Source organism: Pezoporus wallicus, unplaced genomic scaffold (genome assembly GCF_028554395.1).
Source record: "Pezoporus wallicus isolate ANWC-B61680 ecotype Strahan unplaced genomic scaffold, APGP_CSIRO_Pwel_v1 contig_6665, whole genome shotgun sequence".
NCBI classification, from domain to species: domain Eukaryota; kingdom Metazoa; phylum Chordata; class Aves; order Psittaciformes; family Psittacidae; genus Pezoporus; species Pezoporus wallicus.
The window spans coordinates 1-144,179 of record NW_026636967.1 but is presented as its reverse complement, the minus strand read 5'-3'; the positions used below and the strand labels follow the sequence as shown (position 1 = coordinate 144,179).

Here is a 144,179-nt window from a genome sequence, read left to right as displayed (position 1 = left end):
CAACAGGACACAAATGCAGGAGAATGCTAAACATAATAGCAAACATGAGTATCTTAAAACAGCAGCTCATGAATTCTCAACCTTATCTGTCTAGCCTATAATCAGTAAGAACCTCTGCAACACAGATATATTTTGTGAAACCACTAGGTATATACAAGAGAGCATATCAGGAAGTCTCAACTCAAACTTTACAGGAAAGGAACCACAAAAGGGCTCCTTTGCAAGTATGTCCCAGCTGCATCACCACTCACATTCTGCTTTGATTGCTGCACTGTTAATAGGCAAATAGGGATGTCTTGCAGCATGCCAAGGGCGCAAGATATCTCGACATAAACGTCTGGCAATTCTTGTCAGTTTTGTTGTGTGGAGATAGAAGGCTTGTCGTGTCTTCATAGCAAACTTGGGACTCCCACTGTTTCGTACTGGCACACCATGAGGACTCTAAAAAAGAAAAATAAATATTGTTTCTAAAAAAAATAATTATTAGAAAAAGAAGAAGAGAAAGAATATCATAAAATCAGCTACTGATTCACAGACATAAGAACAGAAACAGTATTTTCAGGCCAGCTATTCCCCGTTTCCCAAATCTTACCCATCAACATCTGGCATTTTTCTTCCAAAATATCTCAAAGGCAGGTACACATTTTCTCTTCACAGGGAAGTATTTATTTCCATGCTGTACCAATTTTTAAAGCAGGGATCCAAAAGCCAGAGTGAAGAAGTTACCTGATGCTATCATATGAGTTAGTGTTTATAGAGTCAACACACCCTCCAACTTTGGGTGCTTAAGAGTTGCTCTACATATAGAAGGCAAACTCCTTATAGGAAATCATTTGTAAAAGGGAAAGGAAAAAACAGAAAACAGCTGCATGGATAAAATATACATCACAAACTCACTTCTCAAAGCAAGCTTACAGCATACAAGAATGATTCCGTCTCAAAGTTTCAGGTATTTCTGTTTTAATTTTTCCTCTGAATTCAATGAATACATTTACAGAGTTATCAAATATTCACTGTTTGTAATAAAGAATACTACTGAAAATAATTTATGAACTACAGAGAGCCAAAGCAGTATATTCTTCATGAAAATAGCAAGTCAACCAATAAAATAATGGAAGTACTTTCTTGTTATCTCAGATCTGCCCACAGCTGGAAAACAGGAAGAAATTTCAGTCTGGGGAGAACAAGGCTCTCTGAATATTTACATACTTGTAAATTAACAAACCAGAGGTACAAGCCTGGTAAAACCTGGCAGTTATCTCAGGAATCAGGTAGCTTCAGAGGGCAAACAGAAGCCTGTAAAGGAGAGGAGTTAAACAAAAGAAATAGTATAGAAAGGGAATGATAGCAAAGACTAAGAGAGAGGAAAGAAATCAATTTAAGTTCAGTGTGCGCTACCCTTTCTGTCCATGTGATGCAGCTACTTTTTCCAATCAGCTCAATGTATGATGCTTCCAGACTGACCTTCCACCAAATTCAGGAAAACTCTGAGAATTTTGTTTTTTAAATAAAAGGGGAAAAATGAAACAGAAGCAGCTCATACAATACCTACATAAACCTATCCAAAAGGGAAGGGCATTAATAAAAGAGGTAGAAAAACAAGATAGGGGATCTCTAAAAAGCCACTAGCTATTCAGGTATCTAATTTTAAATGTGCCTTGGGAAAGGGAACAGGTTTCAGGGAATAATGAATTCCTTGATGGAAAAAAAAGTCCTCTTCCCCCTCCAGCAAAAATCATGGAAACTCAAAACCAGAAACACTGGCTGGCATCTCATATCCCATGCTTTTGATGCCTGGTTTGCTAAACAAATGCTGGTTGATTTTTTCTTTCCTTAGGGCAGTACTTGGCAACAAATTAGTTAGAGCTGAAGTTAAATTGCCAGCTTTTGCAAGACATGAAATACCAAACCCAAGAACAACAATGGAGGCCGAAGGCATTCTTTTTGTTGTTAGATATTTAAGATCAGTGAACAACTACTTAGACATCACAATACCCTGCTTTCCAGGCAAAAGCATCGAGCAGTCTACTTTGCAAATACCTACCAAATTATTGCGGTTTGGTCCTGGTCTCTCCCCATCTAACCGTGTTGGCATTTTCAAGCCACCGTATTTCTTCCAGTAGGTCCAACAGGATGCACAGAGGCGACACTGCATGTTAGGGGGACCCCAAGAATACCACTGGTAAGACTGTGTGGCTAGAGATAACAAAGGTGGAAATTATATATATCCTTAAACAGGATCACTTTTCAGAGCTTATTCTCTTTAGAACCATCACAAAAGAAAACCCACACACAGACAATGCAAAGCTCAAAAAAACCTTAAAAAAATGATGATAGCTTCACAGTCATCACCACTGTTACAGATACTTGTGATTTCAGCAGAATTAGTTACACATACAAATTCCTTTTAAAACATGAACAGAAAAGACAACTAGTAGGATGGGAAATTTTCCTGCCAATGAAACTGAAAGCTCTCATTTTGCAAGACTGGTAGACAACAATTTCTGCAGAGCATGGGAGAGAGGGAAATAGGAACTCCCCATACATTAATTCTATGACTAAAGAATATATGGAATCTGTGACTTGACTTCTCATACAGTCCTACATTCCAGCATATCTAAAGGCTCCCCATAGATGAGCATAATTATTAGCACTCAGTGTATTAATATCAGGCTGTAGACCAAATACAATGATTTTTATATTATTATAATGATATATATTTCGAAATCTACTAAAAAATAAGACAAATTCACACCTTGGTGATTCAAGTCTCTGCCCAACAGCTATTTGCAATTATGCAGAACATTTACTAACTCCCCCTTTAGTACTTTGTAATTCTATCTACAAATGTAACACCAATAACTCAAACAAAACCTCTGGTTAAGTGCTGCAATGTCAAATTCTGCACTGCAACCCTTCCAAAGCCTTCTCTCCCACCCTCCACACAATACAACTTTTACTTTACTGTTTACAGCCCAGCACACACTCTCTCTATGAACAACTGCCATACCGGCACATCACTTACTGTAACAGCTTTCACAAGCCCGTCCTACTCCCGTGTTCTGCGCCTGTACTCCAGTACCATTCACCACTCCTGGTTTGACATTATTTACATTGATCTGGTTGGGGTTTGGCTTGTTACTTAAAACAAAAAGAAGGACAAACATTAATTGAGGCATGAAATTTCCTATTTGACTTTCAAAATTATGGCCCAAAATACTTGAAAATTCAGATTTCATTCATCATGTGGCTTTCAGAACAAGCTGTGTTTGCCAGTAATCTCACTTCTGTGAACACAGTCTCTGACAACATTTATATAACACCGATAACAAAACTAACTATAATGATAGTTAGATGCCACTTTCAAGAGTCCAAAACCACTTAAAAACAATAAACCAGTGAGGCCATGTAGGTATCTTACTATTCCAGACATTCTAGTCTAGGTAACAGAATGATCTCACCTCCAGACCTCTCTCAGTCCTCAACATGAGGGACATTTTCTTTAAATCTCCAAAAAGAAGGCTGGGGGGATGCAGCAGGAGAGGTAGGCAGAGAAAGAGCAACCCTTGTCTTACTGGGGGAAATATAACCCTAGATGCAGTCACAAACATTTCCACATTGTCTTACTGGAAAGGTTTGCATCTTGTAGCCACAGTTTGCACAAGGACACCCAAATCACTGAACAAAATCTTCGGACCTAGCGTATACACAGATTTTCATGAATATGAGCCTTCTGACAAGTCTTAAGCTATGGTCTGTGCTTTTAATGGAAAACATTTCTACTGTTTCTACTAAACAGAAAAAGTCTGAAAGCTTAACATCCGCATAGCAAGAAATGCAGAAATGCACTGATGGCTGTCACCAATTCATTCCAATACAACACCACCTGAATCACCTCAGCTCATCACTAAAAAATGTTGCTCTCTAAAAAACGTTGACTCACGAGAAAAAAAAAAAAAAGCTACTGGCAGGAGCAGATAATGGAAGGGCAAACAAAACCTTGGCATAAAGGGCGGCATGGAACGGTACAAAATCTCTGCAGGGGAAGAGGTATTCAAGAGGGAAAATGAGGCATTCAAAAAATCCTTGGCAACTGAGAGAACAACAATGATAGAGAACTAGTATTGCAGGGACAGGACTTCTGGGGAACGGAGGAAGATGGGAGAAGCCTCATGAGAGGTTTCAGACAAGAATAAACAAGGAGCTTATAAAACATGCAAGGCCTCCCAGGTGCTGTTAGGAGCTCAGTTTGTAGAAACAACAAAATGTAGACAGCCTTTGGTGACAACTTCTGAACACAGGTCCAAATGGTAGTGCCGATTACATTTCCCCCTCATATTCTCTTACCTGAAGACCAAAGGAAGTGGACATACTCCTTTTAAATCCAACTAATAAACCCATAATTTAGAATCCACTTATTCAAGAAAAAAAAAAATCTTAAAATGGCTTTCTGAAACCACATTTTCTTACACATCAGTTGCACACTGACACACGAGTCACACTGATTTCAGTGACCCAGAATACTTAACCTGGTTAATATACCCTGGTTAGAGCTGCAAAACCAGCATTGAGCATTGTGGGAATATGGCCAAATTAATGTCTTTTTAATGGGGCATCAATACCAGGTTTTATGTTCACAGCAATGACCCCTGAAAGCAAAGGAGTTCCAAGTGACTGAATTCCAAAGACAACTGTCCCTCTCAGCTCCAGAACAAACCCAAATGCCTCTGGAAAGCTTACACTGCCCTGGAAGCTAGAAGGTCATACTTCTCATCTGAAAATGTCTGATCAGGGACTGAGATACAGAGCTCAGTTAAGCTCCATTTCTACAGAGACAAAATACATTCTGCAGTGTATGTCCTGAAAGAACCACATATGGAGGTAAGAGAGAATTTGCCCAGTCCAGGAAAAACTTGTGACAGTGTCCTGATGATGCTCCTTGCTGTAAAGTTCAGGGCCTTTCTGCAGAACAGAAAGCTGAGGAGGCTAAGCAGCACAGAAACACTGTAAATAGTCTGTTCCTTCTGTACACTGAGCAGTCCATACACAGCCCATAGAAGCAGAGAAGAGAGGGAGGGGAAGGCCTTTAGATTAACAAGCCTGACAAGGTTTTCATCTCCTTTTGCTTATTAATTTGCCTGGCTCATACAAAGATTAAAGGGTTTTGGGGTGTTAATCAGAATGGCACAAAGTTCCGACACCACAGATGGCAGGAGATCTGCAGACGTGTTTAACAAAGGGAAAGTTGAAAGAGGGTACATTCATGCTTCTCAGCATTATAGGGACTCTGGGATGTCACTATAGTAACCTGGCTGCAGAACTTTCGCCAATGATTCACTAGCAAGCTCCATGTGCAAACATTACCAAGATGCTGCAAAACAAACAGTCCTCACAGATGCACACTGTTACAAGCAGTGTTGCTCATAGAGCAAATGACTGAAGCAAATAAAATAGAGGTCTTACAGCTGAACATCAGGCACACTTTTCCTTCTATACATGGATTTATCCTCCCCAAAAGACAGTAAAGGAGTCTGAAATCCATCAGTAAAGCACAACAAATGTTTTGGATTTTTGAGCAGCATGCCAGGAAGGAATATAAACAACAAGTTGAGAACAGGACTGCATGCATTAGCATGCACATCCAAAGTACTAAGATCTCGCGCAGAAAGGCGGGTGATGGCCTGACTCCATTGTGCTTTCTACAACCCTTATCAAATTTGTACTTCAAGCACAAGAGAAAGGGATGGACAGGTGCAAGCTGATCACTAAATCACGCTGATCACCATATTTGCGGCAGTAACTTCACTTTAGGATTTCTGGAACACTACAATTAACATAGCTGCAACAAGCACCAGAAAGTGTCCTGCTCCAAAGCTAAGGTCAAGTTTCACAGGGGCAATAACAATAAAATTCAGGCAGCTAATGCTTTCAACATATGGAAGAAAAAAAGCTCTTAATTGTTGATGATATGTTAATTAAACTTATTTGATATCACCAAAGCCTGCTACAGCTATTAACAAGAGAATTAGATGAATAACTGGATGAATCATTAAGCAATTAATGAAGCTGAAGTGAAAGATGCAAATACGGTAAGAAAAATACTGATGGTGTGGTAAGCTATCATTTCCAGTTCTTACATCAAGAACGGAAATCTCTTAAATGGGTTTCAAATGCAATGGAGCATTCAGTTATGCTAGAACAGGGATCACCAAGTACAAATTTCTGGGCTGTATTCTGCGGAGATCAGTCTCAATTTAAGAGATTAAGGTGATACATAAAGCACATGCAGAAAGAAGGCACTGGAAGCCAGCCCCTGCCCCAAAAAAAACCAAACTGAAGATAATCCTAAACAACGCAGAACACTGAAATCCCTTCACTATATGGCTGACTAACATGTAATGCACAGCACAGTGATAAAATTTTTAGCTGTTAAAAATAACTATAAGCTCAACGCCATCCTGTTACTGACAAAATCACAGTGGTACTGGGTGCAACAGAACAATCAAGAAATAAAGCCTCAAAAATAAGTACAACTTTAAATCCTTTGTGAGGAATATTTATGCCATGTACCACTAGGCGTCTAATGTAAGTGTCTGGATTCCTTATCCATACAACAAAGGCAAATTTTCATCACAACTCTCCAGGCTACTGTAAATATCCACTTACAAGAACAGGCCTACAACTGCTACTTTTTGAAAATCAGAAGCTTTCACCAACAAAATGTTGATGATCACCGTTTTAAACAGCACAGCTACAAAAGAAAGAACACTGTTACACCTTTCAGTTTTCTGTGCTACAATTAAATAGGGAAGGAAAAGTCTGGCTCCTCAGGCAGAGGACAACCAAGAACCAGGTAAGGGAATTATCTTCAGCTTGCTAAGCAATGGCCCTTTGTAGTCATCCAAAGCTTTGACTTAGTCTCCCTGTTTCCTTGTTCACTTAAAAAATGAGGCAGGGTAGGGAGAATAATATTTGTCTACTTTACAAACATTTGCAAGGCAGCGTTTGCAGCTTGTCAAAGTGCTCTGAGATTCTCAGATAAAATTCTGTAGTAGAACGTATTAATTTACATTTACAGATGTAAATTTAAAATTCACATTATTTACATCAATACATTTTGGAGACTGGGGATTGCATGGAGCACTTCATGCTTCCCTTTCTGTTCTTATTCCTTCTGGGATCACTTAGATCAAAGCAAGAGAGAGAAAAACCATACAAAATTGTATGTCTCTGCTGTCATGATTTGCAGATGTCATAATTCCAAAAAACAACAGCTTTGCAACTAGACCATCACCAAAAAGAAGCAAGTAACTAGTACATCTGATACCCATAAGATTAGTAAAATGAGAATATGACTTCCACAAGAGCTTGAGGATTATGTTTGGGTACATAGAAGGAGAAAGAGATGGAGACTGTGCCTGCAACAAGAAAGGTCTCCGAGTTCCACATTCATGCTAATGAATGGCAGAATGAAGCATGTGAGAACATGGAATCTCTGTGCATTCGGGCTTCTGCTGCTGCTTTAACACCTCTCCCACTGACAGGGAAATTGCTACAGAAAATAACTTATTCTTCTCCCCCTGCCCCAGTATTTCCTAAAACCAGAATTCAGCTGATTTTATGCCTTCTCCTCTCACCAGGAAGTCATAAAACAGTAGTTTCCAATCAAAGGAATGCATTACAAAGCCACACATCCAAACACTGTTCAATCACATGAACTACAGATGTCTGTCTCAAAACCACGGTTGTTCTTGGAAGGACTCTCCATGCTTTAGCTACCCACACTGAAAATTTGGGCCACAGCCTCAGGTTAGAAAATACCAACTTGAAAGCCTCAGTTTGACCTGTTACTTTTTAATCGTATAGAATGTATGTGACATGAGAAATAAGTTTTGAAGACTGCATCTATTGTTTTTCTTATCCTGCTCCCCTCTTCTCCCCCCAATTTTCCTGATAACATCACAGGAACAAAGTGTCCTATCAGTAGAACACAGCCAGAGACACAGGCATGCATACTGAAAGAGAAGGAAAAATTGACATCCATTTTATCAATTAAACAATAAGCTTGTTTAATTGATAAACACAAAATCAACCGTGACTGGAAATCAAGGCCAGAGACAAAACAAGTAACCACACAGGCAGAGACAGAAGTCTTCCTGAAGTAGAGGTAAGTTGCTGATTTGATTATATTCTCCAGATAGCAACCAGAACTATCTTCCTGAGATACAGTGTTAAGGGATACCACCCCAGACAGCCATTATCAAAATAAGCATCATAACCTTCCAAATACAGAGCCCTACCTACATACATTATAATCCAGAAGCAAAAGAAAGACTACCAGCCTCTCTCATCTGCAATATCCTTTTGCAACTGCAGCCTCAATTATATTGGCTTTTGCTTTACAAGCTTATCACATTGTGAATTCATGTTTAATTTGATGTCCAGTTTCCCCCTGCAGAGTAACACCATGCACAACAGCAACAGTGCTGAAAAACTGCATGACAAGAAATCTATTTGGATTCACTCTGAATATTACATTTAATTTTTAGCAAATTCACCTGAGAGATACTGACATATTTCAAAGCAAAAAAGAAATCAGGGATCCTTGATTTTCACAAGAAATAAGAGATGGTCTTGCAAACTAAATATGTGAAACAATTTTCTCTTAAGTAATGGAACACATGGTAGAACACAGGGTAGAAGTTTAGAAATATTTGAAAGGAGACTGTATTCAAGAGTGAAGGAGTTATTTGGGATAATACACATGGGAACGTATCTGGAGTGAAAGCTGAAAAGAAAAAGGACAGAGGAGATTTTAAATTCTGCATTGGATTATGCAGAAGAAATGCAACAGAGAGAACACTTTAATAAGAATTTATATACCAGTATGTATTATTTTTAATATATTTCTACATACAATTTATATATATATAATACATTAAGAAACAACCACATATTGGTGATCCACTGATAACAAAAATGAAGAAAAACAGAGGTATTATCAAAGCAGTTAATTACCTACCCTTTTATTCACAACCATGCTGACCTGCTAGCAAGTCCCCAACTCCCAGTTGGTAGAAAATAAAAATCAGAAGACATGTAATGATTGCTTCAGGATGGGAACATTATACAGGATGAAGGAAATGAGCAACATGACAGCACACCATCCTAACCAGGAAAGCCCCAAAGGGAAAGTCCTCTGCTGTCCATTAAGGAAATTCACTTCTGGAACACAGAGTAAGGTCAGCACGTGGGAACAGCTTTGCCTTTTACATACACATAAGCAGCAGCATAAGTGTACTGGGAGGAATGCTGCTTTGTTCTAGCCAGCTCTGAATTACCAAAGGTATCATGTTTTCTTCCACAGGGCAGCTAGCTCTTTATTAGTATCAGGGTGGTTAGCATTAACTCAGCTAAAATAAAAAAGAATTCAAGCATCAGCATAAAGTTCATTATATTGGTGACCTAATTTAACAGTTGAACAAACATTCATAGAACTATGTCTCTCAAATATATAACACTGGCAGGCCATCAAAACTGGTACACCAAACCCTCCACAACAAAATAGAAACCAAAACAATACAAAAAGATACTTACTAGTTGGGTATATACACTTGTTTTAGTTTGCTTTCTGCTTCTGCTGCTTTCAATCGTTTCTTTAAAAAGAAAATAAGAACAAAGAAAGTTAAACTAAAAATAAAATAAGAAATATTTTTCTAGGTATATTACTTAACTCCCAGGTAAAACTTTAGCACTTAAGGTACAATGAAGTTCTCCCTTCACTAAGTAGCTACCACAAACCCCTTTTTCAACAGGAAAGCATCCTCTGAAAACAACTGCGAGCATCAGATGACTCTGTACACAGCTTTTCAAAAAGTCAAAGAAATGACAATCTACTGCTTATACAGACAAACTTTTAATTCCTGTTCACTTCAATACACATTCACACGTTGTTCCTGCCACAATCTCCGCTTTTTTTTTACCTGCAGAGGAAGATCTGACATATCAGTCTGTCTGTTCTCCATGACAACATTCACCAACTGGACAACAATAGGTACCTTTATGTACCCTCTCCATCACATCTACTCAACAGCTGAACCATTTCAAGGAAGACTCTTTTGTTGACAGTCCTCACTTCTGAAGACCAAGTGACTCAGGAGATTTTCTTTAAAAGTTAATAAGGCCCCTAATGAAAACCACCACTGCCAGGACATTAAGAAACATTAACACAGACGTGTTATGAATGCATATAAGAAGGAGAGTTTCAGAGCACGGGGACACAGCACACACCATTTGTCTCTTTATGTGGCCTTACTTCAGTAAAACCATCCATTAACTTCTGTTCACATTTCTGTAGTAATGGATCAGAGGATCTTTTCAATGGGATGTATGGAAAAAATTCCCCCAGAATAGCTGTGCTCCTTTCTTTCATTTAGCTACAGCTGTGAACTTGCTGATAGTCAACAAGAACATGTCAGAGGTGTGCAACTAGCATAAGCTTTCATAACTGGTAAGAATCTGTTTTATAGCTCAAACCTTCACACCATTTAAACAGAGAGACATTCTCGAGTTTTCCCTTTATTACGTAACCTAAATTAATTTAAGGTGAATCTCTGGAGGCCTCTAGTCTGATCTCCTGCTCAGGCCATGCTCTTCAACAGCCATGCTGGTAACACCGGCCTGCATAAACCCACAACGTTTTCCAGACAAACCAGCAGCATGGCGATATCACAGACAAACAGGTTAATTTAGCATTTCCTATGCAGCAGCCTAAAGGCACAGTGTAGGAAAATAACTGAAAGCTGAATTCAGTATCTTCATAGAAACAGTATGCATCAGAAAAATGTAGTAAGACTGAAGAATGTGTCACTGAGGGATGGACAAACGTTTTTACCGGGTCACAATGAACGCACAGAAGAAAAAAAAGTTTCCCATAAGCATAAAGCTTGCTCTGATCAGAAGGACAGGCTCAAGCAAGGATTTTCCATAAGCATAAAGCTTGCTCTGATCAGAAGGACAGGCTCAAGCAAGGATTTTCCATTTGACAGTCTGACAGTTTCTCACCAAAGCTCCCTAGACTCGTTAAGAATTCCCCTCTTTCCTTCTGCAAATAAAAGTCAACCTATCTTAGAAATCAAAGAATGAAGTTTTCAGAGAAGAGAACAAGGGCTGAGAAAGCAGAATGTCTGAAAGCTATCCTGATACTATGGGTACACCTTCACAGTGCTGCATTCAAAAGCTGACTTCTTTCTGCTGGTGAAGGCAAGTTTTCCAGATCCTTGATGAATCCTATAGACTAGAAGAAGCAATAATACAGGTTTTCCTGGAAACTGGCAATGAAACTAAAAAAGTTATCCCTTTGAATACAAACCACAAATTCGAGTATTTTTAAACCACCCTACCAAAGTCTATGTGACAATCCAAAGCATCCAATGATGGGCCTCAAAAAGTGCTATGACAGTAGCTTTCCAAATAGCATCAGCATTCCTCCCCAACTTTGCAGAGAGGCACCACTCAAAAGTCACCCTTCAACAAAATGCATGCTCAGATGCCTTTCAGCTCAAGAACTGGAGGCTGTTCCACCTACAGCCTGAACTGGAAAACAGGTAGTCTTTCCCCAGGCACAGATTACCACGGCAGTTACATCAATTGATGAACAGTTACAGAACTCATTATCTCCTCAGGAATTACAACAAAGTCCAACATAGAATCATACAATAGTTAGCCTTAAGGACCTTAAGATCATCTACTTCCATCCTTCTGCCACAGACTGGGACACCTCACCCTAGACCATGTAGCACAAGGCTCTGTCCAACCTGGCCTTGAACACTGCCAGGGATGGAGCATTTATCACTTCTTTGGGCAACCTGTGCCAGAGCCTCACCACCCTCACAGTAAAGAACTTCTTCCTTATATCTAACCTGAACTTTTCCTGTTTTAAGTCTGAATTCATTAGCCCTTGTTCTATCACTGCAGTCCCTGATGAAGAGTCTCTCTCCAGCATCCTTGCAGTCCCCCTTTAGATACTGGAAGGCTGTTGGGAGGTCTCCACACAGTTTCTCTTCTCCAGGCTGAACAGCCCCAACTTTCTCAGCCTGCTTTCATACGAGAGGTGCTCCAGTCCCCTGGTCATCCTCATGGACCTCCTCTGGACTTATTCCAACAGCTCCATGTCCTTATTTTGAGGACACCAGAACCACACACAGTACTCCAAGTGGCGTCTCACAAGAGCAAAGTAGAGGGGCAGGATCACTTCTTACAACCTGCTAGTCTCACTGTTTTTGATGCAGCCCAGTATATCAGATACTGATAAACATCAGATACCGGTAAACAGCTTAAAATACTGCTTGATTAAACTTGTATAACAACTCTATCTCCTTGAGACCTAAGCAGGAAATTCAAGGAACTTCCACTGGTACAAAACTGCTTGAGTATCTTCCACTAGATTTCTAGATTGGGCAGTGGGGGAAGCTGCCATTTGCTTGACAAAAGCTCCCAAGGGGACTATCTAGACTCATTATGTCATGGCAGTTTTGGAAATCTATGAATGCCAAAGCTTTATGCAAGCACAAAGTATTATCAGCAGCTGAAATATTCTATCCACAATGTAAAGTCATTTGCCTTGGAGACATGCTTAATTTAGGGCACTGAGCAACATTTTAGTAAACTGGTGATGAATGTTAACCTCACACCACAGATCTTTGTGATTGAAGATCATGGTGCAAAGTCTGAGCTAACAACTGCCATAAGTCACCTGGACCTAGCAATACCCTCCTCTCCTATAGCTGCCTGGGGATGGGCACAGAGCATGACATACAGCATATGCCTTTATTACAAACTAGGATACCAGGAAAATTTAAGGTTTTTAGAAGGTACCACAATGGACTAGGTAAGAAGAGGTTCTGCACTAAGTACCTAATGCTGTGAGCAATCAATAGACCAGATATGATGAGTTTCCTACTTTCTGACAGTGACCGATACTAGAAGGTACAAAAGAAAGGTGCCTGAAATGTAGCCCTGCACAATTTCAGAATAATCCCTTCACAGAGAAAGTGCTTTGCTAGGTTCTTGGCCAGTTATTAATTGATTTGTGCTTGAAGCATATTTACACTATAAATTCTTAATGCTGTCTGATGCAGTGATGAATGTCCTCATCCACAAAAAGGCTGAATATTTGCAACTTTTCCCTAGTAGTTTGGCTTAAATGAAATCTTTTGTCTTTGAGTTATTTATATATCTTAAGTATACCCTCTTATTTACCTCATCATATTTTTCCCCATCTATAAAAGGGAGATATTGCCAACTTTTCTATCCCACAGGGACTAAGGGATTAAAATATTAAGCACTGTACATTTAAGTTAGTACAAACATCTGTCCTTTATATAACCTCTCCCTAGATTTGATATCTTTCATTCTACCCACTAAGCTTGTTTGTGGTCATTTTAGAAAGAGTGGACATTTACAAAGAGGTAATAACAGAAGAAACCCAGAAATGTAAGGGATGTTTCAAGGTCTATAACACAAGAGTTGGGCTGGTAAATAGCACAGGGACACCTCAAACATTCTTAAACATTAAGCCTTTATGATAGGGAAGACTAATTTAATTTTCTGGATTTAGAGAAGAACTTTCACACAGTTTATGCTTTTCCAAAACTCTGAACATACAAGTGCTGTTGGGGAGCAGGGGAAATGGGACAGAAAAGTTAGCTAGTCCATGAGCATTTGAAAGAAGTGTTTCCAGCTGCTTGTGCTCCAGCAACACATCTGAGTACTGATGTGTGGTACCTACAGTCTCTGTCTCTTGCTTGCCAAAACTGCCATAGTTCCAGCGTTAGTGTAGGAGGTGTACGGGGATAAAATGCACTATGTATGTGGAAAACCATTTCTTTGATGTTGTTTCTACTTTGCTAGCACACAGAACTTTATGAAGGCTAGCACATTAAGATGTCATTCTCAGCTCTTGGCTAGGTACAAAGGGATCTTGCTTCCCTTAATAGTTTTCTATCCTCATCAAGATTTACCCAGAGCTCCCTCCTTTATTTAAGCTCCCTACCTCATGTAGCCAAATACAAAGGCACTTCCACTTTCTCTAGTATCTTCTCAACACTATACATACCTTAAAATTGATTGTCTATTCATTGACTTTTTCAATTAAAAAAACAGCACAGCAGAGATTGATATTTGATCTTTCCCCTCAAGTTAGATGGCCCTCAAGCACAAATAAAAATTCAAAAAGTAAAATAAAGCCTTCAATTCCCTAAAAGTGTATGACTATTTCAGTCATCTGCCACTACTAACTGCCATGTCTCACACTCTTCTCAACTGCATCTCAACAGCTTTCAGAACTTCCCCTCATGATATGAAAACAGAATAATTTAAGGATTGGGGGGGGGCAAGGAAGGGGAGGGAAATCAAAAATCACCCTGGAATTCACAACTATGTAAGAACTCAACTTTTACTTTGGATGAAAATGTAGGCATATCCAAACATCACATCAACTCTGAAAGAGTTCTTACATCTCTGAGGGAAGTCACCAAACAGCAGTTACTCAGTGGATGCCACTTCAAACATTTCTGAATCAGAAATATGTACTCTTGTGAACTGCTTCCGGATATCCATCTCAAGAAAAGGATGCTTTCAAAGGAGACACAGGATACTGAATTTGGAATGCATCTCCTGTTTTCTTCAAGAGAACTCTGAAAGGGTGCCTTTGACAGGACAGCTCTTGGGATCACTTTGGACAGACATTCACAAGCCTGCATCAGACCACAAATTGAGAATTGACATTGCAGTAGAATTAATCCTTCTAGCAGTTCTGTTCCTGGAGGGTCAGTATATCTCTTGATATGACTGAACTCCTAATTACCTTCGGTTACCTTCAAAAATGTGGTATAGCTGAAGCCAAATAAAAATTACTAAATAAGAGATCCAAGTTCAAGCTCCAAAATGCTCAATCACAGTACCTTACTCACAAGACAAGGAAGTGCTGTATTAAGCCTTTTGATCTTAGGTATACCAACATACATATACCTTATTGTTCAATCCCAAAAAAGGGTCTTCTGTTGAAGTAAACTAAAAATTTAGCTTCCTCAATGGCAAGAAATGGATGAATTCTGCTTCAGGATTATGACAATGCTTACTCAGTCCAAGAAAATCTCAAAGGAAATATAGAAGGATGTAAGCAGTTCTCAACTGTTTTTCATCAAAGGTGGCAATTGGCTGACGACAAAGAACTTCATTATTATGTTGTGTAACTCTGAGAAACAGTATAAATGGACATTTTTACGTTAATTCAGCCAAGGATTCTACAGGAATGAGCAAGTTACCAGTATTTTTTTTTAAAGACAACAGCATATAGCCTTGGAATATAATTTAATCATCCTTCTAGAAGGAGGACAACTCAAAGCAAAACAATTTGGGATACACACTTTTCGTATCCTTACTTAGCATATTCACATACAAAAATGCTGTTAGCCCCAGAATCATTTTGTGGTATTAGAGTCAGGAAAGAATCTACACAGACAAAGCACTATGAAGACACAGATGGAAAAAATGGTGAAGCATGTGCTTTGACAAAGACTCTGCACACATGAAGTAAAATATAAATGTAATACACCATTATTTCAACTACAACTTCCTATGCTTTCTTTGTGGTTATATATAGATAGGTCTCCCAGGCTTTTCATAAATGTTTAATAGTATTATTTGCTTGTACAAGCTGAGAATTTGAGATGAGGTCTTCAGCTGGCTCAGACCTGACTGATGTGGTATCTCTGTACTGCAATTTCTACCTGTTTGGCTTACACTCGTACTGTCTCCTACGTGTAGAGCCTCTAAATGGAAGTTTTCCCCAAATCCCACTCTCTGGAACACTACTGGGTAGAACATGTACGATACAGTACAACCATGATAGAAACCCCACTACATAGGAATATTACAAAACAACAGAGAAACTGTGGGTTTGTTGGTTTTTTTAATTGCTGCAAGAACAAATGAAGTCTTTCATGCAACTATTCCCTCTCCAGTTCTGTCTATGTAGAAGAAAGTTCAAGAAAGTGGAAATAGCAAAAGAATTTAACCATTTCCTAATCAAGGCAGTTTCTCCAGTTGTTTTGCCTTCCCAGCACATAAGTTCTCACTTTTTCTGATACCTACCATGTTGCTAGATGGATTTTTATGACTAAGATAGAGGCTAGAAGATAAATGGATTCTTCACAGTGCAAATATTGATCGCAGAACAAGCTGTGTACATCTCCTAAACAGCTGTAGTCAGAGAGTATAGCAGCACTCACAATATCAACAATACACAGTTCGATGGCGAAGGAAAGACCATGACCTCATTTCTCCAACACATTTTTCCCCACCATGCCAGCTTCCATCATCATCCCACTGTCTTACCACCTATTCTTTTACTGGAAGCAAAAGTTTATACCAACAAATGAACTTGGGGAAATACTGGAATGAGAATGCTGTTAATAAAAAACATAAAATTGATGCAAAAAAGAGTTCTCATTTGTCTAGAGGATGCGTCTGTAGCATAAACAGTGTTCCGATCACAAAGAAAAAGGTGAAAATCACACTGCAAACCAAGGTGCCCAGACATAGCACATGCCGCATACTGGTCAATGCCTCAGGCTTCTTCTCTTTATCATAGACTGAATTTCCAATGAAGCAAGTTAAGGCTGGACTTTTTTGTAACTCCGTTTCTTCTAATACTTCAAATAGATACTTAAACATAAAACTAATAATTATACTGAAAAATCCATTATAGTTTCTCCCTTCTTTTAATTAATTTTCCTATTAAATATTATAAGTAGCATCTAATAGTCCGCAATATTTTGCATACTGCTTGCATTGTGATTTCTTTAAGGAATCAAGCAGCCTTCGTATTTAAACGAGTAGAGATTAAAATGATTGTAAACACTAGTCAAAGTTGATTCTCAAGTATAACGAGTTCGGGAATTTGAGCTATCAACGCTTCCCAGACAAATACTTTACTCGCAGTGCTTACATGGGGAAGACTCCGTGCATCTGCATCAGTGACAGGCAGGCAGAGATGAAGAATTAGCATGGGTGCCTGCTGTACAGCACTGCCCAGCCCCTAAGAAGTCAAAACTGAATTTAATGCTGATCCCAAACTCTATGGGCAGAAATTAACTGTATTCCTTTCCCCAAACTGCTGAATTCCTAAATAGACATTTGAAAGCTCCAAACAAATAAAGTGGAAGCAAACATGGAAAGAAAGCACAAACGTCAATGCTACGTGTTTGCATCCACAGAATGGCTGATGAATTTAGTGACAAAAGAGATTGTTCAGTGCATCAGATCATTACAGAGACCACCTATTCAAAAAGCTGAACCCCAAAAGGGAGAATGAAACAACGTTTGGTTTCAAAGGCAAGGAAAACATCTCCCATTAGAAAGAAATACGTGATTCTGACTCTCTTACCTGCTGAACGTATCTGTCTGTAGTTTTCCACATATAGTAATATTCTATTATGCTTGTTAAGGACTTCCATGGGAGCTAGGGACATAAAGAAAAAGCAGCAGTCATTGCACGGAACTGGCACACAGCCTCACTGAAAATTCACATGATTTCTTTGACAGCTTCTATCAGAGTCTTGCAACTACTAACCCTCCTAACAAAAAAAGACAGTCTGAATCTCGTAAGGGCATTAGATGCACATGGGAGCCATGTTAAATTAAACGCCCTTTCAAAAGAGTTCTCTCAGTGTAGAAGTAGAGCAGGTTACAGGTAAATCTTCATGCTGCATTGGCTTCACAGTAAACGATTCAAGAGGCACAATGGGAAAGGAATCCCACTGGCTCAGACTCTCTCTGAGCAGCAAAGACTCGAGCAAGAGTCACAGCAACACCATCATAGAGGCCAAACAGATCAGAATTGTGGAGTTTGCCCATTAAAATAAGTTAATAACTATTAACAGAATTGTGCCCTGCCAGCTCTGTTCTCTGTGTGAGAAGCACGAGGATTTCAGGACCAGTGTATTGTGCTGTTTCCAAAAGATTAGACTATGGGACAAGAAGCACTAAAACTACTTGTTTTGTTCCAGAGGACTCAAACAGCAATACAGTGAAACTTGGCTCTCTTTACTTTGCTCCATTCAATCTGCATGCTGAGCACCTAGGGCAGAGCTTTGGACAAACTACAGGACACTTCCCTCGGATGTCCAAGATCCCTTCTTAAATACCAAAAGGCCCCTTCTGAAATCTCATTATACTAAGTGACTAAATTTTCATGTTTCAGAAGGCCCAATACTTATTCTCCTTCAAACACAAATTAATCTGTAGCAGCTAGGCTGTCACAACACTGTCCTAAATCCTCCCTCAGCTGTAGTGGAGCAGATGACTTTAAATTAATGTCTCTAAAGGAAAAGCTATCATCTGTGATTTGAAATTCTGACTGCACAACAGGCTGTCATCAGCATGAGGTCTTCCTTTCCCCAGTATATAGCATGACACATGCTCCAGTTCAAAGCCCTCTTCTTCAACATGAAGAAAACCAACACAATTTACACAAGCTGTAAACCAGCTCTGTCACTGATCAGAACAGGTCACCACGTGGTACTTACAAAATCTTGCTGAATGTCAGTGAAATCTTTTCCATATTTTTCTAGTGCTTCCTCAAAGAGGTTTGCCTCTGAAGCAGACCACTCCTCCATCTCATCTCTGCACAGGACTGGCCCACCTTGTGGCACAAGCGCAGAGATTGCCTTGGAAATGTCATAGACATTTTTGTGCAAAGTGTCCATAGCATGGAACTACACAGTTGTAAAAGAGAAAGATAAATGTCAGGTCAAGCAGCTAGGGGAGAAAATGCTCAATGGTGAAACAGTAATAACAAAAATTCTGCACCAAGATTTGAGGGTGCAGTGTTCGGTACCTAATGCAAAGTCAATAAAAACTTGTTCCAACCTTAGACTCACTGTGATTGTCAGGGTACAAGTCTAATGTTCACTAACAACAGTGCGGTTTTTGTGGCATATCAATAACTCCTACTTAGCTGTTCACCAGCAACACCACTGTAGCACTTAAGGCATGTATTATTATTAAATACGCTATCCTGGGTATTTAAGAAAATACACAGGATAGAGACCCATTCATCCCAGGACTGAGCAGGCCCTGTTAGGTACCATCCATACATGTGACATGAAGATAGAGGTCCAAGAGTACGTTATTGTCAAATAATCCACAAAAATTGCATATAAGAAAAAATATTTAAATGCAGCAGCACAGGCATAAGGTCTCTTCAATGGCCAGAAACACCCAGAAGATTCAAGTCAAGTCACACATCATAGCTGATTAGGAAAAAATAATTGCTCCCATGAGCAATTACTCCTCAGAAGGCTGAGCTATGACTGTCTGCAACTTGTGATTTACAAGGGCTGAGAACATGTTGCGAGGGAGGAACTGGTATTAGCAAATGAAATTTTGGCTTTATTTCCTGATTTCTGCAGCTTTAACCAGAATGTTATTTGCCTTTCATCATACCAGTTTATGCACGTGCATAATTGATCTGCAGTGGTCTATCCTAGAATTTATTCTAGATATGATTTCACATAACTCCAGTTATGAGGTGAGGCTTTGATAACAGTTCTCTGAAGACTTCATAAATTTTATTCAAATTCTCATTAAACTAGCACAGAAGTTCAAGTTTTTCCTTTCCTGTATGTACTCAGAATAATTTATGATTATAAAATATTAACAATGTCACCACATCTCATGTACACTAAAATACAGCTCACTGAAGAGAAGAACTGTATCAACTGAAATTTCTTATCTGACCACAAGCTCTTCCCCCAGACTATCTTGCGCAAGGATGCCAGTGACAGTCTGGTGCTGGGGAAGTGATGAAGAGTGGCTTCTGGCATTATAACATTGCAGGCAGGCAGATTTGCATGCTTCTTAGGACAGCTACTGAGCCCATGCAAGAGATGGGCTCTGAAGCATGTCACCAGAACATTTTAACAGAACAAAAAATTATCCATGATGGATCATAGGAGGCACAAGGCCAGAAAAAGTTACTTCATATGTAAATAAAGGGTTCCTTTACAAAGACAGGATCTGCTTCACAGCAGGCCACAATTACAATCCATCTGCTCCTCTTTTTGCCAACTGTTATTGCTGAGGTGAGTATTTTGCATTTCTCAAAAACTTACATTCCTCTTAAAAAAGATCTTACCAGTGTGATGTCCCTGGAGGCTGCTGCAGCGCTCATGTGCAAACTCGGCTGTCTGACAGAACTACTGCAATCTAGCGCTCGGGCAAATGTACCAACAGACCTGAAAGAAATTTAATGGAGCATTAACTTTAATGCAAAACAAGCATAAATATAAACACACTATCAACACTCTTTGAGATCAGCAGACTATTTCTCACTAACAAGATTACATGGTTTGGTGTAGTTCTGAGCCAGTGACCATTCTCTTCAGATGTAGTTTGTTATTACAAACACTTTACTCGGTTCATATGACCAAAGAGGCTTAGGAAGGGGAAACAGTGAAAGACTCAAAGACCACAAATGGGGGAGTTCTGAAGTACTCTCTTATGCCTTATCTCTCAACAGACTTAAGCTTTAACAGAAACTAAGTGCAAGCAACCTTTATGAATGGCAAAGTCTCTTCCCCAAGAGCAAGAATAGTGCTGTGTTATCCAGAGGTAGAGAGAGATGCCAATACCAGACAGAAAAAATGCAGTAACACAAGCTTTTTCCTGAAAGTTTACGTAAAGTTAAAAATAATCTTTATTTTACAACTTAATATGTAATAATATATATTATATAGCCTGTATGAGAACACAACAATTCTCAAATACTTCCTGATGCAAGCCGTTCCTGCATCTGAGGTCAATCCCATGATGCTTCTCAGCTTATTCCTAAAGAAATTAAGTTGGAGAAATCTTCAACAGGAAAATCAGTTCCAGCAATTCCTACTCTCTTCACCGCTTGCTACACCACATGGGTGAAACATTCATGCTCCTGCACAGTAAACTGGAGCTGAATTCCTCTGAGCAACTACAGCAAGAAACAGGTGGGTTCGGTTTTCTTCTCCACTTGTATCACTTCCTCAAATTAGTTGCGCACACAGAGAAACAAACTAGCTCTGAGCAGCACAAGAGCAGGAAAGGTAAATGCTTAAGCAGTAGTTGTCATCAAATACTTAAGTTTGGCCAAAATAGAAAGCAGACTCCCTACTCAAGGTTTCTGTGGAGATTCACACTTCGCCCTCTCCCTGGTCTCCCAGTCACCATCCCCATCCTGTTTCACAACTTCTCCAGCCCCAACTTTAGCTGAACTGGTACTTTTTGTGTGTGTCACTGGCATCTTATCATAAACCGGACCACTTTGCTGATTCTGGGTAGAAGCAATTTTTATACTGATTTCCTTAGTGATCCTCATTATACCACGCATCTTCAAGTGGCTGCATCAGCAAACCCAGTGGGCAGCAGGCAACAGCCAGAAAGAACCACTAAAAGCAGCCTCACCACTAAAGCCTACACACAGTGGAACCCCCCATCACAAAGCAGCTCTACAGTCACTCTAAACCAACCCATTCAAAAACCCCCATCCACCAGGCACTTCTATTCTCTCACTTCCTGCTGGGTCTTCACACCAACACCAGAGCACTGTGTGGCTCAGTGGCAATTTGAATCAATCCTGCTTCATATTAACCCAGAAAACAAAGATCTTAGCATTTTGGTGGTGCGCTGTATTACACTTGATCAGAAGCAACTGTGAAGCCACAGCCTTGTCGAGAAGGGTCCCTTAAGAAGCAGGAATACCCTTTCCTCAGATATTCCAGCTCTCCCCATCACTCCTTTGTTCCACACTACTCACGGAGATGATCCTCTCGCCATTTTCATCCACTTTCCTACACCCATCCAATCAAGTAGAATTAATCTGTTCCAGATAAATCATTTAGTTCAACCAGTTTGACTTTACTGTTGACACAGGTCAAGGGAAACAGCAATATATCATGTAAGCAGCACAGTAAAACTTCCAAGAGCCTAAATTCTATGGTGTTTCCTTAGCGCAGCCAGAACACTATGAACTTTATGAACCTTTAAAGAGTCTACACAACAAAAAGCCCATACTTAACCAATGACAAAAATATATTAATGGATTCTGCACTGTGAGATTTTCTTCAATATGGACTGTAGCTGAATTTTAATTTTACCAGCCTAGTTTCACTCTTGGCTCCCTCTTAATGGGCTCTCACACAGGGCCCAAGCAGCCACACAAAGGGTTTTAAGTCCTGCAATGCAGATTAACCATTTATTGTTGTGGTTTGTTTTTTTTTTAAATTTTGGCCAAAGTTCATCATAATGGCAACCTTTACCTTCAAGGTACATAGAAGAATCGCTGCGGGTGTGTAGGTCTGAGTATACACACACTTTTCATCCTAAAACACTGCATTTCACAAGGTCCTTCATTTACATCAATTCTTTATTTTTTCTCAGTATTTCCCCGAGCTTGTACCGTTCAGCACGTTGAACACATGTACTGCTATTTGATACAAACATACCCTCATTGCATCATCTAGAAGCTTCAACCAGAACTGGAGGGCTCTGTCAGGCAGACTGTTACACACAAGCTCTAGCACTGCCTCTCTGGCAAGTATCCCATCGACTTACCCCACACCAGGCACAGCAATGTCACGCTTGGGGAAGTTCAGGAGAAATTTCAAAAGCATGGTAACTCAACAAGGGAAAAACTAAGAACCAAAAGGTAGACAGAACTAGGGCCCTATTTAACAGAGTATCTGAAATACAGGTTTAACCCTCCTCCAGGGCTAAAGGCCTTGGCTGAAGTAAGGTAGCCCTGCAAGTCAGAGTCCACGTCTATCACACAGAACAGCCAATGAACAAAATCATTAAGAATATCAAACAAGATACTACTAGCAGCTTGTAACTTCACACATCCCTTTCCTAACCATATCCAATAACTTGCTCAACTTACTATAGCCAGCAAAAAGGTCCAACTATCTGTCTACACACAACGCTTTCCTCTCATGCAGTCCTACAAACTTACCTACAAGACAGAATTTGGAGTGTTTTTGTTTTTTTTTTCTCCCCTCCCCAAATTATTCAGTCACCAATTTTTAGAAGAGCCAAAAATTTAGTACTGGCTTCTGTTCATATAAATGCATACCAATGAAAAAGCTCAAGAACATTTTTAAAAGGAAAAGTTGATCAATAGAAATTGCATTGGGCTTAAATGAAAGCACACACTTCACCATCTGTACAGATTTGCAGGGTTGTTTTTTTTTTTTTACTTTATTGTGCCTAGCTATTGGAATCTAAGCATTAGAAAGCATCCATGCTCCATCAAAAACACTTTACCAGACTTCTTAGCAAACTATTACTAGATGTTAAAATGTCAGTAGATTTGAAAAAGGAAGAAAATGGACAGAGTAATAAACTGTTAAGAACCTAATTCACTAAACCTTCCGCATGCTGGCTGAAGTATTTGAAAAAACCTCATCAAGTACAGGAAAGTTTTTACATGCCATTTGCTATTCTTTTATGAAAGTGATTAAGTTGTAAATCTGAGTAGCCATGCAATTCCCAAGACGGCATGTAAATGTCCATCATTTAAAAATGGAGCAAGTGAATAAAGCAACTGAAACCAGCATGTATACTAATAAAGCATAAAGAACATAAAAAGTGCTTGAAAGAGTTATTAACATTTACTTATCGAAAGTAGAGTTAAAATGCTCTTACCGTGCTACCACCAGGAACTGGTCTATCTGCTTGTCTACTAGAGGATTAAAGGCTTCCCAAACTTTTGTTTCAAGTTTTGACTGATCTCTTCCATCATCCTCACCTGGTTGAAAAGCAAACCAGAAATGCTTGGTATGACTGCTTTAAAATAGAACTACCTTCTAGATTTTTTTATCTCACAATAATTTAACTGCTAACCCATTTCAGTTACTCTGCTTTACCAGCTACTGTAAAAATTTAATTCATTTATTTGCCATGACAATTTCAGTTTGACAGGCACAGCCACACACCTCATCTGCATCAGACAATCAGATTTTCAAGCACTGGTTTAAAGGATGCATGCAATAGGAAACAGCATACATCCTTCTCCTGACTAGGCAGTCCCTCTTCTGCCCCTTCGCTCAGCTACTCTTTCTCCCTTATCTTGCAGCAGCTCCAGGACATCATTCCAGCTACTCTGAGCAGGCAAAGAGTAGCTGGGTTTCAATTTGCATCAGCTGCTAAGGGGGAAATCATGGCACCAGACTCTTGCTTTTGTATTGCTGACTCTACACAAACCAAAACACCTTGGAAAAATACAGGAGCTATTGAGATTTTTTTATTTGTATTTTTTCTGATCCTTTTAAAACATCTGGAGATTATCCTTCTCTGAAGACTGTTGGACTGCTGAGGGAAGAAAATGCCTTTCAAGTTAGTTCATCCTCATTTAGGAGGCTTGCTCAGCTGCTGAATAAATACCAGTTTCATAGACAAACAAAAGTCCTGACCAATCTGTTTGCCTGTTCTAACATGAGCCTAACAGTATCAGCAAAGCTCCTAGCAAAGACAGAAGCATCTCACTGCTTTCACATCTCTTCCCACACAGCCAGGAGAATATCTTTCCAACATGGGCCACAACTCCTGCTCTCTTAGGAGAGGCATCCCAACAGACCTTTCCCCATGCGTTACATGGGGCTCAGAAAGGAGCCATTCGACACCAATATTCCCCATTCCTCTCAGTTTCTTCACCCACTTTTGGATCTGTAGGGTAGTGCAATGACAAATCTGAAGTTAGTTGCTATCTGGTAATTAGTATCAGTTACTACTACTACTACTCCCTCTTCCTTGGGCCAGGGTCCTCGTGGTCTTACTGCTCAGGGACACAGTGGGAGCAGGTGGAGGTCTCAGAACACATTCAGGCCAGCAAATTCTTCCTCCTGCCTGTTTTTCAGGTGAGAAGTCTAGGCTGGCAGCCAACACTAGGGATGGGGAGAGAGGGTTCTGAGGAAAGGCATCCAGCAGTAACGGGCAAATTGATGAGGGGAGACAGCATTTAACTGGCAGTAATTTAGGAGGGGCTCTTACAGGGAAGTGAGCCTTGACTAAAAACACAAAAGGCTTTATAGTTGCAATGGAAATTTGTGTTTCCCATGGAAATTCTGAAATCTCTTAATAAAAGAGTACAAGCTCTAAGAGAGCCAATTAATTCAATTTGTTTCAGCAATTTCTATGATTTGGACAAATGCCACTTAAAGACTGGTTTGAGACATAATTAATTGTGTTTAGTGGGCAACAGCTTCAGTTACCAACAACCCAGGCTGTCGCTGTATGCATGACCTGGCAGTGGAAACCTCCATCTCCCACACCTCTGTAGGCTGCACACATAAAAGTGGCCACATTCAACATTGAACAATTGAAATAAATTATGGAAATTACCCTCTTTTAGTAAGTCTGTTATATCTGCCTGGTATCTGTTTCCAACTCGGATCTCTCCTTTATCAGCGAGTAGGGTCTTTTGTTGAGGATCATATACTAGTGAATAAAAGAAGAAATCCTAAAAATAAAACAAGAGAAAACAAATAAACAGTGTTATTAGCTTTTTACTTTCAGCTTTGTATACATACTAGAAAGCTTTTACATTTTAAGTTTGATTACCTTATACAGATTTTAAAACTGGGTGAAGAAACAATAAATGAACCACTGGTTTTAAAACCCCACATTAAATGCTGCCACTTTCTAAGTGTAACAGTGCTCCCTCAAAACCAGCCATTTCCTTAATATAAGTCTTTGAAGCTGAACAAAGCTCCTCTTGCACAAATGAGGCTCAGAAAGGCCAGAGATAATTTTTAGTAATACCAGCTGTTTCAGAACACAAAATTGCACTTTCTCATATACTGAAATAGCAGTATGAGATGCTAGTGACTTATCTGCAGAAAAATACTGATACAAATTAAAGCATAACTTCAGAGTGTTACCAATGAAACACTCCATAGACACAAAGCCCCAGACAATCTCTGTGGCCTTTACTGGACTTGCTCCAGTATGTCAGTATCTCTCTCATGCTGGAATGCCCAAAGCTGGACACAGCACTCCAGAAGTGGTCTCACAAGTGATAAACTGAGGGGATCAAACTCTACCATCCATCTGCTCGCTACACTCCTGCTAAGCTAGACCAGAATGTACTTGCCCTTCCATGTCACAGAGATGCACTGTTGACTAACTTCTTGTCCACTTCCATCTAAGCTTAAATCAGCATGTCTCCTTCAGCTTATTACTGGGAGGATAGAAGATTTGGCAGCAGCAGTAATCAGCTGCAGGTGGCAATACATTAATTTGCTGCTTTTGTTTAAACAGAGAAAAAAAGCCAAAAAAGCTGCTTGGCCTCTGTTACCTGGGTGCGTAAAATTTAAGCAAAAATTCATACCAGAACAAGAAATGTCCTGCCAGGGTGAAGAAAGAAAACAGCCACAACTTTAAGTACTTAAAAGTGCACAGTACAAGTAATTTAACTTTTCTGCATGGATAAGTACTAAACTGTAGCTATGGAATGACACACTGGAGACCATGTATGCCCCATGAACGTATAGCAGGGATATGGCGCAAGAAGAGAGCTCTGATAGGTCATGAAATAAAAGACCTTTCATAACCTCTGTCCACAGCAACACTATAATCACAAAAGTGTTTCTGAAGAGAAACACTGGGTTGTATGTTGCACCATTTTTCACAGATCAGGTTTCTGGCTCATCTTCCTTTTCCCCATATTTCTGTGTCAATAGCAGGCACCCTGTTTAAACACATCTCATTTCATGCTCACCTCATTTTCCCTTTCCCTATATTTAGTATGTATCAACCGCATGCAACAAAAATGAGGACAAAACCAGTATCAGTTTCAAGCCCTGTTCATCTTCATGAAGAGGTGGCAAGGGAAAAAGAGTCTCCCAATCTGTTATACAAAGCCCGAAAAAGGAAGAATCACTGTGAGTTTCCCAGGAACATGGCAAAAATTCTGCAGGCTAGGGCTTCTAAGGTACATACTGGTTCTGTTCCCAAGCCCTGCACATTACACACATTAAACCAAGACTGGTATCACAGCAGTAAGGTTTCTCATGTTTTCTTTACATGCATCCAGCATCCACTTACAGCATGTTACAGTTACCGTGTTAAACCTGGTAACTCTTGTTTTCTGCTCCAATTTTAATAAAAATCATCAATTTTTCTGGGCAGAGATCACCATGTTTGGAAGGGAGGAGAAAAAGCCAAAAAAGAGCCAAGCAAGCACGCCAAACCTGCTTTGCTACCTAAGAAAGCTACTGCATGTAAACTATCACCTATGCAGCACAGCACAAGAGACAAGACAGGAACTAATAGTCTCCTCCAGCAAAAAACATGTCACTTCTCCACCATGAAAACATGAATCCCAAGGGCAAGAACAATCTCAAGTTATGTCACGATTAACAGGATTGATGTTGGCAAAATGCTGTTCCAGCACCCAGCCAAGTCAATTGGAAGGGTTGTCTGTGGTTGGGTTTGAGGAGGTGGGATTCAGTTGCATCCTAAATGGCATTTCTGACTCCTCCTCCCAACAGACACCAGGGTCAAATCTACTTACAGACAGAAAGGCATTTCAGAGTATATGAAAAGTATATTATGGCTGTGTCAAGAAATCTAGGTCTCCTGCTCCCTGTCATATACAAAGTTCAAGATATTACAATATTTTCAGAATGTATCGTTGCATAAACAAAATGTAGGTAAAGCTTCTGTCTCACAAGGCTCCAGGTTATAAATACAGCCTTTTATTTATTCAGCATTAAAATACCCAACTCTAGGACAAAGTATATGCAGTGCAACATTAATGTGTTTCAGGCACGCTGCCCAGCAAATATGCAAACCAAACACTGTAGTATAAACAACACAGTGGGCCCCAAGAAAGGCCAATTAAGTTAAGTCTTTCTCTGCCGGGGAAAGTCATTCATTGTGGAGGGGTTTTCTCCCATGGTATTTGACTGCGAGATGCCCTATTGCTTCTTTTTTATTGATTATCACTACGAATTTTCTCTACAAAATAAACTCCATCTTTCTCTACCAGTCTCAGGTCATATTCTTGTACTTTGCCCAGTTTTGTCTCGAACTAAGCATGTCCTATGAAAAAAATAAAAGCCTCCCAGCAATTCTCCCCAACCAGAGCCTCCTCAACTGAGGAAAGATTGAAGTTCAAGGGCTAAACGTGAATACAAGAACAGGCTGTAATCCCCAGATGGAATGCAATCCCAGTGCCATCTTCTTCCATAAAAGCATGAAATTCAGGTCACACAACAAGTGGGATTTCTGAAAACATTATTAAATGTCAGTTTAGTGCCAATGCAAACTATAATTTAAGGAACAAAGCAGGTCCTCGCATACTCTTGCACATGTGAACTCCCAATCACCACTATGCAATAAGAACAATTTTTCAGAAGGGTTTCACGAGAAGTGGGATGTTCACGACAAAATAACATGGGTCTTCAAAATCCTCCATGTTCATTTCAGCTGTCAAAACTGCGTATGCTGAGTTTGCAACAGTGAAGAAAAAGACTTCTCTCTTTTAATTTCAGATCCCAGACAACACCCAACATGTTTGGAAAGATTAAAGTGACCTGCCAAGAGTTAAAATTAAACCATGACTTTCCAGTTCTCCAAAGTGTTAGACACACAATCTCAGAGCTTCCCTACCCAAACCCCTAGGCCACCTAAGCTATAGCCAAAAACCAAAGCCACAAAGAAACTGCAGAAGAACCAGAGAAAGAAAACAGGCTCAAAGTACAGTACAGAAATAATGGTTATTTCATAACAGCTTGCAAACTTATTTTCATTAAGTCAGTGTGGGTGAGGGGGGAAATGTATTTTAACTAGAGAGCACTTTATTTTTAGGGGGGATACCAAAGGGAATGGAAATGTCAGACATGCGCCCAGCAAGCAAAATTCACACAAGCCTCTGGATATATCTGAGCAGAGCAGTAAAACTGATGGTACATATAGTTTCCTGCAGAATAGAGAAATCAAATGCTTTTGCCATAACTGGCTATGCCCTTCTCTTGATCTCCATGGGAATTCAGTATCTACAGGAAGTTCAGGTTTTCCAGTTGCTTTTTCTCTTTTTCTTCCCATTCCTCACTCCTGCTACAAACCCTATTTTGCCAGGCACAATAAAAATATCTTTGCTGGTCCCCTTCATCCTGCTCTCCAAATATAATGGAGCAATCTTCCTGAGGAAAATGACAGAGAAAGGGTGGAAGGAGGAAAACAGATAACACAAATGTAATTTTGCTATGCTTACTATCTCCTTAAAATTTTCCATCTACATGTTTAACCTCCTCTGAGGCAGACAGCCTCGGGCTGAAAACCTACTTTTAGTGGTCATAACATATAAGAAATCAAACAATAAATTCCCTAAAACTACATAGGCTTTATTGACAAAAGCCATGTTAAAAAATAAAAAACAGACAAACAAAAAACCAAAAAAAAACAAACCCCACCCCCCCAAAAAAAAAAACAACAAACCAACAACAGAACAAAACAAACCCTGAAACATTTTGGAAGCAAAGAATGGATTAAGAACAGGGACAGTGGAAAGAAACAGTTCATAACAATACCATTCAGGGCTAGGAATTCACCAGACAACAACTATCTCTTTCTTAATCCCTTCACCCTCTACCCAAGCACATTTGTGTTCCTGAGCTTTCAATTTCTTTACCATCTGTCCAAGTTAGTTTGCACCACAGCAAAATACCATGTTAAGTGACAGGACACATTCAGGGAACTCTCTCATTCTGTGAAATATCTAAGTGCCTGCTCAGTTTTAAAAATAACCTGCATCACTCATCTTGCATTTTGAGTGTTCAAAAGGATGAAAAAGAGAAATCTCTTTCTATTCCTACATATGCAACCAAGCAGTTGCATGATTAGAGGAAGCCAGCTCCCTTCTCCATCTCAAGGTACCTACCTGTAAATTAGCGGTAATAAAAATGTGTTGGGAGCAATTGAGAATAAACACTACTTAAAAGTTGGATACTAGCAAATCAAAAATAGTTTCAGTTTAACCTTTTCATTCAACGTGGTACATCCTGGGCTGCTAGTTGGTTACAAACATTTCTGAATGCAATGTCCCTTGTTTGATGCACTGCCATTTGGCAGCCCGGAACAGACTTGAGATGTTTCTGGTTTCACATTCCAAAGAGAAACCTGACTATTTAATCTCTGTGCTTTGTTTAAAATTCTCTTAAACCAGAATATCAGATTTAATTAATCTTATACTTAAGTAAATACTAAAGAAAGCTAAAAAGTGATTTTAAAAGAAAGGCCAACTATGAGACAGAAACTACAGTATGTTCCTTGCAAAAAAAATGATCCGTTTTCTCCTTGTTTCTTAAAGGCTGGTGATGACTGTTACCCTACTGTTTTTAATTACAAGATTTCTGCTCTTGTATAACATTTTAATGTTTTCAAATGCAAATCTAATGTTTGCATATGTATTCAGTTTCTGCATCACCCACCCTGTCTCATCTTGGGCATTAGGCTTCAGGTTTGAATTCTGAGGCTGAGGAGCAAGTAAGGCTCTCTTTACAGAAGGACAGGTGGCCTGAAGTTACAAGGATGTAAACAACAGGTCTGGCCTCTAGATCCAGAGTTCTATATCAGAATGAAGGAAGTCTAAAGCTTCCCACTGTCAATGCCCAGTACGCTTAGAAATAAAACAACCACCTTCTTTTAGAAAACCTGCAAAAAGCCACCAATCCTAGATTGTGCCAGAATAAACTGTTCAAGGTTGACAATTCAGAAAACAGTCCATACCTCGCGTTCCAGATATGATTTAAGGGACTCTGTCTCATTTAACAGAGTAACGCTGCATTTGCCTCTAAAAAACAGAGAAACACATTTAATGAAAAAACATCTTAAATGCTCATGTGATTCACAAGATGATATTACTGAAGTTGTAAACATAAGTTAATCTTACACTGAAGAATACTTTAATAATAACAATCATAGTAATAATAATGCACTAGAAGAAAGTAGTCATTACCTAATGTGTGTGGCTGGCAGAGATTCCAGCTGTCGTGAGAGAAACAACTCACGATGTCGTAGCTGATGCTTCTGTTTCTCTGGTAAATCAACCATTTCTGGATTTTCCATCTCTTCTTCCATTTCTCCTAGTTACAAAGAGACAAAATTGATCATCAAGAACAGCACAAGTATCTATTCTGAGCCAAACAAGATGAGTTGCTCCAAAACCTTTGCTACATAGTTCACATTAATTAGATTAAATCTAACTTCATCTGAATCCACATTTCAGCCAAGTGAATAATTAGATAATTAGTATAAATCCTTTAAAGATGCCTGTGAAGAACTGTATTGGGATCAAAGCATTCCAGGTACACACAGGTCATACTGGCACACCAAGCTGAAAGTCACATACTACTCTATCTGCTACCAACAGACAAGCTCCGAGGAGAGCTGCTCTTGGAGATCCCATCACTGCTCTGACAGATTCATCAGGAAGAAGCTAACACACAGCTACTGAGGCCGTGTCTTTCCTCTCTGTCAAGCATCAGTTTACACCCTACTCCTCTTTTAGAATATCACAGACTCTTCCATCCTGACTTCAACAGCTTTTGCAGGGAATGCCCCCTGAAAAGGTTATTTATTTAGCATATTTTATTCTCTTTACCCCAACCACAGCCAAGAGATCCCAGCACAAGACCAAATGCATAAGGCCAGTCTTCCAAGCCACTCTACCCTACCATACCACAAACATTTGAATGCCGGGCTGCTACATTTCAAAAGCTTGCTTTATTCTGGCGTCACAATCCACCGTGTCTGGCTTTGAGCTATCCAAGCTCCATCCAATCAGTTTTTAAACGAATGCCATAAGTAAATATATGAAATCACATCCACACCAATACACAAGTAATCCAAAATATCTCGAGGCACTTTTCTTGTAAGAAATAAATTGTTACTATATTTTGTGTTCATTAGCAAGTATCCTCTCCATTATGTAAGACAAAGCTGTAAAAGACAAAATACTCCCCTCAAAAAAATGCCAATCCCCCACCCCCCAGAAAAAACATGCAAAGCCACTTCACGATGAAGGACTTCAAAAGAGAACACCAAGCTTTCTCCTCCCCTAAGAAATTAAGGCAGTTACTGTATTTTCTGAAACCACTGAAAGAAACAGAAAAGTTTCCCAGATTGTAATAGAATGAGCTGTAAAGTCTCATGCATGAATCGTAAAACTCTAATTTTACGGCAGGAGTACTCTCAAAGAGCAGACTTATGCCTGCAGCTTAATCCAACAGTTGTTGCCAAGAAACATTTCTAGTCAGAAACACAGTCAGGCACAGTTATGATTTATATACCCTTAAGATTAGTTAACTATAATCCTCATGGTTATCCTAAAATAAAGCAAACAGAAAGGAGAGATCTCCATTTTATAAAACACTAAAACTGCACTCAGTTTTAAACAGGCCACCATTACACTGAAGGGGGTGACATAAAATTATGTACCCTTCAGGTTCCCCACAGTTTATCAGTATTATTGTCCTGAAAAAAGACCCATGGTTTATATGCCCCTCAGGTAAGCTGCTCCAGAAAGGAAGGAAAAAAAATAGTAGCATAATTAAACCCGACTGCAACATACAATAGCTCTTATACCACATGAGCTGTTAAGCATACAGCAGTATGCACTTACATTTTAATATTTTCCTAGGAACTAGAACACCAAATTTACATTTGTGCCATGGTTTCATGGTTCTGCAATTTATTTACTGAAGTGGATTCTGTTTTAGTTGAAAATTAATATTGTGGCTGCTGACCTACACTATAAATATACCAGCAGTAATCCACAAACAAGTCAGTTTAAGTTCCAAGGCAGCCTGCCTTAAAACCGAAGGATACACAAATGAAAAGGCATTCACTCCTGCACTTACAACAGTTTTGGATAATGGGAGTAGTGCACTGTGTAATGCAGGAAAAATACCATTAGGAGCAACCTAAAATACTTAATATCTTCAGTATATCTAATAACCTAAAGGTTTTTTTTTTAATTACATTTAAAGAAAAAATAGATATAGCAACCACTTTGTGCCAATCAAATCTCTAAGCAAAATGAAACCACCCAGCACAACCAAGCTAATCTTGGGAACTGCATCCCTTCAGTTAGGCTTGTCTTCCAACTAGTGTTTTATTTATGTGCCCAGCTTTTGTAATAAAATAAGGAAGGTGGGAAGCACGCGTTTTCTTCTCATGTCAGCCCTGCTATGCACAGCTTTTCAAAATAAAAATGCACAATACTTTTCTTCTTAAAAACATTACAGACATTTCTACAGGTAACAAACAACTCCCCCACACGCAGAGATAAAATTGTCATAGTTCCCAAAGACAGATTTAGGAATATTTCAAGAAATGACACAAACAAATCTACACAAGCATCTTCCCTCTTTTTTCACAGCCATGATTTAGTACTGAAGAGAATGAATCTAGTAAATAATTTTGAAACCAAGGGAAGATGGAGAGAATACAGGACTGGATGCAGTACTGGCTGTGAGAAATAAGGACCATGGTCTTAAAAAAATATATATAAGAAATCTTTTCAGAAAGACTTGCCTGCATTTTTTTAAGGTACTGCAGAATAAGTAGTATGGGAATCAGAAGGTACAGTATATTGGGACTTCAATCATCTCACAAAGCTCTACTTCAAAATTAATCTCTCTGCTTGAGAGATGTGCTTGTGCAGATTTAAAACTAAACATTTAGTCTTAATACAAACAGTAATATATTAGCTATGCAGAAGTAGCCAGTGGAATGATGCAAGGAGTGTGTTAGATTAAGTATTATTTGATATTTGATGACAGAATCATTAATAGCGCATTAAACAAAGCCTGAAGATAACTTATACTGGGAACAAGAGACAGGCAGAATGGACACAAACAGCAAGACTCGTGTGAAAGCTAACACGTATGGGGAAAAATAATTAGAGTAAACTTGGAGTTGACAGAAGAAATCCAAGAGGCAGTAACTGTAATTTAAAATGTCTGGGTGTGTGAGATGTGAAATTAAACATCAATATTTGCTAGACACTAGAAAGAACATCAATTTGCTATAGATCAGATTGGGCTCTACAACAGAGGTAGAAAGCACCAGCCCTTTCTCAGCATTCTGGGTGTTGTACAAGTAGCTACATGGCAGAATTCAGAAACACACAAACACAAACAAGGTACAGAAATTAGGTTTAGAGAGCACAGAAGGTTGTCCAGCTTGGGAGACGGTCTCAAAAGACTGTCACAAGAGAATTAGTTAGCATGCTTATCACTAACAAAAATGTAAAGAGAAGAAAAAAAAATTAGGGTCAAAACACTGGGAAACACAGTAAAGTCAGCACTAGTGACCTGCATAACAGTTCCTTTGGTAGCAAAGGAAGCATCAACTTAGAGCTTAAACAGCTCAACTAAGCAGCTTGGAAGGACATTACAGAAGTGTTGCATATGACGAAATGAACAATATAACACCACATTCCTTCTCCCAGGTCCAGTTTCAAACAGTTTATGTTAAGCCTCAGCCTTATTTTCTCACTACAAAAAAAAACCAGATATTGATTCCTAGCTATAGAAAATATCATGAAAGTTTTAACTACTAGAAATCCTTATACCTTGACACTTCAGAAGGAATTTGCTACATTATCAAGACATCACACTACAATCCCTTCCAAAATGTCTTGTGACCATCTTTTGCAGCCATGGCTGCAATTACAGGTAGCATACAGAGCAAACAGACACCATTTGGGGCACTTAGCTCATCTTTCCTCACTGCACCAGCCCTAGAAGAGAAAAAACAGTTTCCTCCTCTCAGCAACAACAGAGCCAAAGTGTCACTAGTGGATTAATGAATTTGACTCCTCTTAAATCTGCATATGTGGTATTGGGAGAAAATAGAGAAGGGGAATAAAATGGAAGAAATAAATAAAAAGAACTAATTTGTGAAGCTATTGCCAAGCTGCATTTAGACTGGTGTTATCTAAAGTTAAAACACAACAAAATCCAAACAAACCCCAAATTCGACAGCCCCCCTACCTGTTTAGGCACAGAGGTCTCATGGACTGATTGAGCAATGGCACTTCACTGCATCAACACATCTTTTTAGAAGCTTTGGCACGTAAAAAAAAACATGCTGCCATGTGTGCCTGGCACCCAAACATCGGCTGCTGAAAACTAACCATAAACCCACCAAACTGGCCCGCAATAACTTACCAGTTCTCCAACCACTACCGACTAGACACTCATTGTTTTACAAATCAGGATAAATATTTTCAATGAAGCATAAATTGTGGTCATAAGACAGATCACAACCATCTGGAGATGGCTGGGGGTGGATCATTAGAAGGGAGGATAAAAGGTCGTATTCCTGCTGTTGGAACACTTTTAGTTGATTATACAAGACATTATACAGAAACTACATATATATAAAAAATACATAGTCACAGCATCCAACAGTCACTTGAGGAGTAAACCATCTTTATTACTTCTCTTCCCTCAAGTTCTGCCTGCAATTTTGTTTGGACACATTTATCTTAAACCACTACAAAGTCACTAGGCAAGAACACTGGGAACAGTCTCCTACTGGTGAAGCAGGTTCATTTCAGAAAGAGGTGGAGAAATTCCCTAGAATAATTTGTGAGGTCATTAAAGAGGTCACTATTTTTACAAATAAAAAGAGCTAACAATGTATGGAAGCCTTTATAAGGCTGAAAGATTTATAGGACAGACCAGACAAGCTTTATATCATATGATAAAAACAGTAAGATCACAGACCAAATCCAAGAATCAGGTTGCATACATCACGTGCTAATTTACAGTCACCAGCTATAGAATAAGGTGCTTCCAACTCATTTCTCTTTATAAAGAATTATGAGAAAAGATAAGGTACCTCAGACTTCTCTGTCTCAGATATCTGATGGATTATACAAGCTAAGGCATAAGTGGGTTTTGCTTTGTTTTTTGTTTCCCCCCCCCCCCCTTGTAAATCTTGCAGCATTCATTTCACAATCGTATCTTTTTCCTTCCTTTATTGTAATATTACAAAATAAACACACACTTTTCCTATTCATCCTCTGGCCATATCTTGCCATTACTTGGTCTCTCACTGCACTGACCTCAACAGTAGATCTAAAATAAAGGCATCTTAAACAGAAGACTGTGTGAATCCAGAAATGTCTGCAGTCAGAATGCTCCATTAATCAGCTGAACAAAGGCAGTTAAAAGATCAGCGATGCAGATACGTACATCTACTGCAAATGCATCAAAATGAGGCAACAGGAGACTTTATGGAAATGAACTCAAAGTCAATGACAGTGCTGGTATCTGTACTAGAATCTTAACATCCACAAAATTCAATTTCATTATATCACGCAGGTTGTAGATGGTATTTTTTTTTTTCAGAATAAAGAACTAATGCTGCCCAAAAGCTTGATTTTATTTTCTTCTCCCTCTGTAAGAAGAACGGAAGCCACACAACAGCACATCTATCTAAATAAATGAAAGCCATTTAGAAGCAATTTTATTCTGTAATAGAAACATACTGAAAAAAAATGTTAGTTACTAATGAAATTTACACTAAGAGACAGCCTCAGTTGTCTCTGGTGGTTCTATTAATAGGATTGTGCTATAGAAGAATTTTGCTATGAATATGAACAATGAATTATTTGTTAGCATTAAAAGAAACCCTTCAATTTCCTATCACAAAAAAAAAAAAAAAAAAATCAGCCTTTGCAGGTTCAAAGAGCATTTATATGAGTTCAAATACTTTCCACTTTCAGCCTCAGACATGCATTTCTTTGAATCATTCCTACCTGCTTCCTTTACTAAATCTAGTGAAGTGAGACACAATGAAGGAATCAATAGTCATGTTTATGGTGAAGCTCCTACTAAGCTTCAGTATTCTCTGATAAAATGAGTACTGTGCACTGAAGAGATACCGAAAAAGCTTTGCTACCACAGTTCTGCAACACAGCCAAATCTCATCTCAGTAACATGTGATTTTTCTCCCAAGGTATGGTTGCAATGGAGTGACTTACTTGGACTTGAAACTACAACCCAAAACATTGAAATTTATCAACAAGGGGCTAGTTTTGCTGCATGCTTTCTGCAATGGCACTACAGCATTGAGAAAACAGCAAGACATAATATTGTTAAAACTGAGTATCTGATTTAATCAATCCTCATACAGTCCAGCTATATAGATCTTCATTACACATACATCACAGTCTATTCATATGCACACCAAGAAACACACTAAAAAAAACAATGCTGCTTGGCAGCCAAGTCATAATATTGATATGCCAGGATCTGATTGCTTCTTTTTCATTAATGTATGTGCCTTGAATTACATGGATTGATACGGTTGTGTCCTGCGTTCAACAGTAGCAGTCATTTTTCTCCTTCTTGGTAGCTGGTGCAGTGCAGTGTTTTGACTTTCGGCCTGGGAACAGAGCTGATAACAAGGATGTTTTGGTTTGGCCAAGGACTTTGTGAGCCTCATGCTATGCCAGGGAGGAGGGGAAGCCGGGAGGAAGCAGAGACAGGACACCTGACCCAAACTGACCAAAGAGGTATTCCATACCACAGAACATCATGCCCAGGATGTAACTGGGAGTTACCCGGAAGGGCTGGGTGACTGCAGGGTTGGAGGAGGTATCGGTGGTGCTTGGTTGGGCTGGGGGGGGCAAGTTATCGGTCAGCTGGCGGTGAGGTGTTGTATTCTCTTCCCTTGTTATTTCCTTTATCATTATTATCATTGGTGGTAGCAGTAGTGATGTGTGTTATACCTTAGTTACTAAACTGTTCTTATCTCAACCCGTGGGAGTTGCATTCTTTTCGATTCTCCTCTCCGTCCCTCCGGGAGTAGGGGGAGGACAAGAAGGGGGGAAGTGAGCGAACGAGTTACCTGACTGGGTTTAAACCATGACAGGTTGTCCATGCTTTTTGCTAGATTTTAAGCAATCTGAACTCTACTATTTGTAAGTAAAAACAGTTTAGTAACTGCGCCTGCTTAGTCTTTTTCTCCCTTTAAACATGCCTAGTTTCATAACTGTTTTGTTAGTACTATATCCATTATTTTGGAAGGATGGAACAAAAGAGATGAACTGACAGAGGAAGGTGTAATGAAACTAAATCTAATTCTCACCGGCAACTAAAATGGAGTCAAACGGGCTGGAAACACCCCAGATCAAGTGCCCAAAGTCACTATTTCTTCACTGAAGACAGATATCCTCCCTGAGAGCCAGCTAGTGTGACCTGCTCTCCTCCTTTCTAATTTATAGTGTATAGATCTACAGCAGCTGCTTAGCTATTGGGGGTGGGGAGGTTGGGGGTGGAATTTGTGTTTTTTTTTTTTAAACCATCCGAATTTTTCTTGCAGTATATTGCCTTGCAGATTCATATTGGCAAGCATCTAATCTGTACTGACACAGAACTATTTTTTGCATGCACTTTCTGGCATTTTAAAACTGTTTCTGTAACTGAAAGAATCATAACACGAAGTTTTTGTTGAGAACTAAGTTTCCATCTCTACTCAGTGAGGTACCTCACGTGTCTTTGATCTCAGGAGAGGAGTAAATGCCAACCTAAGTTAACAAAATATCCTAAAAAATAATAAAAATCAAGAAATAAGTTACATGGCACACGGGCAAGGGAGGCTGATGCAAGGTAGAATGAACAGCTCCCTGAATTTTGTAACAGTTCAATTTCATGCTTTTTAATTAATTTTTAAGTAACTACGGCATTCAAAAAAAGTTTTCAAGTCTCCTCTCAGCACAGCCATTCTTTTTCCAAACAAAAGGACCTGAAAGATTCAAAATACTAAAAGTATGTCCTGAAATTCAGTGCTTTTAAAGTGTGTATACTGAGCATGTTCAGACAATAGCTGTGTCACTACAAAAAATATTATTAATGCTGGAATTTAAAGATAATTTCTGTTATCCAACTTTCAAGTTGGTTTCCTATGATCAGTCTATCTACTCATAAAAAAAGTGTGAGCTGTTTTTTTGGGGGGGTTGTTTGCTTTGTTTCTTTTTTAATCTAGTAATCAAACCAAATAATTAGAAGTAATATGAGACAGGGAGAATACTTCTTCTCATCCCCAAAATGAAGAAATTCACTTCTGTGAAGCAGGTAACTGAACTCAGCCCTAACTGAAAACTTATGTCCTGTCTGAGATTAATAAGGACATTTAAGAATAATAATACTGATACTTGTTATTATAACATTAAAGTTTTATTCAAGTTTGGCAATTTTGTGTAGAAGAAATATGAACACAAACAAGCTTACTTGCATGTTTGTCTGCCAATACAATCAGTGTACTTGATATGTCTCTTCTTCTGTAGAAGCATACCACCTTTGCTTCCACATTTCCATTGGCAGTCTGAAACAGGAAAAGAGAAAAATTGAGCACAAATGAAGGACTGAACTGTATGTGCACCAAATGACAAACATCACACATAATGTGGAATTTTGTACAAGACCTACACAGCTCTTGTACCTTCTACCTTCTAGTACTCTCCAGCTGCACACACCTAATTTAACAACACAGAGACCCTGGTGTAATCCATTCCAGGATAGGGAAACAAAGTTTGGCCTTTTCCTAATTGTTTCTGTGGGATCACCATTTTCAGCAGTTACAGATGTTTCAAGGGGCAAGATATACCACTTACCTGCAGTTACAACATATTTACATGCCACTTTGGTACTTTTCAGGTAATGCCTACATTAAGTAGAACTCAAAAGCATTTTTAAAATCCTAATAAAAAAGCTGTGAAACATAACAACAGAATTCACATTCAGGCTGTTCTCCAAACTCTGTTGGACAGTAGGAAAGCAAAAGAACTCAGCCATTATTCTTTCACAAAATGTTTTCTTTCCCTGACAGCACTGGTGAGCTAAACAATGACCAACACAAAAAAAAACATTCAAAAAGGAGAACCAAGGAAGCTGCACCAGGAAATAAACTGTAAACCATTGGCAACATACAAAACAGTCTGAATTTTTCAAAGGTTTGGGATTTTTTTCTTAAAACTCTTTAAATGTGATCATCAATCACTCGTAAGATGGCACCTGCCAAATTGTGAAAGTGCATTTTTACAAACTTAGGGGAAAATGCACCTACTGGTGTGTAACAGCCAATCTACTGCCTCTAAAACAAATCGGCAAATAATTACAACATAACTTCAAGGAGTTATATCCTACTACTGAAGAGGCCTTTGAAACCATGACGACAGTGCTCAGCTTCAGAAACCAGAAGCTTGTGGCTAAGATGTGAACGGAGGAAATGTTTCATCTTTTATACTATTGGTTTTCCCAGCACAAAGAAAGGAGAGGGGGAAAAAATCCCAAACAAACAACAAACCCCAACAAACAAACAAAAAAAAACCCCAACACCCCAACAATCGACACACATATTTGTCCTTGCAGCCTAAATGTTTTTGGTACAGAGCCTGAGGAACTTCTACCCTTTTCTGTTAAATAATTAGGAAGGTTTGAATTTTGAGGAACTAAAGCAGAAAGGCAAGAGCTTTCTTGCTAAAACACAGATAGCTACATTGTAGAACTCTGTATTTCATTTAATTGCCTGAACTTCATTTACACTCAGTGAAAAAAAAAAAAAAGGCAACTCAAGATACGCAATTCACTTCAACCTGAAAGACTTACTTCAAAGCATGAATCAGGGAAACTACAGCTCAAGCGAGAGCTGCACCCAGATGAGAGACCCAGGCTGAAAGTTATTTTTTTTCAAAGGGGGTAAGAATGAAGACGGAAAGAGCAGCGGAAAACAACTCTTTCCTAGAAAGTGGTCAGCCCCCTGTAACTGGTGGAATACAGCTATCGATACCCTCAAGGCTATGTATCCACTGGGAACATTTTAAGAACTTGATCTTGCTTCATTAATGGAGGAGAGACAGAAGTATTTCTGTGAAAGACCTCCAATAAAAAGGAGGGGCTACAAGAATATTCTAGCCTTCACATTCTTTGTCATTATATTGATGCATTTTCTCTTCCAAATAGCTGGTTTAGAAAGACCTGGTTTTCCTTCACTGGTGGCTGAAGAAAAAGATCTAATTTTAGTCAGTTAATTTAAATCCAAAACAGGGATGTCATATTCCTTTGGGGGCGCGGAGAGACTGCAGTTGACACACTGGTACTAAACCTCAGAAAGCAGCATGTTTAGCATACCACTAAAAACTTCAGAACACTCTCTCCCACCCCTTATATAGGTAAGATTTCAGCATCGAGGACTTCAGCTGGCTTCCCACACACAAGCTACCATGCTTCCCTTTTAGATACAATAAAAAGGAAATCTGGCAGATGAAATGATACACTGGCCCAAAGACAACCAGCAAAGACAAAGTCTGAGGAAGCAGATAATAGCTCCCAACTTTCCTGTTGAACAAGGCTCCCCAAGAAAGATCAAATTACAAAACTCTCCATCCTCTAGGCAAACTATTATCTTCATATCACATGATCCTGGCACAGGATTGAAGAACTGTAGAAATTTCCTGCCCTACAGGTGGGCATAACCACCTTGAGAATGACCTACTGCTGACATGCAGTCCTTTCATACCAAAGGAGAACAATCCAGCAGGTCTCAAAGCATTCCAGAAAATCATTAGAACAAAAGTATTTTTAAGCTCCTAATTACCAGAGAACTGCTAAAGAATTGGTTTGATTTTAATCAAATCAAACAGATCATAAATTCAATTAACTTCAAAGACTTGATGGAAAAACTTGTTTACCTTATTGAGCTCTTCTATTCTTCGTATCAAATATGGGTTACTTGAAGAATTCTCAAAGTAGACATAATCTGACAGAAAGAAAAAAAAAGCTCTTTAAAATATGAACTGCTAAAAAAATTGAATCAAAACCTCCTATGCATACCTGTTAAGAGACATCACAGCAAATTCATTTCTTGGCACAACCAGTATTTCAAATGTTCCTACCAAATCCAGGATTTTAAGAAAGGAAATATAACCCCCACGCCAGTATAAGGAACATTTATTAGTGCAATCTGAAGGCAATAAACTCACTTTCAGGGGAAAAAAATAAATACTCTAGCATCAGCCTTGAAAGCAAATCATATGATCTTCATTCTCTCTCTGATCAGATTGTTTCCACTTTGATCACACCGTTGTCTTTACTTGCTTCCTCCTCTTATCAAAATCCAACCACTTCTCACCAGCAATACACGTGGTCTTTCCCTTTCCACTCCAACACATATTACACATTTTACACATATTGTCCATTTACTTAGAGTACAAACAGTTTTATTCTTTCTTTCTCCTTTATCTTTCTCTCTACTTCCTGGTCATTTACACTTACCTCAGAAGCCAAACCCTAAGCCTTAAGAGAGGCAAAAAAAGAGGGCTGAATTCACCTCCCTGCTGCAGCCACACATCCTCGGGTGCTGACCTTGCATACAGATCTAACAACGATTCCTTCAAGACTATTTACTAAATTCAAGACTATTTCCCTTCAGATTTCCCAGCCCATTATTATTTGGAGTCAGAACACAGTGGAAAGACCCACAGCCCCTGGGCATGACTCAGATAATCTTCTGCAATGAAGACATTAGCATGATGCTCCAACAATGAATGGGTTTCTAGCAGTGCTCGCCTTTTGTAAACAGAGGCAACTACTAACACTGTTAGCATAAATCTCCTCAAAATGTTTGTTAAAAGGGCAGTCAGTATCAGAGATATTCTTACCAACTCCCCAGCTCAGAGGAAGGAGGAGGAGGACATCCCTGCTCCTGAAGAGCTGCACCATGAGTTAACCATTCCCCTCTTATCCTCAGGGTGTCCAAGGAGGTACAGAGTATTCACCCTTCACATCCTGCAGAAGCCCTTCAAATTCCTCAGGTCAAGCTGCTCAAGCTCCTGACATCGATCTGAGATTACTGCTTTAGCTCCTGTTATCTACAGGTGTCTCTGGAGTTAACATGCCAAGCTACCCGCTATGAGACACAAGAGCACAACAGGGACCGCTGGCCCGGTGACATAGAAGGAACTGCAGCTTGCACGACCTGCCGACAACTCAAGTGTCTTCATGTTCCCTCAGCAGGGATGGCGTGCCTTGGGAGACAGGTCACCAGTTGAGAATCCCAGGGGATACAATCCCAAGAGCGATAAAAAAGCTTCAAAGCTCTTGTCTTCCCAAAACCTATGTCACGTGCCACGAGTTGCAAGGATACCTTGCAATGAAGTCTCAACATGGCCTTGAAGTTGTGAGTGACAAGGCTGTGTGATGCCAATCCTCAAACAGTGCACACCTGGAGTCATCTAACCATGCATACTGTAACCAGGGCTAATAAGGCATAGAAGCACTCGCTTATTTTTATATATGTATAATTTTGGGGCATTCAGTTGTTCACACTTCTCAGACTGATCATCAGCCATCTTCATGCACACTAACATGCATGTGAGTGACTCCACAACTTCCATTCCAACTCCCAGAGTTGGGTCTTTCTAAATGTCACTTCCCTGCAGGCTTTAGACTGGAAAATGGTCTCATCTAAGGAATTCAGATTGGACATCTGGTTTGTAGAAAACAAAGTTACCGGAAATGGTTAAATAACCCAAGTAACCAGATCCTAAATTTCCACTCCCAAGCACCAAATGGAAAACAACAGGCTCAACATTACTATGACCAACTCTACCAGAAGTCCCAAACCCAAACAGATATTGTGCAACATCGGCAACAACAACTGCTGGCTGAAACAACGGGCATTAAGCAATTTACAGATCAGCAGAGTAAAGGGATATCTTTTTAGCTCACAACAGAACCATCCATGACACAACAAAGGAACTGCAGTGGAGGACATGGAAGCTTTGAGGTACTTCCATGCTCACTGGCCACTTCTCAAGGCTCCACCACCTGAAGAAAGGATGAGTTCTTTCCCTCCAGCCCTCTCATTACTCCCAAGACAACCTGCTAACCCTCACCTCAGGTAGTTTGGATGAGGCTGATGCAAAAATCTTACATTTGTGAACACTGTGACTAAAAGTTAAAAGGAAATGTCAATCTCTTCCTTGAAAATACAATCTTGTCAATTCTATGGATTTCAGGCGACTAAGAACTTTTTTTGCATGCATATATGTGCATATATTCTCACAGACACATTTTCTAACCCAAGTGAACATAAAATCCATTTTTCATGTAACACTTATTGATTGTAGAATCTGGCATGGATTTAAAGAAAGCTTATCACAGATGAATGGTTTCCAAAAAACAGCTCACAGTGGCATCCAACAGTTTTGAATAATAAACCCCCCAAAATACTTGTTTTGCTCAGCAGAGGAACACCCCAAACCCGCATTCTGTGATCAGCAACTGCAAACAATGCTCACACAAAACAGCCAACTGCTCACTGCAGAACCGAAGCTGTCCCACGGGATGCTTCAAGAGCTGACACATGACAGTGTGGAGGTGCATACTTAGACCAATGCCTGATGACTTCATCATGTCACAAATGCACAGCCTAGTACATCTCATCCACGTTTTAGACTAATGCCACAACTATGTTAAGCGTATCACCAGTAGCTATGCAACTCATGAAGACCTATTTCCTGTTACTCAAATTACCTGGAAAAGAGTTTCTTCCTCTCTGCAAGTAATGCAGAGTGCCCTTCGAATCACATAAACCAGAATGCGAGCAGATCAGAGGGGAGTAATTTGCATTTTTCATAGAGATTTTAAATACTTTAACTAAAATTAAAATGCGACCCTGCACAGAGAAATGCTTGAATTACTCACTGTTCCACACATGTAACAAGGAAGTTTCAAGTTCAACAAACCACTCTCCAAAATGATGCCTTAGCAGGGGAGAGCACTCTAAAAATTATTCCACAAGAAACAAAAAACATGAAGGTTGGCTTCCTGCACACCAGGTTTAAAGGATGCCTAAACCATGCTCCACTGACCCCTACACTCCAAAATACCTCCTTTCCCCATGAGCTGCAGTTCCCTTTCATCTCCAACTTCCTCCCCATACCATGGAAGAACATCCTTCTCATAATGCCTACCCAGCTAATACTATTACTTTTGCTTTCAGGACAGTAGCTACAACTGCCTACACACACAGATACACTGGGTAACAGAAACCCTCTACAGTGTCCCAGCAATCCAGTTTACAATGGGGGACATCCTGTATGCGCACAAGTGCCCGAGTCTTTGTGCTCTAGGCTAAAACAGAGGATAGGGAAAGAGACAAAATTAACAGATCTCTAAACAGCAGGAAGAAACCCATCTCAGCTCCTGCCACAGAACAGGAAGGAAAGAGTACACTAAAACGAAATACAAGGTCTAGGGACAGAAAAGTAGAGCCTCATAACAAGCAAAGCAAGTCAGACCCTTCAGTTGGCAATCCTTGCTAATCTATTTGCTTTCCTACTTACACAATTGAAGAAAAGGACTAGCCTATCCACTCCACAGCCCACAAGCACAGTGTGTGTCCTTACAAACCACAACCACCATAAAACACATGAAGCTCACTCCTTACCACCAAACTGCCTGAACAAAGGTTGGCTCAGGCTGGCAATTCAATCCCATACCTTCACAACAGCTTGCAGCTTAAACTCACAGTCCCTGATTTAATCAGCCATGCATCCACATCACTGTAATTAACAGCATCACTCATGCACACTACAGAATTATCTGTGATAAGGCTAAAACAATGACTGAGGATTGTGGCAATACCATAAGATAGTAGGGATCATCACACATATCCTAACCTTCTGACCAAAACTCAAGATGTTTTTCTTCCTTTTGCCTACACTACTATAGAGTAGAAGTACCTCCATACATAAATCTACCCCAAAACCCTTTATATCTCATACTATTTTTTTTTCCTCAAGTTGAGAAAAATGTGTAACTTACTAGAACGTGATGCTGTATTACACAGGTACTGAACTGCTGGAACACACTGAAAGGAGCATACTTGCAACAGAATGACAGCCTACAGTAAAACAATTGTTCTCAATTAGCAGTAAACAAACTTTTGGTTTGCTCTGGTATCCTTTTAAGACATCACTGCAAAAAAGCTTCCCTTCTGCCCTCTTCAAGCTGTTGATTAAGTCTACGTCGGTCCATGGAAAAGAAAATCAGGAGGTGGTACCACAAAATAAAGAACACTGTCTAGAGGTCATATGTTTAGAAGATTAGACATGTCTGAGCTACCTAATAACCTTATGGGCTTTTAGGCGATCAAGCTGCAAAAATGCCCAAAAGTATTTTTATCCTTCCCAACTTACATCTGCCTTTCAAGCTACAAATGCTGAGGACCGACCGTGCTGAATACTCCCCACCTTACCTCCAGAAAGTCCTACGCAGTGCATACAGCATCAGCCTATGGATGTACCTGGGACACAAGGAAGGCTGAAGCCTTCCCCTTCCCACGCTCACTACCACTTTTGGGCAGAATGTGCATTTCCAGACGTGATAAAGAAGCAACTTCACAGTTGCAAGTATTTCCCCTGCCCAAACCACAAAGTTGCTGCTCTGAATTAAAGATAAGCATCAAGAGAGTGCATAAACTTAAGATGACCTGCCTACTTTATGACTTCTCTTACGGGAAATACATGTCACCTCATACTCTGGGTTTCCAATTCAACTCTGGGCCAGTTTCTTTCAGCAAGCTCCAGTTTTCAAATTATCCAGTAGCTTGGTCCTGAATCTGTCAATCACCTTACATTTTGGATAATACAATCCCTCCTGATCTACTACATTCTTGTGTAAAAGGAAGCTGGAGGGGTTACACTGCTTTCGGCCTACAAGTCAAGCACTCTCACCTGGCAGACCCAGGTCCCATTGCCTTCTGGCTGTTCAGAGCACACCACCATCCACAGCAGATGTCACCTGATGAAATGTTTAGCTACAGAACAGATAGAGTTTCAAGAAAGAAAGCCTTACCAGCATAGTATTTTCATTACCAGAAATGCAAAACTGAAACAGTTGTTTCTGTTGCTATGAGGTCCAATACACATGGTGGTATACATGAACCAGGCATTTACAATTTCACAGATCAAAGGTATTAAAAATACACTGTCAGCACAAGTTCAACTTGTATTTACTAGACAGCAATATCTGCGGCTACTGTACAGACAGGATATATGCTGCCCTGTCCTCAGCTTGCTATGCTATGGGCAACACACCCCTACCGCCACTCAGCTCCTTAAAAAAGGAGTGGAAATGAACAACAAGCCAAGCACACAGCATCTGCAATTCCTACAGCCACTTGGTGAGGGACATGGCAAAAGCAAGCACTGTCTCCTGCGGAAATCTCCATGCAGTTAACAGCAAACCATCGTTAAAATTTTGTGAGGGCAGGTTGAGGTACCTCAGTTAATTCAAGCTAGCTTTGCTCTTTTTTTTAATCCTTGATCAAGGATTATCTACACATTCATATGGTAAACAGAATGTTCAGATTGTATTTTCTTGTAAATGTATAGAACTTGTACCTAGAAAGGGGCAGCCGAAACAACTTGGCTGTTTTGAGATGAAACCTACATATTTTCTGACTTGCCTCCAAAAATCCAGGTTCAATATTCCTCAAACCACAGCCCTGAAGTAGACGCAACTCACAGCAAAGTCCATGTAACAGGACTACAGACTACGCACAGACCTACAAAAATGCTGACACAAACTTTCATCAGTGTAAGCTTTACTCACATAGGAAGAGATACAAGAAAAATCTACCAAACCAAAACAACAAAACAAAAACGCCACACCAAATCTATGAATAAGCTGGAATGGTTACAAACAAAATCTCAAAGGTCTACTACACAGAACTCTACTCAAGCTAAGAAATATTCTTTACCCTTCTGGAACAAAAAAAAAAAACCATCTAAGTTAATGACATGCAATTTGCTTGGGCAACCTAACAGCTGCTTGATCCAGTTCAAACTCTGAAACATTACGTGATTTGGAACTTCCCAAACGTCTTCTGTTCTTTGTTTTCTGTCATGTCAAAGGGGGAAGAAAAATTCCTGTCCAGCTACCTCATATAATTTTTCTTCCTGATTCTTAGTGAAACAGGGTTTATGCAACTCCATTATCCATCCATTAGTTCTTCCCTATTAACGCCTGAACCCTTTGTTTAAAACATTTCAGGGACAGAAGTCTCAAAGATAATTAAGTTCTGATCACTGTTCCCTATCTTAAAAACATAGATACTATAACTACAAGAGAAAGTGAGACAGTAAGACAGACAATTAGAGATATGAAATGGTTCCCACTTCAGAAACAATTAACAGACTAGGTTCTAAAGCAAATCACTGGAGATCCCACAGTGTTTGGGGGGATTATCAAAAGAGCTTGCTTTCTTATGAACCTCCCAACACCTCTTTTGTCAGTTCTGTTCAAGGCACATCTTGGGCTCGATTAACTTCTTATCTGACTCATTATGACAAAGTATGTTCCCATGTACGCTGGGGAAGAAGGCAGGTATTCTGTCTAGCAGCAACAATCTAGGGAGTCAAGATCTCAGCTTTGGATGAGACACTGCATTTCATACATACGGTATCTTTCCCAGTAAAAGTGTAAAATTACAAAGGAGTTGGAAGAGAAGGGGAAGAACCACACCATGGAAGAAAACACGAATTTTAGACAAATTTAACATCCTTATTTCTGTTCCTCACAGCCCTGTTAGCTGTTTTCAGCTGCAGAAGATCTGTGGAAAAAACTGAAGAACAGTAACCTCCTGGTTCTTGTGAAGAAGAGGTGATGGGTGTCAGCTGTACTTCATGGGTTACTCTTGTTAGACAAGAACTATGCCACACTGAAGTAACTGTTATTAGTGATGCCAGCTTAAAGGAAAGGTAGGGAGACTGTGTACAAACAAGACTTGAAAAGAGAATTTGTGAGAATCCTGGAAACAAAATTAAGCTTCTAAAGTACTACCCTGAGGAAAAAGAAGCAATTCTACAGCTAGAAATCAATTACTGCAGTACAAGGAAACCCATTTCAATTAATCCACTCCCAATACCTCAGCTGTAAGCGAGGCACATTTGCATGTGGCTCCGACCCTTTAGGTTCACTAAGTCACCTCCCTCAAGCTTCCTGTAGGACAAGTATAAAAGAAATATTCCTGGAGAACCATTTTTTTATTCTCTGCTTTACATGGGCTATCTAAGCATGATTCAAAGACTTCTCAACACACAGCTCTTCTTCTGCCACTTCAACACCCAAGAATGCAGCTATACAAACATTTTGTGCCATAGCAAAGTTGTAAGTGTACATAATTTCAGCTGCAAACTCTTTGTGGGACAATACCATGAACCAGCCCATGGAAACAGTCCATACAGTTCTTAAACCAAAAACCTTTCCCCTAAGGTGGGCTGTTAGGGAAGACCAGGATTGTCTGATTTACAGAAGAAACACAGAAACACTTGAGCAGACAGAGAAACTGGTAAGAAGAGAACTTCTTAAATCACGGGGGCGAGAGGGAACAGACATAGGGGAGGAATATTCTCAAACTGCACCCTAAAAGTCTTCTCTAGCAGCCAAGAGAACAGCCTGTTCCATTGCAATTCTCATTGCTAAGGACAGATAAGAAAAACATTATTTTTCCACAAGATATCTAGGCAACATTGCAGATGAAGAGAAACCAGCTTCATGTTCCCTGCAAATACCTCAAAGAGTTGCACAGCAAACTAAACAACAAAAAAGTTGTTGGTTTGTTCTTTTTCCTTTGGGCCGGTTGGTTTAAGTACAATGTTCCACTTCACTAGTCAACGTGAATTAACTTCTTGGGCCATGGTATGACAGTATATTAAGTCCAGAGTTAGGAGTTTCAGTGCCAGATCAAAACCATCATGACTTCACAATGTAAAACACGGATGAAGTATAAACTCCTGCCATAGTTTTGCAGATGTTTCTTCAAACAAGAGTGCCAGTGAGGCTGATTCATCCTCCGCCCTCTCATACCACCCCCTCAAGTTGTGACATCTTCTCCATGGATGGAGGAGACAGGCACACACGTGGGAAACTTGACTACGAACACACCCCGGTCAAAAAAACTGTCTCCCAACCAAACCACTTCCCTGATGTGCTTCACTGCACAACCACACTGAGCTGTGTTAAGCCCAGCTAAGGAAACAACGTGAGGACAGTAACCGGTGCCTGCAAGCAGGCGCACCTTACATCTACACCTCTACCTAAAGAAACATCCACAGAAACAGTCTCACTTGGCTGGTTCAAATCTGCTCAGATGTTGACAACTTAACTCTGTAAGGACAAGCTCTGTGCTAAATCAGGCATCATCTGCTCACAACACACTAACTTTATGCTTAGTCAAGTATCGTCTGTCCTCCTACATCTTGCATAAAGGCATGAAGTCCCCAAATTAACTAGAGCACATCATGAGCAATTTAACAGAAACATTACCATGGGCCACATTCGCCACAGATCAGGATTGGTGATCTGGCACCGCACAGAACCAGAGCTGTGAAATCCAAGGTGCTAGGAAGGCTAAACAGCTTGCGAGTAGCACGCATGTAAAAGACTGGAGAAGCCTAAATTTTTTCTTTCACTTGCAAACTCACTTTAAAGCTGCCAACTAACTTCTTCGCTTTACTTCATTGATCAATGTCAAGTAAAAATTGCCTCAGCAATAATTCTCCTTCCTAAAGATGATCCAGCCAAAGAACTGGGAAAGGAGAACATGTGCACGCTTCTTTCTGGGCTGGGCCACACTGCCTAAAGGCTTCACTGGTGATTTGGAGGTCCTTCACTGGTCCTTCTAAATTTGGTTTTACAAGTAAAGAGAAGAGGAGGAATCATAACAATTCTAAGTAACGCTCTGAAGCAGGGCCTCTTTGTATATTATATCTACAGCAGTGAGCTCTGAGATAATAAAGACCTAGAACTGTAATATCTTACAAGAGCAGCTTTCCTAACAGTTCCAGTTATCTAAACCTCATGGGAAATGCAGGCAAAACAGCCAGAGGCTTGGTAACTTACCTATTTGAGGATTTAAAAAATAATGATCTGGCAAAGCAGTAAGACATGGTGTAAAAACTCCTTGCTTGGTGCAGAAAAAACACTGACTTAACAGATGACTTCTTGCCAGAAGACGTGCAGAACTAGGAGGAGGTGACCTCCAACAGTTCATACCCATACTTCAAGAGACACTAAGACTCTGTAGTTATTTAAAGTTAGGATGCTTAAACATCAGAAGTTGCCAGAAAAACAGCTAGTGAAAGAAAGGACAATCTCTCCCATTCACCCCAAAATCTCAATAGTTAAACAAAAGAAGATCCTTAAAGAGTTTAAAAGTCCCTTTTCCACAATTTCTTATCAAGTGTCTTTTATTCACCATCACTGAAAGGCAAAATACACAAAGATGTCCGGTTGGGCTCCGAAGGCTGCCAACAGGGTGCAGGCCCACCAAACCACTGCCAGTCCCCCACGCACAGTGCAGGCTGTGCCCCCATCCCAGCCCTCCCACCAGCCACCCTGCTTAAACTCACTAACCCAGCAGAAAACTGTCCCGATTGCTCAGTAGACCTTCTAAAGGGCCAGTGACACCAATGTGGCCAAGGAGGCAGCCAAGGAAAGTGAGAAGAGGCAGTAGGTGAGCATCACCCTTTCCTGCCTCTGGCAGAAGCAAGCTTAGTGCTTTCTCTCCATTTTGCCAGCTGCAAACAGCTTGAGAGCTATTACAAATCCACAGAATGTGCATCAATACCATACTTACAGGTCTAGCCCCCAAACACACCTGAGCTGGCTGACAACACACTCCCCACTATGCAGCATTTCCCAATTAAAGACTAATGAATGCTGAAGCAGTCCAATACAGAGGAGTGGGGGAAGGAAAGGAAAACTGTAAAACACAAGATAAACTTGCGTAACTACAAACAATGAAAGGAAAAGATTAAGAAACCCACTACCTGGCTGCTGCTGAAAGATGATAAGCTAAAAGTTGTCCTAAATTCATCAGGGCAAATGACTACATAAAGGTATTAGTAAGTTGCAAGAAAAAACTCTCATTTTTATTACCTTTACTGGTTATTTAATACCTCTCTCCACTAAACCCACTCTCAGCTCAGGTTACCTTCAAATACCGCTCCTTCAGCTGAAAGTTAACCAAAAAAAAAAAAAAAAATAGTACTACTAATAAAAAAAACACTACCACCAAACACAACCAAAACAGAATTATCCCACAGTACCACACCTCTTCCAACCCAAAATACATCCACCCTGATAACAAAGCAAGGAGAGGGTTTACACATGCCCTGAAGTTAAATAATCCGAATTACAGGCTCCAGATCTGGACTCAACAACATGCTTCCATGTGAGCTTCCTTAGAAAGTTTGTACTTCAGTTCTTCATCAGGAAAAGCAGAGAAGACTGTTGTTGACATCACTGTGATGCTAAGAGGGCCAATGCACCCATCTGCTCACAGTTCTCTGGCAGCAGTTTGGATGTCAAGAGACCTATGATGCCATGAGAGTCTGGATGCCAAAAGGGGATACATAACAGGATGGGGGCAGGTCAAATCATGGTCCTCAGCCACACATTAATAACACCCTGTAGCAACAGAGAGGTGATGCCATCCTGCCATTCTTAAAAACTCTGGGGCTGGCTACGCTGCAATGAGAAGTATGACTGCAGCACACACAGGAAGAGACACCAGGTCTGATCTAGTCAGCAAGAATAACACCACCTAGTAAGTTGTGGAGCTTCAGTCGCCAGAGCACTGGAAGAACACTGCTGGGAATCTTAAGTACCTGTGCCAGGCACTGTGGGGTCATCTGCTTTAAACATGTTAGATGCAGCTAATACGTATGTTCATGACTGACCTGTGATCACATCTCCTAATGCCATATACAACTCAAAATTTTGTAGCTGAGAACGCTCTCAAACAAGAGGGTAACTCTTACAAGTCAAAAACACGTAAAAGGCTTTTCATCTAAAAGCATAAACTGACACTTGTCTTAGCAAAAGTGCTGGCTTCAGTAGTTCTTCCTCCATCCTTCCTCTCCTTTCTTTCCCCATCCCCTTGTTCCCAGAACTCCCACTGAGCCCATTCAGCTGTTCACACAGTCCCACAGTGAACCAGATCGGGTAGCTGATGCAGATTAAAAATAATCCAGGAAAAAACAAAGAGTGAGGAGGAGGGAAGGTAAAAAAATTTAAGTTCCTCAAATCAGTGCAAGATGGAAATGCAAAAATCATTGTTTCACTGAATCAGGGGAAAGTCATAGGGGCACAAACCTGCAGTGGGGCTCAATCAATTACTGCCACTAAAGAAATACTCATGGTACAATTAAACTCTCCCAGAGAAAGTGGAGACAGAATAGCTGTTGGAAAGTCTCTTGATAGGAGATGACCTGTTCTCTTCCAGGCAGCTGACACAGCACACTCCTGAAAGGGGAGCCTGGCACTAGCTAGAACAATGAACATCTCTCTCCCACATGCATTTTTTCATCAGAGGCCCCAAATTCCAGCTCAGAGGTCCCAAGCTTCTCAGATCTGGTGTTTATCCAACATTCCCATACGGTCTGTGATCGTGCAGACTGCCAGGCCGCTCCATGAAGCGGCAGGCCAGCCCACCAGCTCCTTCCAAGCAGAAGCAGCCCACTCTCATCACGCTGCCATTTATTTCATGGCTGCACAGCAGCTGTTAAGAAAATCTTCATTTCTGCTACACTGGAGACAGGCAACTCCAGGATTTCCTTCTGGACAACAAGTAAGATACCATACTGCATTTTGGAATTTGATACCTGGCATCTTCCTTGCACATTTAAAACCAGCTTCACACCCCCCATGAACTGTGCAGGTTATGAGTCCAGTTTGTAATGGAAACCAACCCTCTCCCCATCAGAAATGTACCAGCTGAAACCTTGCAGAAGGTTAGAGAACCACTTGCTTTCTCTAAGCAACTCAATGCCACCAGTCAACTTACCCACAGAGGCTTAACAACAGTTCAACTTCCCCGAGCATGCTTACTCTGCTACACAACACAAAGGAGAAGACTTGCATGCCACCTTCGCCCCCCTTAGTGCAGGTTCCTCAGCTCCTCTATCTAGGAACGACAACATTAAAAGAGAGCAAGACACTCCATGTCCTCTGGAAGAGCTGTCAACTATGCATATAAATCAGTCTTTCTCAGAGAAGCGCAATCCACCCTCTGACTTCTGAAAACAAATATTCATGACGTTCATGATTGGGCCAAAAGCAACAACCATCTTTTTTGAGTCAACGCATACCTCTAAAAGCATTATTGATCCATTGTGAGCAAGCTGCTTTTGGCAGCTGTTAGGCCTGGACTTCATACAACCCAATTCGGCAGCCACAAGAATAATAACAGATTATCTGCTGAATGTTTGTCTTCCAGTGGGAAGTGTATGAAATGACTATGCACAAATCCCATTCAGGATTTAATCCTGCCCTGGAGTTCACACACAACTTCAGTGCACAAAACCGTTAGTGGGACATACCAGCACCAGAGGTCAGAAACAATTCAATAATACAAACTCCTCTGGCTCAGACTGAACAGAGCTCTAATACAGAAACAGCTGCATGCATCCATATGTTAATCTTGATAATATGTCAAACCAAGACTTCATCCATATGTACAATAATGGAGTACTGTAACCCTGGCTATTAGCCAACTGCCTTGCCCTCTGCCCAAAAAGCTTACTGAGCAAATCTTGGACACCGTACAGGAAGGACAAGAAGGTGCCTGAGACCAAACAAAATGGATATACCAAAGGCAAACTACACCTGACTAACTTGGCCCCCCTGTCAGGATAAAAAGACTGGCTCTGTGCTGAGGGAAGAGCAGGGGATGTTGGACACCTTGACTTTTGACTTCATGTAAAAGACCATGCTAGTGCCTCCCATCACATTCTTCGAACCAAAGTGCTGAGGTGTGGCCTGGATAATGGAATAATAAAGGTAGCAGAAAAACTGTCTGGAATGCCAGGCTTGAAGGACTGTGAACAGCCACTACAACCTTCACCTGACTACTGGTTACTAATGGCATCCCTCTGGTTATGAAAGGTACCCAACATGGATCAATACTGGGGCCAGCCCTGCTTATAAGTTTTTTAATTACCTGGATAGAGACAAGAGTACACTGCCTACAAGTCTGGGGACTTGGGGAAGCATACCACACGCTGGAGGGTGGGCTACTATTCAGAGAGGCTTTGACAAGCTGGAAAGCGTGCTGACAAAAACCTCAGGAACTTCAACTACAGCAGAGCCTCACATCTGGACTGGGGTAACTCCCTACGACGGTACATGCTGTTGGCATAGCATCTCTGTAGGAAGGCACTTGGTAGAACAACAAATTGCCCAGAAGCCAGCAGCCCACCCTTGCAGTGAGGGCAGCCAGCATTGCTGTGTTAGCAGAAGTGCAACCAGGAGGGTGAGGGGACGGATCCTGCCCCTCTTGTGAGCACTCCTAAGACCATTGGAGAGCTGGGTCCAACTTTGACTCCCCAGCACTAGTGACGTACAGGAAGAAGGCCAGCAGAGGCCACAGAGGCAATCAGTGCTGGAGCATGGGATGTTCAATAAAAGGCAGAGGCAGGTTAGTTCAGTTTGGGAAAGAGAAGACTTAAGGGAGATGTTACTGCTGTCTGCAACTACCAAGTTGGAGGTGTTGTGCAGACTGGGCCAGGCTTCTCTAAGAAATGTGCAGGGATAGAATGAGGGATAAGGTACACCAGCTGGAACATGAGGAAATCCAGAGAAACAAATATTTGCCATAAACATGGCCAAACATTCGGCAGGACCCAAAGTAAGGGTGGCATCGCCATTCTGACGAGATATTCGGAATCAGGCTAGACACAGCCCTGAACACTCTGCCTGCAGGAGGTCAGCCTAGTGATCTCCAGAGGCCCCTTCCCACCATCCATGGGGTGCACAGTACAGATTTTGCCATGTAGAATACTAGAGATGACATTCCACCCAAGACAAGCACCTATAACGTTAAATGCCAAACAGCAATTTCCAGGAAACAACTCTCTTTACCAGTCACACCAGGAATCAAGCTGTACATTTCCACAACTCATCTTGACCTTCTGTCTTTCTACTCTCAACATCTCCAAACCAACATAACTCTATGTGCATACGTTCAGCTTGTAGCAACCCACAAAACAAAGCCAGGACAGCCAAGAGGCACACCTTATTCCTCTATGAAAACCAAGTGCAACCAGAAAACAAAGTACAAGCATGACAAAAGAAGCGGTATTTTTCAGAGCACAAAGTAAGTGTAGGCCCAAAGAGCGGAAAGTTGTTGATGGAGAGCAGCCAGACAGGATGGCTTGGCCACCTTTGCTGTATTTTTTTCCTTGTTTACTTTACACTGGTTTTACAGAACTCCACAAGAAACAGCGCATTTTGTAGAGGAGAGAAGCCCACAGAAACATCTTCCTGCACATCCTACCATGCTGGGGAGAAAGAAGCTCCACAGAACAGCTTTTACGAAGGAAAATGGCCGAGCACAAATTCATGCCAGACCACCCTCAGTTTATATTTCATAAAATACAGTTCCAAAGCCTGTTGCCTCTCCTTCCTCTTCACGTGAGTCTAAACAAAGGACATCTAGACAGGAGAGCAACCCTGAATAGAAGACTAATGGGAAAGCATACAACAAAACAGCAAGTGCGGAAGAGGAGGCCAAGATCTGGACGTGCCTCACACCAGTTCCCTGCTCTACCAGCGGTCTCTGCCCATCCTTGTGCTCCTTATCTTAGCAACTCCTCCTTGCTCCCCACCCCTACAACCTCGCATGACCCCCACAGAAACAGCCCCTCCACCCCAGGTCCCATCCCCGTGCCCGTCCCGATGCCGCTTCCCAGCGGCCTCTCGGCTCTTGCTGTCCCGCACCGCCCCAGCCCCACTAACCCACCTCACCATGCCCTAGGCCCGGGTCTGCCCGAGCTCCCCCGCACCCTCAGCCCCGCGCTGAGTGCCCCATCTCCCCACACCCTCACACGGCCCCACATGGCTGCTCCCCCGCTCCTCACCCCGGCCTCCCCCGCTGCACCACGCATCTCCCTAAACACACCGTGCGTCCAGCCCTGCTTCTCGCCGCACAGTCCGCACAAGGGCTCCCCGCGGCAGCCCTTCACCCCGTTTAACCCCACTCCAGGCATCCCCTCACCCCACAGCCCACCAGGCCCCGGCCCCTGCCCCGCACCGCCCACCCCTCGGGAGGCTCCGCGCCATGCTACAGCCCCTTCCCTCCCGGGCTGCCCCCGGGCCCCGGCCCGCCCCAGGTGCCGTTTGAACCCCGGCCTGCCGCCGCCCCGCCCGGGGCCTACCCCGCCGCCGCGGCCCGCCGGGCCCCCGAGGCGCCGCTCGCACGCGGGAGCGAACGAGGGGAGGGAGGCGCGGCCGGGCCGGGCCGGGCCACGGCGGGGCCGGAGCCCCGTGGGCGCTTACCTCCGACCCGGTACATGTTGGCCGCCATGCCCGGGACGGGGCCGGTGCGGGGCGCGGACCGCTCCCGCCGCCGCCTCCAGGTGCCGGATCCGCTGGAAAATGGAGGCTGAAGCGGCCGGGCGGGGGAGGGGAGCGGGGGAATTAAAGGGGCCGCGCCGGCTGCCACCCGGCCGACAAGAAGGGAGAGACGGAGGGAGACGGAGGGAGGCGGAGGGCGGGGCGGCGGGCCCGGGCAGAGAGGGGCCCGGCGGCGGGAGGGAGGGAGGGAGGGAGGGGGAAGGAGCAGGAGCAGGAGCCGGCCCCAGCTCCCAGCCCGCAGCGTGTGAGGGCGGTGCTCCGCGGCCTGCGCCCGGCGGGAGGGGACGGGGCGTGTGGGCGAGCAGAGCCGGTCCGCACACGGGCACACGGGCACACGGGCACACACGCACAGCCACGCGCGGACTGCTCTCACAGCCACACACAGAGCGGCTGTCCTGACACAGCCTCTGCCACAGCGCTCCCCTCGCCACGCAGGCTGAGCCCTTCTCACGTACGCACACTCACGGGGCCTGTCCCCAGGTAGAGCCTGACACACACGCTCAGGCAGCACCTGTGCTCCCGCATCTGTCCGCACACAGAGCTCTACACACAGACCTGACTGTACCCACAGCTCTCCGTACACACACTCCTTTACTCGCACACAAACCTCCTCACACACACACACATCTGCCACTTCTCTTGCGCACACACCGCCTGTCACACACAGCCTCCATGTACAGGCAGTACCTCTACAGTCCTCGCCTGTCCTCGCTCACACACACGGTCTTCCTCATACACACTGAACCACCACAGGCACTCCATGGACACAACCATCCTTGCACACACCCGCAGCCAGCTCACACCCCAACAACAACCCACACCTTCAGTAGCCAGCACAGGCAGACCTGGGGTGCTATTGGCCTATTGGGCACAGCAGGGTGACCACTCTTGCTCCTCAGCTCCAGCGCAGAACTGGAGAACGAATGACCTGGTGTTGCCTGAGCCAGATGTCAGCATAGGGCCCCTCCGCAGACAGGTCGTGATGGCTAAATAATATGTTATGAAGCTCTTTGCTGGAGTTAAGTGGTTAATGGTGTAAACAGTCATACCCTTGACCAGGGCTAGGCATGGCCACTGCTTGTGCTCTCAACCCAGATCTCATAACATCCTGAAACAGCCGTAAAAGACCATCCAAAACCTTGGCATCTGCTAAAATACATAGACTTGATGTATTTTTGTTAAAATTCACTTTGTGTTTTAGATGAAAAACACCCGAGCCCCAGATCTCTGACAGTCCTTGGATGCCAGTAGGGCACTGGGCTCATGTCTTCATGTTTGTCATGTGTGCAAGGAGCACAGCCAAGCAAGGAAAGCGCTTGTGGGAGTGAACATTGGTCAGCCAAAAAAGTCTGGTGCACTAGGGGGTACTGCTGTGATAATTCTTCCTTTCAGAGATGGCACAGCTCTCAGGGGTGCCACAGGACACAAGGGCCGGCTCTCAGCCGGCTGCTGCTGTGACCATTCGGCAGAGCAGGAAACAATTCAGTAGGACACAGAAATATTATCCAGAATAAATACTTACAAGTCACATCATGGAGCACTCAGCAGTTGTACATGAAGAAGTGGATGGTCAGATGGCACTGACTGCTCTTTCCAGAAGCTAAATTGTGTTTTAAATGATAGGAACAAAAACATGCTGGAACTTACCTGCTGTTCCTCTTCCAGGTTAAGCAATGGCTGTGGGCACTGCTGCGGCGTTGAGCAATGGGAGGAAGGGGAGATGGCAGCAGCTGCCACAGCCTGGGAAAGAACAGGCACTTGCAACACCCCATCTCCCACCACCAGACTACATTCCCACTGGTGCTACCAGCTCCCACTGTGGCAAACCCAGTCTTTCAGGAGGACTTCTGGTGCATCCTGACAGGGCATCGCTTGCATCTGAGACCGCTTGTGCCAGCAAAGTGCACCTCTGCTGGGAAAAGACAAGACCTGCAAAAGACAGACACCATTGCTTTGAGAGCCCAGTCCAAGGCTGCCTGGCAGAAATGGGTTTGTCCCAGAATGCATGTGTGAGGAAGGCTTTGTAGTCCCATCACTTGCCACCTGGCATACCCCAGCCCTGAACTATCCTTACTCCACCCAGCTCTGATTCCCTTCTCCTCCCTTCCAGAAAACAGGGGAGTGCGCCCATGCTCCCACCAGGTCTTTTGGCTTGGTGTGGATTGCTCCTGTATGCCCCTCAGTGATGCAGGACTGCTCCTCTGCTCTCCCTCCAGCACCCAAGCCTTCTGACCACCCCGGTCCCCTCTGCTTGCACCCTCCTTCCGATGCCAAGATGGGTTCCTCCATGGGGTCTAACAGGGAGAGCTCAGGCTACACCTCTTCCATGCAGCTGGGCCCTCAGTGCAAGTTTACCAGGGCAAAAATACACAGCCCAAACAGCCTTCACACACTTGTCTCCCCTAGCTGTCCCACAGGCCCCATCATGCCAGCAGCCAGGCACTCCCCATGGCTTTTGGTGCTGTCCCTGCACTGAAGTCATAGAATCATAGAACAGTTAGGGCTGGAAAGGACCGTAAGATCATCTAGTTCCAGCCCCCCTGCCATGGACAGGGACACCTCACACTAAACCATCTCACCCAAGGCTTCATCCAACCTGGCCTTGAACATCGCCAGGGACGGAGCATTCGCAAATTCCCTGGGCAACCCATTCCAGTGCCTCACCACCCTTACAGTAAAGAATTTCTTCCTTATATCCAATCTAAACTTCCCCTGTTTAAGTTTTAACCCATTACCCCTGGTCTTACCACTACAGTCCCTAATGAAGAGTCCCGAATTTGCTCCCTCACAAGCTATGTTCTTTCATTCTGCCTGGAATTACCCAATCCCTGCTCAATGCCACCTGGGTTGGACTTGTGCCCCCTGCTGCAGCAAAGGGCTCAGGCTATAAATCAACCTGCAAGCCTGGCCAGGCCATGTGGAGAAGCTGAGACATCCATCAAGACCTGCATGCTTTGAGAGCAGCCTATCCTGCAGGGAGGAGTTCCCTTCACCCCTTGCTCCATCAGCAGCCATGCTCCTGCCTCCGCCTTTGGCCAGGGGAGAACTGGGATGCAGGCTGCTCCAGCTCCACATTCCCATGTGCTGTATCTTGGGGACCACACCCATGGGCCCATTTCCCAAAAACCTTTCTGCCTCAAACCACCTGCTTAGCTATTCCCTTTCCTTCCTCTCTCACCTTCCTACTCCACAGCACAAAGCCCAGGTGCTTGCCACCCCACACATCCCATTGCTCTGCCACTGCAGCTTCAGGCTACTGCAGCCTTCGTCTTCCCCTGCTGAGACCCTCCTCAGTACCCTAACACCAGTGTGTCCATGCAGCGCAGCCCCCAGACCAGAAACAGGCACCAGCCTGATCCCTCCTTGCTGCAAGGGGGCAACGTCCAGGCCCAAAGAGCTACAGGAGAGGAGCAGGTCCCTCCGGAGGCGGCATCAGGGGCAGGGAAGATGGCAGCACAGATCCACCAGCTCTGCCCTGGAAGTGCTGCTGGGCAGCAGCATAAATAACACAGGAACTCCCCCCATGCCAGAGAGCCAGGCCGCTGTCTTTTTCTGCCCCATTCATACTAGAGTCCCTGTCAAGAGATGACTCAAGGGACAGGTGTGTGCTTTCATGTCCAGTTTTATTAGTGTTGCATTAGTACCATGAAACAGTTGACGAGGTCAAGCACGTTGCAGTTTGTTCCAAGAAAAAAAAAAACACCAAAAAACCAAAGGCTATTTACATTTAATCAGTTTTCATGGAAAAAAAAAAAAAAGCCAAAACCCAAAACCAACAACCTAGAACCCAAACAATACAACAATGAAACAGATGGACAACTCGGGAATCTACAAAGTGGTAACGTCCCCTTGTACACTGCAGCCTGGACAAGGCTGGCAGCATGCAGCCCCGGTACCCATGCTTACAAGGTGCTTCCCCACGTCTACATACAGACAATGCTCTGCAACCCCCTGGCCAAAGCACAAAGCAGCAGCTGACTGGATGTAGCCCCATTCCAGTGCTCTTCCTTAAGGAAACTAGTGACCTGCTGCTTTCCAAGCTGGCATGTCCCCATCTCCCCCAGTCTGTCCCAAAGCAGCTAAGTGACCCTGCAGAAGCATCGCCCATGAGAATCCCACTGAAGAGGCTCCAGGAAGCCTCCAGGAGATGCTGCTGCTCCTTTCTGGCCTTCTCCCTGCCAGATAGGCCCAGAGGGAGTGCCACACTAAAATGCCACCACACAACTATCTGCTGACATCAAGACTCCCTGAATGAAGGGGACACAGGCACTGCATCCAACATAGCTTCAGGAAAGCTCCAGGGCTCCCAACCCTTTACTGCTGCACAGTGCAACTGCCCTAATTCCAGCCTTCCTGATTCCTTGGCACACCAAGCATCAGGAGAAGGCCACCAGCCCTGCTACCTCTTGCCAGGCTTTTCCTAAAGATGGAAGTGCCAGGTGCAATACCCTCCACAGCAGCTCTCCAGTGCTCTCTCCAACACACTGCCGGTAAGAAACACAATGGGGCCTGTGCTGCAATTGCAGGTTAAGCACGGAGCAGTGGGGTTCTCAGCTGAGTTTGAAGATGGAAAGCAAACTGGCACATCTCTTCCAGCCACAGAAACCTCTCAGCCACCTACCCCTGCCCTCTCTGCAGGATAAAGCCACAAGCATGTGCTAATTAAAGCAGCGAAGCACAGCCAAAGAGACAGTGACTCTCCCCAAACTCACAGGTAATTAAGTAGGGCTCTGCAGTTATTGCCGAGATGTAAATGGTAACAACTGAACTGTATGAAAACTGCAGCACTGAGTTAAAAACAGCCACCCAAGGCATCAAGTCAACAGCGCCACAGGACAGCCAACCCTGACTGAACACTGGCAGGGCTGAGGTCCAGCCTTTGCCTCCAGGAAACTCAGCCTGGAGAAGCAGGAAGCACTGAAGGTGCAACACAATGCCACAAAAACCTTCCATCTTCCATCTGCTCACCAGCGCTGTTAAACTAGGTCAGCATCACAGAGCCCAGTGCAGCAGTGAGCCCACTCCTGAGACCCTGCCTCCAAGAGAGGTGGGGGCCCTTCACCCAACAGCAGCTGTAAAAGAAACCAGCTGCTTTGAGAAGCCACAGCCAGGGAAGCAGGAGACGCGGGCTCTGGGACACAAAAGGGACAGGGAGACCAGGGGACACTGCCTTCAAAGCACCTCCCAGCCAGATAGCTCAGATGTTGCCCGCTCCAGCCCCTGCCTTCACTGTTAGATGGCATGGTTCCAAAGCAAGCCCTGCCTATACCATGGCGTTTCTTTGTTTGAGTTGCACCTTCCTCACCAGAACTCGAAAGAGCTGGAAGCAGGGAGGTGCTGCCTCTGCTCTAAGCCATCCTTCCGCACTTGCCAAGCACTTGCCAACCTGCACACAACCATCTACCCTGACCATGCTGGTGCAGCTCTGCAGGCACCTCTCTCTGGCTGGCGGGGCTGGATCTTGGCAAGCTCCCAAGGAAACTGTTAGGGAAGCTGGGAGGGTGGAAGGCCCAAGATCCCAAAATGGCCTGAGCCACACGCATGCTTTGACACTCCTTTTCCTTAGAGACACAAACCTGTTTCTCCTCCAGTCAGGGTCAGAAACAGCTGCACAAAGTGGCTCCACACCATACAGGAGAAACAACAGAGGCACAACACCCTGACTGGAGCAGCACCACCAAACTCACATGCCAGCCCTTGCCTCCAAGGCAGGGAAATGCCACAGCCATTCCCCCAGGCACACAGCTGGACTCCAGGCGGACAAGGCTGAGGAGCTGGGATGTTTCCTTGTATGTTATAGAAGCATTTCAGAGCAATGGCAGCTTTCCACAGGGGAGGAGCCCTGCGGAGACACAAGCCCTCGGGCCTCCAGAGTTTCCTGATGAATTCACGTGTATAAAGTTAGAACAAAACACAAACCAACATGAAATGCAACAAGCAGAAGTGTTTCTCTCACACATACACACACACAGAGTAGAATAGGGCAACACACATTTGACAGGCAGGACCCTGGAAATCCTGTCCTAGCTACCATTTGTTTCTTTACAGTAGGTTGAAATACAAAGAGGAGCACAGTGATTGTTCCCCCCTTACTCCCCCAGTAAACAAAGTTATTGCAGTCGGTTATTCCACCCCACCTCTGCAGCAGTATCATGCTCTGGTACTGAGAGCTGCCCAGGCTGCATGCGGGTCCTGGCACTGGAACCCAGCCCAACCACTCCTGTCACACCAGCGTGAGACTCAAGGAAGAAATCACACACTAATTTCCTTTTAAAAGCTTCTTTCTTCCCTGATGCCACAGCCTCAATAAAGAAAAAGAAGTGATGAGCTTACACACCATCTCCGGCGTCACCGCTGCTAGGCAACACTATACTGTCCCATAGCATCAGCTCAGGTCAACCTAAAACACATGAACTGAGGGACATGACGACATCCGAGTTACAGCCGAGCTTCTGTCACAGCCAAGAGCTAGCAGACGGCAGGCACACCTGCCTGTGGGAAGAAACACACTATTGCAACTAGACAATATGTCCTGCCCAGCAGCGTGCCACCAGGCGTGGGTTCATGTCCTCCTCCACAGTGTGGTTTGAAGGGAATACCCAGTCCCTGGCCAAGTAGGTTGCACTTGTGCTGTGAATGGGTTTAATGAAATCAGAGTTGGTGAAGCAGCCCATGCTGTGAGCTGCAACAGGCACTAGATCCAGCAGGGACCATCCTCTCACCTAATAATCCCTTGCTCCTCATCACCAACAGAGCATACCACCACTGTCCCGCCCAAAAGAACCCGGGTGGCCCCTGTGTAGAGCAGGACCTGCCAGGCAGGGTAAAGGGAGTCCCCCAAGCCTTTAAAAACAGGATCAGATGGGGAAGGGAGGAGGGAAAAAGAAAGGTTCCAAAGCATCACTGCCCCCAGAAAGTGCCTTCTGGAAATGTTCACAGAGCCTGGCCGGCCCACTAGGGTGGGACCCAAAAAGGACCCCATCAAAAACTTCAGTCCCTTACCCTGATACACCAGAGGTGTCTGTTCTTCCACACTGCAAGCACACTGTTCTCCCCATATCCCATCTGCTTCCAGTCCCTCCTAGGCATGCCCCAAGAGGCCTGGAGAGCAGAAGGCCACATCTGCAGGACCCGGAGCTGCCAAGACCTATGACTTGTCACACTGCCTCCTTGTCTCGGCACCTCAAGCATCCCTGGCAGCAGCAAGGTGTACAACATGAACTCAAGTGCAGCCAGAGCCAAACCAATGGTGCAAGACACCCAAGAATCTCACTCCTCCATCTCACAGGACGTCTTGCTGCCTGAGGCAGGTGGAGAACCTGGCTGGCTTCATCCTCTCTCATGTTCCAGTTACAGCTTCCACTACACCAGGCTACTGAAACCCCTAGGCAAAGCCTCAACCCATAGGCAATGCTATTCCAGGGCAAAAGCATATCCTGCTGGGGAGGAATACTCAGAAAGCAGAAGGTAAGAACAACATCCATCAACAGAACAGTCCGTGGGAGGCTGCATACCCCCAGCACCCTTCATTTTTGTTAAAGTCTCTCAGTCCCTATGAGGAGAGGTCCTGTGAGGTTCAAGGGCATGGCAAAAACACATGCCTGCAGTGGCCCTGAAGCCAGGCAGTCTGCACCCAGCCTGAAGACATGCATGAGGGAGATGGCAGCAGGCTCTAGGGAGCACAGTGCAGTCAGGGCAGGACAAAGGCAGCAGATAAAGCAGCCCATGCTACCTCATGTGTGCAGGTTGACAGATGGACAGGAAGGCAGCTGGACATACAGAGCGCCTGGCTGGCTCCCAGTCCAGCCAGGACAGTGATGCATCACATCACAGACAACAGCTCATCTTCCTGGGTTTGTGTTTTTTGGCAACTTATTTCCCCCCCCCCTTTTTTTTTTTAATTATTATTATTTTTTTAGAAAGCATTAAAAAAAATCTGCAGCTGTTAAAAAAAATCCTTTCCCTTTAGAGGCTGGACGAGGTTTTATTGACAGGTAAATAATCAGTGTGAGTATGTAAATAGCAGCGACCCCACTCACGTGGCATCCCTCAGCTGCACAGCCAGCTGCGGGGACTTCATGACTGGCTCGGTTTGGTCATTGTCGCAGACCTGGGACATTGGAGTTTCCTTACACATAGTGTTTCCCTAATTCCAGTTCCTGTCCAACTCTCAACTCTCCTCAGGCATCACTTCAGCACAAACACCTTCCCGTCCCCATGGCAGACTTGGGGATCTCCTCCCCAGACCTCTCCAGCTACACAAGTGGTTTGTTTTTCAAGCCAGACAGTTGAACTCCCTCCAGACTTGCTGATCTCTCATCCTTTGGCAGCAGGAAAAAAGAATGGCCATCTTTTCTTTCCTGGAAAGAAACAGGAGGGGGCCAAACACACCGCATGATCTTCCGCAAAATCCACTCAAGCTGATCCATGGCTCCCCCAGACCACTCACACCAATGAGGTCTCAAGGTTAATAAGCAGTGCAGTTATTCAGCTCTCTGCTTGTAAGTAGTAGGTGTTCTTGGGCAGGTTGCCTGCTCCTGCCAACTCCCCCACGACTTCATGTTGTCAGTACATCTATATTTAAGACTGGGTTTTTTTTTGCCTTTGTTTAAAGGGGTTTCCTTCCCTTGTAGTAAACTTAAGAGTTAATAGAAAAAAGTAATTTGAAAGTAATCCAAGCACATCTGTAATTAATTCTGCAGGAGAGGGCAGAGAGATGCGAGTCAGAGTTGGCACGCAGTTCCTGGCTCCTGGTGTGCAGTCCCGGGACGGACAGAAGGTCCCTCTGCCGAGCACGGCTAGAAGTTAGATTTGGAGTGTCCAAATATGCAGATGGGAAAGTGCTTGACATGAGAGGACCACTGTGCTGCCAGCTGAAAGAACTTGACGTCGTTCCACTCCACCCCATCAATGAGGACTGCAGGGGATGGCGAAAAGAGAGGAGAGTTAGAAAACACCAAACAGAAATGGGCAGCATGAAACAGCTTTGCTAGAAACCTCCCTGCAGTCAGCAGAGGGAGGCCTGGCCACATTCTGGGCCCAGCCTAAATGCTACTCTGCCTGGCCACCCCACCACTGTAAACAGCTGCATACATCAGGGAGAAGAGCTCCATAGCAGACCAGGTTTATGGAGAACAGCTCAGACTGTTGTTCCAGCATCGCTCACCGACACTGGAGCTCCCCAGACTGCTGATTTCAGTGACACCTGATTTCATTTCCTGAATTTCCCAAACATACTTCATTTTCTTTCATGGGCAAATGCACTCTGTAAGAGTTGAACATCAGTCTCTCATCACTGGCACTTCTAACCAGATCCACATCTTTTAAAGAGGAGCCGCATGTTCTGTGACCACCCCTCAACACTCACAAATCTCACAGGGACTGAGCCAGGATTAAGGGGGTGACCTAAGCAGATCCCTCTACTGTGAACAGTGGTGGTGATTATCAACTGAATAAGCTACAGGGATAGTTTTGATACTGGTGGCACATCTCCACTGACAGCCCCTTTATGTCTGTCTGCCAGATGTATATGTGGCTCCAGCTACAGCGAGCTTTTGTGCCACAATCCTGACCAGAGGAGCAGCAGCACTCCCACTGCTCTCCACCACCACTTGCACGAGACATGCAAAACAGAGAAGACAGGGAGGGGAACGAAGCCTGGCCCAGCCATTGTCCCCAGCCAGGGCATGGATTCAGAGGAGTTTCTGAGTAAGGGAAGATATTCCCAAATCAAAGACCTATTAAAGCATTCCCCTATGCCAGACACATCCAAGCCCATTCCCCCATTATGGTGGCTCCAGAGTGTAAGGGCAGGACAGCAGGTCAGCCCTTTGCCTGTAGGACAGTGCTAGCATGAGCCTTGCCCCAGAACCCAACAGGATGCAAGCACCGCACTTACCGCGCAGCATGTTCTGCTGATGTTTTGCTGTGCAAATCAACCTGCTGATTCCTTCAATACACTGGCTCTTTGACTCAATCTCCTTGTCTTTTGTTTTCTTGGGCAAAAACATCACTGGAAGAAAATCAAACCAGCACACAGTGAATCTCTGCCACACCCAGGCAAGACTTGTTTGGGTTTTTGCATTTAAACATTCATGTCTGAAAATTCTAGATCTAATTTTAACTCCTAAAATCACCCCTGTTTGGCAGGAGTTCGACTGTGTTAGTGCTGAGCACCATCACCTACGTATATGGACATCTTAAGTCCTAAGTGTCCCCATATGAAGCATTCTCAGCTCATAACCCAGGCCCAAAAGGGCACCTTCAGCGTAACTTCTGCTGCTCTGTTGGGACACCAGGGAAAACAGTAGCATCTGTACGGTGCCCAGTCTGTGCCCTGCCCTGGGTGAGGGATCTGCCAGGCGGCTGCACTACTTAGGGACAGTCCCACATACCGCACGTGCTGACAGGCAATGCTGCTCTCCAGCCTTCCCTCTCTCTGCAGGCAGGTCTGCTGCACCAACAGACACCTGGAGAGCAAGAGGGACTAAACTCTGGGTGGCTGGTGGAGAGGGTAAGCATTAGGAGACCTAAAAAAGGGTCCACTTCCCCGAGAATTATCCAGATGCATGAGCAAAGATGTAGAAACTGACTCCACAAAAGCTGGTGGTGTTGAACACCACTGCTCCAGCCTGGGCCAGCCCCACTGAAGAACATTTTGAGTGTCTCAGGATTGTTTCTCCTGTAGGCATGCCACTTAAAAAGGATGTGGTCAGGCATGGGAGCTCTGGTACCACCAGTGCCACAGCTGTGTTGCCCATAGTGACCTGGCTGTAGGGTTATGCACCTATGTCCTGCAGCCATCGGTTCAGGAGACTCAGTCAGCCTTCTTTAAGACCCCCAAAAAACAGGCTTCCACCAAGAATGACTCCCAGTCCCATAGGCAGAAAGATGTCATGAAGGACAGCTACTGGCAGTTGAATGTAAGTGCCTCACTGCCTTGCTGCTTCCCTGAAAATACTTCACTGCAGAGGTGCTCTCAATTTTTACTACGTTTCACATTACCAAGGCCAGGAGCAAATACAGGATTATTGACAACATTTTATATGCCTTTTGTTTGTTTTGAGAAAATAAGACTTCAAAAGCAGAAGATTAAAAATTTGAAAGGTTAACATCGGGCTTTGTGCTGAAAGCATTCCTCTTCTACCTCCTTTTGTCCCACAGAGCACTCTGTACAAGAACATAAGAACTCCTGTAGAAGAGCTTACATTGCTGCAATCCTGCTGTTTGACACCACCTCTTGTATGCACAAGCACGCCTAGCAATGGCTTGGCAGGTCTGGCTGATGCATTTGGGCCCAGCTGTGACAGTGGTATTCTAACACAAGAATACCACATCAAATCCAGCAAAACATCTCTGCTGGGGCTGCTGCCGTATGCTGCAATATGATGGGATGCACATTGTCCTGCACCTCTGCCATGTGGCAGAGGAGAGACCAGAGCATGGACCCGTACAGGTTGAAGTCTCCCCTGACTCTCGTGGTCAGGGCAAAAGCTGCCTCATACCTAATCCAATACTGCAAACCAGCACCAGGAGGCTCATAAAGAACACAGGGAAGATGTCCAGAGCAGCATGCCTCCTGGCTTTCTAAACATTCACCCACAGATGTCCCTGCTCTGTCCCCACCTTGGTTCTCTTGAGCTGTACCATCTCAGCTATTCAGCTATAAGGGTGAACTCATCCCCTTTTTACAGCAAAGAGGAAACACCCTTTCAAAGAATCACGTTATTCAGCCACTTCTCATCTACAGACAGACTAGGATTTTGGGGATAAAACCATGACTAAGGTGCTATAATGCAGGACTGACAAGTCAGGCAGCCCTGGAGCAGCAGAACAGGGAGAGCAGCATTGTACTCTTAGCCTTTGGCAACAGTAAATGGGTCACTATACCTTTCTTGTTCTTCTCTTTTGTCACAACAGTCATGGACATTGTTGGAGTGGTGGCAATCTCACCGCTGGCAGGTAACCTGCTGACCTGGAGGGACCGGAAAGTGCATTTCAGTGTGTTTTTGGTAGTCGAGGGGTCCTTCTTCTCTGGGTCTCTCTTTCTGTCCATGGGTGGAGCTGCAATCCAGTAATCCACCTGGAGGCCCATCAACTCAGCACCAACGCTCTGGCTGCAAAACAAGAGAAGAAGGTAATTTCTGCGCAGCACTCAGTAGAGCTCCCCCCATCTGTGTTTTTCAGAATGGCTGCTGTTCAGAGGACAAGCACCTGGCTCTTTGGGAAATCAGGCAGCAACGTTTCACAGTGAGACCAAATAATCACAAAAACACAGGAAATCATCACTGAGTGATTACACTACAGAGTCACATTACATGGTGGTATCAGTTTGGCAGCACAGAACTGAAATGAACTGAGACAAGCTGACCTACTGCACAGCCATAGGGATGGATGCTGAGTTCAATGACTCAACTTGCAAACATGGCCACTGAGGTGGTCCAGATCATTTGCAGTCTTTGAGTGGGAAAGAGGCTGTAAGCACTTTCCTGCTGCCTCTTGACCACCGGTGAGTGAGTGAGTGGCCAGGCACAGCATGGCCAAAATCAGCTCTGAACTGGGGTGAACAAAGAGCTGGTGGGTCCCTCAACATTAGGCACTCAGTTCTCAATCACCCTGTCTTGCTTTCACCTCCTATGCTCATGAGTTCTTCCTGTCACCGGCTGCTTCCCTTCCTGTCCAGATGCTCCACCAAGCCACACAGGATCCCTGCTCTCCGCAGGTCCCTGTAACGAAGTTGGTAGGGGGCAATCTGCCCTGCAGCAGGCTGTGTGCTAGGGAATTCCAGAGCTGGGAAAATGCTCTGCAGGTCCTGTGATGTTTGCTAAACAATGGCAGATTTCAGGACGTGATCTGCTATTGAAACCTGCCGCCATGCATCATGTGATAACAGATGTGCATCACCAAAACATGCTACCAGCCTTTCCTGAGCCAGAAAAACGAAGATGAGCAGCCTGGCAAATTCCACCCCTTACCTGCCTCTCGCTGGCTAGCCCCAAGTAGAGCAGGGGTTTATAATTCAGCAGACCTATGGTTGACAGCCTATACTTCTTCCTACACAATGACAGAGTGCTGAATAATAGGGAAGTACTAGATAAAAAACTAAGTGAATGTATATACTAGTCTTATCCTCTGTTTGAGAAATGGCAATTGTTAAGGAAGAGGAATCCATGATTTCGAATGAAATATTCATCCTTTACACTGCCTGCCTAATGAGAAACTCTCAAGGTACAAGGAGATCCCATAATTAAAGTCCTCTCTGCAAATAATTTCCTTTTCTTTGCCATTCACCTGAAAGCCAGACTGCAGAGTTTGTCTTTGATCACAAAAACCAGGTTTGGAGTTCTCAGGGTAATTTCAGAAGTGAGATTGTTTAAAGATAATGTTTTGGAGATGCAGCTTTAGATTTTAAGGCTCTTTACATCACACTTCTCATATCAGTTATAAACACAAAGCATCCTAATGTTCACTATGTCCAGACAGGATTTTCTGTTCCATTCCCAGTTACAACATGTGGTCTAATCTTTCAGTCTGGGTCACCCTCCACCCCATGCTGTCACACAGAGATCAGTGGAGATGGAACCATGTTGAACCTCAACTTCCTCATTTCTTGACAATTTTACCACACAGCATGAAACCAAAAGGTACCAGAACCTAGAACGAGGGTGTCAACTTCAGATGTATCACATCCATGGCTCACAACTTTAATAGCCTAAAGTCTTGGGGGAATGGACTCCCAAACCACTTCCACCTTTGGAAAGCCCCCAGAGAGCTCACATTTAGGAAGGCAGCTTGGCTCTTCTGAGCCAACACAGTCCCCATCTCTCTGCACTGCCAACCAGCTGCTGGGACCAGCCTGGGGCATGGGACTCTCCCGCCATCAAACCACAGGGGACCAACAGGAAGGACTTGGGGAATTGTGCATCCTGGCACAGGCTAACAACCGTTAACACCTTCTGGTTGCTGGGCACCTGCTAAACTGGGACTTCCACATTTCCATTTCCTCTTGTTAAAAGGGAACTCTCTTAAGCCAGTTTAAGAAGTCAGAGGTTAAAGGTCCCCATTCTGTCTCCACCAGGGACAACGAGGTGCTGCTTAGGGAGAGCATGTGAGCCCAGTCTCTAACTGCAGAGCATTTCCTTACACTTCACCAGCCTGACAAAAGGATTACGGATGTTAGAGGGGACATTCCTGAATCATCCTGTAGTAACCGTTAATGGACCTGCTATGCATGAATTTGCCTAACTCCTATTTGATCTACTGAAAACAGCTGCCACTGAAGTAGCTCAGGCAGACATGGTCCCAACATGTCTTTCCAGCTGTGTGCAGAAGTCCCTTCCCTTCTCCCTTTTAGGTGACCTCTTGACAGTGCCGTTGTGTGCCCCCAGGTCCTGTACCACAGGTTTGATGAATGACAGTTCGATACGCAACAAACCCACCACCACTGTGATTTTGCAAAACTTCAGTGGCTTACCTCTTTCCTCCCCTTCCCCCTAACAGAGTCCATCACTTCTAGTCTCCCCTCACAAGGCTGCTGCTCTGTCCTCTTGACCCTGTTAACTCCCCAGAACCTTTAACTTCACCATCTGCTTCCAAGTACCAGAACTGCACACAAAGCATTACAGATAGCTACGCCAATTTTTTGCACACCAACAAAATGAGAGTCTTGGCCAGCGCAATTCTTTACTAGCAGTTTTATAGGGGTTTCCTCCCTTCACCTCTAAAAATTTTAGCTAAGCCAGAGCTTCAGATTGCCTACAGGTGCTGTCATCCTCCTGCTGTGATATGCTTTCAGGCATGCACATAAACAGGAACTGCAATTCCACTATGCTATCTTACACCTGTCAGCTCTCCCCTCACAGAAAAAAAGCTTGCTTATTTAACAGAGTCACTCTGACCTTCTACTCATTTGATACTTAAAAACATAAGAAACACGAGGAATTAAGCTAGGATCAGTATTTTCTTTGGCTACATATCTCCCTAAGAGAATCTAGTCTCAAAGAGAAAATACCAACAGATGGAGAATAGAAACTTTCCCAAACAGGCTGCCACAATGGCTCATAAGAATCAGGGTTTCTGCCAGACTATCAGAAACAAGGCCCCCCTTTCTAGTTCAAATGTGTTTGCCCTTGAGAAGCAAAGCCTTTCCAACAGGTGCAAGATCCCCCCTGCCCTCCCCAGCTCCTAGTCAGCCAGCAAAGACACAGTCACTCCAGGGGTAAAAGAGGTGAAAGGGAAAGGTGACAACTTCAAGTGTTTGCTAGGAAGGAAGACAGCAGATCTATAGGTTTTTCTTTACAAAACTTTTCCTCTCTCACATATATGTCAGTTAAGATAGCCAAGGGGGCTGTAAGGAGACAAAACATGCTTTACCTTGAGGAAGAGAAGCTGCCTGTGACAGACGGTGAGGAAGGTGGTGTGGGGGAGGCTTCTTTCACAGCAGGTGACACAGAAGGTGGGGTAGAAGAAAGGACACTGGAGCTTGAGGGAGCTGCGTCATCAGAGTCACCTTGCAGAAGAGAAGTCAAACTGTCTGGGATCGTCGCACAGCACAACACATGCACACCGGATAGCTCAGTCCCTTTGCTCATGTCCCTGCTGCGCAGGTTTTGTGCAGACTCAATCCAGAGATCAGCTAGCCCATCACTTCTGACTGCCTCCACACTTAAACTGTGGGACTTTCTGTTTGGGTAAGAGGCAGGCACAGGCATTCACACTCCTCTGGGCTCCTGCAGAGTGACCCACAGAAGGGCTGCCTCTACAGAGAAAGCTATGTGTAACCCAGGCCACAGGAATCTGGGTTTAATAGTGAAGTAATGTAAGAAACAATCCCAATAGATGAGGGAAAAAGTATTCCTGACTAGAAACTGCATTTGAAGAAGGAGAAAACATTGACAGAACAGCACTACCTCATGTCCATGTGTGTAACCAGGCAGTATTGTGTACCTCAGCTTTGCACTCTCCAGTTAAAAAAAGTGTCTAAATTTGTTGTCAGATTGGTGAACTGGTTGCCTATCCCGGAGTTCCCAGTGCTAGGCACATGTTTGAGGCTTATTTTATTAGGCAATTGAGCCCTAACTGTGTAGGAAGCGTAAGGAGACAGGCATGAACTTCCGATGAACTGCCTCCCCAGTTTGGAGCAGAAACCTCAAATAACCACAGCAGTGATTGCACCCCTCTGAGAACACACATAAGAAAAATTGGTGTTTGTACATGTATAAGCGGAACTTCCCTGGATGAGGGTGTGGGGATTTCAGCTGGCCTGAAGCTCCTTGTAAAACAACAGAAAGGGCCTCTCTCAAGAGAGAGGCCTCTCTTTCTGCAGACAGCTGCTGGGATTCAAGGTAACGGAACTGGGAGGTAGTGAGACCCAATTCCCCCTTACAAAATGCCAAGATGTCAGCAATGGACAAGTTTGTTCAGCCTGTGAAGTCAGGCTCCCACAACCTGCACGACACAGAGCACACACAAGATGCTGGTTACCTGATGTTGCAGAAGATTGTTCCACTATTCCAACCTTCACCACCTAGAGAGGGCAAAACAGAAGATCTCTGTGAAACATGAGACCCCTGAACTTCAGGCATCCCCAAACCAAGCTCATCTCTACAGCCCCCTAGCATTGTTCCTGCAAGTCAGAGTAGTGTTAAAGTATGTTAAAAAGTGAAGTCTAAGAGCCAGGCAGGTTCCAGCAGCGTCCAGCCAAGCAGTACCAGCTCACAACCCTTCCTTGACCTATACAAAAGACAGCACAGAGCCTGTGGAGCTGTAGCAGACCTGCATAGCTCTGAATAGCCCATTGTCAGTCCCAAGCTATGGCAACTACCATGCCTGCCTGTGACACCTGTGGGAATAGCACAGGGAGGAGAAAGGAACATAAATATCCCCTTAGCACTGCTTTGATACACCTGCTAATTACAGACATACTGCTTCCACCACACCAGTGCAACCACTTCTAGAGTGCAGCATAGCTGGGGTTTGTTAGAAAACCACAAAAACAAAGTATACTTTCTGATCAGAGTTTTCTGGTCTCTAAACAACGGAAGTGTCTGGCAAAGAAGACACAGCTTGTAGCAAAGCCTCTGGGCATAGACATGGATAAACCACCACATGGACAGGTCATATTGATCCCAATCTCACTGTAATAAGGATACAAATGTGCTCTGATATGGCCAACCACCAGCTAGGTTAACAATAAATGCCATGGGCAATAATTTGTGGAACAGAGCATGCTACAAAACACAAGCTCCCAAGGACACCCTATGCCTAGAAAGATAAAATGACCCGTGGTGATATAAAAGCAGGGACCTCCTGTAGCAATCATCTGTACAGTGCACAGGGATCATTACTCTCAACACTGCAGAGAGACCCTTCCTAAGGTCTTCTTAAGAAACTTCTTAAGAAACTTGTATTGAGCAGTAATGTCTACCTGTATAAATGCTAACAAATGGGAAAGAGCTGCAAAGGGATCTCAAGTCAATAAAACCTGCTTCAGAATAAAAGATGATGTCATACAGTCTATTTTAGTTTGAAAACAGCAGATTGTTAAGTTCAGACATGACCACATGTAGACCACATCTCTAGGGAGCACATTTCTGTGCTATAGGATCAAGTAAAAGAACCTAATCATTAGAAGCCAAAACCTTTGCACAGTTTGGAGTTGGGGGGGTGTACGCTCAACACCAGATCCTGGAGAGGTGTCAGGCTCTCTGGTGGATTCTGTTTGTTCCAGTCTTGAAAAAGCCATAGTGAACTCAGCATTGTGTGCAGAGGCTCCCTGAGGGGACACTGGCTTGGGAGAAGGAGGCTGCAGCTCAGTTCGGCCAGTCTCCATCCAAAGGACAACGTATCAGGTTCTGGAGTTCGTTAGCCATTTGTGCTGTATGTGTTAATCCCCAAGAGGATGCTTCACACATTGTAAGCAGCTGCGAGCAAGAGGAGGTGAGGCAGAAGTTAGGGGAAGAACAAGGAACGCAGGAAACTGCCTACCAGCCACCTTGAGCTGCAAGCCAGACAGGAAATCTCTCTGGCCTTTTCCTCCTTGCTGACTAAAGACACTTGGTTCAGACACATGGAAGGAAGAAAAGGTTAAATACTTTCCTTTCCCTCCATTCAGGGAAGCACTTGAGACTGCTGCAGTCCCAACAACGCCTCCATCCAGGAATGCTGCAGCAGCCAGCCTCCTTTGCCTTCAGGAAGAGGGCACATCCTGTTAACTCCCCTGGCAACTGGCTGTCGGCACAACACAGGTGCACAACTGTGCAGTCTCACCGCCAGACTCAGGCTTTCACACGCAAATGGGCCCCCTTGTGAGGCTCCACTCCCACCACTCCAGAGCCCAGCTGAGCAGCACAGCACTGCCCTGCTTGCTCCTGGGTCACAGACTGTGCAGCTCAGCTGCAGGACATCAGGTTTTGCACGCTAAAAGCCAACAGAGACCAGCAGACATCAGGAGTCAGAAAACCAAATGTCACTAGCTCCTGTACTTCCTTTGCCAACAGCTCCAGCAGGCTGCAGGGAAGAGCTTCCATGTTCACCCTCAGACTTTGTAAGACACCTGCAACTGGCCTTCCAGAGTCTCTTCAGATGTGTCTCATGGGGAATTACTATGTCAGGAACACTTCAGAAGCAAGAATAAGCAGCACTGATTTCCCCCATCACCATTCTGTCCTTTCAAGACAAATTCTGTTGGGAGCTGGCAGCATTATGCACACAACAGAGCTGTTTACTCTTGCCACTTTCAGACAATCAAATCCATACTGGAAATGCACTGCTAATGTTTTTGAGCAACTGGACAAACACTGAGCCCCATTTTCTTGCACATAGCACTGAACTAGGCCCCAGAGAAAAGCATTGCAGAGCCTAGCAGCTATTGTGAGACAAGTCCAGGAGCTTCCAAGCTCTTCTGAGCTTATATTTATGTTACTGGGAAAGGTGAAACTGCTGTTTTGTAACACCAGTACTTCAGCAGCAATCACAGTTCATGGAATGGGCAAAGTCAAAGCAAAGCTGATTAGCAGGGAACAAATTAGGAAGATGCATCTCCGCTTTTGCAGAAGACATCTTTCCTTCAGCAAATAAAAGTAGGTCGACATCTCGAACAGGACAGAGAGAGACTCTCACTCTAAAGAAACACCAGAGTGAAAGCATGGTCAGCCTGAGGGCAAGAGAGACTGAGCTCTTTAAACACCCTGGGATTTCAGATTAGCTTTGACGCACTAACAGGGATACAAATAGGAATGCACACAAGTCAGCCTAACACAGAGGGGGCAGAACAAGACAGCCAGCATGCAAGAAAGAGAAGCTACAAAAGAGCCGCAAAAACTGTGACGAGGACATCCAGTAGCTGAAGAGCAGTCAGGAAAAATCCTTTTGGCCACAGGTCAATGACTTTATACCTAAAACTTAATGAATTGAAAAGCATGATCAAATAAGGGGAAGGAAGCTATAAAAGGCAAAGTGCACAAAACATACTGACAGAAACACACACTCCTGCCTACATACTCTGTGCTTAGCCACCTGAGTTGGGAATATTTAATGATAATGACAGGAGGAAAAGCCAGGGACTGCTATCCCAAACACATATTCACATAATGAAATTCATTAAATAGCTGCTGCCCAAGTCTCAAACTTAACAGTGGTATAAAATGAGCTCCTTGGTGGAAAGTACTCTCCACTTCCCAGAAGTAAATGAGGACTGGAGATCATTCATGACAAACACACAGAATACTGACACTGAAATAGCAAATTCGGCCAAATCCATCACCCAGGGCGATACTGGGCACGGCAATATTGACATCATGTTTCCTGGAACACACCACCTTCCTCCACATGCAGCCCAGCAGTAATCCTCCACCATGTAGGTGCTTTGGTCTGCAGCAAAAGACAGGCTGTGGATCAGAGCACTTCAGCATCACACTTTCCTCTCTGCATTGAATGAGCAAGGCTATGGTGCCTGCTTCAGTGCCTACATGCATGCAGCACAGAGCTGCCCACAGCCACCTGCCGGGAAAGCAAAATATACCCTTTACTTTGTTGAGGGATTGTACAGGCTTGCTTACATCCCAGGCAGATGCATCAACTATCAGATGCTCATGCTGACACTCTGCCTTAGAGCACCCACTGCTCCTGCTCTACCCCAGAAACCTGATATATTTAGGTTAACACCTGTGGATGTACTCTAGCTGGCTTGAGACAGCATAACTAAGACAACACTCACCCCGACAAAGGGAATGAACTTCTGCGAAGATTCTTCATCAGGGCTAAAGGCAAAGAGAAAAGAGTTGTTAGCAGCTTGCTTCCTCACTGGACACAATACTCACTTCATATGTTGCATTCAAGCATGCAGCAGGGACGGACAGTATGCAAGCGCCAGTCCAATGTCTCCTCTCAAGGCCCCCTGCCAGCACGCTAAGAATCTGCATGGGTGGGGAAGAGCACGCAGCTTACGGCACATCTCTCAGGGAAAGGTCTCTTCCTCCCTCCCTCACGCTTGACAGAGAAACATGCTTTAATGGCATTGCAGTCATTACAGACACACAACCTCCTACTGCAAGGAAATGGATCTGTGCCACAACAACACTGAGAACTGTGCGTTACTTACTAGTACCTGAAGCGCTCTGCACGCATTGGCCTTCACGCGTCCCACCTTTGGAGTCATGTGCCATACCTTGCATATCCCAGCATCGCTAAAGCAGTTAGCCTGCCACAGGGTTACAAGCTGTGACACGTGGTTATTCGTATAGCACTAGCGAGTACGTGTACACACACACACAAGCACACACACTCATGCACACAGATACATGTTCCCTGACACTGGGAGCTTGCAGTCCCCTAGACAGGCACACTAGAGAGGTTGGGCACCAGAGCCCACTGGGTAGATCAGGACACCAACCTGAGAACTGCAAACAGCTAAACCAAACTGAACAAAATGCACACCATGTCCCAGAAACAACTGAAGACAACACTACACGTGTTTTGAAAGCAGGAAGGCATCAGCCCTTCCTGCTCTGGCCCTGCCCAGGATTCAGAAGCCAGAGGGTGGAAAAGGGCCAGCAACAAAAGCCACAGTCAAACCTAGCAGGAATTAGGGAGAGACCCAACAAAGACAAGAGGGGGAAGACCTGCTGGGAGGGCCTGCAGAACCTCTGCTTCCTTCAAGGGCACAGAGATGAAGGGACCCACAGGGTGAGGAGAGGGCTGCAGGAGCATGTTCATGAACTACGATTCAGCACTAGAAGTGACTACATCGGCAAGACACACAACATTTCTCAGTGGCCAAGCACAGGAAACAGGTAGGAAGCAGACAAACACTAAGAATTCTCATGTTTCTCTTGTGCATCCCTCATAGCTTGGAGCACTGCAATGTTCAGTGAAAGACCATCCAGCATTTTCTTCACCCAGAATATCACTGGGTAGAGCACAAACACTTCAGGAAAGCAGGTATTTCTGTGCTGTTTCCAGCACAGATCAGAAATGCATCAAATACACAAAGGTTGCTAACCATTGTGTGATTAGCACAATTTCCTCTAAGCCCTATGGAAAGAGTGGCATAGAACTGCAGCAAACACAACCCAGCCAGAACTCCTTCCTGGTCCGAAGCAGAGTGTGCTTGCGTAAACAGCCTCTCACTTTGTCTCAGCTCTGCTTACCTATCCCTAAGGCAAAGCCAGGGGCTTTGATCCCTTCCTACCTCACAAACTCAGGCACCGCACCTTCATTCTTCCCCCAAAGCACATGACAAAATGACCAAGTCCCCAATTCTGTGATGGAAGCCAGAAAGGTCGCCTCTTTCCAAACACGGCTGCAGGCTCCCTGGCAATAAATCTCCTACAAACATGACACTTCCAGCTCCAGTTTTGCAAAGGGAAACAAGAAACATGCAGAGCTGTTGGGAGAAAAAGAGAACAGCTTTCTTCTCATTTCTTCAGCTCCATGGGCTGAGAAGCAGGCAGAAGCAAGTCCTGCTGACCAAACGAGGGAAGCACAATAGTCTCCCAAGCATCTCAGCTACTGGATGGCTTTCATCTGATCTCTTAAAAGCAAACCATGCCCAACTCCAGCAGAAAACTAATTTTTGTTCCCCCTGGGAGCTGAGACTCCCACTGAGGAGAGCTCAGGGACAATTCTGAAATAAATAATTTGCTCAGCCACCATTTATCACAGCTCACAATGATGCACAGACGGTTCCTGAAGCAATCCAGCTGGATTTCAGCTCAGCTAGTCTAGTCCTTTCACACATCTTTGGAACTCTGATCTTGCACATGTGCCTCTGAAAACACAGCTTATCAAAGCAGCTGCTCTTCATGTGGATGAAAGGAAAGCTGAGATGACCATGCTTGTTCTTCACCCATTCTTTCATGCTCTTTCCTGATTCTTGTCCTTCGGGATCCCAAAATATTAATCCAGAGTCCTTTCACCTTGGTGATGGTCTCTTCTATTCCTCCTACCACAGCCCTGAAACTAAAATATCCCCTGTCTCTGACAAGGCAGTCTCCCACCTTATACCTCAGCTGCACAGATTCCCTGTGAGATCTCCTATCCCCCCAGCCATGTCCAAGGCATTAATTTTATCCATACGGCCCTGGTATCTCACCTGTAATTTAAAGCCAGGCCTGACTGTGATTTGTGACATTTAACAGTATTACTGATACTTCACCTTTGTAATTTTTGGGGAAAAAAAACCAACCACCCACAAACACATTCTGAGGAAAACCAAAAACCAGACCTATGCAGAGAGACTAGACAGAAAGTCCTTATCTGGAATGGGGAGCAGTCTAATCAGTGTTTTTGCTTGGGCAAAATCCATCACCTGCAGTCAATCCTTGAAAGGTAAACTGTCCAGAAATGGACTTGCAGGTTCCATTCCTACAACAAGAAATTAATTCAGATTGAACAGTCAGATTTATGTTTTAGGACTCCTGGAAAGGACAAGCCACCACACCACCAGAAGTCACCCACCTGACAATGAGAAATAACAAACTCTCACACTTTTGGGGAAAAGTACAAACTAAGCTGCAAAGCACTGGGGTATTACAGTAAGAGGGACTGAACAGTCACAGCAGTTATGCCAGTTACTAGCCTTTTCGTAAGATTTTATTTAAAATTTAAGCAACCCAAAACAGATTTCCTAGCAGGAGCGTCTCAAGTACTACCTTTATTCGAGGCAAGTGCTGCAGGGGTGCAACAGGAAAGAGGGGACTTTTACTGAAGGACTAACAGGCCTCTAAGCCACTTCAGGCCAGGCACTATACCAACAACTCTCCAAGGTTCATCTTTGGTATGAAGCATCTTTCTTTCCCACTGGGCAACTATAACTGTCTGCTGGCTAACACTGTCCCTGCTCCACAAGTGTCCAGTGATCAAACTCTCCAACAGGACAGAACAACTCCAGGTCCCCATGACACATCAGGCAAGTCACCTCTCTGCTTCCTCATGAAACTCCCGTCCAGCACCCTTCTTGCTCCTACAGCTGGCTGGACATATCTCAACAGGACATCCAGCATTTCGTGAGCTTTGACTCTTCCCTTATGCACTGCTCTGCCAGAAAAAGGGCACAAGTAAACTCCTGTTATGTTCCCACCAGCTGCCCAAAGAGGTTCATGCAGCAACCAGCCAGATGACATGGGCACTGCTGAACCAGAGAAGGGACAGGATCCATCTTCACCAGCTGTGTCCATGTTCAGCAGCTGCTGGAGGGTGTGTTTTAGAAGCAGCACTCAAGAGAAATGACTCGACTGTGCCTAGCTGCTGCCCTGCAGAGCCTCAGAGACACACAGCAGGCAGAAAACAGTGTTACGTAGTTTCCTATTCTCCAGCAACCCCCCAGTGCAAGGCACTTACGCTCCAGGGAGCAAGAGTTGAGGAAGTGCTCTACAAAACATAAGAGTGAAGAGCTAGTAAATGTGTAACTAGGTAGGAAATGACCCAGCCCTTGCCCTGAAAAGCAAGTAATGCTTTCATTTCCAACAGCCATGCTGCTCCCCAGATTTGTGCAAGGGCTATCCAGAAGCAACATGTCATGAGCTATGCTGGACACTGAATTATAGTGAGTGACACCAGCCCAGGTTCACAGAACTGAGCAGAAATCCAGCCACACTGGGAAGGAGTGTCTGTCAAGTCTCAGATCTGAAATATCACAAAGTTTCATTCATGAAAGCAATGCAGAGAGATACCAGCATCAATGATACACCCCTCCTAGTGAGAGGGCCACCTCTGCCACTATGGTCTCAGCTCCCCAGATGTTGCCCAGACTGCAGTGTTCTTGACAATTCAGTAACCAGTAATTCTCCCAGTGCTCACAGACAAACTCAGTCACTCAATGTAATGCAGAGCAGCTGAAATGGCAATTCATTTCCTTTCTGAACCTCTTCCTCATTGACAGCCCCCTTTATTTCAGGTAAGGTCAGCAGATGTTCCAAAAGAATGGACAAAGCTTTCACACCATTGCAGTCCATCACAGGCAGTACATGCGCCAACCTTTTGCCATGACAAACAGAACAAAGGGATAAGAAGGAGAGCAGAGGTAAGTCAAAGTAGGGATAGCTGGCAATAAAGTTGTAAAGCAGCTCATTACATACAGCTATGTTCTAAAGGCTGGCTTGGCTTTCCTTGGACCACTAGGGCTTGTTTAACAGAGCAAATGCTAGGATACTGGGAGATTTGTCTTGCAATGAATTTGTAGGTACCGCTGCTGTTTCTACATGGACCACTGCCTTGAAAGCTGGCCTTGGAGACAGTATTCACTTCTGGCCTTGAGGGAGAGGGAGTTGCAGTAATTTTGTGAACTGAGGACAAAATAAACAATGCTCAATAATCATATGATTTGAAGTAGGGGGCCCTGCAGAGCAGGGGGGTCTTGTAGGCAGCTCAGAGAGCACAACTCCACTGCTAGCACACATCTGTCTCCTCTTTCTTAAGCTCAGAGAAGTCCCATAGCCTGCCAGTAAGAGACTAATCATCAATTTTTTAGACGAGAGGAAGAAGATTTGCTGGTCTGCACTTAAGACACTGCACAGCTGAACCCCACCCTGAGCCACCGAGTGCCATCTACAGCACTCTAGTTACAACAAATGGGAACTGAAAAGCCTTTGCTCAGTTCTGATCCTTTTGGAGCTACACTATATTCTCTGATGACTAGGAAGAAAGGAAGAAAAAAACCTTTGCCTTCTTTGTGTTTTACTGCTCAAAGCTACTCTTTCTCAATAACCCCTTTATTTCCATTCAATCTACAACCTGGGAACCTGTATGTGTGGTCCAAAGGCAGAGCAGTCATTGTCAACAACACGTTCTGCCAGCAGATGCCACAGTTTCAAAGCAGCAAGCAGAATTTAATCTAAAGCACAAATTGTGCATCCCAGACCTGCAAGAACTGTTAAACAAGGCTCAAAAGACAAGTTCATGGGGGAAAAGAGGCAGGAGATAGGAGAGGGAACCTAAAAGGAACCGATACCTTAAGGTAAAATCAAAATGAAAGCTCTTTTTCCTTTTCAGAAAGCAACCAAAGAAAGAGATAAATATGTTATTATACTTACAGAAAAGTGATGCATTAATTCAATTGTGCTAATGGAGACACAATTTCTGTGCTGTTCGTCACAATACACTCCCTAAACTGCTGCCAATGACAGAGAGCTGCAGTTCTAAAGAAAGCCACACGGGGAGGTAACTGCCCATCACTCCATGGGAGAGCGTGTTCCTCTAACACACTCCAGTTCGCTCATAGGGTACTTAGCTGAAAGCAGAAATTACTTTAAAGTGGACACAATAGAAACTAACAGATACTTTAGGCTGTGCCACAAGTCTGACTACAAGTCTCAGCAATCTCTCTTCCAAGTAACCATCTGCAGGGTCTGATCCTGATTTAAGTCTATTGACAGCTTCAGACATGGTACCACCAAGTCCAGAGGGTCTAAAATCCAAATGTGTCATCACCCTAGCTTGGTTAAGCAGTCATTCACACTGCTAGGGAGCTAAATGCTGTGTGTTGCTGAAGTACATTTCAGAGTTTTTCAACACAGTACCAAACTGAGGTTTTGGGGCACATTAGAAACTGAAAATGATTAAATGTATGTTAATGACAAAAAATGAACCTATAACAGAATGGAGAAGGCAGTGGAGAGCAGTGCAGAACCCAATAACCAAAGGATGTGGAGAAAGAACAAGGCAGCCATCAGAATGGACTGCACTAAGGGTGTTTGAACTCCATGCTGGTAACTAAGGTAAGTCTCCACACCAAAAACAAAATGAAAGCTTGAAGCTAAGTGCTTCAAGTACCCTGTGGCTCTCCAAACATCACCTTTATCAGGTTAACATCACAAAAGTTCACAAACACATGAAGAGTGTGCACTCTTCTTAATGGACTAGTCAGTCTGGAAATATTTTCCCTAGGAGCGCATGAAGAATGGGCTAAATGTTACTGAATCATTTCAGCAAAGCAATGTAGAGCAGGAATGAAAAATTAATACACAATGAGCATTTCCAAAAAGAGGGGAAAAAAGTGACTCTATCCACACCTTTAATTCCTTCCAATTCTTACACAAAGGAGGCACTAATGGGGGATATTGACAGACCAAAAATGAAAGATCAGCTATAGCATGGGAAGGGTAGTAATTAACAATTAACAGCATCCATGTCTCACAGGAGATTGCTAGTCCTTTGTCCTGTTCTCAGAAATAATTGGGATGTAAGTTGGAGTCTATTATTCTCATCTGTGCCTCAGAAACAATGCATCTCTGCCCTTCAGTGACAATTACTCTTCTTCCTGGACCATGGCCACATGAGGCTCTACATTCTTCTGAAACCTTGTTTTCAGACCCCAATCCTCCCTCCTAAGGATGTTTATCCCTGAAGAGAAGTTGAAATAAAATCTGGTGAATGTCAGCCCTCCCCAGTAGGAATCCTGGTAGTCTGCAACTGTCAATCAACAAGGAATTTGTCTCTCCTGTGAGAAGTTCTGCTATTTACACTCTAAAAAGAATGTGTTTCAATTCCCCCATATAAAAAGGCCAGATCTCATGGAAGATACTTTGGGTGAGAATGCACAGTCCAGTCTTACTCACCCAATGTCTCTGTGGTAAGAGATCTCTGGAACCTAAGCAGATATAATCTGTCCATTCCCCATCCTGCCTTGTCCCCACTTCCCCAAACCTCTCATGTCTTCAAAGAAGTCACTGCACTTAAAATAACTACACTGCTGTAGATTCACTGTTATCTAAATGGGACATACCACTGGGTGCAGACTACTGTAAGGCTCCTAGGGTGTTTGCAATTTGGAATGACTTTAAGACTGCTGGCACACAAGATGAGAAAAGCACTTTGCTTTCAACCTGATGTTCACTCTGGAGAGTAAGTATTACGTTAGTGACATACCTTTTCTGCTTGTATGTCAGCATTGCTTCAGCAATGGGCAATTGGTGTGCACAGTTTGCACCTGCTATATACTGCGTTATCCGGGAGACAACATCAGGTGTTTCTTGAACTGCAACAGAACAAAGACAAAGTAATTTAAGTGACTTCTCAGACCATCACCAGCACTGTCCTCCATTTGCTCAGCCAGCATTTCAACTTCATCTTCCGAAGGAAGCTCTGCAGTCTACCCCAGAGCACGGTAGTCTGACCAAAAGCAAACATCCTACAAGAGCACCAAGGTAAAAACATTAGGAAGGCACACTGGATTCACAGACATCTGTACACATCATTATTGACTGAAGTATTATGGTTATTTTATATTTGTGAAAGTGCTTTTTTTTTTGGAAAGTGCTTACCTGCCCAGAGTCAGTTTTAGACCTTTTGCACCTTGACTGTAGGTGTCTGCTAAAGAACATGCCTAGCCATCTCTTCCAGGGCCTTGGTGAGCTGCTCTGCTCACACCAGTATTTGAGTTACCTGATTTCCTAATGAATTCACGGCCTTGCTGAGTTAACTGGAAAAACTGAGAGCCACACAAGGGTAGGAAGAGCACAAAGATCACACGTGTAGCAGCAAGTACGCTTCAGATCTGTGGGACTGTGTTTAATTCAAGTTGACAGGAAGACATTTCCTAAATGCCTTCCATATTTCTTTGGCTTCAAGCAAAGAGCCACAACTGAGATCAAGGGAATGCAAGTGAGTATCACCAGGCACATATCACCACAATACCTTAATGGACATTTTAACTCAAACTCTTTGAATTTGAACTGTGAACTGTGAAGAATTAGGATTCTTCACCATATCAACATATGCCACTACAGTGTTTAAGTACAGTTCTCCCTGCACAGATGAAAATGGAGAACCTAAAAGGTCTGGACTACACAAAAATGAGTCTGAATTTTCCTCATAGCAGTCAGGCAAATAAATAAGGGCTGCAGCATACAACCAACTAAGGAACAGATATGGCTCTCAAGCTGGATTTGTATAGCTAATGAAGGATTCCTAACCCAGACACAAAAAATAAGTCTATATTGACACCTGTCTGCATTCCCAAGTGCAGCAGGGAATGAAAAGAAACCAGTTCCAGAAATCTGCTCCTCCACAAGCTTAGAATCAAAGAAAAGTGTAGGTTAGATGGCATACCAGGAGACCACTAGTCCAGCATCTTGCTTCAAGCAAGGCTAAAACTTCACCTTTATAACAGGCTGCCCAAGGACTTGTCCAGCCAAGTTCCCATTTGCTGGAAAAAGCTCTGAACAATCACCTGTGAAGAGGTCTCTCTTGCCTCCTCTTATGGCTAGAGGACTTCTAAGAGCATCCTGGGAGCTCCAGGCACACAGCAATTCCAACAGGAGAACCACACTACAACCTCCCCACCCTCCTGGTGATCCAAAATCTCCAAAGCTTTTTCCTTCTAGTGAAATTTCTGTATGGGATATACTGCCATGAGGGCATGACTCCTCAGTCAAGACTCAAGCCTTCACGTAGCCCTAAATGTCAGATACAAATCTTCCTTTCTCCTGTTTCTTTCTGTCCTTGAAGGAATGGATGGAAAAACTGTAAGCATTAATATTTTAAGTAAATTAGTACACTAACACTGTGAGGCTTTATCCTGGCCTAGAACAGACTCAGATAAGAACAGGAACTTGTTGATCTGACCTAGGGCAGCTCCCGTCTTACAACACTGGTGAAGAATAAAATAATGTTTTGATAAGAAAGATCCTGCCAGCAGACTTCAGAAATGTCAAGGTCATCTTCACACACAACTAATAGGAGATAATCTTCCAAGAGCTTCCAGTTTTCCAAACCTTTCAGGCTAGACAGTTTGTGAAAGGCCAAAGAAAGCAATGTACTAAACTTGGTAATGAGACCTCCACATCAAAAAACAAACCTGAGGTAGGTAAAACCAGCATGACTCAGAGGCAACTAGTGCCTCTGGGAGCCAACACCTGTTTGCAAACCACCACATGGAGGACATACAAAGGTCAGCATCTGAAAAGGGAATGTGGTGGAGAGGGGAGAAAAGAGGAACAAAAACCTTTGTCTGCTTCCTCTTGTATTTACTTGACATTTGCTGAAATTACTCATTCAAGCCTTTCATCCCACACAGGCCACACACAGACACATGGTCTTACCAGTGGTCTGTGCTTCAAGTTTGTTGAACAGATCTCTCCAGGCTAGATCTTGGAAGAAGTTGTTGTATCTATAATCTACAGACCCCAGGTATTTGGCCACTGGATGAGAGCCTAAGAAAGAAAGGAAAACATGACAGCTGTTCTTCCCAGCCCCAAACATTGTGTTCTTTTATCTGTAAGGAATTAAATTCCAAAATCAAAACTACACTAGACACCCCAGAAATAAATCTCTTCCATAATAACCAAGTAATTTAGTCCACCTTACCTTTACAAGAGCATGCAAAAAAACTTCCCAGCAGAGAGACTGCTTTAACACCACGATACCTTTCAGTGACATCTCCCTTTCTCCTGCCAAATTAAATTTTAAAAAGCCAAAGAAAACAGGACTGGGAAACTGCCGAAGAAATAAATGATCTGGAAGACATGGATGCCCTATGGCTCTCCATCTTGGTCTCGCAGCTTTGCAAGGGGCTTTCCCAGCAGCCCTTCCTGACCACAGCCTGCACTGCAGCCAGGACACCTCTGCAAAAGGAGTCAGACGCCTTCTTCCAAATACCATTTGCACACCACAGCCGTTTTACAACACCTCCATACACCATTTGCACACCACATCTATTTTACAATACCAAGAAGAGGCAATTGTCTCCAACCAGGAAAAAGAACCCAGGGAGGCTTGTTCAATTGGTGGAGAAAGGCTGAAAGTTTAATAAATAGGTTGGAATTCAAAACAGGAAGCAGAGTGCAAGGATTAGAGTCCCCCAGTGAACGCTGGCATATGCACCAGGTCCCTGCTTGCTCTGGCTAAGCCTTATGGCTCCTCTATGAACATGTAAAGACTTCCTTGCATGAAGTTTGTGTTCCCAGCCTCCAGCCCTGGATGGAAATATGACTTTATACTTATACTGAGGAGGACAGGGAAGGCATTTAAGTGACAAACTCTGCCTTGGGAGATGGTGAAGATTTCCCACCTGCAGTTTAGGCCACATGTGTCCCCAGACCATACAACCCACTCTTCAACTACCCCCTCCAGTCTTTTCAACACATGAGAAAAGTTGTGCCTTCCAGTCTCCACAATTCAGTCACACTCGGCATAAAGTCCTGTACATTTGCAATCAGCCATGAAGTAGCCTCAGGGTTCCTACCAATCATCTCATTTTTACCCTTCCTGCGTACCAAGTTCTCACATCAAGCCACACTTCCAGGGACTTCCAGTTGAGTCATCAGCTGGTAACTGGTAACCTGACAGCTACTTCCAAGAAGACCCAGCTGCTTAACTACACTCACCGCCCTCCAAATAAAGCTCATGGTGGAAAAACCCCAACTCTCTTCGCAGTGCTCCAAAATGGGGCTAATTTCCAGACTTCCAGGAAAGGTTCAAGCAGAAGGTCTCTCTGAACTTTCCTCGATGTCATTAGACTGTGGTCTAAGTTCTTTCCTGGACCCCACTGATCATGGCTAGTTTCAGACCCATCATTTCTTTTTCAGTGGAGTTTTAAACAGTGCACGTGGAACAGCTCTGCACCATGCACTGGAAAAGCCTTCCCACATGCTGGGAAGACACACTGCATGCGGCAGATGCAGTTGGAAGCACATACTGATGACGTGCTTGGGGACTTCGAGGTCCCCAAGAAGTTCTATCCCTGGGAGCTAACTAAAATGCTAAAAAAATCCACCAACCAACCAAAATTATCCCCTATGTATTATTTTATTTGCCCCTTTTCAGTTGTTTATATGCTGGTTCGGACATCAAAGGAGTCCTTCAGCCATAGAATCAGAAGCTGAAGTGCATCTCCCAGTGTGGATGCTTACAGACACTGAGCATTTCTCATTGTTAATAAAATACTTTGCAGCATGTAGTTGTGAACTAAGCACGTAACACCATCTTAGGAAAAACTCTGCCATTCCTACTTCGAAGGTGCTGCTAACAGTAGGAAGTCTTTTCTCTTTAGACATTTCTGGCACAGTCACCATTCTGTCTTTGGTGCTTTTTTTAATTGTCAGAAAAGAGAGGTTGCTCCTCAATCACTTTTATGAACTGCCAGAAAGCTGACCAGGAAATACAGCAGACTTCCATGAAAAGGTCCTGTTAAAGAAGTTTCTATATTTAAAGTACATTTAAAAAATATTCACCATTCTGAAGCAGTTCCGTTAACAAACTGCTTTGGTAACTTTCTTTTTTTTTTAATTCTGAAAGAAAGTTTTAAGTTTAAAAAAAAACAACACAAAAGACACAATGGCTACATCTTGTATTTCACTTTCAAAGAGAGAATATTTTCAGACCATTAAAGACTGCAGGACAGAAAACTCTTCTTCTGAGGCCAGGAGACAGCATGCAAGGACCAAAGCTCTTGGTAAAGCAGACTCTCATTCAAAGCACATTTAACCTTGCAGAAATATTTATTTTGTTTTTACCCCCTAAGGGGCTCTCTTTTCTCTTCCTGCCAACTGTTCTGGAAACTAAATGCCTTTCTTTCTGAAGGATTCAGCTCTCTTCCTCTGCATTTTTCATTTGACTTCTGCAAATCAACAGCCTAACCGTACTGTTTGTGGTGCCTGGCAGCAGCTTCTGACTCCTACAGCAACTGCCATGATCTGGTCACAAACCTAGAAGACTTGGAAAATACTGAGAAAAAGTGATTCTCAAACACCATCACCCAAGTCCCTCATTCACACAATCCAAGCCTTGGACTAGACTGGCTTCTGACATCATGCCCTCATACCACCAACACTGCTTAGATACTCCTGCTGACAAGCATCAGTAACTGCCTGGCTTCCCAGGCCTCACTCCTACAACATTCCTCACATTTCTAACTACTTCGAGACCCCTAACATTATCATCAGTCCACTCAGCTTCCTCCAACACATGCAGTCCAAGCTGAGTTAACTTTCCAGCCAGGCAGGCTTGTTGACCGCTGGAAAGACAGAGATAAAATGCTGGAAAATTGAAGGAAAAACCTGAGGAGAACAGCATGTAAAGGAAAGGTCAAAAGATACATGTAATTTGAATAATTTACTCTCTCAGCAGTTTCACAGCCTTTAAAAATTTTCAAACCCCCTTCCTCCATAAACATTTATTGTGTCAGCCTCAGAGAAGCCAGAGCAGTTATTGCTCTGGGAAACACAGTGCCCAATGAATTTAAGATTTCAGCCAGGGAAAGAGTTTCTACAATGTTACTCTGTGCATTTACTGCAATTAAAAGATACATAGGAGCCTCCCTTTATGGGAGAAGTATTCAACCCCTTGCTTAAAACAAAATGCTTACAAGCACACTTTGGCATCAAGAATGGATGCAGCAAACACGAGATGATTCTAAGAAAGTAAAGATGGTATTCACACATGCAAATGCAGCAACACAAGCGTTACACAATACTACGACAGCATGACATTTGCCTCATTTAACAGCCATATACCAAGATAAAGCTTCCATAAAGGCTTTTCCTGAGGGCGCACATCCCATTTAACCCGTTCATCTTTCTAAGAAGAAAAATTGATCCTTATTTACCTAGAGGGATGATCAAAAATCTCATGTAGCCAAGCCAGTCTGGGGTTTTGTGAGACAGCTGCTCTACAAAGAGCCTCAATACAGCACTGAGGTAATTCTGGGCTCCGGCCACTGCAATTTTAATTGGGTTTGGAGGCTGCGAATTGCAGTTACAGCTAGATAGAAAAAGAGGAAACATTCATAATTGTGCTTCCAACCAGACATTTCAGAACAAGTAAACAAACCTGTTTAATACCAACTACAGCGGAAGAGCAGAATACATGAAGCAGTATCACCAGTGATTATTAGCAGCTTCAAACATTATTAATAAAATGCAACATTGTTCAATACTTTCTTAATTGGCCTCCTTGGTCCTTCTTTCACATGTCTGGATTATCTAAAGGGCTGGACTCAACTGTCTAGATTAGAATGTACTTACTGCAACTAACTGCTGTGCCAGAAAACATACTTAGGTACCTACAGCCCTTAGTAGGTATCTAGGGAATACCTTGAGGAAGTAACCCGGGAATTACCGTGGGGGTGTGTGGGAAGAACTATTTAAAAACCTACCTATTAGCTTTGTATGCTTTACTGCTTATTGGATATGACCCATGAGGCAGCCTCCAAAGCACAACCTTTTAAAATTACTGGTGTCGATGAAAGAAATGTACCTTCACACGCATGGCAGAATAGCAACAGGGTGCAGGGCTGGCAAGTGCTGAAGAGTCACACAACCCTGACTTCAGGAGAGTAAACTGGGGAGCAGTATTGGAAGGGAGAAATATTTTACAGCTATTGGGAGGAGAATTCCCTGGGCACTGGGGCACGGGAGCTGAGGTGCTTTTAGAGCTGAGATTCAACAAACCAGACAAAGTGAAAACTTACTATCTCTGTATCCTGGAGACAATAGTGCTGAAAGCTGCCTGAATATCCGCTGAAGAGCATGTGCAGACCACTGGCAAGGTATGCTTTTGCAAGACATCTGACAGATACTGAGGAAAGAACAGAACATTTTGTAGTCTTTTTTTTTGCTACAGCTTGTCACAAGAAGAAAATCTGCCTCCCCTAGCCTCCTAGGTATTCTCACACCCAAGCACGGGCACTTTCACCATGACGAATTTGTAAGTCACATGGCTATTTCTCAAATACCTCATCTTTGTGAATCAGCCAAAGGAAAGATCTTCCTCTAGAAAAATGGAAACATTGCACCTTCTTGACAAACACTAACACTATATCCAAAACACAGCAATGACAACTATATAACAGCAATAGTTTATGGCTGCAGGGAGCAGTACAGCAACAGGTCATTCACCTAGCAGACAGCACTGTGTAAGAGCAGATGCTGTCTACTCACCTGCTTCTGGAACTGCAGTAGCATTTCTCTCCGATTTCAAAAGGACTTAAACAAACGCAATGTTCTGGCTACCTTCAAGCACTAAAAAGGGAACAGTTCTACCAACACATGCATTCCTCATGAGACTGTTTCCTTTCTATGCAGCTAATGGCAAACAACCAAGTTAACACAGACCTCAGGTATACATGGACATAATATTGACGAAACTCAGCAATCACCTCAAGCTTTCAAATTCTGCACCATTAATCTGTACGCTCCAGCCAATGCTACCTTAATGTCCTCTGGTACTGCAAGCACAAGCTGCTAGAATTACTGGAAGATGACCTACAATGACTGATGCCCATCTCCAGAAAGCATTTCTCTACCTTCCAAGTATGGAGAAACAAGAACCAGTAGCTCAGCTGGTATTTTTGCTCCCTCAAACATCGAGACCCTAGCTCTTCCAGAAGCAGAAAGCCAAACCAGACAATGTAACTCTACGAGCCTGGCGTAAGTTCTACAGGCCACAGTCACCCTGCACACATTTATTGATCCTCTTCCATGTATATCTTGTTGCTTTCCCAGACTAAGCTTCCAAAAGAAGCAAAGCTCATTCCAAACCTGTAACAAACCACCCCATCTTGACAGCAGAAGAAAGGACTGCTCAGGGTTCTCTTTATACAACTATCACTCAGCCAGAAAAAACAGGTTGACATACCTGCAGCCAGGAATCACAAGCGTGTGTGCAAGGCAACACAGAGCTGACCTGAAATATTTCCTCCTGTGTTCGCCACCTGTGCTTAGAAATCTCAGCCTAAACCACAGGTCAGTCCTCCCTGCTTCCTTTGTCCCAGACTACCACAGTTGAGAAGTAGGCTCTTGAGTGCAAAGGTCTAGCCATTCTCAGTGTGCTGCTAACCAGAAGGAACAGCATTTCATGGAAGAGAAAAAAAATCAACTCTGTTGGAAGACTCAGGTGGGAAAGCTTTACAAGATCCACAGCATCTCCCAGTCAAATGAAATCCAATCTGTAGGCACTGAACACTTAGTATGCTGCCAGCCCCCACGCACCACCACTGCTCTTCCAACCAAGCAGCAGAACCTACTTGGTTAGTGGTAGAGCTCAAGGCCTGTCCATTCCTGAGGAGGAACAGTGAAGAACTGTGCTTCAGGTAACATCTTGTGCCTTTACCTGGCCTTGCCAGTCAGAAGTATTGACAAGAATAATGTTTTCTGGCAGCTGGTCATCGGAAACCAGGATGTGATTTAGTTGGTCATACACCGTTTTCCTGGGGATCTGGAAATAAAGACACAGAGAAGAGAACAGTAGGAGATGTCAGCTCTAATTGTCAAGCCACCAGCTCAAGCCCTTACAATTCGTAAGAGGTGGCTGTGCATGCCCAGCTCCCCTGCAGGCCCTTTATTAGCCACCTTAGTTTCATTGGCCATTACTCTTTCTGCCATTCACTTTTACTTATATCACTTCATACCAACAGCAGCACAAGGAATTTTTGATTCATAGAAGCTAGGAACAATCTCCTTCAAGAAGAGGATTAAGTGTGTCTCACAGCTAACAAAAGAATGGCACATATACACTGCACACGTCAGTCCCCTTTTGGAATCCATAGCAATTTGCCTTATTTCAAAGCAGTCATTCCTCAACACAGCCCTGTTAATTTCTCATCATAACAATCTGTCCCAGTGCTTTCAGTTTATGGTGGGCTGACAAAGCAATAAGCTGGCAAAACCCAGCAGACTGAATTGTCATGGTTTAAGCTTAACCCAGGACAAGATGTAAGGTACAGTATCAGCCAAGACAAATACTCTCTTTCCTGAAGCTGCAGGGCCCAGATCTCTTCCAGCAGGGATGGCACTTGGGCCAGAAGGAAAGGAACCACAGGAGACAGTTGGAGAAGAGAAAAAACTATGAGCGGCTGGAGAGACAGCAATCTTTTTCACACCTGTAAGTGGTGCCGCGTGTCTGGAGAGCGTTCATTGTCCAGACTGTTTGCTCTCTCATTCTGTGGCCTCACAGGCTGCCTCTCCTTCAGAGATGTACTCCTTCCCCGACGTCCAGTCTGCTTCCCTTCAGACCTGCTAGAGAGATGTGCCTGAGTTCCAGACCTGGCTTGTATGATATACACATCCCCAAAATCCCAGATCACCCAGTCTGGCAACCTCGACAATGTGTGGGGAGGCATTAGGGAATCATGCACACAGACCTGAGTTAGCTTAAGATCTATCTGCTAATTCTGCCTCTGATAGCGCGGAGCACAGAGTACAGCTACAAAGCCTGATCCCAGGAGTCCCAGGCAGACTTCAACAGTCCATGCTAAGACCCACACTGCCATCCTGCTATTGCTACACAAGTATAACAGGATCCAGGCCAAGCAAATAGCAGTCACACACCCAAAAGTGGCACAGAAATACTTCTTCAAAAGAACATCTATCTGTTTGCGTATAACTGTAGAAACTATATGGTGGGGTTGCTTAAGCCCATATTTACTACTCAGTTTGGGAAAGTTCAATAGGACATAAGTTAGACCTGACAACCACCCTTAAGGCCAAAATCTGCATTAGACATTGACTTAGCAGCACCAGAGTTGTACAAAAACTTCCTTGGACATGGAGTAGGTACAACAAAGGAAACATGAGCAACCTCAGAGCAATGTTGCCCTTCAGGTTTCTGAGGATTCATTTATTAAGTGCTCAAGATCCATCACTTAAGTGCTTGAACACAAGGAGGGTGTCCTTGCAGTCAATAGCTTAAGGCCATAATGAACAAATGTTAGCAATGAGTTGCAGCCCTGCAGCAGGTGCAGTGCTGCATCACCACTCTACCTGGTGGATGGGATAATGAGGGACTCTGTCTTGGTGATCTTCCCGCTGGGTGGGAGCTTCTCAACAAACACATCTGGTGTGGGAAGTTCAGCTTCGGGGACCTCAGCTTGCTGGTTAGGCTCCTGCAAAAACACAGGGAACCAGTTCATCAGGAACAAACCCCCCCCTAGGTCTCACTACCACAAGGGCTAGCAGGAGGCACACCAGCTTCTCTCTGTCTGGGGCACATACAGTCTTCCTCTTCCAGACATGCTAATCACTGCCAAGGGGAGAAGCCAACACTGGCTATCTAGGGCTCCCAGTTCTCAGCTCTGCCTCCCTCACAAGTGAGATGGAGGTAGATAAAGTCCCTAGATATGCTATATGGAATAGGCACTCTTCCAGCTCAAAGCTAGAGACATGTTTTCTCATGAAATGCAGATTAATTCAGTTTACCCAAATGAAATAGCAGAGGGAGAAACGTTACAAACTGCATACCCACAGTAGAGCACCTTGAGCTTTGCAATTTTTATCCCGGGATCAGCTCAATTTCTGCCAATTCAGCTTTAAGTAATACTTCTGTCTGATAAAATGAATATTTTTCAGGACAATGCACATGCTCAGTAGCATACCTCAGGGCAGCCTTACTCAAACCAAGAGAAAGGCTCTTTCAGCAGAAGGCCACGTACAGCATTTAAGTTTCGAAAAACTGAGGGACAAGAACCTCCAACAATTAAGGTCAGGAGAAGAGCTGAGCATTATCTTCACTGCAGCTAACGTTACTAAGTTGTGTTGCATATGCAACTGTATGGACAGACTGACACATGGCACAGAATGCAGTTCACAGCTGACACCCAAACTGTCAGGAGTTACATTAAAAAGTGTCTTTTCAACTTACATATGAGACAGTGTCAGAAACACTGTCGCCTGCATGTTTGGTTCCAAGACTCTTTGTCTTTTCAGGCACTTCTACCTGCTTGAGAGAAGAAAAATCATTAGGAGGTATGGCACCAGCACAGCTTTCAGCCATGCTCTCTGGATCAGGCTGTTAAAAAGACACACTTCTCTGTGTAAACACTGCACAGCTCTGCAGGATGACCAGGAGTGCTTCCTGGTCACACCAGGAACAAACACATCTGTGTGGGATGGGCAAAGCAGTAGCTGATACACAGTAGAGGTAAGGAAGTGCCCTGGAATAAGACTGATATTCTATGAGCCTAACATGCCCACACATGAGGAGATGAAAAAGGGGCTGAGCTGCCTCTCAGCGTTTGCTCCCAGCCAGCATGAAAAGAACCCCAATAGCAGTAAGGTAAACCTTTCTCCAACAGTGTCAAGGAGTACCTAAAGCTCCCAGGCAACATCTCCCATCCTGGCAGCCACTTCAAGTACATGTGAAACAGGAGCTATTCATACTGCTAGCAAGTATTCAATACATAACCTAAAGAAGTCCCCCTTGAGTTAATTATTGCTTAAAACAGAACCACAAACAAACAAAACAAAAACCACCACCAAAAAAAAAAAACCTCACCAAAACCCCAAAAAACCCACAACATTAAAACCCCCTCAAATGAAAACAAAAGCCTCACAACAACAAAACCACAACCAAAAAAAAACCCCAAAACAAAACCCCCAAACATGTCCCCCCTCCATGTTTTCTTAGCAGAAAATTTGTATCTCTGCATTCAAGTCTCTGGAGGAAGTCAGAGAGGGTGCTTTAATTTACACATGCAAATAGAGAACAGTGCAAGTCTGCTATATTACCTACAGAGGGATAACCTTCATGAAACATGACTTACAGGACTTGATGGCTCTCTCTGGCTCCTGATGCTGTGGATGCTACCAATTTCTGTCTGAGAGCTGGAGTGTGACAGTCCTTCAAAATAAGGTCTGAATACAGAAAGAAAAAACAGTGTCTTATTATCAAAACCACTAACAAGAGAGTCCACCACATTCACAGCAAAGCAATGTGACTGTTCCCAGAGTGTCTCACTGCTCCGCAGTGGTTCCAGTAAAATTTATAGGCTATTTCTGAAAGGATAGGAAGGTCTCCAGGACAGCAAGAGAAGCCAGAAAGTCCAGGGACCTCTGCCTAGCCCTGACACTAACTGGTAAGACTTCCATCTAATGGATCCAACGTATCACCTGTCACACAGCACATCATACTTATAAAGCCCTTCCTAGGAATACTTGCATGCCCCCAGACTACACACCAAATAGCAGAAAATCAACAGTGCACATGCAGGTCCAGCTTTTTCCCCATAGCAGAACAGAACTGCACATTCACCCCGCAGGAGCGGTTGTGCCCTCACTACCCCAAGCACAAGGTACAAAGTATCGCACTGCAATTCTTGTTTCAGCTTTGCAAATGCCGATTGAACTACATGCCAGCCTAGACAGTGTCTAACTCTTGACTGAAATATAGCAAGTAGAGCTACTGCCCCTCACGGATACTCTGCTCCTGTGGGTAAGTGACTCCTGCTACTACGCATTTTATTTCCAGCTTGCATCTGGATTTGGCTGCCAGCCCTATGATCCGATTACACAGTCGCTCAGGAAGATAAGGTAGCACATACAATCAGGTTGTGCTTCCATGTAAAAAGGCAGCTCATCACACCAGCTACAAGAGTCAATTACAATTTAAGGAACTGATTTTTTTTTGTTGTTGTTGTTCTTGTTGCGGGAAAAACCTGCTTACAACATCAGCATTTATCACATCCTTTCAAGATGTGAGCACAAGAACTGAACACAGCAATCCACAAAGTGTCTCCTCAGGACCAGACACAGTAAGTTCTTATTCCAGTAATATTCCTGTAATCACATATCCCAGAACAGCTAGCTCCAGAGAACAGGACATGAGCTCTCAGTGTGTACATTACAATATTCTGGCTTGTTTCAAAGCATATGCTTACCTTATCTGCTTTCAAATTCCTTCAAGGTAGGGTCTACCAACTTGCAATACACTGGGTCAAGCTCCAAACGCCTTTAAAGCCAGGAGCTCCATCACTTACCACTGCTGCCCCAGCATATCCTTGACATCTTCTGGCTTGCTGGTAGAGAACAAGTCACTCCAGACTCAAAAATCTATTCTCAGCCCAATTGGGATATTCAACATTAATTACGATTATGACAGCTGGTAATTAACCTGGCACTTACAGATACTGTATTGACCAACTGCTGTGGCAGGCTTTGCTTTAGAGCCACCACAACACTGAAGGCCTGAGCATGCAACCACACACCAGTCAGAAGCATGAGTGCAGCTCAGCCATGTTTTCAGTCTTTATTTGGCAGCAATGTGACACAGCTCTGTCAGCTTAGGGTTCTGCATCTGCTTAATACCCTGAGCCAGTGATTCCTGGCTCAGCTCCACAGTGCTGTGATTACCCATACGTCAGTGTCCACAAAAGCTGGTTCAGAACACACTTGCATGGATCTATGTGTGCTGCAGTCAGTCCCCTTGGGCCCAGAGAGGCTCCTTTGTTTCCCACAGTTCTGCTTCCTTAATGCCTGCAAAGACCCTCTTTGCACAGAGGGTCTTATCAGCTTTTCCAGAGAGACACAGTCTGCTTTGTTCATCCCTGCCTCTATTTCTGCAGCTTCCAACCCATCTCCTTCTGCCTTAGCACAGATTTCCTGGCTGTTTCTACCATGTCTTCAAAACACCTGGTTCAACTCTACTGCCTTCCAGTCAGCAACTCCTACCCTTGTGCTCAGGTAGCAGGGCAAGCAAAACATCTGCACAAGAAACAAGGAAGAAATGAGACTAAAAGAAAGTCAGACGCCCACACACTACCTCCAGCTCACAAGCAGCAATTCACATTGTAACAGCACACACTAGGGCTCCAAGACCAGGTCAAGATGAGGAAAAAAAAACAAACCACAGGATGGAGGGGTGGGAATAGAAAGAACACCTAATCTGTGCTGACACTGCACATAGTGTCTCTCTGGCCCAGCATCAGCCTCCCCACACTTACTTTAACTTTGGCTTTGGAGTGCTCAAGACACTGTCATCATCCTCCATTTCTGGCCCACTGTCACTGGGGTTCTCTATATCCAGTGTGTCATACAGAAGGTCCAAGTCCTCCTCCACCTCTGGAACATGCTCTGCTGGGTCCTGCTCTGAATCCAGAACCTACACACAGCACAAAAGCAGGCATCACTGACTCAGGTAGGAGCCAGACCGATCCCATGTCACCTGAGCTGCCCCAAGGAATGAGGCACACCAGACTTGGGAGCAAGATTCTGTTCATAGTGCAAGGATATTATATCCAACAGAAACATTAAGTATACGAGAAGCCTTTGCTTTGGGTCAAGCTTGTCAGCATCTGGTTAAGCAGAAGTTACCTATTGGACTAAGCATCCACAAACAAGCTATTAACCACAGATTATGTGTATTATTCAACCCCCTTCTACAAACAAGGCTTTGAAAAGACACCTAATGGAGTCCCAGTTTTCTGAGAACAAGATCAGAAATGCAGTACTCCCAACAGTCTTGGGTTTTACTGAAAAAGTTGCCATCACACCTCCTGATTTGATAACCAAGAAGGTAGAAATGCCAAAAATGTCCACAGGAGGCGCCTGAAACCTGGACAAGCATCAGCTGGACCAACATGCAAAGCCCAAGAGAACAGGTATTTGCACAAAACTTCCACAGGTTGCTTCACATATAGACCAGAGTAAGCAGGCAGCTGTGCACAGGGTACTGACTCTGCTGAGCTAACTTGGGAAGAACAGCAAAGCTAACAGGACTGTCTGAAAGCATAAGGAAGCATGAGGAGTTACTCGCTTTTTCCCACATGCCACAAAATCGACACACAGCCATTCAAACAATTGAGATGTTTGTTAATTGTTTTTATATTAGATAGTTAATGTTACACAGGTTTCTTGAGGTTTGGATCTCAGCTCTGACCAGAACACTGACTCTCCTGTGAACCCATGCTCCCTATCCAAGTTTTTCATGTCTTGCCTGGCTGTTCTAGTAAGATGATCAAACAGGCTGGGATTTAACTTCACAAGCAATATATGTATACTTGCCTTTGAAATGGTCAAAGATAATTCCAAGCGAGTCTGCAAAACTAATGGGTACATACACAGCTGCCAAAATCTACTTTTGATAAAACTTGATCTAGAAATCGTTTGATGACATTTTAAAGTTGGCCCTCAAGCCTCCATGCAAGGCCAGGGTGTAAGGAAAGGTCACATCCACTGCAGATGTGAAAACAAAATGAAGGGAACTAGAGGGAAACAAAAAAAGTGGTCCTGAAGACTAAAGCAAGATGCACCAAGCAGAGGGCAACACACAAGACAGAAAGGCTTACAGAATGAATTACTTACCTCATCAGACACTTTGAACCTCTTCAGCAATGCCACAACCTTCTGCTTGAAGTTCTGTTGCTGCAAGTCAAAGACACTTTTACATGAGTAAAGCATTAAGTGAACATTTTTCTCCTAGTCTGCAAAACACTCAGATGCATCTGACACTGGTGCTGCAGCTGCTGCTTCAAATCAAATAACTCCTGACATCACAAACCAAGTCTCTGCTGTTCTTATGTTGAAATTGGCTTTTCCACATCTACTACAAACTTTCTTTCCTGCACTACAACAAACCAGATCACACTCCACCAAGCAATATAGATCTCCTGGCTCTGACAGACAGCACACTACTCTTGGGTGGACAAAGGAGATAAATCATTTTACCTGCCAGATCTCCTCCTGCACTGACAAACCTAATACACACACTGTGAAGAAAAGATGAGATGTGCTGGTACAGATGTGGCATCCCTGTGTCAGGAGGAAAGGGAGTAGAAAATGGCTGGCACCAGGCCACTAAACCCAGTTTTGCATCAGCCCCACATGCTGGAGATTCAGTATCAGTTCAGAGGTCAGGGCTAGAAAGACATTATTCTTATTATGAGAAAGCTGCTTAAGAACCAAGTGCTCCCTTTTGTCTTGGCTGGTCACTGACTCCCGAAAACAACATTAAGGACACCAAGGATATGAACCAGCATGCTCCTGGTCTCAGAGAGGATCTTTTTATTGTCAGATTCAGGTCAAAATAGGGTTTATTTCAGAGATTATCAAAACATGGATTTCAGAAATAGCCTTATGGGAGGTAGAATGATCTCCAAACTTACTCCTAGGTCCAAAAAGAAACCTAAACTACCTTGGCAATTCTGAGTTACTGTCATCACAGACTTCAAGCACACTTGTATAAGCAAAAACCTGTGTTATGGCATGGTCAAGCATACGTCATTGCTTTGAACAAGGTATGAGCTTTACAGGCATACACATGCTTGCTTAGAGAGGCTGGATAGCTGCATGCGACTTGCCAAAGCCTTCAGTATCCAGCTACTTCTACTGCAACATCCCGTTCACTAAATCAGGTTCATCTGTCAAGCTCAAGCCCCTGACTGAGCTACTTAACTTCATTCTGAAATTTTCCCACTGGCCTCTTCCATGCACAGTACAAACAGAAGAGCTTTCCTTCACTTAAAGCTACTTTTGGGACTTACATGAGTGTGGATTCTGCACTGGCTTCTTCATGGGGGTGGAAATTCATTTCATACACTTACATGATTTTTGGAGCTTCTTAACCTTACAGCCAAAGGATACTCAAGACAGCACACAGACAGATCTTGGATGGCCCGACTCTCTGAACCTCCTGGTTTTGCCAGCTCTTCACATGCTGTGACCATGACCCCAGGCTCTCTGCTGGGCCAGCATGTCTAGTACTGCTGCCCCCATAAGCCACATGCACCGTGCATCCTGACCAAACCCCATCAGTGTTAGTAAAACTAATTTCCACCGACCCTGGTTATGGACGTCGTTCTTACTATCGATCTCCGCTGCTTCTTGGGCTTCCCCAGCTCGTACTCATCATCATCCAAATCCTGAACAGAAAGAGGATTCCTGCGTTACCTTTGTGATTTGGAGACACATGAACATTTATATGTTAAAACTGTTCCTTCTATGAAGATGAATCTGCTGCTTTGTCTTCCAGGCATTTAACATTTGCCTTAACTGCAGTTATGACAGCAAAGGGAAAAGGAAGTGAACCAGGTCCGCAGAGAGCCACGAATAACAGCTTAGAGAAGAAAAACAGACCTAGCTCTACATTCAAGGAACAAGGATAGTCACAGCCCCCCATTTCAGGGGGTACCTCTCTCAGTACCTTCCAAGAGGTGGAAGGCAGGTAATGCCAGAGTCTGAAGGCAAGTAAGACACAAATTTGAAAGCATCTCACATCTAGCCAGACTGTTCTTCATAAGGACCTATTTTATATAAGGCATTAAAGACTAAAGACCAACTCAGACCCCACTGGCCTTTTCAATACAGCTGGGGATCTGGTTGGGCTCTTCAAATCCTATCAGTATTACAGAATTGATCAACTGATGCCTTGACCATTAAGCTGAGAAAGACACAAAGGTGCTAATGTTTACTGTTTAGAGGGAGCTCAAGTCCAAACACACGAACAGATAAATAACAGCATGGTGGAAGAAATGGGTTACTGTGCAGGCATTTGCCACTGCAGCTAAACACTTGGTGACAGTCCTGCGCTGTCATGGTTTAGTTAAATAGGCTTTTAGTTTCAAGCATGCGTCAAGAGTGTACACACTACACTGAAGCCCTCACAGGAAGAAGCCATGCCCTAAACAGTACCTGGCCCTGTACAGCATCATCACTGGCCTCCTGCTCAGAAGAGAAGCTCTCGTACTCTTCCTCGGAATAGTTGTCTGAAAGGGAAGGAAAGACGGGAGAGATCCTGTGAAACTCCTTTAAGGCAAGCGTCTCATCTCAGAAGCAGAGAAGGCCAACTAACAGTCACAAATCAAGAAAGGACGCAGACAAGGAGATCCTTGTTGGTTTATCTTAGTTTATCTTAGTTTATCTTCTATCTGTGCTAGAACCAGTGAGATGGCACTGGAACAGGTTGCCCAAAGAAGTAGTAAATGCTCCATCCCTGGCAGTGCTCAAAGCCAGGCTGGACAGAGCCTTGGGCAACATGGACTAGGGTGAGGTTTCCCTGCCATGGCAGGGGGGTTGGAACTTCATGATCTTAAGGTCCTTTCCAACCTTAGCTATTCTATGATTCTACGGGAACCACCTGGAGGTAAGGAATAAGGAGAAACACATTTAATAGAAAGAAAGCAGAAGCATACAGATAAGGCTTCTTGAAACACCATCCCCTTCTATCCTGGAAAGAACCACCTGATAGACAGCAGCAAATAAAGAGGTTTCTCCACAAGGGAGATAACTTCTCCCTCTGACATGGGCATAACTGACTTAAAGGAGCAAGTGAGACATGCCAGGAGAGTCTAAATTCTTTATTGAAAGGAGACTTCAGGTGATCTGCCTGACTTCAGGCAACAACACACAAGCACCTGCATGCACTATCTTCAACAGGTCACTCTTCTAGCAGTGAGCAGAAGGCTAGTACCACAAGCAGAAACCAAATGACTTTCCTAAATGGTGCACAACACCATGGATTTACATTCATCAAACCAGGCCATAAGTCCACAGCATAACATGTTGCAGGTTTGCAGGTCTCACCTAAGTTAATGAGATTTACTGTAAAATACTCAAAGGAAAAAGAAGTTGGAAGAGTATCTTAAATGCAAATATCCTGAATACAACACCTTTAGCTAGGTGAGAAGCTACAGGTTCTCAGCACACCCACCAGTAATGCTGGAAGAGTACTGGTGAGAACACAGCTAACCCTTGCTGGATGGCTCAGGCCTGGTGGGATGCAGGAGAAACTTTGACAATTCAATTTCCCACTCCTGTCACACCCTCTGGTGACATAGCAACAGGTTAAAACCATGTTAATTTTGTTTGTTCAAAACCTTTTAATTTTCTTTGCATTAATCAGTTATAGACAAGCAACTTGTACAAAACAGTTATTTGGCCCTGAAAGCATCTAAGCCCAGGTGGGGTTTAACTCCAGCTAGTTCAGGAAAACAGTGGTCTTCAGAGCATGTGGTTGTACTCTCACCTGTAGACTTGATTTTCTGGCTGGCCTGCATTGTGCTGTCTTCATGGTCAATTGGCTGACTTGACAAGGAGAAGATCCAGATTTCTGCTACCTTCACTGCAGCCTCTTTGATGTTGCTGAAAAGGCTCAGAACTTGGCCACCTTCTGTTGGGTGCTGCATGACCTGGGACAGGAATGAAGTGGTACAAATTGGCCTTTAAATGTATTTAAACTTGCATATTTTGCACAATATGAGAGATTTACATTAATAGAGTTACTCCGCATTTTCAAGTACAGAAGCAAGTCAACACCCTGCAACTGCAGGAGCCACTTGCAAGCAATATTCAATGCTAGTTGAGATTTTGACTACTAGTGGAAGCAATGGAAGGAAGCAAAAAGCATTCTGAGCTTGACAGTTGATTAGCTCATGCTTGAAGCACAATACTCAATACCTCATTACTATGTATTTGCTTTCATGGCACAGTACTGATTTGAATTATTAAGTTACCAACCTCATGAACACCTAATGAAGGAACTTCATTTTGTGTTAAAGCCCATCAGAACAGCCATTAAAGGCAAAAATTAATGGCGAGATACAGAAGCAAAGTGCCTCCTAAAGCAAAAAACCCTGCTCCAGGGAGCTGGCACCTGAATCTCAGAGGAGCTGGCCACCCCAGGATAATGAAGGAGTGGGTCATGAAAAACAAGACAAATGGTTGAGGTAGAGGGACATCTCAGTGTGGGTTTCTCCTCCATTTGACACTTACATGGTTCTTCCCAGAACCTAAGATTTATGTCCTTCTCTTGCTTCACTGGAGTTCAAAAGTGCACCCCCATGCCTGTACCTCAGCTTTATAACATACGCCAGGCTGCTTTGTCAACTCCTTGTGTGGCTTTAAAAAGACCTGAGCTGCTGAGGAACAAATACCTCCCTGCTCTTAAACTCTGCTCAGACTCACAACTCCAATTCATTGCTTTGTTTCAACAGCTAAGAGACTCTACTTTTAAGAAATGTATCAGTGTTGTTGGGGGTCATCATACCATAAACTGCAAAGGAGGCTTGTAAAATTTGTTTTCCTCAAGTCTTCAATTTCAGAAATAGCCCAGATGAGCTGGAGAGTAACTATGCCCTAACACAGTGCACCTTTGAAAATTTCTGACTGTCTAACCTCAATCAGCTGACATTGCAAAAAGACCTAAGAAAAACTACATGCAGCAGCAGTAGCAAGTGCCCAACAGGTTCACTGATGGGTCTAATTAATGGAGCCACATGTTTTCTGCCTTACAGCAGTATTTAATTTCTGGTCTTAAACAAACCAAACATGGTACACAAAAAATGTCAGCTACAACACAGCTACACATCGAAATTTGGCCGCTTCAAATGGGGAATTCACCATCTACTGCAAGTCTAAGGGAAACTGAACTCACACACAAGGAGTGGCCTTAATAATTAATTATTTAGTGTAGTAAAAAGTCATCACAGCATAACACTAGTTTATTTTGGTTGGAAATGATTTTTTCATCGGACTGCATTCTGTGAACAATACTGGTGTTAACCTGAACTTGCTATTGCTAAGTCCATTTCTAAATACTCAGAAACAGAAACAGCAGAGATTAAACAGGGCATGAAATAATGAAGCATTGAGCTAAGCCATTCAGAAAGCCTTAGTGAATAATTTATCCATACTTGATTCCAGCATTAATTTTCAGATGCAAATCTGAAAATTTTATCATTTACCTCTCATGAACAGAATTCCACCCAAATTATCAAGTCATGAAATAAGAACTGCAAAGTGTGTTTCAAGCAAAATGAAAGTACTTTATCCTTAACTTTCATACAGTAGCACAGAGAAGCACAGCAAACCTTGCTTTAACTTTAGCATTTCTTAGGGTTGGAAGGCTTGCCTGAGTGACTGTGTCTGTCTTGTTCTGCACTTAAGATCTGGAGCCTGTAACTCTAAAAAAAAAACAAAACCCCAACATACAACAACAAAATCTTCACAAGGTGAAAAGCTAGTCTTGTGAAAGCTTTAGCTCTCAATATCCTATCCAGAAAATGTCCAATATTATCACGCAGTGGTAAAATCTGTTTAAAATATTGTCCACTGAATACTGATTGCAGTTGTTAAAACAGCTATATGAAATCCCATGACGTACTACTCAATGAGGAAAGTCACAACACTGGGTCTAAAGAGAAGAGAAAACATCTACCTTTGTAAAAAGAGATTGTGCCAAATTCTGCTCACCTCAGCCATGTTGATAGACCCCACAGCCAGAGTCTTGTAGCCTAAAATGGTTCGGTTCTTGTATCGCTTCCGCCGCTGCAGCATGATCTGAAGCTTGTTGCCTTCTCTCTTCAAGAAGTGAGGGTACTGCAGTTGGGAACAAAATGGAAAACTTTATTATGTCTCTTGATGTTATCTCTCAAGCTGCCTACTCCACAAGTAAACTCCATTTCTAGGGATTAGCCACAGGGCTTTTAGAAGTGCCTACAGCTAACTGACACTCAGCGGACAATCTTTCATTATCCCAAGGAAGCCTTCATCTCTGCCCAAACAGCTCAGGTCTGGGCTTTCATTTCCCCAGCCAAGCACAATGAAAACACAACCCAGCGGCACAGAGGAGATGTTCAGTTTGGGAAAGGCTGAGCCCAATCCCTGTTTCAGAGAGAAAAGCAGTCTCCAGGAGACACTTCCTGCAACAGCTGAATGGAGGCTGCCCAGAACTGGAGCCCCAGAGGTGCCACCTGGTGCACAGGATGCCCTTGCACAATCAACAGGCTGCATGCAGTAGCATGGACCCCCATACTCTTGGTAGGACACTGCCTTCCCTCCAAGCACAAGGCCACTGCTCAGTATTGAGCCCTCTACTGCACACATTAAGAACCTATTGCACTCTGAATGGAAAGCAAAGAGAAGCAAAGCTATGGAGAGGCCAAGGATTTGCTGATGCCTCTTTTGTTAAAGCATGGAGACCTACATGATCATGCAATGATTCTTTCCAGCCACAAAGCTCTTGCAACTATCAGCATCTTCCAACATTAACACAAACTTCTAATTCTCAAAGTGGTTCTACTTTAAGTAATTACATCAAGAACCCTCCTGCCAGGCTACATAGCGAAGACATAAATCCTTCCAATACATGTTCCATACAAGAAAATACATTTGGTTGTATATATCTCCAAAAAACTCCCCAAAACTCTACTTGACTGTGAAGTCAAGCAGAGACTTTTAGGAAAGTGTGGGGTTAACCACGTTATCTCAGCTTGCCATGCTCATCTGCACAGTGTATTAATGCAGTCAGGTCCTGCTTTCTGACAGGGCACTTGCCAGAGCACTGGCCATCTCCAGGGCCCAGCTCAGCTGCTGGGGGAAGAAGCCATGCCATGGAAGAGCAATCCTCAAGAGACGATTACAGCAGCCATCTGATCAGTCTCATCCCCAGAGGTGAATGGGACACGTGCTCCAAATATACAAAATACACAGCACTAAGTAACCTACAAACAGGAGAATCTAATTCCAAGGATCTCAACCAGGCCATTCCCAAGTGAAGCATGCTCCTCTCGCAGGCAAGTCCTACATATTTTTTTCTCCTTGAGACATTAAGAAAATAACTTACTGCCAATCAAAACATGTGATAAATACAAATGCTGAGTGCCACCAGAAACCCAGAGATAGAATTTAGAGTCCAGAGCAAGTCTGGCTGCTATGCAGAGGGCTGGAAGCTGTGGCCACACAAGCAAGCAGAATGCTAATTAACTGACTGCTCTGCAAGAGCAGGTCTACTGTGCACTGCAAGAGGCAGTGGCCCTGCAGAAGAGAGGAACAGGAGCCCACATAATTAAAAGACAACCTCAAAACACACCGGCAACCAAAAATGGAGCGTGTGACTTTACAGGCGTGCAACATCCCCAAACAAGGAGGGAAGAAAGTTATTACGGGGAAGGGACAAGAGGAGCTCAAAAGCCAAAGCCAACTTTTGCATTCAAATCTACGATCTCCTTGCCTCTGGGGCTCTTTCACATCTTGGAAGGGCAGCAGGGGAGAGGGACTCCCTGCTCTCAGCTCAAAGCGCTTGGGCCACGCCAAGGCTGCTTAAGTATGAGCCTGCAGCTAAGGTCCAAAGTCACACTTGGTCGCAGGCCAGCTTGACTTTCAGGGATTAAACTGGATGGCTCAAGTCCACACATGTGCAAGTTTCTGTTTTTCAAAGGTGTGCTGCTTGGCCACCTCTGATGAGCACAGAGTCTCAGGCCACTCAGTTCCTTTGTTAAAAAGCAAAACCCTCTAGAAGAAATGCCAGGCCGTTTTCATAGCAGAGACAAGCTATTTTAAACACCAGCCATGACTTAGCAACTCTACAGAAGGGTTTCAAAGACAACATTTCAGTAACTGTCAGTCATGGCAGAGATTGGAGAGGAAAACAGTTTGACTCAAAACATTTGAAACCAAGGCTTTTAGAGGAAGCACCAAGTGCCCTAAAGCACCTCATAGGGGTGGCAAAGAAGGGACCATCACGCACATCAGAGTAATGAGAATCAGGGCAAGACATTCTTTCTGAAGCCCCAGTGATGTAATCCCTTCCATCTGGAAAAAGTTATTAGATTAAAACACAGGAATTAAGTGCTCCAGAAAGCTAGGATGTTGTGCTTGGAATAATCTGGGGAATTTCACTTGATCCTGTGAAACTCACAGAGGGTCCAGAGAAGCAGGCATTCCAGCAGTAAGGGTGATGCTAGCTCACCTGCCAGAAAGGCTACCACTAGTCTAGCTCTTGCTCTAGCAGGCAAGGTGAAACAGGATCACTTAACATCACTAACTCCAGTCTTACCCCAGCTGTGTAACAGCAACAGAAAACTCCTCCCTTCTGCTTGAGCAGAGGCCTGCCAGACAAAATGGGCTGCTCACTATTATGCCAGCCAGCACTGTCACCTCTCCAGCTTAGCTCTAACAAGAAAATGCTCTGTGCAAAGGACAAGAATTTCACCCAGGAAAAGCAGCTTAGAAGGTGGTGACTGTGGAGATACAAGGGGCTGCAAATCCAGACAGCTAGCATAAAGTAAGGCTTACGGTTTGAAGAGCTGACAATGCAGTATGGAGATACTAGCTGCTGCAAGACACCAAGACCTTGTTCTGTGACATCCACATGCTTTTACTTTGTGGCCCATCACCACTCCCAAATATATCCAAGGGACTAAATTCAGACCACAATCTGTTTTAAACTGCAGTTGTTAGCTAGAAGTAGTTTCCAGCCATCATCCAATTAAGAAACAATAAAAGTTGTCATAAAAATCCTGCTGTGCCATTTCAGGAAGGCTTCCCAGGCCTTACTGTATCCAAGACCACCAATCTTTCCTGCAGTCAGAGACCAGCATCACATCCCTTCATTATGCCTATTCACCTACTCTGAAGGCTCAGTGTCATGGACATCGCTCTCCCATATTATTCTGGCTCAATTCCCAGCCCCTCCAGGGAAAATCAAGTTAAAGGCAGTGTTCTGCATCCTACTGCAGCACTGCTCTGAATTTCAGGAAAAAAAAAAAAAGCCAAATTAAAACAACCAAACATATTCCCAATTAATTCCAAAAAGATCAGCAGAAACACTTGCTCCTTAATGATACAGGACTGGCAAAGGGAGACCTGGCTCATCCTGCAGCTCTGCTCCCAACCATAGAAAGCTGCAGCCCCAGGAGCCAAGCATACATATTCCTGGCACGTGGCTTTTTTATTCCTGTTCACAAAGGAGAGGATGCAATATTGCAGTTAACACAGTCTGTGGGCTGCATCAGAACAGAACCCGAAGCATCAGCCATACGTGTATCTACGTGGGCAGCTGCAGGGTTATCATCCACCTGCAATGAAATCTTAGCTGCTTCGAGTCTGCACAGGTCTGAGTAACCACTACACTGTCTCACCTGAGGCTTTCTCCTTACAAGGTCAAACTCTTCACTTCAATATAACCAATAGTCCCAAACCACAGACAATCCAGATACATTCTATGCATGCAGGGTCCTCCCTCTTGCTTGCAGCAAGCCAGCCTCTATTTACCTTATTTCCCTGCTGAAGAGGTAGCATGAGGGCAGCATGCTTTAAGAAAAAATGGAACCAATAAAATACAGTTGCTCCAATTCCCACCTATTTCTACGACTCTAAAAATCAGGAGTAACCATCTGCATACTGCTATTGCTTCCCCCAGATAGTGCTTCCTTTGGCAACTCCAAATCAGAAGTTCACCTGTCCCATTCCTACTACTGCTTTCCATCAGCTTGATACACCATGGCACCTCCCACGGCTGTCAGCCTCCAGTGCCTATTCATAAGGAAGTCAACTTACAGCAAAAAAGAGCTCATCCTGCTCTGCTCCAGTTCCTGTTACAGCTGTAACATGAAGAGGGCAGACTGCAGAGTCCTCATGTTCCTGGGCTCCAAACACAAGATGCACAACAAGGCATGCCCCCTAATACCGTGAACCAGCACCCTGCTCCAGGCCCTCAATGCTGAGAGGCAATTCAGACAAGTTTGTGTTGTTGCATTCAAGACATGCAAATTGCAGCTACTTGTCTGTTTCCCCTCAACAACTCAGGATTAGAGATCTCCTTCCACAATGCAAGGCTGGCTGGCACCAAGAACAATTCTAAGGGTTTATACAGCAGTTTTCCCAGTGGGCTTCCCTGTTCCCAGATCCTAGAGTCACCTAGCCTATTTGGGCTCCAGTTCCCCACAGCTGGCTGCCCACAGACAAGCCAAAAGAGTTCATCTAGCTCTTCAGAAATGGCTACAACTGCCTTAAGAACAAGCATCTCAGCAGCACTAGAAGGATCTTCACCTCAGACACACAATGCACTTCTGCTCACTGCAAAGCAGCAAGTCCAGCAAGCACACCTGCCCCAACGGCACATCCCACCTCACCTGCAGCGAGAAGGTCAGCGCAAGCTCCGTCTCCACATGTCCACTCGGGGGCAATACAATCTCGTGAGACCGCAGGATGCGCTTGGAGCCCTGTACAGAAACAAGAGTCCATTGGGTGAATTCCTCAGAAGCCAGCCCTTACATCCCACCCCAGCCCTAGTTACTGAAAACCAGGAAACGCTATCAGGGACTACCACAGAGCAAGCGAACGGATGGGTCTGACCTTGCACTTCTGTGAAATATTAATGAGATGAAAGGGAGATATTTGCCTACCAAAGATTTGGGCATATTTACTGTCCCTAACTGCAACAAAGCAGCTTTTGTTCTGCCAAACCCCAGCATTCAAAAGCTGTGAGTCAACCCCCATCCCTCAAGTTTAAGTCTCATAATTTTACTTCAGCCAATAGGTACAAGGCTCATCTCCTCCTGGGTTTGGAGGCTCCAGCATCATGCTTAAATCTCTGGTGCTAGCCATGACAGACTGTTCTATTCTTTCTGTGCACACACCCCTCCCCCTAGGGAAAGTGGAGATTTTTTACCAGTTTAAATAACTGTATTAGAGGTTATAAAAGAAAAAAATCCACTAAACAGTGGAATCTGGAGACCTGATCATATTATAGGGCAACTCCAAATCAATACAGTGTTTGGGCTGCTGTATACCACCTGAGCTACTGGGCAACTTCACATGTGAGCATTTCATTTCAGGGAATGTTTCAGGGAAAACCAGCAAGAAAGCAAGAGAGACTGCTGCCTAGCAAATTCTTCTGCACTGTTCTAACACAGTGGCAAGTTTCAGAGGTCCCTGGCTCAATGTTCTGCTGAGGCTGCAGATCTGGCTTTGTCCAGACAGGCTGATCCCAGAAAAACAGAACTGTAGCTCTCAAAAAAGGCAGCATCTGGGAAACCAAAGAATAAAAGGGTAAACACTTCCCCAGCTACCTCCAAAGGGAAATCTGGTCTGCCTATATCAGGCTCAAACAGCATCCTGAGATCAGAGAGAAGCAGAGACTTACTTAAATCTCTTCATCCCCAAATGCATCGCTCAGGCAGCCAGAGCGAGCGCTGGGATTTGCAGCAGTGCCTCAGCTGCTGTACAACACAGCACCAGCTTCTCTGTGGAATAGGTGAGGTGCCTAAGCTCTAGTGGATCAGAAGACAGACAGCAGAGCACAGAAAGAAACTGAAGGGCTCCCCCCAGGCAGAGCAGCACGCGTGCAGTAAAGCACAGCTAGCATCGCCGCTAGCAATAGCAACATCTGTTCCATTGGTGCAAAGCTCCTCATAGCAGCAATCTTGCTTTACTTGTTATGCAACTTGAAATCTAATGAAATACCAAATATAGCTGCTTTTAAAAGACTGCAGCAGATAAATAGAACAACAGCTCAGGAAAATTGGCAACAGTTGACAGTTCTTTGAACATCACTGCTCAGGAGGCTGGCATGGGAAATGCAGGTAAGATGTTCTCATTAGGTCTGTATTCAGTCACCCCCTCTAGAAGGACTCCGATGTCTGACACCTCTCTTGCAATTCCCCATACAAAGGCAGTGAGTCATCTGACAGAGATCATATATATATTTGATGATCCAGTATCACCAGGCTCAAACAATAGCCATGTCAGAAACCTGAGTGCTGCCAAATTAAGTGTCCCTGAAAGAGCTTGTCAGCATTATCATCATAACCTGCAAGCTACGAAGGACTTTCATTAACAGGGCTTCAAATTTGCCTGTATCCGAGACAGCTGCAGTGCTGCTTACCCACCATTAAATAGCGTATCACAAAGAAATATGGGTGAACAAGGGACACCCAAGGTGAGGCACTCTCTAGGACAGTCATTCCAGCCACTGTTACCTCCAAGTCAACTGGACAGACACAGGAAGAGCACAATAAGGATGCAAGCTGCAGCCTGGGACTTGGCAGATGAACACCCCAAACAGGGAAAGTCCTGCCTTCCAGTTCTTCGAAGGTATGCCCTGGTATAAAGAGGACTGCAGAATTGCAAAGGTACCAGCATCTGAATTACTGTAGCAAGGCAGATCACAACATGTACCCAAAACAGACAAAGTCCCATGTGTTAAAACCCCCTATGGACTTGCAAGTCGAGGACAAGCTTTCAACCATAAGCGTAAGCAGTCAGCAGTAACCTGGACAGGAAAAGGTTTTGCTCTAGTAAACGCTACTGAATTTTCCAACTCAAATCTGACATGTTCTGGATGTAGATCATTCACTGACAAGCCTCAGGCCCTTACAGTGACGCATCCAGCATCTTAGAGTACAACCGTAAGGAAAGATTTCAGCCCTGATAAGCAGTATCTGACAGCCTGGAAACCCACAGCTGTGCTGCTTCTAGGATTCCCATGAATCCAGGTGCGTGAAACAATTCCCTGCCTTTCTGCTCCCTGCTGTGGCTGTGTAAAGTCCCTCCAACAGAGGGACACATTTTTACCCCAGCTGGACCGCTCAAGGAGATGAGAAATGCCAGTTAAATCCTCAGCTGCATGTTCTTGCACTATAGACCCACCATGATTTCACCTTCCAAGCTAGATTTTGTGTGCTTTGACACAACCAGCTTTCTGCAGGGATCTTCTTGGTTTTGTTTTGCTTTTTTTTTAAATTTGAAAAGCAGCTGCTTTTCAGTATGATTAATGGTATTTTTCTACTTAGAGGTCTGCTAGGCTTTTACTCATTAAGTACTTCAGCATGTGCAGTGTTGGGGGCATGTGAGCTGAACTGATGTTGTGATACCAACTGTAGAACCGAGTCTCCTTCCTTCCTAGCCTGCCTCTAGGCAATGTGACCTACATGTAGGCACCTAATTAAATGGCACAAATGTATGCTGTAAAGTGGGTTATTTACCTAGGATGACAGCTGCATTTTATAGAAACAAATTAAAATGTACAGGCACCCTACAAGTTCACTGACAAGCACTTGGCTACAAAATGACTTGGACTCAATAGCAGAGCTGCCCATCAGCAGAGAAAGGCCCACACTCCAGGACCCTCAAACCAGGACCAAGTTATCAAGATGTCCAGCCCTAAAGTGAGCTGAAGCATGTTAAATAGAGAACCAGGCTTGGAATTTAGTGACAGCTCATGAAGAAGAGGTGACAGCATACGATCTGTAAAGAGCATTTTTACAAACAGATAAGCTCATGCTGAGCCTTCAGTGAACAATACTCTTTGCTTACAACAGCGAAATACAGTATGAATACGGGAGTACGGATGAGAAGAGACTCTCCACACAACTAGAATGCCCTGATGTACTTGCGAAGAAGCCTTGCAGCTGCAATGGACCCTCACATGGAGGTGAAGCTCAGTTTAGGCATCTGCCAGTACTTTTAGCCACACACATTTAATTCTTAGAACTGAGCAGCAATTACCTGCATTTTGACAGCAATGACCCCAGAAATAAGCTCCTTATCCAATTCCTTTAAGACTACCAGTTTCTTTAATGTCAAGCTGCACAACCTGCAAACAGGAACAGAAGAGAAACAGTTACAATCATGCCTGAGAAAGGAAAAACTCTGAACAGCTTTTACACACAGCAGTATCCCAGTTTGAGGGTGAACAGGCTCTGGACACAAGCCATACACTGATAGAGACATAAAGACAGCAGAAATATGTGAGGCCGTCTCTGGCTTTTCAGGATGAATTTCGCCAACCTTTCACAAACACAAGGAGGTGGACAGGAGGTACACCTCTCTGATACAACCCATGGCCACATAAGAGCACCTCACAGTGACAGCAGAGACTTGGATCAGCCACAGCTGGGAACTCTTGCTCTGAGTCAGACCAAAAGCTTTACGGTCAGAGGAATTAAATTCTGGGAATATAAAAGCACTGGGTCAGTCTGATTTTAAACTTATCTACAAAGCTTTCCTAGGTTGTTGGCTTTTTCAGTTTCAGACTCCTGGCTCTCAAAAGATCTCATTCCCATCTCGTCTCGTCAACCCACACATTCTCCTCCTCACCCCCAGACAAAAGTGCTAGCAAGTGGCTCAGGCATGCCTAATGGGAAAGGAAAAAAAGAAAAGAAAAAGAAAGAGGGAAAGAACCCAAGCAGTGGCCTCTGGCCCTCAGGTTCACATGCCACACATACGCAAGTAAATCACATTCTTTACCCTGGCAATGCTACACTGTTCTGGTTAAAGCTGTTTGCACTTCTGCCTTCCAGCACAGGGAGCTTGGGAGGGCATAAAGTTTGGACTAGGCGCAGCTGAGTTAAGGCTCTGAGGCAATGGGACTACGGTACTGTCACTGTCATAATCCCACAGAAGTTGCCACCAGCTGGTGTAATTAAGAAGGCATGCCTAGAAACAAACTTAAGGAAAGATAATCCTGAAGCAACACCAGCTCAGCTTGAGGCAAGCAGAGGCCAGAGGAAGTTGCCAGCTTGGCTCTAATGACTAGACATCATCTGTCATGCTGGCCAGGAGCCAGCACTGCCTTTGTGTCAGGTCCCCATCCCATGGCATGGGCATCTTTGGCCTCTGCCATAGGATGTTAGCATGCCTCAGTGTGGCTTCTTGGAAACACACTGCAGTTTTCTCCAAGATAAAGTGTAACATCAGGGCTGTTCATGAAGGGGTCCGCAGTAGATCGGAAGAGGAGCCAACTGTGGATTTTGGTATACGCCCAGGCAGCGGAAGCACAAGTGCAATTGACTGAAGCTTACACTTAAACTACAGGACCCTACACTGGCGCCAGGAGCCCAACAAGTCACCACAGCAAGCGTGACTTGCACCTCCACCACCCTCTCCATTACAGAGGGAAGCTGAAATGTTGCTTTGTTGCAATGCCTGAAGGTAACCACAATCAGTCTGGATGAAAAACTGCAGGAGACACACAGCTAAAGGCTCTTCCTGACAGGAGCAGCGACAGATGTTGAAGCAAATGCTGCCTGCCTCATCCAGAAACATCAGTGGCTCTGCCCAAACTCTGCCCTCTCGCACAGGGCTATTAACCAGGAATAGCAGGTCAGCTTTTACAGTCTTCATACAAGCAACTCCCCAAGCCTACCCTTGCCAGCCTCTCCTCCACTCCAGCCCATACCATCTGCTCTCCCTGCTCACTTGCAAAGCACTGGTTCTTGCTATCAACCCCCCAAATAACCAAGAGATCCAAAGGCTCTTTCCATTGCAGAGTTTTGCATCAGGAGATACGCAGCCAGAGATGCTACAAGGAAGCTGGAAAACCTGGGTGTGCCTGGGCCTCCGTTCCCTCAGTCACACCACCAGCAGCTGTGCACGGTGTCATCGAGAGAAACATGCTACAGAGCACAGCCTGGGGGTGCTGGGTGCCAGAGGAAGGTCAGCAGAAGCAGGCAGGACAGTCTGGGAAGCCAAGCATGCTTTCACCCACAGCCACAGCCTCCCCTGAGCGAAGCAGGCACCTGCAGAAGCAACAGAGCATGGGCCAGTGCGTTCAACTGCAAACATGTCCCTGTGAACTGGAAATCAAGTGAAGCTGCATCCCCTCAACCTGGAATGCAGAAGAGGCTGACAGCTTTTCCCTCTGCATCCTGAACAAAACAGCAAGCACAGATGCATGTGGCTGCTGCCATGAAGCAGCCACAGGATCTAGAGGAAAGAGGCTGTGATGCCATTTGTTTTCTTTGTAACACTGTAGCTGGAGGACAATTGCGCTTGGCTTGCCAAAACCCACACTGCTTGGCTGGTCAGGTGCTGAGAGCAGAGGTAGGACAACACACTGGCATTGTCTTGGCAGACAGGCCAGCAACAGTGGCCTTTTCTCCCCAGCCCTGAGCTCGAGGATGAAAAAGGTACGGGAAGAAACAATGGTTTTCTCAGCACACACAGCCGAGCACAAGGAGGGCGTTCTGTTCTCTGCCAGGCATTCCTTCAATTCATCATTTATGAGCTTTGATCAAGCCCTGTGGAGCACTTGCTGCTTGGGGAAAAAAAATAAAAAAATAAAAAAATTAAAAGCCTTCTTTACAGTGATCAGAAAAACAAAAGCAGTTAAAGAAAGACATGGAACGCATCTGCTTTCTTTATTCCACATTGCTCGGCTGCTGGTACTAAAAGGCACTTCACACTCAACAATGAATGTTTATATTCTCCAGTGGGGGTGGGGAAAAGGAATAAAAATCAGTTTAAACCCCACCAAATCACTCTTACCCTCAGCACACTTATTGTTCTGGGTCTTCAGTCTAAGTTTGTAGCTTACAAATCAAAGCAACCTTCAGGATATGTGGCAGAACAGGGCCATACCTTACTCAAATAATCATTAAAAGGCATCTTCTAAGCGCGTCACTGCATCCAGAGCCATGGTGCCCCTGCCACCAGCACAAGGATCCTGAACTGCTTGAACCCACAGGTACAGCAAGGATTTGTCTGCCATACCTGCCTCTGATAACAGCAGCACTTCCTTCCATATATTTATCTCTTGCCTAGGTTTTGCTGTAGCTCCATCAATTCTCAGGGATCAGGAAGGGGCCTTGTCTCACAAAATACTTCTATCCATGAGCCTGCTAAGATTAAACATTGGTAAGAAAAACAGGACAGACACAGGAGGATCTGGAAAGATCTGAAAAGAGAACATGGCTGCATTTGGAAGTATCTAACGCTTATATGCAGGATCTCCATGAACACAGGGAAAATAACCTTAGCACACACATACAGAAGGGGAATTGAGGAAGCCTCAAGTCTGGAGCTGAAAGAGCCTGAAGTATTTTAAGCAGTCTAAAAGAAGCCTGGGACTGCAATACAGGAGGTGCAGACAAACCCTTTCTTTGCATGTTTGTTTCAGCAGCGACCCACGGCTGCAGACAGGGAGGGACTTAAGCCAGCAGAAGTGCTAAATTAGAGGAAGCAGTGTTAAATAAGAGCAACAGAAATCTGAGAGCCACAATTTCTACCCGTTCTGAAGGTTCATAGTAGATCTCCCTGCTAGGGGCACAGCTGGGTCCCACACAGCAGCAGGCAGTGCCTACTGCAGAACTTGTGTCCCCTCCACTCACTCATACCCCTTCCTATGGTGAGGAGGCACAAGGTACTGGCCTGACCCCGTTCTCAGGTTAACAAATCATGTGACAGCTTAATGCATTCTACAAGAATAAAACTCTTCATCTTTCTACATCACTGCTGCAAGAACAGTTTTAAAGAGGAAACCTCGACTTGACCCAATGGTTTCAACTCGCCCTGCTAATGCAAGTTGTGGTGAATAGCTTCATCACAAGCTCTCTGCCAAAAGAGAGAATTATCTGCAAAGAAGAAAGCATTTTCGTAACCAAGATCCAGAGAACGTGCCCAGAGCAACCAAATAAAGTGCTGCACTCTTTACTCATTGGATGTTGTGCTCTTGCATCCCTCTGAGTAGGAAGATCAGGAAAATAAGCCCCCTCCAAGAAAGAGTCTGGCTCACCGAATTAAATGTTTCTGTCTCCACAGGGAGCACAGTAATTGCACTGAGACCTTGCTCACGCAGAGACAGTCACATCAACAGGAACGAAAAATTAAAAATTAAAGAACTGTGTTTTAATTAAGCCCCACAGAAGTTGAGAATAACAACAGATAATAACAGATGCATCCACAGCTAGAGGGGACTCCACGTGCAAGACAAGAGCTGGGGCAGGAAGACTCTGCACCTCACTACACAGACACCTTTTGGCCAGGTTAAAAGCTGTGAAGAGATTGTTCCTAGAGAAAATGTTTCATGCCAGGAGCACTCTCCTCTGAGGTTTGTAAACATCAGTCAGCTGATGGCTATAAGGAAGGAACTGATTTCTGTTTTGTCACTGGACAGTTTTCCCTCACCCAAATTACTGCAGCATTTCAGGACAGCTAGCAGGCTCCTACCCTAATGCTTTCAACATCAACTTTGAGTGTTTTGCTCTAAGCTGACACCTCACACCCAAGTCAGTCCCAAAATAATTCGTGAGCCACTTAAAGAAGTGAAGGGAGAAACCTGCCTGCATACATGCTTGCCCAGACAAACAGAGCCATTCTGCACATAGCTACAGGGTGTCTGTGCAGAAGAGGCATTTTTCAGAGACAGCTGCTTAAGTAAGGTATGAATGCATGCAGCACACAACTAACCAACTGTGCAAGCAGTTCCTTATGCCTACTTCATACATGCCCAGGAAGAACAGAACACAATGATGTACTCTGCTGCACTTACATGATAAAGGCAAGCCTCTGTGCTGGCCTAGGAGAGTTAGCTCGGGGAGAAAAGCTGTCCTCTAATGTCTCTGAACCATCAGAGCAGGGCCTCCCCACAAGGGTAGCAACGATAGAATCTGCAGGAAGAGTGCTTCTTCACTTTCCAAAGCTTATAAGCTAATTCCCTCAAAATGGTCCCATCCTCAGGTAAACTCCAAGGCAGGAAGAAACTAAATGAGGAGGCAAAGGTGAAGCACCCCAATTTCTATCAATACCAGAAACATACTGACTCACAAAGAAACATAATAGTCCTGTACTAATCTCTGCTTTCTTCTTCTTCCTTCACACTTACCAACAAGTTAAATGGCAACCTTCAGATAGCCATTCTGGCTACAGATCCATTCGTGTAAGCTTTAAGAATCCAGGGAACAATTGCAGAACAAGTGTTTTAATTCTTCTTGTTCTATAGGGTCTCAAAATAAAAATCCTCCCAGGTTTAATACAGAGAATTAGGCTTCTAAGATTCTACAGACTAAGACCCATAGAAATGCTGAAGCAAGCAGGCCTTGTTCAGACACATAAGAGGATTGCAAGTTATTTTACACAACAGGCTCTATCCAGGACCTCACGAGGACACATATGCAGAGCCAGACACTAACCTTTTACAGCTGAAATACCATCCTGCTCACTTCAAATATATTACAAATACCCCTCCTCCAAACTGAGCATGCAAAAGCAGTGGGGATTTCAAAATTTTGCAGACCTACATAATTTTTAGAAGATCCTAGAATTCTGCATGGGCATATCTGCAATTTGAGGAACAGCATGCAGTTAATACGACCAAGGATTAAAGCACTTCCGAGCTTAGATACACCAGTCCAACATGGAATATGCTAAGAGATGTCTTCCTTCACTGGGACAAGGCATTGCTGGCTGGCTCTAGAGGACTCACCCAAGGCAGGAAAGGATCAGGATCCCTGCAAGCCAAATAACTTTGGCTCACAAAACATAAGAGTTTACATATTCCATTGGCACTTCTCATTTCATAGCAGTTCAGTAGTCTAGAAAGGAAAGGGCACTACTGAGGCACAGCAATGCTGGTGAAACTCACAAGGGTTAAAGCTAAACCTTCACAGCTCCACATACTCTTCAGGTAGTCAAGTAAAAATTCTGTGCAAGCTGGCAGTTGTGTCACATCATGCTCTGACTACCTGGCTGAGACCCGATGTATTCCAAGTCACACTGGTAGGAAATCAGCCCGTCTGTCACCAACTGCTCACCTCCAGGTACATGCTCTGAACTGTGCTACCAAGAAACAGCAGCTTTCTGTCCCCTTAAGGGGCTGTTTCAGTGAAAACAAAAGCAGCTCTCTTCACAGGTCTGTTGGCCTCAGTCAGGATCTCAGTTCCTGCACACATTGCTATACATTTAGCTTCTCACAAAAAAAAACAACCAACCACCAACAAAACCCAACATACCATGAAACAGATCAGTTCTGTTTCTCAAATAGGCAATGGAGTACAAAGGAGCTAGGCAAAATCACCTATGTTTTCACACCATGCTGCCTGAAAAGCCAAGCACAGGAACAGGTCTAGTTAAGTACACCTCTCTTGGCTTGTCCCGTTCAAAGCCAGCATCAAGAACACAAGGACTGCACTGCATCCTGATACCAAAAAGAGCATCAATGAAAGAACCTATGGTACTGGTGGATTAGGTTTGATCAATGTTTTTAAAGTTCTGAGGCATTAGGAAGGTGGTTTATTAGCTTTAAAGACTAAAGTCAGCAAATAATGAAAAGCCGATTGATGGTTAAGGCTCCTTTGACATGGTTAAGGCTCCTATCAGCATTAGAAGTTCTACATTACAGATGACACAAACACATCTGATATTTATTGTATTAATTTAGTAGTAGCTGGAGTTAACCAGAGGCACCACAACCAAGGATGGAGATAGACCAGGCATAGTCACATCCATCTGATCAAAGTCCAGTGGTAGGGTCTAACAAGCTGGCATGAAACACCCTTGCACTGCAGTACAGCCTCCCTCACTCAGAGAGCCACACGGCACTGAAATTCCAGTCTCCTGTTTGAGCACCTAATGAGAGCAGTCAAAGAGGCACACGTCAGAGAGGAGAAACCTTAGGATGTGGGCTGGTCAAGCCATTTTTGTAGCTACAGCTTCATTTCTCAGCTAGCCAGCAACAAAATAAAGGCACAACCCACTAAACTTATATGAGACAGCCAGCATGGAGAGCAGCTCCCACCAAATGCCTTTCAGATTGGCAAAGAAGCATATACACAAACCCTGAGGCACAGCATCCCTAAACACCAGCAGCAGCACCAGGTTGGGAGCAGTAATATCTCCACAGCAACTAGGGATGTCACAGCCTACATGTGATCAGCTCCTCTGTGACCATGCAACAAATGAAACCAGCTCCTCCAACAGCCCGCTTGCTCCTCCTCACTCCCCTTCAGAGCGGACTCATGGCAAATCCTCCTTCACTTTGTGAAGAACGATATTCTCTGAACAACTACTTCCCTAGCAGCTGCCCTGCCCCATCCCAAGTGTGTATGCGCTTGGCAGTGAGAAGTCAGTGTGCATCTTGGTGCTGGCAGGTTCAGAGGGAGGTCCTGACCTGGCCAGTCTGGGTTGGTGTTTAGTATTTTCTTTTTGATAGTAGGAAGGCACAGGTCTCCAAGCACTCCTGCACTCACTGCTTTCAGAACGCTAGCTGCTGTGCAGCACATATTGGCCCTAAGGCCCGCCAATCATTAGAGGCCTGGACTCAGCCTCTAATCTATCCTGAGCTTCCCCTGTGTCTGTAAATCAGTCAAAGGCACCCACCTAGAAGAGGGAAAAAAACCCTATGCCAACAGCAGCCTCAACTTCAGGCTCATGTCAGAAGAGCTTGTAAAGAAGACCTCAGCTCTGCTCAGGTTACCCGTCACTGTGATATCCTCATCATAAGAAATCAGGACTAGGAAGCCTCCAGCTAAGAAAGCAGTAAAGGACAAACAGACGGCTCCTTGGTGTACCTAAATCTGAGCTTGCTTTCAGGACATGAACAATTTGCCATCTCTGCCTTTTCCTCTACACTTTGAACAGCTTCCACGACACCTTCTGATGCAGCGGCAAGCTCAACAGCTGCCACTCCAGACACCATATAGGCTTACACCATGAGTTGCATTAAATTGCTTCTCACTCAGCCATCTCCAAACACTTCCCAGTTCACAACCAAGTCAGACACGTGGTCCTCCTAGTCAAAGCCAAGATCCTGATGGCATGTAATTCTTAAGACTTGGTGGTTGTCTGAAAGACAACCACCTGACACCACTCTGAATAAAGAGACTTTGAGAACTGTTGTAGATGAGTTCTTTTGAAAGGAATTTTGGGGGTGGGCTTGTGTGATTGTTTTTAAGTTTGCTTTTCCCTTGCTGACCCATTTAGACTCAAGGCAGCAAAGACAGGGCAGGTGTTCCTGCATTCATAACAATCTGCCATTCTGTAACATTGATTTAAACCAGCCGCAGCGAGTGCCAGATGAACAGGGTTTTGTTCATGAAGTTTGCAATATGGCCCAAATAAACAAGATGGGAGAACCATACAAGCATACTTTAGACCCCCATATGGCTGCTTGCTTTTTTACTGAGAATTCAGCATGTCCAGTAAGAGTAAAGGCAGAGCAGTCAGCAGCAGCAAAAAGCATTTGTGAACTTTAGTGATACATTTGGTATTAGCCAGCACAGCAATCAAATATACAAAGCATCTTGCTGGCAGACTTGCTTTTCAGACTAGAAGAACACTTCATAGATCCCAGTGCCGTTCTCACCGCTGCAAGTCAGTCAAACCCTGCCATTCTAGCCTCTTTCCAGACTGGTATACGTACCCCAAAATCTCACAGAGCCAACGGTCTATGCTCTTCCTTTAACTGCCCCATGTTCAATGCCAGCTCCCTCTTCCCCTGACTGCAGAGGTGAATGGGATGACAGTCAAAGAAATATCAGAATTCATTACATAAGTTAGAAACATTGGGTTTTTTGCACAATTCTCATCATGCGTCAAACACAGAACTATTTATCACCTCAAAGTACATTTCCAGCATGCAGAGGATCCAAAAATACAACACTAGCAATCTCAGCTACAGGGAAGGAGCAGCAAAGGAAAAGTTGCAAGTCCAAACCTCTATGTACTCAACAGTAAGTCAGAAGAGAGGTTAGGAGAACCATCAGCTCCATAAAGAGCGATTTCGGCATCTGTATCACACACCCTGCGTAATGCTTGCAGCACCTCAGCTGTTTGGCACACAGCACTGAGCTCCTCTGAGCCCCCACAGCACCAGCTCATCTCTGCACAGGTACTTCCAACAGAGAACTGCAACAGTGACAAACGGTTTGCTCTCTGGCCACAGCTCAAAGGATGTTTCCAAATCAAGCACATTAAAACAGTTATAAAAGGAAGGTTCTTCTTTCCCAGAAGCATTTATTTAGATTTGAATGGTGCCAGTTTTTACAAGGCAACAACACACAGCTGACAAAGCAGCCTCCATCAGTGCTAAATATAATTCACAAAGAACTTCAGATCCTGCCACTACATCTGGGGAACTCTATTCAGCATTAAACATGTTGGAAACACTGGCTTAACACCCCTCAAACTGGAACAAAACATAGAGGGTAAACCAGCTGGAACATACTATCCCTTGCAGATGCATCTCCCCAGAAAGGAAGGGGCAAACTGGGAGGAACTTTGCAGTATTAACAGTAGTCAAAAAAGGCCTGAAAATGCAAACGCACTCAGCACTCCTTGCAAGTAAATGCCTCTTTATGTCTTTGGCTAAAGCTCCATTGTGCTGCAACACCTAGCCCTTGCATTTCTCCCATCAAATATTCTGGGCAGAGCTTGCTTATTTGCACGCTGTCTGCTGGAGTGTTCCTAAGAGCACAGAGAAAGAAACAAATCATGAAAGAACACGAATAAGGGACTAGTGAGATTCTAAAAAACAACTCGTTAATCACATTACCCAGGTTGATGAAAGCATGAGAGGACTGCAGAGAAACTACCACCACTACTGCAAGGGACAGAACTTCAGCACTAGCCAGAAGCAATATTTCAACCTCCAAAACCAGCCAAACTGGACTGAAAAGGCTTACAGAGAATGCAGTGCCTGCTGTCAAGCCTAACACAAGCCACCCATCAAAGGCCTTGAAAACTACAGAATCCATCAGGAGTGCACTAATGAACAGAAACTGGGATCTCTTATCTTCGAGGCTGACTCGTGGAGGTTACTTTACTGTGAAGCAGCAGCAGATTTTGCATTGACAAGGACTGCATGAAACATCTACCCCCACTCTGAGGAGGTGCCTGAACAGCAAGGAACCTGCACCACCAGGCTGTCCTCAGGGCCTGGGGAATAGCCAGGAGATGCATTTCCAGACTTTGCAACAGGGCTGCATAAGACTGCTGATCCCCTCTCAGTAAGAGTAGCTTCCCTTAGGGAAACTCCCAGTCTCCAGGTGATCTCAAAATGTCTCTCAGTAACACTTTAAAAATGCATCCTACCCGACAGTCTCTCTCTTCACATCTAAATATACTCTGTATGCTCTAGTTTAAAGAGCTGCTACTTGAAAAGAGAGCACTTGTTTGGAAATAACTCACCACAAAGTTTTCTATTTGTTTTCTTTTCTGGAAAAACCCTTGTGACCAAGATTTCACTGCATTTCTCATGGAAAAGGGAGAAAACCTGGCAACTCAGACTTTGCTTACCCTCTTTTCTGAAAGCTTACATCATCTTTAAGTTTACTGGGATAAAAGGAACCACATTTTTTACTAAAGGAGCTCAGAAGAACCACCAGTGCTGAACACTTGCACTGGAAGTCAGAACACAGTGATTTGCTCTGGAGGAACAACTGCATTTCCTTAATACTCTAAACCTCTTCAAGAGCTGTCAAAAGTTGAGCTGGAAAACAGAGATTCAATATTATTTGAATAATACATTTCATTAACATCACTGCTGATAATATTTCATTCCTGAAAGCAATAAGGAAGCGGCAAAGCAAAACAAATTCCTCAATTTGTTAGTTCAATTTGCCAAGAATATTTACTATTATATCACAGTGACCTGTGTAAACTAGCAAAACACAAGATGCTGGTCTTCACCACTCAGAACTTGTTCCAGATCCCCCCCATAAGATTTTTAATGCTGAATATAAGCAATAAACCAAAAAGTGATTTATAGCAATCATAATCCATTCAGTCCCCAAAACCTTAATCAGGCCTATGAGTTCCCACTGAACCCAGATTTATCAAGATAAACTGCAGGCACTATACAAAATAAGCAGATGGAGGTAAATGAGGCATGAAAGAAACTTCTCATGAGGCATGAGAAGAAACTTCTTCTCAGTGAGGGTGACGGAACACTGGAACAGGCTGCCCAGGGAGGTTGTGGAGTCTCCTTCCCTGGAGACATTCAAAACCCGCCTGGACACATTCCTGTGTAACATTATCTAGGTGTTCCTGCTCCGGCAGGGGGATTGGACTAGATGATCTTTCGAGGTCCCTTCCAATCTCTAGCATACTGTGATACTGTGATACTGTGAACAAGCAGAGACTGGGTATGAGTTAGCTCTTCCTCAGCAGGGTACTAAGGTTCACTGCTGAGAGGGAATACCAAAAAGCCTATCCAGCATTTAGATAGTTACTCCATTTGTAAATAGGACCACACTATTGGAACACTCATAAAGACCAAACTCTATAGCCAGACCAGTCTTGGCTCCCTGAAAACATTCTCTTCTAATACCCTTGCCTGATACTATCAGATAACACTAACAAGACAGCGATGCTAAGAGCAAGGAATAGGTATCAGCATCATTCTGTGGTTGGTGCTCCTGTTTATGGATGAAACAAAGAACATCCCAAAAACAGATGCATGTACTCAGATTATCAAAGAGCCTCAACTGTTTCTGTAACAGAAATGATCACAGTGGGGATGAGATAGAGACAGGTACCCCAATGTTTTTTCAACCCTCAGGATGGAATTTATCCTTAATTTTATGCCTCCTCACTCAGAGGACCATATTCAACATCTCATTTTCATCACATGACTACAACTAATACCAGCTCCATTAAATTTTGTACTGGGGCTAGTTATACATGAAATGTGTTTATGTACATTATATGTTTATATTGTAGCCTCAAATACACTAACACGCAAATGATCTGCTAAAACCCACATTATCTAAAGCTGTTAAATGTTCCATATCTGCCAGATTCAGCTGAGATTTAAAACAATGATGCAAGAAATTCATTACATTATACCCCTTTCTCTCTGCCCACCTGTTACAGGGCAATACAAATCCACCATCGCTTATGCTGTTTTCCTTTGGAGCCTGAGTACTTACACTGTAGCCATGATGAGAGGGGCCATCCCTACCTTTTCACGTCTTACAAACAGTAGAATAATGCCTCCCATTTCAAGACTCTGCATGCAGTTTGCAAGAAGTCTCCCAGGCCATGGTTTAGTATGATAAGTAAGACAGCCAAATCTGTGCCTCTGAAGAAATCACATTTCCCTACAGCGAGAATAAGAAAAGTGGTCTTGAGACTCCCACAAGCTTGGTGAGCCCAAGCTCTCCAGAGAGCCAGTGTAGATTTGCTACCACTCTCCAGGTGTTTATTTTGAGCCTTCATTTCCTTTGCTATACTGTGTCAGCTCATCAGCTTACAGCAAGCACCTTGAAACTCGCTGAAGGGAAACACTGGAGCCAAGGAGAGTGCAGGCTGCAACTGTTTCACTAAGAGATTTTCATGTCACATATGAGAACTGTGATCACGTATAAATGTTCACGTAACTACAGATTACTAAGCCATTTCTCTGCTTTCACACCTGAATCAGCAAGAATACTCCAGAGAGACAGATGGCCCCCATGACTGATACTCAACAGGGTCTTCTGTTTGCAGGTGTACCATCTCAAACACAGATTAGCTTCTACTCAGAGCAGGTCTTCCTGGAGAGCTGGTGGAGAGTGTGAATTCACTCACAGGAGAAAAGCCCAGTGTTACTCATGTAATAGCTTGGAAGATCTGGAGATAATTTTGGAACCAAGATAGCCCAAAAGACTGTCAGCAGAAGCAGCAGCAGTCTGCTGACAGAGGACAGAAAACAGAGAAATAAAAGCTAGAAAAGGAGCCTGGACTCACTGTTCAAGAGACAGGAACTGTGGGAGGCAACATGAACTGTTGAATTCTCCACCCTAAGCTACACCAAATTCTGTCTTTAAACTGGTACAAGCCTTCTGTGATGCCCTGGAAGTTAATAAATCTATTTCAACTTACCTATAAACAGGTGTTGGCTCTTCGTATGTCTATGATTCAGTCAGCCCCATAACAAATGCTGGCAGCACTGGGCCATAGTTACTGCATCAGAACACTACATGTCTGCAGCTTCCAGCTGCTGGGCTTTATTAGGCACCATAAAAGCAAGAGATCACAAAAGCATCGAGCCTGATGGATCCAAAGAGGAAAGAGAGTTACAAAATTTCTCCATTCAGTGGGAAGGTAGAGGAGGGATGCAGCATGCAAGACTGGATATTCCTGACGCTTCAAACTTAATATTTTATTGATTATTCAATCAATAAAACTTTAGTCTAATGGGTACTTTATTGTACTCTAGCTCTCTCATGATTTCTACAATACCATGCAGGGAGAGCAAAGGAAAACTCCTTTTCCGAGGGACACGTATGTATTTCCTCACCATGACTCTATCCTGCTCCACATCTTTCCTATCTGCACTCAAAAGTAGTGAGTGGTCAAAACATTCTCAGAGCTTGATAAAAATGAAAGTCAAATGTTTTCAACAAAAACCTCTTTGTTAACACATTCTCATGGCTACTGAAACTGCAAACCTGTTCAGAGAGATGCCTTAACAATGAAGTATCATTTAAAAATGCATTTGCAGCTGTGCATATTTCACTTCAGTCACACCATTGTGAATTATACCTCACCATGTCCTTATAGAAAAGAGGTGGGCTGTCAGGGGGATGGGAAGGGGGAGAGAAAAGAAAGGAATTTTTTTACTGAACAAAAGAGCTCCAAGAAACTGATACAGCTTTGCTGGAAGCTATTCCCAGCCCACTCAACATTTTTGATTGTATACATACATACCAGAATCCCAACAAGGGGCATTCTTCCCAGCTAAAATATGAACCATCAGCAAATCTGACCACCACCAGGGAGAAATACAAAACCCTTGTGGAAGTAAAGAAAAGCAGAGTGAAACCATCTTTCAGCTGTCCTAAATCAAGAGCTACATTTGAGAGCTCACCATGGTGGCAGCCTTACACAAACACACGCAAGTATCCAGCACACTGCTAGCCAAAGCTAAGCAAAGCAGGGTTCCTATGCTATTATTTGCTTTACTACCACAGTCAGTTACACAGCACTCAAAAAGTACACAATATACAAAGCACCTTTTCCTCACCTCCCCAGAAGCCTTGTGAAAAACTGGGTGAATTTACCAATATTCACCAGATAGTTCTGCAGTGAACCATTCTGCAAGGAAGCGTGCACTGACTCCAAGTCAGCTGGGAAGCCAAGCGCTACGCACTGCTTTCACAGCTCAAAACCACAACAGTGGCCTGTGGCAACGCTGAGAGAAGTCAGTGGGGAAGTAAATACCTCAAGAAAGCGAAGGCAGCACACGGCTGGGATACTGGTGAGGTCGAGCTAAACCTACTCACAACCCATGTCTGGCCCAGAGCCTGTACACAAGCACACCTGGGTGCAACAGGGCTTTTCATACAGAGATCCTCCTGAATGCAAGTGCTGTACAAAGGCAGGAACACCAGGAACCAGGCTGAGGCTGTTCAGACCTGCAGGAAAGCAGTACTGCATAGCAAACCTGAGGGTCCGAACCCAGACAAGGCAGCTGCATCTTCAAACACAGCACCATCACCATCTGTGCAGGACATCAAGAAAAGCTGAGCACCCTGCACTCAAGAGATCAGCACTAGAAAGCTGGCCTTGAACGCAGGTGCAGCAGGAATATAAACAGCACTGCTCAGCACTGGCAGGCTGCATGTACATTTAGGTCATGATCCTGGAACAAGGAAACAATTGAATGAACAGTAAAAGCTTATTATAAACGTTTTTTGTAAGGACACTCAGCAGGACCTGCCATTCACATGTCAGAAAAACAGGAACATGCTGACTTAAGGCTGAACTGAAGAAATCCACCTCTGAAATCCCTTCTCCCTGGAAAAAGTCTCTACCCACTTGCTTGAACTGAGCACTGGCCAGCCTGCTGATCCTCAAGCACATCACCATGGACCAAGGGTGAAGAACCACAGAGTTTTGTCTCCGTGAGCAGCTTTACATGTGAGCCACTGAAGGCTACATGTTGTAAGGAAAAAACAAATCTTCTAACCTCCTTCGGTATCTGCAAGCAGCTGTCTCAGATCCTCACTGGGACTGAACATGAGCAGACAAAGCTTATCCAAGTACCTGGAGACACTCAAAGGCTATTTGTAAAGCAAGAACAAAGTCTACATTAATGGTCTTCAACTCTATTAAGCAAAATAAAGAGGAACGCTGGCAGAAAGAAGATACAGATCCCACCAGCCTGAAAGAGAAATCAGAGCACCTTAAATTCTGACACACTCGAGTGCAGCATAGGGAGAAAGTAGAAGAGCTAATAAAAGGGAGTTCAGCCCCTAGCAAGTGACTAGCAACATGAAATATATATGATCCAGTTCTGGCAGTTCTCAGCTTTCCTTGCAAATCCTTCATTTTAAGGCAGCAGGTGCAACGATCAGGAAAGCAGAATATCATGTTTCTACTAGTTAGAAAGCATGCAGGTATATTTTCATGAAAGAGGACATTTTGGAAGGATCCTTTTGACACTGAAAACTGCCCATCTGAGAGGGAGAGACCATGGAGGAAGGCTGTAGAACAACTCTAAGAAACTCAGAGCAGACCCTGCAGCAGGCAGGTGGAAGGGTGGAAAGGGCCATGGGAGACCAGGATTAGAAGCACTAGAGATTTGTAAGTGATGCTTTAACAATAGCTTTCTTTTAAGAAGGAAGCTCTTCCTGCTGTAGGTAATCTGTTTAGTGTGAACATAAATTTAAACACTGGGGAAGGGCTGCACAAAGGATAAGCGATTCGTCGGTCAGCTAAAACCAACAGCTCTAAAACTCCTCCAATACCTATCCAGTAACATGGACCACAGCAGAGAGGGAATAGTCACTCCCCAAAGCAGTGGTCAGGGGCAGCTCAGTGGGGCTGCTCCAGCCTTTACATAGGCTAGCAGATGACCTAGGAAGGTCTTTTTCAGCCACGTTTTCTATTTTCATAGTCTCTCCCCTTTCCAAGAGGTCACGCAGATGAAAACACCAATTTAACTAATGCCAGATGGCAGACAAGTTAAGCCATATGAATCTTAGCTTATTATATAATTATCTTAATTTTTTGTAGAAACATGGAAATGCTTACAGTTACTGCCTGGATATTTTGTACATAAACATTTCTAGGCTGTTTATATTTTAAAGAAATTAAGCCCACATGGTTTTGACCAACTACTCCATTACCATGTGGCACGTTTATGAAAAAAGAAACCCAAGGCTAAGTTTGAAGCTATGCAAAGAGGTTGCAGACACCAATGTCCCTCAGGAACCCAAAATAATACTTATGAAATGTGCACATCAACTCACAGTTGTAGATTTACTGGATAGAAACTTAAGATTTGCACTCAGTGTTACATGCACCAAATTATTTTCTGGCAAAATCAAGACCATTTAATTTACCTTTAATGAGCCATAATGCATCAGCAAAGACAACAGCACATGAGTGTTCAAGCTCATTTCGCTACTGAATCACATCAGTATGGCAATGGACAGTTTCAGCACCAAACACACCAAGCCATGTGCCAGAATCTCCACAAGTCATCTACAGATTCTACAATCTAATCTAAACTTCATGTGTACAGGTAACAGCAGCACTGAGGAACTGTTAACAGATGTTACAGATGCAGCTCTGCAAGTTATGATCTTGCTATAAAGTCACTGGCAATTACAGATCCAGTGCACGTACAGACTTCTGAATGAAGCCAGTTATATTTGTAGGTGTCCCATTAGAAACCAGGAGCACATGTTTGAATTTGCATAAGAATCGGTGTGAAGGATTCAGTTACATCCCCAACAATCTCCAGCAGCTTTTGTTACACTGTCAATTACACAAGTTAGGAAGTGCCTGTCTGACAATTTTCTTGCAAAAAGTCTAGCTCCCAAAACCTTCTTCCCACAAGAGACCTCCCCTTAGAGCCCAAAAGAAGGGAAGACCACCTCTACTCCAAACATTTCTTCCCCTCAACCCACTCTCCAGCTCTCACAACAGCAGCCCCAAGCTGCAGAACACACACAAGGCTTCAGACCACCCAGGGTTTCCAGCATGCAGCTGAACACATGCCTCTAAACAAGGGGCTGGACTTCTCCTCCCACAGTTATTAAGTCATTTTCCCAGCCTAAAGAGAAGCTCTGCTAAATTAGAAATGTGGCGCATACATTGGGAGCATGTGGGTCCACTTATTGCTTCCACCTGATGACCTTCAGGCAGCAGCACTGGATTAAATAGGTTATCTGCTCTGTCCTCATCCCCATGCTCTGCCTGCACAACCATTTGGACCATCATGCAGCAAAGAAAAGCAGAGGCCTGGGCTCATTGGAAATGTGATGCTCCAGGGCAGCCTTGGATGCAGTGATCATGAGATAGTCAAATTTGAGATCCTCAGGACAGTGAGAAGAGCGTGCAGCAAGCTCACTGCCCTGGACTTAAACAGAGCAGAATTTGGCCTCTTCAGGAACCTGCTTCGGAAGGTTCCATGGGATATAGCCCTAGAGGGCAGGGGTGCCCAAGACTGTTGGTTGATATTCAAGGATCACCTGCTACAAGCTCAGGAGTGTTGCATCCCAACCAGAAGGAAGTGCAGCAGGAGGGCCAGGAGACCTCCTTGGATGGATAAGGAGCTGCTTAGGAAAATTCAAATCAAAAAAGAGGCTTATAATAAGTGGAAGCAAGGACAGGCGGCCTGGGAAGAGTACAGGGATGTTGTGTGGGAAGCTAGGGACCAGGACAGGAAAGCTAAGGCCCTGTTAGAATTAAACTTGGCTAGGGATGTTAAGGATAACAGGAAGGGATTCTACAGGTACATAGCAAATAAAAAACAGAGTAGGGAGAACATAGGCCCCTTCTCAGTAGAACTGGCTACACAGGATTTGGAGAAGGCTGAGGTTCTGAATGACTTCTTTGCCTCGGTCCTCACTGGCAAAGGCTCTGACCGCACCACCCAAGTCTTGGAAGCCAGATGCAGGGACTGTGAGAATGAAGACCTTGAGCCCACTGTAGGAGAGGATCTGGTTCGAGACCATCTTAAAAATCTGAATGTGCACAAGTCCATGGGACCTGATGAAATCCATCTGCGGGTCCTGAAGGAGCTGGCGAATGAAGTTGTGAAGCCACTGGTCATCATATTTGAGAAATCATGGCAGTCAGGTGAAGTTCCCAATGACTGGAAAAAGGGAAATATAACCCCCATTTTCAAGAAGGGGAAAATGGATGACCCAGGGAATTACAGAGCAGTCAGTCTCACCTCTGTGCCTGGCAAAATCTTGGAGCAGATTCTCCTGGAAGGCATGCTAAAGCACATGAAAAACAACAAGGTGCTTGGTGACAGCCAGCATGGCTTCACTAAGGGGAAATCCTGCCTGACCAATTTGGTGGCCTTCTATGATGGGGCTATGGAACTGATGGACAGGGGTAGAGCAGTCGATGTCATCTACCTGGACTTGTGCAAAGCATTCGACACTGTCCCACATGACATCCTTGTCTCTAAATTGGAGAGACATCAATTTGATGGATGGACCACTCGGTGGATAAAGAACTGGCTGGATGGCCGCATGGAAAGAGTTGTGGTCAATGGCTCAGTGTCCGGCTGGAGACCAGTAATGAGTGGTGTCCCTCAGGGATCAGTGTTGGGACTGGTCTGGTTCAACATCTTCGTCGCTGACATGGACAGTGGGATTGAGTGCGCCCTCAGCAAGTTTGCCGATGACACCAAGTTGTGTGGTTCGGTTGATATGCTGGAGGGAAGGAATGCCATCCAGAGGGACCTTGACACGCTTGTGAGGTGGGCTGATGCCAATCTCATGAAGTTTAACCATGCCAAGTGCAAGGTCCTACACCTGGGTTGGAGCAATCCCAGGCACAGCTACAGCTTGGGCAGAGAAGAGATTGAGAGCAGCCCTGCAGAGGACTTGGGGGTGTTGGTCGATGAGAAAATGAACATGAGCCAGCAGTGTGTGCTCACAGCCCAGAAAGCCAACTGCATCCTGGGCTACATCAAAAGGAGCGTGACCAGCAGGTCGAAGGAGGTGATCCTGCCCCTCTACTCTGCTCTTGTGAGACCTCACCTGGAGTATTGTGTGCAGTTCTGGTGTCCTCAGCATAGAAAGCACATGGAACTGTTGAAACAAGCCCAGAGGAGGGCCACGAGGATGATCAGGGACTGGAGCACCTCCTGTATGAAGACAGGCTGAGAAAGTTGGGGCTGTTCAGCCTGGAGAAGAGAAGGCTGCATGGAGACCTCATAGCAGCCTTCCAGTATCTGAAAGGGGCCTATAGGGATGTTGGGGAGGGACTCTTCATTAGGGACTGTAGTGACGGGACAAGAAGTAATGGGTTAAAACTTAAACAGGGGAAGTTTAGACTGGATATAAGGAGGAAATTCTTTCCTGTTAGGGTGGTGAGGCACTGGAATGGGTTGCCCAGGGAGGTTGTGAATGCTCCATCCCTGGCAGTGTTCAAGACCAGGTTGGACAAAGCCTTGGGTGATATGGTTTAGTGTGAGGTGTCCCTGCCCATGGCAGGGGGGTTGGAACTAGATGATCTGCAGGTCCTTTCCAACCCTAACCATTCTATGATTCTATGACTGACCCAGCTGAAACAACCCACCTCCTCACCTCTACCCTGGTTCACTTTACTATGTATCCTCCAAAATGCTTGCACTGGGACAAGGCAGAAGGTGCTAGCAAGCAGAAGCCTAAGCAGGTAGGTTACAAAGAGCCATCAGACACATCAGCCTCTGAAGACCTGGTAAATGCTAGCTGCAGCCTTATCTGAAGTGTAAGGGCAGTGTATACATCTCTATGCACATCTGAGAAAGAGTCCTTCAGTGAGCAAGCTATTGGAGCTTGGCTGTAACAGGCATAGGACTGCTAAATGCTTGTGTCTTACACCCAAAACTACACAGGTGGAACAGTAAAAGACAGAGCACCTTGATGTTGGTGCCCCACAGCCAGGAAAAGGATACTGCAATTGCTCTGCTGAGAATGTCAATGTCCCTGTCCCCATTACAAACCCATGAGTTCACACAGCTGAAGCAGCAGTGAAATGAGGACACATGTGACAAGGTGAAATAAAGACTGCATACAACGAGCTGGAAAGCTTACAGGATTGTCTTGAGATTAGACCCCATGTTAATGACACCCATTTTCAGAACAGCCCCTCTAGAGGCAGTCAAATCCAGCTCTGGCACAGCCTCCAGCTGAGCAGGCTCTCCCTGAAGAAACTCAAGACTGAGTGACCTCAAACGATCCTGCTATATTTGTAAAAATGTGTGTGAGGAAATGTCCTCCAACAGCCCTGCAACTTTCATGGTCTCAGGAAAGCCATAGCATGCCTTGTCAAGGTTTCAGCCTGAACAGGGTTAAGAGTTACGCTGCCAGACAAACTCCTTAAAAGATAAGAGAAGGTAATCATCCTCTCCAAAGCAAAAAATGGAGCTCCTTTGTTAAAAACAAACCTAGACCCACAGTCCCACAGCCAAAGGCATCCAAAGAAACACCATGCCTCCAGCAGGTCCAACAGAACCTCAGAAGCTGTTCACAAAGTGACATTTCAAGCTGGCACAAAGCTCCCCAGAGTCTCACTTCTTTGGTTTCAAGATGCATTGCAAAACTGCAAGGTGGGCAGCAAACTCTGCAGCAGAGAGAAGGCTGTGTTCCTCTGAAACTGGCCTTTAGCAGCTGGCAGGACATCTACAAAATCCAGTGGTGCACCAGTTAGAAAAAGTCACGTACCATATGTAAAGGAAGCCTGGCTGGGAATGGCCTCACATTCTAATTGTGAAACTGCACCCGTACATAAATTAATAGGAGACCACACTGCTGTGTGAAAGAGCAGCCTTGTTCACCTCCCTGTGTGTTCCCACTGCTGATCTAAGCCACCTGCTATATATTTCCCTGCATTAGGATGAAGCAGGTGGGCTGAGCACTGCAAACTGTTTCTCATTCCAGAAGCAGTAGTATGTATGTGCAGGTTTCTCTCACAGTACACCCCAGTAAGCAGCTGCAAGAAAGCAAACTGTACTGGCATAAAAACCCCACAAGAGCTGTTTCATGACAAGCCACTGCCAAGCTATGATCTCACAACCTCAACAAGAGCACCCAACAGACTAACGTGTCCAAAGGTGCCAGTACCAGCAGCTCCACACGAACGACGTGCCACAGCCATCGCAGCTGCTCCCCATGCTCGATGCTGCCACGTGCTCCCACAGAGGATGAGCCTGGCTGGCCACAGGAGCATGTCACCAGCTTGCCACAACAGCATGATCACAGCACGGGGTGGTGCAGCTGGGCCTTCGGCAGAGAATTCCCCCACGCAACCCACTGCCAGGAGCCAGGGCACACAAGGGATCAATCACAGAGGGCTCGGCAGATGTGATACTTGTGGACATGTGCCTGGTTCTCAGAAGCTGAGGTACATCTGCATTAACCACGTTCCCCAGGCAGAGATTGCCCTCTCAGCAGAAAGGGGATACAGACTTATATAGAGTATATATAGATAAGGCTTCCTAAGAATCTCTCAATGGAGGTTATTCTCTGCTCTGTATCTAGATCCAGCCTAGTGCCTGTTGGGAAACACGTATCAGAGAAGTGTATGTGCAAACTGCAGCTCATTTTGGCCATTAATGAGAACCCTGCACTGGAAACCCTTGAAACACAGGGAAGAACTACATTATGAGCTCCACAGTTTTCCCATGACTTCATCTGCAGCCCTCTACCTGCAAGGGTAAAGATCCCTTTAGAAATCTCCCTCCTGCACATGACATTTACTTACTAGCAGCAAGGAGCACCTCCAAGCCCCCACACTGCAGTGGCTTTGTAGAAAAATCCTTCCCTGTAGAGCAAAGTTTAACAGAGCAAAGGGATCTGATGGAAGAGACAGTGGCTTTCTGCAGAAGATTTTTAAGAGCATACTACTTTGCTGAGCAGTGAAAACAGGTTCCACTGCACCCTGCACATAGACAGACAACTTGGCTTTACAGCCTTACACCTTCATACCTCCAGCTCTTCCCAGCCCCAGTAACACACACTTAAAAAAAAACATCCTCAATCACCAGGTTTGCTCTTTTTTCCCTTTGTGGAACAAAAGAAACTACCTCCCCAAGGCCCAGGAGGTTGCACACATCTTAGAGCACTGAGAAAAAGGTGGCTAAATGACCATTTCCCAAAAAAGAGCAAAGCAGGAAACACAGCGAGTTGATCAAAACCTCCCAGTGTCCAGGTGCTGATCCCCGCCCAAATAGCACACACCGTTCTTGGAGGCATTTCCCAACACATTCAAACATCTGTAAGACAGTTATCCTTCCAAATCAGCACAGAGGCTATGCACACTGCACACAACATCAAAATTGATATCTTATGATAATCTGCCTGCTTAGAGAAGAACAAATGCCATTTTCCTTAACAACTCTTCTGAAATAAGATCTGAACCACCATGCAGATTTCAAACTTTTTTGAAATACAAACACACACTCTTATTTTCAGTGCAAACCTCCTAAGAACAGCCACTCAGCAGCTCGGGAAGACAGAACTTCCATAAAGCATGCAGCTGCCAGGACCTGCACCCAAACCATAGTCACTGTAAAGGTGCAGCAGCCACCATGTACCACCCCAAGCCAGGCAAGCAGTAGCACACTTCATAGCTTGCAGGCCCCTGCTCTGGTTTGTATGCATGAGAGCCTCCACTTAAGCAAACTGCACAGCCTACAAGCTGCTCTGATGTTTATTTTTGCTGCACGCTTTAAAAATTAGATTCCTTTTTCACTGGAGCAGGGGAGGTCCAACACTGGCATTTGAGCTCTTGATCAAAATACTTACTGCCCTGCAAGAAACTGCACTGGAAGCCAGACTGGCCTGCAGGCTCCCAGCTGCTAGATGAGAAGGAACAAGCAGGCAACCTCAGAAGTAAGGCACAGCTCGTGACAAGTGAGACAGCCACACAAAGCACTTCAGGAAAGGCTAAGGTGGTTCTACAGGAGGAAATAGGTTCCAGACTCCAGCATGCAACAAGAGAGCCCATTGCACCCAGTTTTCCAAACACAGGAGCTCCCCTCCTCTTCTTCCCAAGACTCAGGCTCACCAGGTTGCTCTGCAGACTCTCTACTACAGTTACACCGACCGAAGGACAGGGTCTACATGTGCAGTAGTTATCAACCACCCTCATCCTTGAGAAATCCCTCCTCCAGAGCTACTGGCTACAGCATGCCCATCATAGCTCTCTAGGCCATTCATTGTTTTAAACAAATGAGTGATTAGCAAGGATTCACTCTCTCCTTGTGAAGCTGGCTGCATGCCTTGCAAGCCTCCACATCACTGTACAGTACCATAATCCAATTAAACCTCACTATGAGAGGAGCTTCACGCTATCACATTCAATTAGACAGCTAAGCTTCTTATCATCTGCACATTAGGATCCACTCAGACTAAAACTCCCCCAGCCCTGTTTGGGAAGTGGCATTCTTCAACAAAGCAAGGACACACAGGAGGACTATAAAGGTTCATATTCGTATTGCTGACTTACATGGAGGTAGAAACACAAGAAAAATAAGATCCAGTGACCAGTTCCTGCCCACTCGCAGTTACATTCTCTCAGAGGCTCCCTGCTCCCCCTTTGGCCTACTGCTCCCAAACTTCCTAGGGAAATGGAGCACTTCTGAAGGAGCACTATGGGTCCAAACGATTTTCACTCTTTAGTAAGTCAATGGAAAGGCAAAAGCTACTGGAGGACCTGGCAATATTGAGTCGTCTGGCAGCCAGCCACCAATTCCATAGGAAATACCCTCCCTAGAAGGTCACCATAACAGTGGCAAAATTTGTCCCAAAAGAATTGGAAAAAGCTACCAAGATGTGACGCAAATGAAGGCAGTGAGCGGGGCCAGCTTCCTGCGCGAGGCCAAAGCACGAGCTTCTCCTACAAAAAGAAAGATTAAGGGTTGCAAGAAACATAATGGCCTCTTGTAACAGCTGAGTTGTTGCTTTGCTTTTCTTGGCAGAGAAGAGGGATGTTTTGTTGCTGGTTGATTAATCTATTATGCAAATCATTTCATAGCTAATTTGATATAGCCAGACACTTGCCACAGATATCATCTGCGTGCTAAGAGATGATGAAAGGTGGAGTATCAACAGCTCCATGTGACAGAGCTTTTATTTCCTGGATAAGCAGCTGCAGGGTCGCCTTCTGCCACACAGGGCTGCAAGAGCATGGGCCAGACCTGCCAGGGAACACAAAGGGAAGGTCCCTTGGGCACCTTCACTTGATGGAAGGCAAGGAAAGAGGCCCTTCAAAAGAGCAGCCCTTTCCTTCCACTTCTAATGCCCTTCGGCACTGGGCATGTGCAGAGCATCCAGATGAAAACCACGCACAATCCCATTCAGAGACCTTTCACTAAGCAGCTTTGAGATTAAGACTTTTTCAGAACTGCTCTTCACATACACAAGCTTCACCTTACATCAGCTAAAAGATGATTCAAAATAGGTCTAACTAGAAGTTTGACTCCAACAAACCACTCAGCCTTTAGACAGAACATTATTTCCACTGAATACAGAGTCCAAGTTATACACAGCAATATCATACAACATGACAAACTTAGTAATCACTGTGATAGGGTTTGCATGTGGAGCACTAAGGGATCAAGTGATCTTACCCAAAGTAATATTATTTTTGTCTTGATCTCTCCTACAAAGACGAAGGACGAGAAATAGGCTCTCTAAGAATCAAAGGGTTGGTTTTAGCCACTGCACTTTACCCCAAGCATTTCATCTCCATTGCTCAGTTGCAGATGCTTTTCCTCATGCATGTCAAATGTTCACTATTGGCTTAGCGATTGTTTCAAACCCTATCTTGCGTGCTCATTTGTATTCAATTGCCTTCAGTGGTAAAATTTAGCCACTCCATGCTATTCAAAGTCAAAACAAAGCCTCCAGATAAGCACTTCTGAAACGTACCTAGTCATCTGCGTAATTAGACATTTGCCTAGTTCCAAATGTACTGAAAAGCTAGTCAGCTCCCAACGAACGTGCCAGCAGTTATCCTGAGTTATTCTCTCATAAATGTTAGCGTACCAAGGGATCAGGAGGTTAAGATACATTTAAATTAGCATCTCTCCCTCCCTGAATTAATTAGCATTTTTAATTATGTAGCATCACCTGATCATAATTACTACTCTAGCAAGTTGCCCACCTTTCTTTGCCAATGTAGCATGTAGTTTCCATCGCTCAAGCCAGGTCAGAACATGCTCTCACTGGCCAAGAAAAGTGCCCATTCCCAATGTAGGCACACATCCTTCGTACCAAAAGGCAAAGCCTCTCCCTGCTGAGCACATTTGCAGCAAACCCTCACAGAAAAGAGCCAGCAACGAACTTCAAGCAGGTCACAACCCCCTCAGCCCTCAGCTGGGAGACAGAACCAATACCATGTACGGATGCAAACATGTAGAACGCTGGACTGACGTGCAATCCTCACTGATGGTCCAGTGGTCTATTGTGGTCACATCTCTGTGCCATTACCATTACATGCTCACAGACCCCTCTGCAAACCACTGCAACTCATTAACCTACAGGAAACTGATAGATCAGTAGAAGATGGGAGCTGGCACAGGGAGAGCAGCACATAGCCCAGGGCATGAGCAAACTGGCAGGATGCACTCAGCTGCTGTGAATCCATAGCCTCACTCCAATCAGTTTCCATCACCCTGGGGTATGTCCACACCCAGGCTGGTGTGAAAGTCCATGTACTGGAAGGGCATCCCAGCACACCCAAAGCAGTAACATCCCTGCACCAGCAACCTCCTGTTTAAGTCCAGGGGATGCATATGGATTCCCTTCATGTTTCCTCACCCAGCGGGCAAGCTACAGAGACAAGCAGACATCTGAAATGCTCAGGCAGTGCCCGGTCAACAACCTTGTATCTCCAGCACCATCTTTTCCTAGGTCTGTTCCACAGCCTTCCTTCACATCTCAAAGGGGCACCAGGTCACACTTGCTCTATGTGCAGTTCAGGCTCAATACATTCAGTTTCACTTTACAGTTCGAAGCTTTGCAGGAACTTTTTCAAGTATGTGACAATTAAGGCAGTAGCCTAAACCAAAACCTGTTCTTGATGGAAGCACCAACCCTCACCTTCTCTTGCTCCAGCAGACCCCCTTCCAACAGAACTTTTCCTCTAAGACTAGTCTTCCTCTGAACAGCCTCCCCATGGTTCTGTCTCCTCATAACGCTTCTTCAAGATGGGATGGTGCTGCACCATGCCATTCACACCACGCATTCATCAAAAGATTAGAAAGGTAAAAAAAAAATAAATAACCCACAGAACACTTCAGTGTGAGGAACTGAGGGGAAAAGTGTTGATTCTCCCCAGCTATGCAGCAAGATCTTTCAGTTTTACAGGTGGTAGGGAGAGCTTTACTTAATGTAACCTTCCTCAAAGGAAAAGATTTCAATGCACAGAAGAAACAGCAGGAAAAGGTAGGCATCTCTCCCCTCTGGTATGCAGTGGTTACACCCAAATAGTGAAACAGCTTGAGTCACATTTCTGGGATCACTAAAAGAAAGTACGTGCATTTCAGCAGCACTATGGTCAAAACCCCCAGGAGCTGCATGTGCTGAAGAAAGAAATCAGAAAATCATTTCTGCAAATGGCAGAAGAGAAAGGGAGACCAGCACAACTGCAAAACATCACCTAAACTTGTGTTGCACTCAAAAAATATGTTTGCAGGACAACACTCTAACTCTTCACTATTATTCTCCCTCAAGTTTAGACACAGCCTTTTCACATAAGGGAACTCCATGGACGCGCCAAGGCAGCCTTCCAGATTTTACTGACACCCCACCCAAGCTGAATGGGCCTTCAGTAAATCACCCACGGAAGAAGAGTGTGCTGAAGAGCCGTGCTTTAGAGCTCTCCCTCCCACAGTCCAGTTCTTGGCCATCACCTGGGAAGCGCACACATCATTCACATGAAGACCTCCACCTCAACACTCACCTAATATAGGGCTATACAGGCACAGCCCATTCCAGGCACTGTGTCCATCCAGCCCCTCCTGCTCCAGCTTCCTGTAGGAGAAACTGTTTAGAAATGGGGAAAGATTTATTGTACCAAAAAGAAAAGGGAAGGAAGCAATACTCTCTCCCCGAGCATATGCCTCTCTTCCATGAATCCTCTGACTTTCTGACAAGCTCAGGCCTCTTCTCAGCTAGGAGATGCCATGTCAACAGAAGCCCTCAGGGGAACTTGCAACTGGTTGAAATCTCTGAAGAGACCAAGGCAATTCCACAGTACTTGACCATGCACCAAGGCCCGCTCTCTTCTACATCCTCCTCTTGTGTCCCAACAGATGGCTGCCTCAACAAGCTCATTTTGAATATTGTTTTCCTTGCAGAACAGTTTTTATCCCAGTCTCTCTCACTTTAATACAAATAACCTTGAATGCTGTTGCGGTACAAGAAAAATCATTACAATATGAACTTAAAATACAGAGGCAGTAGTATATCTTAAAGATGCTCAAACTCCTCCCTTCTCTGACGGAGAGGTTTGTTGCAAAGCCTCTAATGAAATGCAAAGCATGGACCCAATGTAGCATCACAAGATGACAGAAACAACAGAATTGAGCCTTCAAGCTCTGCACCCCCACTGCTACTACAGAATTCAGTTTGCCCAGCACATGCAGCATGCAGCACACACCTTGCCGTGCAAACAGACTAACACTGCTGCAGAAACTGCAACCTCAGCCGCTCCCCACTTCACTTTAGATTAATAAAAATCACTTGGCAGCCACAACTACAGACCTGCCATTCACTGCACAGTGTATGCAGCCCTTGCACACTTGCCCAGCCCGCGTGGGTTAGTCCACATCCAGCAGGGCTATGGAAAGACCTGCTCATGTGGTCAGCAGCAGATAAGGCAGCTGATGTTCACTCTTTCTCCTGCCCATGCTCTAGGAGAAAAGAGAACCCAGGAAGAACAAGCAAAGATGATCGCAAGAACAGGGCTGAAACCAGAGGGACCCACACTACACACAAATTACTTCATACAAAAGGTATGTTCCTAAAAGGTCCCACTTGCCCCAGTTGATGCTTAAGGCCCCAGGACATGCAGTCAGAGCACTTTCACTCGCCGCTGCTTCTCAGCTTGCTTCAGTGACTTCAAAATTTTCCCCTCAAGCCCCAGTTCTGCCCCACCTGCCCAGATACCCACATGTCCTTGCACCACTCAGATTCCTCTAGGCACCTTCACCAGCTGTCTGAAATCTGCTGCAATTCCAATGCCCGGGACCCACCCTAAACGCCAAGTCCTGTGCAAATGCACCAATCCTCTACCACAACAAGCCAGGGACAGTAATCTCACACCCTATTTTCTGGTCATCTACATATATGCAAACTAGGAAGCTATGTTGTGAGCTTGTTTTCAGATCTGCAAGTATCAGCATAAATGATAATGCAGAACTAGAAGTCCTTGGCAGGGACTGACATTTGTTTCTTTGTTTTTTTTTTATTTCAATTTAATAGCCATTGTAATGAGGTCGGATGAAATGGGAACCCAAACAACTCCCTGTAGTCAAGGGGTACGGTGGACAGAGTTTTCAAAACAGCACTACAAGAGGGCCTCCATATCCTCCGCACACCAGCAGGGTCAATGCAAATCACACTGGAATCTAGCACAAAAATCAAAAAGCACCATCTGCTCCTCCAGCTCCTCCTGTACAGGCAGCTCCTTCCATGGCAAAAGGACTTCTTACAGGGGCACATTCCCCTTGGTGCTATTCTCCTTCCAAGACCTCTCACTGCAGATAAAGCTAAACAAGACACAAGCTGAGAAAGTTGCTGCCTGACAGATACTCCAAGGTACTGTCAGCACAGATAAGCTGCTATACACCAAAATCATCTGCAACTGTCAGACTTGGGTTTTCTTCTACCCCACGCTATCTGTCTGCCCACAATGTCAAACCACTATGACTGTGGGTAATGTTTAAGCTAAGACAGCTATCAGTCCCACGAGCAAGCTGTTAGTACTGCAAGACTGGGATGTGGCCATCAAGTCCAACCTGCTATTTAGATGGAGAAGAAGCCAGAGGGATTGGGGGGGTTTATAAAGCTTGCAAAACATTACATTCTTGTGAGGTCAGCCCGATAACTGTTCCCTTTCTGCTTACTTGCTGTGTGCCCATTAAAAGAGAAAGTAGAGCTTGGAAGATTGAGCTTTAGCACGTTTAAATCCTCAAAAGCCAGACACCAAGAGTACTAATTTTGTAGAAGCCAAAAGGATCCTTCCCATTTGGGCTAAAAAAAAAAAAGCACACGCAAGGATCACATCCACGTGTTTATACACAGACACCAGAGGCGGGGAAAGATTCGAGACTGGGAGCGGGTGAAAAACCAGCAGAAGATAAATCTGATGCCTGCCTGGAGGCAGCTGATGTGGGTCATATACCAGGCAAGGGCCCCATTAACAGGACACCCCACATGGGATGGTGAGGCACGGGGAGCACTGACATGAGAAGGCACCTGGCACCCCAAACCCTGCCAACCAACACATAGCCCATGCCAGGCTTTCTGGAGGGCCACTCAAAATGCTGTGAGGCTGACCCCTCACAGACCTGACAGAGGGCAGCAGCCCTCCCCAGGCCTCTCACTTTAGAGTGGGTGGTCCCTGCACTCCCCACCCACCCCAAAACCCACCGAAGGTGTGCGGGGAGCCCCGCCCACCGCTGAGGTCAAGCTGAGGTGCGGGGAGACGCCCCAAAGGGGAGGGAAGGAACCCTAACATTGAGAGTAGAGCCGCAAAGCTGAGCGGAAAGTGGGGATTGCGGGAGCAGCCCCAGGGGCCTCACGGCTGGACGCGCAGGCCTCCGACCTGCGACCCTCGGCGTGTCAGAGAGGCCCGAGCCCAGCCCCGGGGTCTGCCGGCTGAAGGGGAAGGGTCCGCCCGCCGTTACCTGGGGACGCAGCTAGGGCTGGAACCGTCGATCTCCCAGGTAGCGAAGAGGTTCATAGGCACGGGCCGCCCCAGGGCCCCAGGGCCGCCCGGGAAGCTGAGGCGGCTCCGCTCCGCCGCCGCCGCCATGGCTGCCGGCCTGGCGCGCGCC

At 44.2% G+C, this 144,179-nt stretch overlaps 2 protein-coding genes across 20 annotated transcripts in view; both read right to left on the bottom strand.

Annotated features, from left to right (window-relative positions):
* MTA1 (metastasis associated 1) overlaps positions 1 to 57,657 on the bottom strand; it is an 81,648-nt gene extending 23,991 nt beyond the window's left edge. Inside the window, exons 1-14 of one of the 5 annotated variants that reach the window (XM_057402397.1) lie at positions 57,465 to 57,657; positions 41,807 to 41,874; positions 39,348 to 39,441; positions 31,055 to 31,181; positions 30,826 to 30,889; positions 25,435 to 25,552; positions 23,740 to 23,842; positions 20,201 to 20,300; positions 18,591 to 18,779; positions 17,450 to 17,524; positions 9,598 to 9,656; positions 3,026 to 3,141; positions 2,045 to 2,196; positions 252 to 441 (exon numbers count right to left, since the gene is read on the bottom strand). In XM_057402397.1, coding sequence (XP_057258380.1) covers positions 252 to 441; positions 2,045 to 2,196; positions 3,026 to 3,141; positions 9,598 to 9,656; positions 17,450 to 17,524; positions 18,591 to 18,779; positions 20,201 to 20,300; positions 23,740 to 23,842; positions 25,435 to 25,552; positions 30,826 to 30,889; positions 31,055 to 31,181; positions 39,348 to 39,441; positions 41,807 to 41,874; positions 57,465 to 57,492 — 1,483 coding nt within the window. In that variant the 5' untranslated portion in view covers positions 57,493 to 57,657. Of the gene's footprint in view, positions 1 to 251; positions 442 to 2,044; positions 2,197 to 3,025; positions 3,142 to 9,597; positions 9,657 to 17,449; positions 17,525 to 18,590; positions 18,780 to 20,200; positions 20,301 to 23,739; positions 23,843 to 25,434; positions 25,553 to 30,825; positions 30,890 to 31,054; positions 31,182 to 39,347; positions 39,442 to 41,806; positions 41,875 to 42,097; positions 42,249 to 57,464 lie in introns of those variants that run through there. The other 4 variants (XM_057402399.1, XM_057402398.1, XM_057402396.1 and 1 more) reach the window with 4 other exon arrangements.
* Positions 57,658 to 65,506: 7,849 nt separating this feature from the next.
* PACS2 (phosphofurin acidic cluster sorting protein 2) lies at positions 65,507 to 144,173 on the bottom strand. 15 transcript variants are annotated; one of them, XM_057402379.1, is made up of 25 exons: positions 144,030 to 144,173; positions 113,969 to 114,056; positions 110,593 to 110,682; positions 105,932 to 106,057; positions 103,707 to 103,869; positions 102,374 to 102,447; positions 101,524 to 101,604; positions 100,049 to 100,108; positions 98,689 to 98,846; positions 96,514 to 96,604; positions 95,613 to 95,690; positions 94,736 to 94,857; positions 93,856 to 93,991; positions 93,087 to 93,191; positions 91,447 to 91,553; positions 90,583 to 90,737; positions 87,080 to 87,190; positions 84,906 to 85,014; positions 82,990 to 83,022; positions 77,758 to 77,800; positions 74,025 to 74,067; positions 72,915 to 73,050; positions 69,432 to 69,658; positions 67,441 to 67,554; positions 65,507 to 66,459 (listed from the first exon to the last, which is right to left on the bottom strand). In XM_057402379.1, exons 1-25 carry the CDS (start codon positions 144,155 to 144,157, stop codon positions 66,341 to 66,343), a joined length of 2,697 nt encoding a protein of 898 aa, XP_057258362.1. In that variant the 5' UTR covers positions 144,158 to 144,173; the 3' UTR covers positions 65,507 to 66,340. The 15 variants fall into 15 exon arrangements, with proteins under 15 accessions (XP_057258362.1, XP_057258364.1, XP_057258365.1 ...); XM_057402381.1 differs by having other exon boundaries at positions 93,856 to 93,988; XM_057402382.1 differs by having other exon boundaries at positions 95,613 to 95,687.
* Between the last annotated feature and the right edge of the window lie 6 nt (positions 144,174 to 144,179).

Bases quoted from the DNA above. Each gene is read 5' to 3' on its own strand.
- PACS2 (XM_057402379.1), bottom strand. From the start codon at position 144,157: ATGGCGGCGGCGGCGGAGCGGAGCCGCCTCAGCTTCCCGGGCGGCCCT. The intron at 106,058-110,592 runs GTGAGGTGGGAT...TCCCAACTGCAG, and splicing joins CGCTGACCTTCTCGCTGCAG to TACCCTCACTTCTTGAAGAG. The intron at 91,554-93,086 runs GTAAAGGCACAA...TTCTTTCCTCAG, and splicing joins CTTCTGACTGGCAAGGCCAG to TATCTGTCAGATGTCTTGCA.